At 34.8% G+C, this 144179-nt stretch overlaps 1 protein-coding gene across 2 annotated transcripts; it reads right to left on the reverse strand.

Moving 5' to 3' along the window:
• Positions 1-11106: 11106 nt before the first annotated feature.
• USO1 (USO1 vesicle transport factor) lies at positions 11107-103520 on the reverse strand. 2 transcript variants are annotated; one of them, XM_074274208.1, is made up of 25 exons: positions 103274-103520; positions 93662-93748; positions 93518-93582; positions 91505-91584; positions 66433-66533; positions 59419-59521; positions 59227-59282; positions 56777-56897; positions 55529-55707; positions 49499-49639; positions 46146-46234; positions 42280-42434; positions 38257-38468; positions 37256-37276; positions 32653-32763; positions 32174-32292; positions 30436-30617; positions 30094-30215; positions 21890-22028; positions 18633-18796; positions 18010-18099; positions 15653-15751; positions 14879-14986; positions 13662-13877; positions 11107-12364 (listed from the first exon to the last, which is right to left on the reverse strand). In XM_074274208.1, exons 1-25 carry the CDS (start codon positions 103337-103339, stop codon positions 12191-12193), a joined length of 3000 nt encoding a protein of 999 aa, XP_074130309.1. In that variant the 5' UTR covers positions 103340-103520; the 3' UTR covers positions 11107-12190. The 2 variants fall into 2 exon arrangements, with proteins under 2 accessions (XP_074130309.1, XP_074130310.1); XM_074274209.1 differs by lacking the exon at positions 37256-37276.
• Positions 103521-144179: the final 40659 nt, after the last annotated feature.

Raw genomic sequence — 144179 nt, forward strand, 5'->3', positions numbered from 1 at the left:
TAGCTTTGTGAAGGATGGCCTGAAGAGGGAGGATGCTAGAAGCAAGAGTACAATGTAGGATGCTAGTGCATTGGAAGCAGTATGAGACAATTGGAAAAGTACTGGGATTGGAGTCAAAGTTCCCTTGGAAGGGCATTGGAAAAGGACGGGTCAGTAAAGGGAACATTAGAAGGTAAGAGAAGTAATTCTCTCTATTAATAACCATTAATTGAAATTAGGAATTTTTCTTATCTATTTCCTCATTCAGAAACCAGCTCCTTATACACTGTTTAGCCAGCACCTAAAGGAGATTACTGGTAGATGAGATTGCCCAATTCCTGGGTTATGTGCTTTCCAATCTTGGGTAAGTTCCCACCCAACCAGAAGACCTTTGAAAGAGAATCCAATGGAATTGGAATTCCTAACACACCTTCTTTCATTGTTTGTTGATTCTGCGGTTCATAGTTCCTCTTGTATAAATTGCTCAAGGTGCAAGGGAGTAGCTTGGCTTGAGACGAGTGACAGGATCAGTCACATCCCTCAGCTTCTCATAATATTCTTTTGTTAATGGTTAACCAATCAGAATTGATTCTTACCTGTTAGGAACATCCCTCCAATGGTATATGCGTCAAGAGATCTCCATGAGTTTACAAGAGAAAGCCAAATGACCATCACTAGCCATAATTAATTACTCAAAAATTGTATTTCTAGGAATTTTCATTCATTACAATAGGAACAGGCAAGTTTCTGGAGATAATTCTTTAACCAACTCAATCTTCAGAATCATGCTTGAAAGGAATCAATGTGTCTATCGTTTCTTGATTTTTTTTAAAAAGACATATTTGACTTGGTGAAACAAACGTAGTCTCTGAAGTTTCTCCTCTAGGTGCCCCCTCTTAGCCCACCAAAGCATATGTGAAAACTATACAGGAACCTAAGGCATACAACACTGGGCTTTGTTCAGTGCTCTGATAAGTGAGGAAAGACAAGCAAGGAAGATCACTGGGAGACAGACATAAGGAGGGTGTTTGCTGGTGCCATAGAGGCTGCCCTAAATGGAATCAAAAGGGATGCCCTATTGATGGCAAAGTTACTCCTTTTGCATGTGCTATTGGGCCAACCAGAACACTATAAATTCTCACTGAAATCATTTATCAAACAAATATTAATTAAACACCCATTAAATGTGCCAAGAATGGAACAATCCGGAGCAGCTAGGTGGCAGAGTGGATAGAGCGCCAGCCCTGAAGTCAGGAGGACCTGAGTTTAAATCTGGCCTCAGAGACTGTTATGTGACCCTGGGCAAAAAAAAAACAAACAAAAAAAACAACCCCAAATAGAACAATCTCTACTCGCAGTAAGCTTATATTCTCTCTGGGTGTGTATATATATATATATATATATATATATATATATATATATATATATATATATATATATATATATTTATACATATACATATATATTCATATATGTTGTAAATTTATTATATAATTTCTATATAATCATATATTTACTTATATAATATAGATATTTATTATGTATACATATTAAAAGAGAGAGACAGCCAAGCAGTTCTGAGGATGAATGCTACCGTTTGAATCAAAGATTTGAATTCAAAGGCTGTCTTGGATACTGTGACCTCAGACCTTTAACCTTTGTCTACCTCAGTTTCCTCATCTGTAAAGTAAGGATAGTAACAATTATTTCCCAGGGTTATAGTGAGGACAAAATGAGATAATTATGAGGTGTTTTGTGATTCTTTACACCATACATATTTATACATAATAGTTTATGTAGAGTACCATGGGAGAAGGGAGACTAGGAAATGAGGAAATGGAAAAATGCTTCATGCAGATCACGCCTGAGCTGCAATTTTCTGAGGTGAAGGCCAGGACACAGAGAACAAGCACTGTTCTGAGTATGGACAAGAATCCATATAAAGGCAGCTCTCTTCTTGTGATGGAGAGCCATCTACACCCAGAAAGGACTGTGGGAACTGAGTGTATTTCCCAACATAGCATTCTCGCTCTGTTTGATTGCATTTTGTTTTCTTTCTCATTTTTCCTTTTTAATCTGATTTTTCTTGTGCAACATAATTGTATAAATGTTTACATATACTGGATTTATCATATATATTTTTAACATGTTTAACATATACTGTATTATTTGCTATCTAGAGGAGAGGGTGGGGGGAAGGAGGAGAAAATTTGGAACACAGGGTTTTTCAAGGGTGAATATTGAAAATTTATCCATGCATGTTTTGAAAATAAAAAGCTTTAATTTTAAAAATTGTCCAAAAAAAAAAAAAAAGGCAGCTCTCTGCTATTTCTCTCTAGGAGGCATATGTTGTGTGTGGAACAATGATAGCTGTGCTGGCAAATTAGAAGCAAATAGTGTCATGAAAACCCAGAAATGAAAAAGCATCCAGGAGAAAAGGATGGTCAAATGCATCAAGACAAAAGGGAAGATGAAGACTGAGATCTTGCAACTAAGAAATCCTTAGAAACTGTGGAGAGAGCAGTTTTGGTTGGGTGATGGGGTCAAAAGTCAGAATGCAGAAATATTTTGGTTTTGCCAATCCTTTTCTCCTCTTTGGAGAACAGCACTAGCAGTGAAATTGCCAGGTCAAAGGATACGTACAGGTTAGTGGCTTTTTGGGGCAAAGTTCTAAATTCTTTTGCATCTTGACTGTCACTCAATGTTAACCAGCCCTCCTAGTTTAACCACTTTCAAGTGACACTCCATGTTGATACTGAACTATTAACAATCACCAATATGAATCCATCTGATTCAATTGTTGTTAGATCCATCTCTCTCAGGATATTCTTTCCAAAAGCTTTCTAAACACCTTAGGTAATTGCTGTCCCCCCATTTATTGGTTTAGTAATTCTATTCAAAAAGAAAATTTCTGAGGAAGGCTCTTTCTGTTCACGGCCTCCCAAACTGATGTTCACGGCCTCCCAAACTGATGTTCACCATCTCTTTAAGAGTCTTTGCCTTCTTGCTGCGTGATCTCTAAGTCAAAAGTCATAGGGGTCATAGTACATAATTAAAATTGTACTTCTTAATATTCATAGCAATTACTGAGTATTACAGTTGAAAAGAACTGGAGACAAAAAAATTGAAGATCACAAAGATAATTTGATCAGTCGTACAGGTACTCTAGAACTGGGTCTATCATCCTGTTTGTTCTTAAGGATTTGGATCTGCACAAACATGAAATTAATAGACATAATAGTAAATGTTTATTTTGCAATCTAGTTTCATGGGAAGTCAGTGTCTAATACCAAGTCTCAGCATATTTTCAGATTAGTTATTGAAAGCAGCTGCCTGTACCCCTATGCCTTTCCCCTGTAGTGTGTAGGCAGCTGTGGATCAATGACAATTTTCATATAGTACTTAATACTACTGGGCACTGGGCTAAGCATTAAACAACTATTTTCTCATTTGATATTAACAACCATCCTGGGGAAAAGATGCTATTATTATTCTTCCCACTTTATACAGGAGGAAATAGGCAAACAGGTAAAATTCTGACTCAGGTCTGACTATTCACTGCAGCACTTAGCTTTCTTCCTTCCTCCTAAGCATTCAAGGCCTGAACTGCTCTTTAAATACCAAAACAGATGCAGGGTTTTACTTCTCTGGGCTTGTTTCTTCATTCACAAAATAGTGGGATTGGACTGCTTAGATAATCTCCAAGATCCTTTCCAACCTGAACTTGCCAATTATGAACTAACATTTGCGTGATTCATATATTTGAAGGATTTTATTCAGTTAAAAAGTGCCATAAAATAGGTGCTCATAGTTTCAGGTTAAGCACATTATATATAAACATGGAATATAACACGTTATTTTCCAGATAAAATATGCTCATTTTGTCAATTCAAAATAACTAATTTTACTTAAGTATTAAATATTAACCTAAAAATTTAAATGAAAAATAATTCACTTCAATGTTCCAACCTTTTTTTCCCCACATTTACGTCCATTCCTCTTCTTCATACATGAAATGAAAAGCAACCAGGACCTGCTGTTCCCCATAAGTAGCAGACATTCTTTGCACCATGCCTTTTGTAAGGCTTTTACCTCCCCACATGGTATGTTCTCCTTCCTCTCCTTTGCCTCTGCAATCTCCGGCTCCATTCTAGGTTTACCTCACCTGCCACCTCCTTCTAGAGACCTTTTCTGATTCCTCCAGTTGATGATCTTTCTCTTCTGATCAAAATGATTTTAATTCTCTCTCTCATCCATCCATATATAACATACATATGTGTATCTACACACACACATTTATATTTATATAAAATTTTCTTCTGTGTACATGTTGTTCTCAACCCCAATACTTAGTACAAAGTAAACTCCTTGACGGTAGGGACACTTTGATTTTTGTCTTTGTATCCCTACAGTGTATCACAGTGTCAGGCACAGAGAAGGCACTTAAATGCTTGTTGAATTGAAATTAGTCCAAATTAAAAGTACAGAAAAGGGAAAGAGGGAAAGGCAACCAAAATGGTAATTTAACTTCTAACAATTCTTACATGTGGAAAAAATTACAATCATTAAGGAATCTTATGTTTTTACTAAATCAGCCAAATTTTGGGCAATAATTAGATGTAGCATGGGAGATAATGTCTACAGCTTTCATAGTCTAAAACTTAAGTCAATGACACCTGCTTAGTTTGGGTTGTTATACAAAAACCCATGTCTAGACACAAGATTATTTGCCAGGAAAGAAAACCACATATTAATCTTTATGACAATGTGTCATCCCAGTGTTTATAGCAGCTTAATCCCAGCCAACCCCATTCTACTCCCACACACTTCTTGAAAAAAATTGCAAAAACTTCTAACATCTCAAAAATGGCTTTTTTAGGACTGACCTACATATCAAGAAACACCTCAAGTGATTGATTGACTTTAAAATACCTTCATGCACTAAAAATGTTTATAAATAATTTAAAAGAGCATCATCTTGGCTAATACTGATAGCTTGATTCTTATTTCATTAGCATATGTCACAATATATTTGGGTTTGGGATGTTTGAGAAGCTGTAGAATGATTTGTGCTGCTGAAATCCTAGCAGAATTCCTGTTAGTGGTGGGAAAAATCACTTTCATAGCATAATATAATCAACCTTGAATCCATCCATAAAAACTTGCTAATACATCGTAATGGATAGCGCTGCCTGAGGGAGCTTGAGAACTGTCCCAGAGAATGCATACTCTGGCAGTCTCTATCACGTGGGAAAGGTTTTGTTCATGTCTATCACCTACTTAGCATACAGGTTCTTCAGAAGGGAACATCCATGAGCAAACTGCACTGGAGCCCAGAGCTTTCTTAGTGTTGCCTCTGAAAGTTCCCCGACTTTCCTGACACAAGACTTCTTGTCTCTGAGGCTCAGCCTCCATTTGCCACGTCACCGCTGCCTCCTGTAGCTCTGAATCTCAGATTGCCCAAATCTCACAATCAGAATTGTTGGGGACATCAAGTGCTATGGGAAGACATGCACTAATTAAGTAAGTAGGCTGTTCTCTAGCAAGAGTGTACAAAACATTACAGTAAGTCTTACTTCTCCCCTGTTGTTCATGTCCTGCCAAAAATCCTAACCCGAGGACCTAACATCCTTCTTTTAGGATGTCTTGACATTAGTGCACATCCCAAGTAATGCATAGGCTTCTGAAATAGTAACAAAGCTCTCCAGGACATAAAATGGCCTCTCTCTTTACAGAAGGGCATGGACAAGAATCACACAAGATGAAGCACGAATGAGCTGTGTCTGCACTAGAGGGTCCACACTAATGGCCCAAAGGTTCATTGTTGTGTGTCCAGTTTTGGAACTACTTCCACCAAAGTTCATCATCTCTTCCACATCCTTTCACTCCACTCTGCTGTATTTAAATAAAGGGGAAGTCTTCTCTGGATACAAACCCTTTAAACCTAGCCAGTCTGGCTCTTGGATGTGAGCTATGCAAATCCACTTTAATAGCTTGATGGAAGGTGCCAGAGCTTATCCTCCCCTGGCCCAGGGAGAGTCACTTCTCCTAATAGCACTTGAGGTGGTACTCAAGCAGGACTCCTCATCAACCATGTGCCAGTAGTCCTAGCCTAAGTTATCAAGGTCTGGAAAGCAAAGACACGTCTCACTCTAGAAGAAGATGGGAATTTCTTGGAAAATGTATCAAGGATGGCTTGTTTAGTGTAGAAAAATCATAAAAGGTGGATTGTTCTAGAGCAACAAGGGATCATACACAGCCCCCTTACCTTTCATGCTAACAAGCCTAGTAAAGCAGTCCCTCCTTCCAGGAGTTTGCTAAGTGTACAAAACATTACAGTAAGTCTTACTTCTCCCCTGTTGTTCATGTCCTACCAAAAATCCTAACCCGAGGACCTAACATTCTTCTTTTAGGATGTCTTGACATTAGTGCACATCCTCACTTTTGTCACATGGAAGTCTCATTTCAAGAGGAAAAAAAATGCCCTTGAGTTTCTTCATTGTTATTTTTTTCCCTTTTTCTAGAAATAGTTTATATTTGAATGTTGAGTAACATAACAAGTTTTAGCATTTAATAGTAGTATAAAATGCAATTATGGGGAAACATCCAATAATGATAGAAAAATAAATGCAACAGAGTATCACTGAGGTGAAAAACAATGAAAATGTATAATTAGGAGAAGTATGGGAAAACATGAATTAATGCAGGATTAAATCGGCAGAATTCAGAAAACCAAAGCATAATAACACTGTAAACAATATAATGAAATAGTAAGACAATAAAATAATAAGAACCAAGTTTGGCCCCAGAAAAAGAATAAAAAAATGTACTCTCTTCTTTGCAGGTGATGGTGCTGGTGGTGGATGAGGAAGGTAGGAAATGGGATCCAGATATGGAAGACAAGATATCTCATCAGATACTGATGTGCATTGGCTCTACCACACAACTTTTCTCCCCTCTTTGTCATCTGTTAAGAGTTGGCTCATTATGTAAGGGAAAGGGTGAAGATATTTTTTGGAAGCAGAACCACACTTCTGACTTCATCACTATAAGGAACTCCTAGGACAAAAGGCCCTCTACCAATTCCGCCTAACATCTGCTCTGTAATTTGTATTATAGGAACAAGGTTTTTTAAACTGGGGTCCACAGATACCTAAAAGGATTCATGAACTTGAAGAAAAAAAAAAAGTTCTTTAGTTTTAGCACAATTGATTTCCTTAGCAATCCCATACATTTAAAGCATTTAAAGCCATTATTCTGAGGAATCAAGCTTCAAAAAATTGTCAAAAAGAGTCTGTGACATAAAAAAGCTTAAGAACCTTTGGCTTAGAGTTAACTAGAGCAGTGAGAGATTAGATTAAGATGACCAGGGTCAGTGACCAAGTACGAATTAAGGAGGAGGTCTTCTTGACTTCAAGACCAACTCTCTATATACTGCCATGCTGGTAATAAAAACAAGATTAAAAATTTGGCGTGGGGATTAGCTGATTTTAAGGGCATTCCTTCTTCATCTACAGAACAGAAGATATCTTTAGCCAGTTCTGATTATTATTATTATTATTTTTTTAATAAAATTAGGATTTGGGAACTTGATCAAGGAATAGAAAGTAATTCTTACATAGATTTTCTACTTTGCTAAAGAGCAGATTTTATGACTAAGGAAAAAAAATAGCTAAGAAAACCAGCTCACCAAATTGTAGAAACTCAAACTTCTAATTAAGAGTTCCCTGTGCCAACTACACTTTCCCATCCAAAGATGATCCTGAGTTCTATTATCCTGAGTTCTCCTTTTTGGAAACAATGAATTGTAAAGCAGAGAATCACATGGAGTGGGAGGAAGTAGATGTTATTATGCAAGGCTAATTCCATGTATTAAACTCACTGGACATTTTAGTTAAGAGACTGAGGGTGAACCATATGAACAGCTATGGAATATGCCAGTGGTAATAATTTCAAATTATATAATGTGATAACAATTATATTTGTGGAAGAGTCCTCTGCTGCCTGGCATAAAAATACTATGAGAAGTACTTGGAACAGGAAAAAAATTTAGTTGGATAAAATTTTGTGATAACATTGGCCATGTTTGTAAACTCCAAATGGCATTAGATTACCTCTGAATGTATGAATAAGATGAAACCAATTTGAGCTGATTTTTCCACCTTAATTTAATTCTTCTGGAGAGATTCTGTGACATAGATGCATTTATTTTGTTATTTTCTGTTGTTCTTTTAAAAAATAAGTATTACTTGAGGGACAAGTGATTTTTCAAGAACAAACTTCAATAATTAAGAGATTTTGCCATAGGGAAGGTAATTAGTTCAAGGATCATTCAATAAAAGTGGATCAAAATAGAAATGAAAATGTGGTTGAAAACAAAAAGCAATGCCCTGCAAAACAGACTAATCAATCCTCAGAAAGAAAAACAAAAAATAAAAAACCAAGCATTTCAGAAAGATCTTGGAAGCTGGAAAAGATATTCTTGACTCTTACTATTATTATATTCTTGACTGTTACTAGCTGCTGGAAGCCTGAAAGATAATTAAAAATGATTAGAATGAGGGACAGCTAGATGACATAGTAGATAAAGTGCTCATCCTGGAGGACCTGAATTCAAATCCATCCTCAGACATTGCAGTAGCTGTATGACCCAGAGCAAGTCAACTTAATCATCTCACCTGATTGTCTCACTAAAAAAAGAGGAAAAAAAAAAAAGAATATTTAGGAAAAAAGAGCTGGTAACCATTGATATAAAGCAAAAATACCCATCAAAAGCAAAACACTTTGGAGAAGTGAAGATTTAAAAAAGACAATTAGCATTAATGAAATTCACATTTTTTCATTCGAGGTTTTATCAATATTATTGTCAGAAAGTCAGTGTAAAATCTGGATCTTTTCAACAGACTACAAGGTAACCACCTAAAAATATTCTGGGAATTTTTTCTACTTCCAGTGGACCTGGCAGTCGTATCTTAGTTGAAAGAATGAACTTGGATAAACTAAAGGCTGGCATATTGGTGTATCTGAGAAACAGAATTCTTCAAAAATTATAAAAATTCCTGGGTAGAAATTGAATATTGCAACATAACTTGGCATAAGCATCACAAAAATGAAAACTGTAAGAGCCCTTTAAATGGGCGCCACAGTGCATCGAGAGATTGAGTGGTCCGGAAGTAATTTCTATGGATATTAGGACTGCCTTGTAGGTGGGATCCTGTCCATTTTGAGATAGCTTCGTAATGGGTGACGACTCTCTCACTGATTGGCTGTGTGTGTGACCTCACAGGCCCTATGTAAGCCTACTGCAGGCAGCAGTCGCTCTCTTCACCCTGGCTTCCTAGCCTGGGTGGCCAAGCCAAGATGGATAGCCAAAAGAGGTAAGGATTTTGGTAGTGAACACGTGGGTCTTCTGACCAGGTGTTCACTCGGGAACCAACAAGTCAGGGCATTATGTGAGTAGGTATAATAAAGGCTTTTAAGATTACACGTGGCTGTTCTTGAGTGTGCTACTGGTTATTAAACTATAGATTCAAGAGATTGTGGCCAGAGACCTTTGAAGGCCTCAGAGGAGGCGAGCCAGGTAGAGTTGACACTGCAAAGGTCAGTGGTCAAAGGTACTCTGGTGGGTCTAGTACAGACTAGTAATTGTAACTGCCAGGAGGGCACGTTACAGAAAACAATTTTTCCAAGAAGGAAAGGACCATAAAACCCATTCCACTTCAGAAGCTACAGTTGACAAAGTCCTCTCCCCACAGTAAATCTAATGTTGCCTGTTTTAACTTCCCCCATTTGCTCCTGACTGCCCACGGTGGCCAAATGAAATGAGCTTTATCCCTTTTCCACAGCTACATATATCGAGGACATGACAATCCTTGAACGTTGTGTTGTGCCAACATGTCCCTCCAAAGTTTTCTTTTCTTTAGATTAACCTAATCCTTCAGGGAATACTCATCCAGCACAGGCTTCCCCATCTTTCCGAAATGGTGGTGTATTTTCTTAACCTAACCCTAATACTCGATATGTATTCTGAACAGGGTAAGGTACAGAGAAGCAACCACCACTCCTCATTTCTCAGTGTAGACCTGAGACAGCATTACTTTGTGGCTGCCCCATTACATGGCTGCTTCGTACTGGGCTCAAAGTCCACCAAAACCTCCAGACCTCTGCAGACAAAGGGTCTATTAACCAGGCTTCTCTTACTTCTATGTGGATAGGTGATTTTTGGAAATCAAGTACAAAACTTGACATGAATTCCTGAAACTTTCATCTTATGTGGTTCCATTCAGTGTTCTAAGATGTAAAGGTTTTGTGGGTTTCTGTTCCATTGGATGGTTTAATTATGAGAATTAAATAACCTTTAATGCCATCATAAAACCAATACCTAAATGCCAATAGCAACCAAAAATGGGAGTTCTGATTTGAGATAAAAGGAACAGGAAAGCGTTATGAAGTAAGAGGATAGAGCTGGATGATGTAAGCTTTTTACAACTGAGGGGTGGTACAAAGAAATTAGGAAAATTAGGAAATTAGGGAAAGAGGTTTTGAGAAAGGATGGCTGGAAAGGGAAAAAGATAACTCTCTCAATTTTGCTGAGGGTACCTGGCAGCAACTGGTGAGAATAAAACTCAGATTTTTAAAGAAAGATCTTAAAACTCCAGCTTCGCTCATCTTTAGTCTTTCCAACTTAAATAAAACTTCCCACAGGAAAAGGGAAAAAAAAAAAAACAAAAAAGAGATAAAAGATATGCATATGCTTCCTCCCAACAACTTTAACGTCAGATTAAATTAGTCAAGATTTGTTAAACAAATTCTAAGTATAAAGCAGAAAATAGCCTAAGCTCTGGCAATACAAAAATCAATTCCTACCTTCATAGATCATATATTCTATGATGAGATACAATATGTAAAGAAATATGAAAATTAAGATGATCAGAGGAGGTAGCAAGCATTAACAACTAGAAGGGAATCGGGAAAAGCTTCCTGAAGGCACCTAGGAAAAATTATTAAAGGTCTTTTGTCATGATTTCATATAAAAATAGATAGGAATTTTGATTCGATCATGAAAAATAAATAACACTGTTACTCAAAATCTAAAAAGAAGCAAAGATAAAACAAATGACTATGGACTTAAGTGAACATAATGTCTATTTTTATTACCAAAACATGAGATTGACATCTTTTATTGCACTCTTTTAAAATTTTTTATACTGGTCAAGCCTATTTCAACATTAATTCAATTCAACAAGCATCCCTCAATTGCCTATTCAGTGCAAGGCACTGGCTGAGGTGCTAGGAGATAGCAAGAAGAGTAAGACCCAGTCCCTGCCCTCAAGGTGCTTCCTTGTACAAAAGCCAATAAATTAAAATTATATCAATCAGAGTAGTGGGTGTTTGTTTATTTTTTTTTGACTCAAGAACATGGAGCTGATTATGACAACCAGCTAACATGTTAGCTTGTACTGTAAGAATTATTAGGAATTTTTTTTAACTGAGTTGTTCTGCTTCCCTAACCATTTGCTTCAGCATCCCTGCAGCTTACTGCAGACATGACCCTGCATCCTTGGACGTCAAGCTCACTGTCTCTTTGCAATCACTCTAGCTGCAAAGGCACTCCCTCTACATTGTTCAATATATTTATTTTGGGAATCACCATTGACCAATCAGCCATTTCCCCAAAATTGCTCCTGCTCTTAAACCTCACTCATCAACTCTTTAAAAGAACCCGTGGGTTTAGAATATCACCAAGGTTGACTATGGAGAACAAAGAGCCCAATTCAATGTGTTAAAATCAAATACATAAGCACTTAAAATCACAAATTTCAAAATAAAAAGATAGATGCAGAGACTTTTGTAAATGACCAAGGAACTAAGGCAAATTGTATGGCTACCTCATGCTTTTTTAACGGTACACTTTTGGTGTCTAAAGCTAAGAGATGGTCGTCTTCTAAAGAGTTCAGGAGAACTTAAATAAAACAGTAGTGTGTTTTACCCACCATTAGGTCTTTTTCTTTCAAACAAACAAACAAACAAACAAACAAATATGGGTGGCATCATTTCAGAAACATGGCAATAGTCTTTTAGTGAATGCTTTCCATTTGCTTCCTAAAAATCTTTTATTATTATGTGTGGAGACAGACCAAGGTATTGTCTTTGAGGCTCCATCTTAAAAATTACATAGTAATCTCAATTATTTTTAGAGATACTTTAAAGCTTAGATTGATCCCTCTACTAATGCATTGGAATTATGATGGTCAGCTTCATCATCACTGTTGTCGTCGTCGTCATCATCATCATCATCATCATCGTCATCATCAACATCATCATCAATGTCATCATTACCAGTTTGATCTCCAGATCCAAGTTCATCTTCATCTTCATCTTCAACCTAAGTTGAAAAAAAAATTAGCTTGAACCAAATAACACGAAAAACTTTATTTCTTGGCCAAAAAAATACTGCAGTTTCAAATGTTCTCCCTATTTTGAAATTTGGAATTTTAGAATTCTTTATTTCTTTGTCTTAATGACCAACGCAACTCCTGGGAAATCATCTGTGGGCCAATGTAACGACAACTACTTTTACATAATAAAAACTATCATGAGAAAATTTGAATAGGAACTAAAAAATGGTAGTATCTTCTTATTCCCCAGTGAGTGTTTCCTACTAAAGTACCAGAAACCAAACCAATTCACTTTACTAAAAATAAAATATCAAAGTATAAGCATATGCAAGATATTAAGCAAACTCTTTAACAAGTACAATGCTTTTAAAGGAGAAATGTGCCTTCCTACAAAATAGTTTAAATTTCTAAAACATAGCCAAAATGTTTGTGGCAGCCCTTTTCATAGTGGCTAGAAACTGGAAAATGAATGGAAGCCCATCAATTGGAGAATGGTGGGTAAATTATGGTATATGCATGTTATGGAATATTATTGCTCTGTAAGAAATGACCAGCAGGAGGAATACAGAGAGGCTTGGAGAGACTAACATCAACTGATGCTGAGTGAAACGAGCAGAACCAGAAGATCATTATACACTTCAACAATGATACTGTATGAGGATGTATTCTGATGGAAGTGGGTATCTTCAACATAGAGAAGAGTTAATCCAATTCCAATTGAGCAATGATGGACAGAATCAGCTACACCCAGAAAAGGAACACTGGGAAATGAGTATAAACTGTGAGCACTGTTTTGTTTTGTTTTTCTTCCCAGATTATTTTTAGCTTCCGAATCCAATTCTTCCTTTGCCACAACAACAAAAAAATTCAGTTCTGCACATATATATTGTACCGGATATACTATAAGATATTTAATATGTATGGGAATGCCTGCCATCTAGGGGAGGGGGTGGATGGGAGGGGAAAAATTAGGAACAGAAGGGATTACAAGGGATAATGTTGTAAAAAAAAAAAATTACCTATGAATATCCACTGTCAAAGAAAATGTTGTAATTATAAAAATTAATAAAAATTTTTTTTAAAAAAATTTCTAAAACATATTAAAATTATTACAGAAATTATACTCCAGGATCATCTATATTCATGATATAGCCAGCATCTTCAAGGTAAAATATGTCTAAACATTTTACAAAGAAATGTGAAACTAAGCACAAGTGAAATGAAATACAAAATGTAGAGCAAAATCTTTGCAATGATAAATTCTAGAGAAAGCTGTGGTCTTACCGGGTGCCCAAGTTCCTTGAGTTTACTTTTTAATGAAATTATTTTCTGATCTTGATCAGCCAGCAGCACCAAGAGGTCATCCTGTTCTTTGGCAGATTTTGCAAGTCCCACCTGCAGTTTGCTTTTCTCATTTTGTAAGATTGCAATAGTGCTGTTTGATGAATCCAATTGCTGTTTTATACAAGCTTTTTCCTCAGATAGGGCTTTAACTTCATTCTGACAAGAGAAATGCTTAAGTTATTTACCTAAAAAGAGCACTCATATTGGAACAGCTCATGACAAAATGCTCTTTTCATTCAAACACACTCCATTCAGGATGTCCATCAGTTGGAGAATGGTTGGGTAAATTATGGTATATGAAGGTTATGGAATATTATTGCTCTGTAAGAAATGACCAGCAGGAGGAATACAGAGAGGCTTGGAGAGATTCAAATCAACTGATGCTGAGTGAAATGAGCAGAACCAGAAGATCACTGTACACTTCAACAACAATACTGTATGAGGATGTATTCTGATGGAAGTGGAAATCTTCAACATAAAGAAAAACCAACTCACTCCCAGTTGATCAATGATGGACAGAGGTAGCTACACCCAGAGAAGGAACACTGGGAAGTGAATGTAAATTGTTAGCACTAATATCTGTCTGCCCAGGTTGCATGTACCTTCGGAATCTAATGTTTATTGTGCAACAAGAAAATTATATTCACACACATGTATTGTATCTAGACTATATTGTAACACATGTAAAATGTATGGGATTGCCTGTCATCGGGGGGAGGGAATAGAGGGAGGGGGGGATAATTTGGAAAAATGAATACAAGGGATAATGTTATAAAAAAAATATATATAAAAAAAAAAAAAAAAAAAAAAAGACAAACACACTCCATTCAGTTCAGCCTTGGAGACTGGTTCTTAAACACACAAAATTACTCTTAAAAAAAGCATTTTTATATACAAAGGATTTTCCATCATCAAGAAAATAATTTTAAAAAACTTGAGTTGCGTTATTTCTGTTCAAACTAGAAAGAGAGTTACAAAATTACATGAAAATGCAGGCCAAAAAAAACAAAGCACACATTTCAACAGAAATACAAATAACAAATTATTTGGCTTCATCCTACTTTTCAGAGTTTACTCATACATGGAAATAAAGTTCTCAATATGCTCCATGTTACCTTTTTTAAAAATTGTGTATTAGGCACAAAAATGATACTAACCTTTAATTCTTTAGTTTCTTGGAGCAATGCAGAAAGTCTTCCTTCTATGTCTGTGGATTTTGCTGTTGTTACAGTTCCATTGTCTCCTGATACTGTAAAAGATTTAGCCTAAGAAATAGAAATTGAGTTAAAAAGAAGTTTTAGAAGTCAAGCTAGCAATATAAATGCCCAGACTAGACAGACATAGTTTTTATTGCACTTTTAAAATCTGGCTTCCAAGATTAGATAAAACAGTTCTCAAATGGATTCTTATGCAAACAAAATACCATTTTATTAAATAAATGACACTCGGGGAAGAACCCAAAGTGCCTAAAGTCCGATGTATCGTGAGTCAGGGAACAGGGCAAAGTAGACACATCTAAGAAAATAAAGGAGACAGATGAAGGAAGGAAAAATCAAAGTTATTCTGAGTTAGAAGTATGCTCTAACAGTGCCTGAAACATAAGATCCCAGATTCAGAGCTGAAAGGGCTCTCAGTGACCAACCTGTCCAAGACCTACTTTTGAGAGACAAGGAAATGATGCTCTGGCAGGTCTCAAAGAATGACAGATCATGGTCTTTGATTATAACCTGGGCTCCTTCTATTATGCCAGAACACCCCAGTCAGTAAAGAGAATGTGTTGAGGGATTTTAACTGGTGTATTACTAGCAAGATTCTACTAGGCCATTGTAAATCTCTAATTTAAAACAGAATAAGCTGATCATACTAAAGCAGGGAAGTCATTCCAGTCCTAGCTTTGCTATTTATGGATAAATAAAACAAAAGAAACTTACAAATGTTTCAGTTTTCTGTAACAGCTCCTGCTTTTCCATCTGTAATTTAGAGACTTCCACTGATTGTAAGTTTAGCTGAGCTCTGAGTGTTTCAAGTTCCTTTAGAGATAAAAGCAGCAAAAACCATTTTATGTTTATTTGGAAAACTACAGAGAACCAGCAAAGAAATTGAAACAGTAACTCTGGTCAACTATCAGCTTTAAAATGAAATTCACAAAAATCACCAAGATTTCTCTACCAAGTGTTTTGCTACACAAACACTTCTGCAGGACACTCATCAAAATAAGATATGACAAATAACTGGAGGAACATTTATTATTCTTAGTTGACCCATACCAATGTAATGAAAATAACCGTGCTACTTGAATTTACAGCTCTAATGCTATACCAAGCAAACTATTAAGTCCTTTGACAGAGCTAGATAAAATTAATATGGTTAAATATAGAGTAGAGAAACTCAAGAAAATAATTTTAAAAGTTAAGAATGAAAGAAGTATAGGAAGAATTCCAGCTCTCATGATATATTACCAAAACACAAATTATAAGAACCAAAACTGCTTAGTCTAGTTAAAAATCACAAAAGTAAAATCAGTGGAACTTGTTGGGTTAGAATAACAGATGACCCAGGAAAGAACTTGCTCTTTGACAAGAACTGCTAGGAAAATAGAAAAGCAGTTTGAGAGAAATTATATCTAAGTAAATGTAACATATAGCATAACAAGGCTAAAATGGATAAGAAATCTCAATATAAAAAGTGATACCATAAAATAAACTAAAAGCATACCTCTTAACCAAATGAGAAAAGATCACAAATAATAAAACAGGTAATTTCATGTACATTAAATTAAAAGGCTGTTGAATTAAACAAAACCAATGTAGGTAGATAGGATAAGAAACTGTCAGGTGGGAAAAAAATAAATCTTTACCTCAAAGATTCTTTGGTATGGGTCTGATAGCTAAAACATGAGAAAATAACACAAATATATATACAAAAAAAACTTCCCTTATGGATAACTGATCCTCAAAGAATAAGAATAAATATTTTGAAAAGAATTACAAACTACTATCACCAATGCGAAATCTTGTTCTAAATCACTAGTAATAAGAAAAATGTAAATTAATATAATTCTATGGCTTCATAGCTAATTAACTATGAAGAGGCATATTAATATTTTAGTGGAGATGTGAACTGATTCAATCAATCTAAAGACAATTTGTTATTATGCTTTAAAAAGTAAACTGTCCATACTCTTTGACATAGAGATCCCATTGCTGAGGATTTAAAAAAGAAGCCAAAGACAAATGGGAAGACTCTATGTACATAAACATATTTATAGCAGCTTTTTTTGGGTGATAACTAAGAACTGAAAAGAAAGTAGTTGTCCATCAATTAAGAGAAGGGTTAAAACAGAAAAAACTGTGTGTGGTACATGAAAGTAATGGACAATCATTGTTTTATAAGATACTGTGAACATTAAGCACATAACTAGACAGAACATGAAATAGAATCAGAAAAATAATATAATAACCAAAATTCTGAAGTAGAATTATTTTGATAGGATTTTCAAGTCAAAAAAGATGCCAAAAAAAGGAAAAAAGTTAATTTTTTCCCAAAGTTAAAGGCATCTATTTGAAATATTGACAAGTTCACCTTTTTATTTACTTCTCCTGTACATGTGCTCAAGAAGCATATTTTTTTGAGACAGAATGAAACACAAGGCACAAATAAATTGTTTACCAAGTTCCCCCTTCCCCCTAGTAATTATAATGAAAAATTGGTCATGAAAATTAGGCAAAGTTTACCACTGTTCTGCCCACCGCACCCCAACACCCCAGCATGTTCAATTTATCAGCAAAGCTAGAATTGCCAATAAATGGGATCTAAGGCTCCTTATTGGCCAAGAATGCAACTGACAATCAAGGAGGCCATGGCTCTTTTAAAGTCAGTATAGAGAAACTAATCAGCTTGTACAACTTGGATAACACAACAGACAAATCTCATTTCTGACTGGTTAGTGCTATATCAGATATTCACCAGGTGGCCTAACATCTGGATTGACATCCTCTAGAAAGTACCATAGTTGCCACAAAGTTTACATCTTAACACAGTCACTGGTAATTGATAGTCAAGCCACTACTTAAATTTTTTTAAATTATATTTTAATAGCTATTCCATAGTCTGGGAATCAATTTGGGTAGAGATTACATCTTTTTAGCAAAGAAAAATAATAATTTTAAGGATTCTAAAAAGTCAAAAATTAAAGACAATTATTTTGTTACAAGTTTTTATTGCTATTAATGATTATTCAGAACAACCATTCTAATTTATGAAGAAAAGGGAAAAAGTACAAATTTACCCGTTGCAATTTTGTAGTCTGTTCAGAATCACCATCCACAGAAATCTCTGGAGATTGTTCTGCTTTCCCAGGTGTTAACTGTGTTGCCTTCTACAATAATAAACAAACAAATAAATGAAGAAACTAAATTATTTAATACTTCCTAGTTGTGTAACCCTGGGCAAGTTACTTAACCCCAATTGCCTCAGCCCCCCTCCCCCACAAAAAAAAAGGAGAGAGAGAAGGGGGAGAGGGAGGGAGAAGAAGAGGGAGAGGGATATATCACTTTTGTATAAAACATTATATTTTGTCCTACTCTAAAGCACAGGGATACTTGAAAACATAAAGCTAAAGATATCATATATAATTTCATTTAAATTGATATGAAAAACCATTCTATAAATGATCATTTAAAAAAAATCATCATAAGCTATTTTCTCTCATTTCATCACAATGACCTACAACTCTTGTGAGACTAATATAGATTATATAGATATAGCTTGGAAAGAACAAACTCTTTACTAAGTTTACTAAAGCACAATATACGGTCATGTGAGAAGGATAAAGAAGTAGATACCATAAAATTAAAAGACTAGCAAATTTTGCTTTTATAATTTAGTACTCTTTGAATGTTCATAGCTTACCAAATTTTCAATCAAGGAGTCCTTTTCACTCAATTGGCTTTGTAAAAGTTCTTGCTTATTTTTTAGCTCTTTTATCTCTTCTTTCAACCTGCTAATTTCTTCTGGCTGAATTCCATTCATCTGAGCTCCATCACTGTGGGAACCATGATGCTGATTGTCTTTTCCTATTAGACATGCATGAAATTTGATAAAGTTGCATAAACCTAAATTTGGCCTTATTTGCCCAAGAAATTCTAAGACAGACAGACAGACAGACAGACAGACACACAGACACACAGACACACACACACACACAATCAAATATAAAGCTAGATAAAAGATAAAGGACTATATAATTGTGTCTCCAATATGGTACCATAGCTTTATTGTATGTAGCATGTGATAACTGCAAAGCAAACATTGAGGGGCAGCTAGGTGGCGCAGTGGATAGAGCACAGGCCTTGAAGTCAGGAGGACCTGAGTTCAAATCTGGTCTCAGACACTTAACACTGCCTAGCTCTGTGACCCTGGACAAGTCACTTAACCTCAATTGCCTCAGAAAAAAAACAAAAACAAAAAAACCACTGCATTACTAATCACTACTTTTTGTCTCTGGTCAACCCATTACCAAATTTATTAAATTATACTATCATCACATCAACTACAACGTTCTATTCTCTATCTCTAATGAGATACTTTGCCAAATGCTTTGCAGAAATCTAGGTATATTATATTTATGACATTGACTAATAATTCTATCAAGTTTAAAAATCGCATTAATTTAGTATGACCTTAAAGGAGGGAAGGGGACCCACATGTGCAAAAATGTTTGTGGCAGCCTTTTTTATAGTGGCAAGAAACTAGAAAATGAATAGATGGCCATCAGGTGGAGAATGGCTGAATAAATTGTGGTACATGAGTGCTATGGAATATTATTGCTCTGTGAGAAATGACCAACAGGATGATTCCAGAGAGGACTGGAGGGACTTACATGAACTGATGCTGAGTGAAGTGAGCAGAACCAGGAGATCATTATATACAGCAACAACAAGATTATACGAAGATCACTTCTGATGGACATGGCTCTCTTCAGCATTGAGATGGTTCAAACCAGTTCCAATTGTTTTTGTTGTTTTTTTTTCTGAGGCTGGGGTTAAGTGACTTGCTCAGGGTCACACAGCCAGGAAGTGTTAAGTGTCTGAGGCCAGATTTGAACTCAGATCCTCCTGACTTCAAGGCCCGTGCTCTATCCACTGCGCCACCTAGCTGCCCCAGTTCCAATTGTTTAGTGATGAAGAGAGACATCTACACCCAGAGATATGGGAATATTTGTGGGAACAGAGTATGGAACACAACATAGCATTCTCACTCTCTCTGTTGTTATTTGCTTGCATTTTGTTTTCTTTCTCAGTTTTTCTTTTCCTTCCTTCTTGATCTGATTTTTCTTGCATAGCAAGATAACTGTATAAATATGTATACATATATTGGATTTAACATGTATTTCAACATATGTAACATGTATTAAATTACCTGCCAGCTAGGGGAGGGGGTGGGGGGAAGGTGGAGAAAATTTGGAACAAAAAGTTTTGGCAAGGGTCAATGTTGGAAAATTTATCCATGCATATGCTTTGTAAACAAATTAATTAATTAATTAAAATTTTATTGTGGCCTGTTTTAAATGAACTTCGGGTTCTCAGTGATTATCCCTCAGTTTTAAAAATGTTTACAAACCAGGGTAGCTTAGCACAGTAAAAAAAAAAAAAAAAAAAAAAAACACACCAGCCCTGGAGTAAAGAATTCAAATCCAGTCTCAGATCTGTAACATTTACTAGATGTGTGACCCTGGCCAAGTCACTTAATAACGCTCCCCCCCCCCCATAAACACACTATACCTTTAATAACTTATTTTAGATACTGGTTGGAATCATAGTCCTATTCACTAGCCTATAGTTTGAAGATCCCATACTTCTGGAAGACAGGGACAATGATTTGCCTAATGCACCTTTAGCAATTTTGATGTTTTTCAAAGGTCTCTGACAGTAGCTCAGCAAATGAATTCTAAATGTATCTATAATTCTAGCATGTAATTTGTGTTCAGTCTGGAATTCTGAACTTATCCCCAATCTTAAATCTCTGGGTTTCATCTCCTCTGTAACCATTTTTGTTCTATCTTCTTCAGTCCTAAAATTATTATTCTTGGCAAAGAAAATATCAAAAATTTCTCCACTCAAATACACCTCCAGCTGTAACTGTTCCTGTGCGACGCCAATTCTTCAATTCCATATTGTCTCATGGACATTTCAATAGTCATCCTATCTATAAGTTAAATTCAACATATACAAAAGCAAGACTCTTAATTCCTCTATTACTTCTCCTGCCCCAACCCAATTCTCCTCTTAAGTCATTTCTGGCTCTTCCCTCTCCCTTATATTTTTCCCCAATCCAATTAGCTGCAGACCTATAGATACTATCGTTAAAGCATCTCTTGTATGTGTCTTCTTATATATTTCTACTACTATTTTTACTATGCCAGTTCAGGAACTCATTCCCTCTTTCTGACTACCAGAATAGCTTTCTGGCCAATCTACCTGTTTCTACTCTCTGGAGAGTGGGTCTCTGACGAGCCTTAACATTACCAAAATATTCATAGAGTACATCAGGTACTCTACTTACAACACCTTCAGTAACTACTCCCTACTAAGTGAAATACAAACTCTCTAAGCTAGGACCAAAGGCTCTCCATAGCTGGCTCCGATTTATCCTTTCTGTTGTATTTTGTGTCCTTTGTATTTATATTCTAGCTGTATTGGACTACACACTCTTTCTTTATTATGTTCTATTTTCTCTTACCTCAAAGCATCCTTTCTCCTGTATCTACAAGTCCTTCATATTTCCAACTACCAATATTACTCTCATGTTTCAACATTTCTTTCATGAAGTGTCTTGAATCCCATACCAAAAACTGCCTCTCTCTCCTCAAAGCTTTCCTGTTTCTCTTCTAAGACTTCTCTGTACTTCATTATATTACAGAAATCACAGGTTGTAAAAGGAAATCTAGAAGATAGAGACTATGTCTTCTTTAATTTTTATATCTTCAGCAACTAGATAGTACACTTAACATATAACTGGTACTTAAGACTCCTCCATCCCCCAAAGACTTTCATTTTTAAAAAGACTCAGTCAGCTACGGAAACCAATGGGCATGATGCTGACACAAAAAGTTTCATGCATATACAACACATACATCCCAACCCAAAGTTCAATTGGGATCATGATACCTAGCTGTACTTTCAGGAGGTTATACTGATCCTTGTGCTGCTGGATCTGAGATACTTGCTGTGTGACGGCAGTCTGCAATTGTTCATTTTGACATTTTAGGGTAGAAACCTGTTGTTTTAATTCCTCAAGCTGGCAATCCTATGGAAGAAAAATAAAGAGCATTTTTGTCAAGACAAATATATGTATCAATACATGTGGTACTCAAGATAATCATTTCTACAAGATGGCATGAAACTAGAATTAAAATTATGGACCCAATTTATATAAGACAATGGTGTGTTTTATGGGTATGCTCATTTGCACTGGTGTATTTCTATATCTATGCTCTCTCACCTTGACTCTATCACATAGCTCCTTAAAGGTTGATACTAGAGCACTTGATTCAACACTTTCCACATAGTAGGTATTTAAGAAAAGCATTGTTAGGTTGAATTTAACTCAAGTGTTTGAATTCTGTGATAAATCACAGGAGATTTTATTTGCTCTGTGTGGCCTCTAAAGAATACAATTAGGAGCAAGCTAAATGTCCCCTTTGGAAGGAGAAAAATGGTCATTAAAAAAAAATAATAATTGAATGGCCCCAAAAGATAAGCCTTTCTGCCCTTCCCAGGAGTTAAAGCCTTTCATCATCTGTCTGGAGATTATGCAGAAGGGATTTCTGTTTCAGAAGGACCAGACCAGATGATCTCAATGTCCAATTTTGATATTTTATGACTCTAAATCACAGGAGAAATTATTCTTAATCCTTTAAAGTTATAGATCATAGTTTCAGCACAATAGAAATACTCATCCTAATCCACAAATTATCTATAAACTATTTCACAACATATGCATTCATTAGATTATGTGGGTGAAATGCCAGTCATTTCCCAGTCAATAATATTAAAATATCTAATAAGTAAGAAATGATTTTTTAACAATGCTGAGTAATAATCCCTAAATGTGAGGTGTCCAGTATCATTCTAATAATAAGCACTGTGACAGCTTCTAATCTTGCGACTTAAAAAAAATTAAAGCTATTAAAAATTTAATGCCTAAGAAATTATTAAAATGATAATTTATAATCTTTCTGAATTAACTTTTTTAGTGATTATAAATATATAAAAATTTTTTTCTTCTCTCTAATCAACTACTTATTAGTTCCAAGTACAGGAATCCAAGAATCTTTTCTCCTTTGCTATAAGATACTTAGAATACTTCATGATGTGCAATAAAGGGAGAAACTTTTTTTCACTTTTGTAATCTCATTGTGGTTTGAAGATTGCTGAGTATAAGTTGTTTCCAAATCACCAGCATCTAAAAAAATTCTAATTAATTTGATTTATACAAAAATTATTGAAAATGTAAAGTCTGAACTTGAAACATTACATTCATACTTTGATTGCATACTTGGTGGGTATGATGGGGGTTGAAGTCCCTTTAAGAATATCTGGGCCCAGCCCCCACTATCAGCTCAGCCTCCCCCAGCCCTCACCTGATCTGAGCTAACTGAAAAGCCCGCTGAGAACTTAGGGTACCGCCCATCATCTTTTGGGTATAAAAGAGGTGAGCCAGAATGCCCTCTTTGCAGGAGCCCTCCCAGCCAACACATGGTATCCTTCCAGCCATGTAGGGGTTCCTGCCTGCTCAGCGGCTACCTCTGGCCCTGGCGTCTTTCTAACTGAGCTTTACTTCCAAATTCCTACAATAAATCTTTTATTTAACAATCTAGGTTTTCGGGCCTGTAAATTTATTTTACAGGGGACACTGCGCCTCATGGGATTATCTATGCGCCAAGAAATGGGGTTCCCCTTTTCCTTTCCCTCATTAGTTGGTGGCCCACCTGGGGACCCTGAAAACTGTTACCCCAAAAACTAACCTTAACCTTTTCAGGTCTCTCAGAACCAATTTTCGTCCTTAGCAGTTCGAGCAGCCTCTGGGAAGAATATCTGTGTTCCTACCCTCGTCTCACTCTATCTCTAAAACACAGGGCACCCAGACCAGGTTTGGGGTGTGAGCAAAGTCTCCTGTGGAGACTACTTTTCAGGAAAAAAAGTTCTCTTTTTGTCTCACTCTGTCTCTACAGGCCGCTTCTTCTAGAGACAAAAGACCTTTTTCCAAGGCATTTCTAATCCCTTTATCTCGCCAGAAAAGCCTGTGCTCAGGCTAGAGACACTGGGGAAAGTGTCTCTTCTTCACCCCTCCACCCCACCACATGGCCAACCCTCTCTGGTCCCTCTCTTTTCCAACCTCTCCCATGTGGCTTAACCTGCCATTTAAATGCTCCTATCCTGTCCCCTTCTCAGGGTACAGTGGGGAGATTTGGGGACTCTTCAAGAGCTCTAGAAAAGTCTCCTATTCACTTTTAAAAGGTGCTCTGCCACAACTCTGAACACCCTTCCCATAGCTTCTACCTGGGCCTTCTAAAGGAGCCAGGGCTTCCAGCGCGCTCAGAGAACTAGCTTGTCCCATACCTTTTAACATGGGACTTGGTTTCCTGCATTAGACCACGCTCTCTAGGCTGGATTTTAAAACTGCCCATTTTCTTTCTAAACCTCAGGGCATACTTACCTGCTCTCTAAAGCCTAGAAACTAGCTGTTCAACAAGCCTTTCTCTGTCTCAGCTCCTAGCACACTCTCTTTCTTTCGATTGTATGCCCCCTTTGCCCCCTCATATGCTGACAATTAAAAGATGCCCTTTCTAAGTTCTGGTCCTGGCCAGCTTAGAGCTTCAGAAAGGATAATTTGGGCTGGGAACAAATTCTGAATCCAGGCAAATTAATTGTTAAGAGAGTGAAAATAATTTCTTTTATCTTTTCCTCATCCTGACTATAGCAGGAAGAGAATTAAAAAGAAATTGAAACTATTTAAACGCTCCTTAACTACTTTTAATTTGGTGCCTCGCTAGAATCTTTCTCTGTTCTGGTGTGCAACAGTTATTTTTTTACTGCCTCAGTTTCCTTAAACTGTCTCTTTCTTGACTGAACTTCTCTGGCTTCAGTCCAGGAAACCAGGGATATACAATAAGAATAATAGATTCTCCCTCAAGCTGCCTTTTAGAGAATGGCTACATAACACCTGAATTCTGTGTAGAGTTCCAATCTCTCTGCTCCCTTAGGTGTCCCTTATCTCCAATTAGGGTCTGACCTTTCTAAATACCCCAAACGTCCCCACACCCTAATCACTAGAAGAAGGGTGGGGGTAGGGTCTTTTGTCTTTGACTCACTATTCTCTGCATTAATGCTAGCTGCTTTTCACTCCCTCTGCCTCTTCTAACAGAGTAGGGAGGGGTCACATGGGATTTCTCTTCTGCAGAGAAGGCTCTGAGTGAGATAGGCCAGCCTTCAAATTAATTGAACTGCTTTTTTAAGACTCCTTAAAACTGGGGGACTTGCATAAAACTGTTTTACTATTGTTCTGTATGAGAAAAACTTTTAACTATTGCTGTATAAACCTGTTTGACTATTGCTATTTCAGGAAATTTACTAGTCTGTTATGTATAATCTGATAATTTCTGTAAACGGGGGGAAGGAAACTGAGATTTCAGCTGGTCAGGAAATTGGGAAAAACTGATGTCTTATTTCAGTTCAGGCCGAATTGAAAACTATTTTACTCTTTGCTTAAAATTTACTAGACTATGATTTGCTGAGTTATGTTTTAACTTTGAAATCCCTTATTCAGTCTTTGGGATTATCCTTTAGAAACAACCAAAATCAGACACCTGTCCTGGGACTGGCAGTCTCTCTGATCTGTTTCTCCACCCCTGTTACCTCATTTCCTTAATTATTATTTCAGCATTTCAACATCAGAACTCTAATGATTTGGGGCGGCCTGTCTCTTGGTTTAATTGCATAATTTACTCAGAAATCTGAGAGAGAGAGAGAGAGAGAGAGAGAGAGAGAGAGAGAGAGAGAAGCTCTCAAATTCCATTTTTTGTCTCTCAGAGTCCTTGACAGACTTGGGGTGCCTTCTCAGGGCAGTGGGACCACCCTTGAGCACTACTACACAGCAGAGGCTGTTAAATGCACAAATGACCACAGACCTAAAGACTGTCCATCTCTGGCTGAGATGCCCCCCAACTGCAGAGATTCAAACAGGGAGGCGTGTGTGTCTCTGAATGAGGAGTGCTGTTTTATGCTAATAATTGGGGTTATCGGGGAGAAACTAGTCCTTGCCACAAGTCCTTGCATTTTCTAGTTTTAATCTGGTTTGTTTATTATTGTCCTGACTCAGTTTCCCTAATTATCCTGCCTCAGTTTCCCTGCCTCTTAGTTCTACAAAACCTCCCCCTGCCTCTTTATCAGAATACTTGATAAGATCTTGTTTCAGAATAGCAGAATGCCTCTCCCATCCCAAGCTATGGGAATGCCTTATCAAGATGCTGTCTCCACTGATTATGTCATCTCTCTAGAACCCTACTACAATATTGCTCTCGCCTCTATTAGGTAACACAAACCCCCTACACTCTATCAGCGAGGTGGGACAGCTCAATTTCCCGGGACTTGATTGATGCTGTCTGGAGCTCTACGCTCAAGCCAAGCATTACTCATTGAGAGTCATGGCACAGCTCTGGTGAAATAAAAGTTTTTTTGTTTTATTTCTCTCTCTCTTAGGGACGCCTAAAGGGAATGAAAGCTATAGAGTTGGTCTAGTTACTGCCTCTCAGTAAACTCCACTGAACTAATCTCTCTACACCCACCTTAACAGGGCTTCCCTGCTGTTAGGAAGCTAGCCCCTTTGAATCGAAAAGGTTGGGAAAAGAGCAATATTCAAACTTAGCCTGGGTTTCTGTGAATGCCATCCATACTTCGGTAGGATTTATTTCTAAAAGTTTAACTGCTAACTTCTTGAATTCTCTTATGTGGACTTAGACATTCTGTATATGATTGTATTTTTTTAAAGCAAACTGATTTATATCTACTTGGACATGAACTCATTGGGACAAATTCCTTATTGTTATCAATATAAGGCTATGATAAATATTTGTTTAGAATTTACGTTCTTGCATTTTTTCCCTCATGTAACTGATTTTAAGATCAGAGCAATAGTCAATAGAAATTGTTAATGCAATTCAATTATGTCATACCTTGCTGTGTCTAGCCTGATTATATGTAATCATTGTATCCTAAATGCTTGGCAAAATAAGTATTTAGCCTGGTCATCTGTCTGCTACTGGACAACTAATAGAGGTCTGTAAGACCAAAACTGACTTCTAACACCTGTTGGTTTCCTTTATCTCGTTAACCTGAGATTCTCAGTTCTCTTCTCAGGGCAACTCCTGCCTCCAGACACTCAGAAAGAAGCAGAGATGCTCTTTTAATGCAAATCTCTTCTAGACTTAAGCCTTAGGAGACCCCAGTCTCTGCCCTGATTCCGAGCAGGAGGAACTGCCTTCTCACCACCACAGAACACCACAAGGGTTGACCTGGCCCCCAGAGTCCTGCTCCCTGGTAGGAATTTGAGGTTTGGCCCTGTTTCCCTTTTATCTCAGGACAGCTGGAACACCTCAGGGTTCGGTAAGCTGGGTAGGCTATGCTGGTACTTTTCACCCCTCCCCCATAAAGAGTGGGGAAACTAGGAAGGAAAAGATTCAGAATCTTTGCTTATTGAATAACTAACTCTCTTCAAGAACAGCACAGTTTTTCCAACATTTCCAAGAGCTTAAACCTCGTTCTTATCTTGATCTGCAGCTCTGACAACTGGGGATATATACCCATCCCTAGACCCTGACTTACAAGAGTTCATTAAATCTCCACACCCCTTAATCCCAACCCCAGGAGAAATTAGCTTTCCTGGAAATTAAGGGTGAAAGAGCTAGGCTACAAATAATCTTTTTCTCTCAGCATTTTCTCCTATTTCTCTTTGATAATTAGATGGGCCATCAGACAAGCAGCCCACAGAAGGGACCTGATGCATTTCTTGGTAAAGTCCCCATTCTCCTGAATGTCACCATCTCCACCCTGGATGACACCCCACTTTTAATCTGTTCCCGAGATCTGTTTTCTCTAGGCTTCACACTTTGGATTCTCAGCTGGCCTTTCAGTCTGGAGAACACTGACTGGGGACAACTGACCGGGACACCTCCTTGATGCTCTGCTGCCATCCCCCACACCTCACGCCTCACCTCCTGGCATGAAACCCCAAATCTCTACGACCCTTGTCAGCTCGAAGCAGTTAAAGAGGAGATCGACGCCCCTTTTCCCACATGCATCTGGAGGCGATGGTTTGAGGGGGGAACAAGATGAGAGGACCCCGCTACTCTGAAGATCTTTGGAGAAAATCTTCAACTTTTCCTTAAATGAAGGACACTGTCCCATATTTTCTTTTTTTTCTTAAATGAATTTAAGTCTCAACTGTTTAAGGGGGGAACTGATGGTGATTGAAGTCCCTTTAACAATATCCAGGCACAGCCCCCACCCATCAGCTCAGCTTCCCCCAGTCCTCACCTGATCTGAGCTAACTGAAAAGCCCATCAGAACTGGATACCGCCCATCATCTTTTGGGTATAAAAGAGGTGAGCCGGAACACCCTCTTGGCAGGAGCCCTCCCACCAACACATGGTATCCTTCCAGCCATGTAGGGGTTCCTGCCCCCCAAGAGGCCACCTTTGGCGCTGGCGTCTTTACTTCCTGAACTTTACTTCCAAATTTCTACAATAAACCTTTTATTTATCAATCCAGGTTTTCAGGCCTGTAAATTCATTTTACAGGGGACACTGTACCTCATGGGATTATCTATGCACCGAGAAATGGGGTTCCCCCTTTCCTTTCCCTCATTAGCTATGGCGGGGAGGGTTTCAAAAATGCAAAAAAAAAAAAACCCATAAACAATAAATAATCTTAAACAAAATGATTTGACTTTGAACTCAAAGAGCTCTGTTTACCTCTGTTTTAAGGTGATGGCAAGCAGCACACAATCCAGCTGATGGGGAGCAAAAGATCCTACCTCTCTAACATCTATGCTTGTGCTACAGAGAATTCACATAACAAAAGAGAGCGGGCCAAACTTCTTTAGATCAGCTTCTCAACAACAAACACAGAATTTTCAGAAGGTCATGTAAAGTCTCTCCAAGATTTCAATATAATTCTGTTCCCCCAAACCCCATGTCCCAGGTCTTCTGATCTACAACCACAATAAAGATGCCTTTTCACTTCCTAATTTATTGCAGTAAAAATAGAAGGCAGCGAAGCAATGGAAAGAACATTAGCTCTAAAGGTCAAAACTAAGATTTAACTCTCATCTCTGATGTCCACTCTATGACTAGGTCTGTGGGACAAACTTATCTTCTTGTGAATTCTGTTTACTCATGAGCAGGTGGGAAAGTCTGACAAAACAGTTTCAAATCTCTCTCAAATCTAGATTTATGAGCCTATAAACTACATAAAAAATTTAGAGGCAATTTTCATGAAAGAAATATAACTAAAGTAGATTTTCTATCGGCCTCAAATACCTAGTACAATGTTCTGAAACAGTAGGTACTAAATAGAAATCTGCTGAACTGTAGTGTGTTTTAGTAATTTCTATTAAATATGGAGCAGCAAGGATGCACTTAACATCACTTCAACAGGAAAAATCAAGAGTTAACCCACATTATTCTAAAATCTCTCCCAACACTATAAGCTGTCCTAATGGAAAAGGGTTGGTTGCCTGTAACTGTGATATACTACATATCAGTGCTATCATTTCTTCAAATGTGTAACCCTTGAGTTTAAAAATAAAGGAAAAGGGGGTAGATGAAAAATTGCTCAAGTAATTTTGAAGAAAATATTCCTCTAAATCAGGGTCTTTACTTAGGGTCTATAAACTTGCCTTTTTAATATTTTGACAACTATTTCAAAATAATTGATTTTCAATTCTATATATTTTGTGTACTTAAAAACATAATTCTGAGAAGGGGTCCATGGACTTCATATGGACTGCCAAAGGGGTCCATGACACAAAAAACATTAAGAACCCCTGTCCTAAATGTTTAGCAATAAAATTGCAACTAATACTGGACCTTTTTAAATGACTTTTTTTTTTTTTAAAGCCAGGAGCCTATAAATAAATGTCAATTCTGAAAGACTATTTTTCAAAATTGTAAAGGGTTTTAGTTACATAATTAGAACTAAAACAAGTTTGCATCATACCACATTATATAATTTACAAAATTTCTCCTGAATGCTCCTTAAAAGAATTTTGCCCTAAACCTGATGAGCTAGAGAACAGCTGTCCTGGCATTTACCTGCTCTCGGATCACATTTTTGTAGTGAGTCACAATGCTGTCATGTTGTTCCAATGTTTTCTTCACCTCTTCTTCTTTTTTATCCTCTTCACTAGATTTGTAAATGGACTTTGTTATGACACCTGCAAAAAAAAACGGTATATAGTTAAATCTTCCAAACTTTATAAATAGGATTTCAATAGCTATGCATAATCTATCAATGAAAAGAAAACACTTTATGGATTAATCAGTCTAAAGAACAATGCCCTTATGGAGTTCATTAAGTCTTAAAGGTCTTCAGAAAGAGTACTTAATTATCCTAATTACTTTTCAAATACACTGTCTCCATTCAATGTGTCTCACCTTCAAGTTCTTTCACTAATTTTGTAAATTCATGATCAAACATCATGTGATCTGGGCTAGAAAAACTTGGCTGTGGTTTCTGGGCAGCTCTTGAGTACAGTTCATGCTTGCTAATGAAACCCAACTTCTCTATGAAGTTCTCTTTGCCAATTCTCTTCTCTATAAGTTGTTTCAATTTCTCTCTAAAAAAAAGGGGGGGGGGGAGAAACAGGCAGACATACAGACATATTAAAGAATTATCTATAGCTTAAACACTAAACTCAAATTATATTTGCAAGGAAAACAATATTTTTATTTCCCAATTACTTGTTATTTGTTACTCAATCTCAATGGGACCTTTACTGCAAGAAAGAACAATTTTCCACTTATTCCAAGCCTGAAAGAAGCTGTTGCTCCCTTCCTTGTGCCTCTTCCGCTTGGTTAAGGTCCTGTGGAATCTTTCTGCCATGACCTCTCTTCTGCCCTTTGCAATCTAAAGTCCTGGACATTATCCTCTATTAATTCTCTTTCTTCTAGTCTTGAATGAGACTATCTTCTGACCAACGCCAGCCTTTCTTCACATGCCTTTGACCCCATTCTCCTTTCATTTTTCCTCACATTTTTTTCTTCAATGTCTGTCTACTTATTGGCTATTTCCCTAATGAGTTCAACATTTTTAAGTCTCCCCAATCCTTAAAAAATTTTCATTGATCCCAGTATCATCTACAGCTATCATTCTCTTTCTCCCCTTATCTAAATTTGCAGAAACTATCTAATACATTCAAGACCTTCCTATCTCACTCCTTATTAGCCCTTTTCATTTTTATTAGCAATTTCTGACCTCTTCCCTCATCTGAAACCTGTCCCTCCAAAGTTGCCAATGATCTCTAATTGCACTTGATTGATGCTTTTTCTCAGTTTTTGTTCTTCTCAACCTTTCCATTACAGTGAAGAGTGAGGACCACTCTGGCCTCCTAGATCCTTTCCCTTTCTCCCTGTCTGACCTTTCTGACTCTTTTACTCTTCCCTCTCTCTTGTTGAAGTCATCAGCTCTCATAGGTTTAATTACCATGTCTATGCAGAATTCCTGCAGCTCTTTACTGCTTCTAGGATAAAAAGGAAGTCCCATAGCTTTTAAAACTTTTTACCATCTGGCCCCAAGGTATCTTTTCCAACATCACTAGATATTAGTTCTCTTTTTGTAGTCTACAGTCCAAAAAGGCTTTCTTGATTTCTTATACATAATATTCTACCCCTCCACTCTATACCTCTGTACACTGATCCTCCTAGCTTCTAGGATCTTCCTTTTGCTGACCATTCCCTCTTCCTAGCCTGTATATATCTCCTGGGTAGATAGCTCACTTGTTCAGTTGTTTCCATGCTATCTTCTCTGTGAACGAGGGTGAGAGAAGGGAGGGGAAGTAGGGTCTGGTCTTTCTGTGGCTCCCTAGTACTTAGCAGGCCTTGGCACAGTGCAGGCACTTAATAAACATGAGCTAATTCACAGCAATTTTGATTCAACAAATTTTGATTCCACTTCATGTGCAGAACACTGCATCAGGTGCTGAGAAACCCATGGTGTCAGCCAGCATACAAGGGAAGACACACACTTTAATGATCTAGGATTTTATTGATAGTCTTCTTCCTTCACTGAAGCATTTCCAAGGATTTTTGTTAACCACATTTTGTTTAACCACAAGAGCTCATATAATTGTTTCTGTGCAGAGTACTTAAAAGTATGAATCTTCTCCCCACTTACTTCATATAGTTCTCAAGTGAATTATCATTGAAATAAATGGAAATGCCCAACAAGAGAGCACATAAACCTTGAACCAACTGCTCCTCTTCTCCAAGATTTTCTGCTATTTGTGCTGTAAGCTGAAATTCTTGTTAAGGAAGATGATAGACTTCATCACATACCGAAGGTATGTTGTTTTGCTATTCACAAAATTATTACACATTTGTTGGAAAAATGTCCTTTTGAATACTGTATAATGGCACATGTACAAAGCCCATCTAGATGAATCATATAAGTGAATATCTTCTGCTTAAGAATCTTAGGAAATATCATAAATCATTTCTGACAAAATATCATATCTGGAAAATAACTCCCCTAGTGAGTTAAAACATGAGTTTTAACACAACTGAAATCATATAGGCAAAATTTGAACCTAGCACTATTTATTTAAAAAAAAAAAAGTTTAACAATCACTCTTAGCTATCTAAAACAAAGGATACAAATGGAATATTTGCTGAATTGTGAAGAAAGTGTGTGACAGCAATAGGACAATTGCTTAACCAGGTACAGAGCAACATCAATAACCCAACTCTTGTTTGTACTTTGCTCCCCTGAAATAAAAAAAGTGCCATGAATTTCTTGCCATAAGTTATATATGTTTATTGAAGTTTTCCTCTCTCTCTCAGTAAAGAGAACTTAGTTCCTGGTACCTTCCCACCCCTCCTCCTCTTCCACCTCCATGTCCCTTTAACAGAATAAAAACCATTTTGGATACATGTATAGTAACCAGCTTCCTGGCATGCTGTTAATAGTCAATAAAAGAATACATTCTTCTATCATCCAAACACAGCACTCCCAAATGCAACCAACAGCAAGCTCAAATAAGATGAAGAGAATTCAATTAGAATTAGTAAAAATTAATTTATATTCATAAATATAAATTGGCCTCGTTAAAATATTAACAGAAAAATGTTTTCTGAAGAATATAGCAATCTCCCTTAAAGCAGTTCAAATATGTTCAAAATACAAACTTAGAAAAGAGAACTGCCCTTCTGCTCTAGTCTAGGTTCCTTTCCCCTCTTCCCCAAATCCATCATCAGCATGGTGGTGGTGGTGGTGGTGGGTTTCTCCCCACCAAGGCAAGCTCTTGTTTCTCTCCTACAGGCAGATTGTTCCAGACAACCTGGCCTGGCTGAAAAACAAGCCCTCGTGCAGCCTCTCTAGACCCAGACAGGTTGATCCTGAGATCATACACACACAAATCTTCACTGAGTCTGTACCCCCAAATCTGTCCTACTTGATCTAAGTTTCCAGAGGCTACACTGTGTTATCGTAATCTGTGAGAATCCAAGGTCACTTTCAAGCCATAATCAGGTATTGGAGGAAGATTTAATTTTATATGTTTGAATCTATCTGAACACCAAAATTTGTCTCTAAATTGAGTGTTGTTTCATCTCTAATTTTAAAAATTTCCGTAGTACAATTTTTTGTCAAACAACAAAGCATAAAGAAGAAATCACAATGGAATGGTATCATGGATGACTTAGAAACTTCCTCTCACGGAGGAATGGAAGTTGAGGAAACTGACCAATGATCTCAGGGGCAGAGGAATTCTTACAGGGAAACACTAACCAATGCAGATCAGTATTTGATCATAACCCCTAGTCTTAAGAGAGCTGAAATTGCTGATAACAGTTGAAGTCACTTGCTTAGGGTTATGCAACCAGTATATGTCAGAAGACTTGAAACGAGGTCTTCTTGATCTCAACTGGCTTCCTAATTTTTTTTTTAATCCCCTTGAATAGTTTTTTATTCCCTATCATAGAAAAAATAGAAATAATTTACAGTAAATTTGATTGTAATGTATAAGAAAATATCTTGGTCAATTCACATTTCATTTTTTCTCAGAAGAAACAAAAAGATTTTTTTAATTGGCAAAACATTTTGAACCACAGCAGAATAGTTAAGCAATAAAGTGTACTACTTAAAATGATTGAGCTTTTATAAATTTATCACCTTTTAACTTTTGGATGTATAAAGCTCTACTAGAATTCTCCCGTCATATATGACATATAAGACAGTACTGTCTTAAAAAGTCTCTAGGATTAAAAAAATCCTATTTTTAAAATCAAAATAAACAATCTATGCTTACTCTCAAGAAAGAAAAAAGGCATTAAATAGTAACAATAACAGTATGGAATGAAAGCAAAGGAATAGAAGTAAAAAAAAAAAATTACATGCATTATATTGTGATCATGAAAATAATGGATCCTTTGATGTAAGTTTACATGAGATCATTTACATTATGATTTAATATAAACTTTCCCATGTTCAGAAAAAGAAAAGTTGAAAAGAAAGAGTGACTTGTGAGTTTATTTTAGTAATTTCTAGTGTTAATGAGGAACAGTTCCCTAATAAGTGTAAGGTTTCTCCTTTAATGGGGGAAGTACTATATGATTGAAAGAGATGAATGTGATCATAATTTAAAAGAGTGAAAGCCTCATTGAAATGAATAACATTGTTATATTTACTCAGTGCTTGGAAAAAGAAAAAAAAAAGAAAATAATGAGATCAAGATTTAAAAGAAAAAGCTTCAGCAAGACATTTGACAGAATCACTTATAGTACTCCCTCCTCCCATCAGTACAAAGAATTTTTCACCCTTCAAGAGGCTACTGATAAAATTTTTTCAGCTTCATTGTCAGTTATAAAATCTTACAGATAAAAGCATCCAGTATAATTTTATTTTCTATATGAAGACTCTGAGGTAACCAAGAAACTAAGTGACTTGTCCAAGGCTCCTTTTTCTATGAAGAGGTAGAACTGGCCTACAAATCAAGCCTTCTCATTTTTGGGGTGAGGTTCTTTCCATTGGGGGTGTGTGTGTGTGTGTGTGTGTGTGTGTGTGTGTGTGTGTATGTGTAAGCAGGAAAGGTACAAATATGTATTATAGGACAATATAACTGTACATATAACCTATGTTAACTCTCCTGCCTTGAAATTTCCCTTGGTGTCAAGCTTCTGCTCAACCTTCTTGCTTTTCAAAGAACGAACACTGTGTGACTCTTTCCAAGCTAGTCAAAGGGGGCATTAGTTTGATTTTCTAGTGCTTCCATTTAGCCAAAAAGCTCTTACCTCTCTTTCCAACATTTTCCTGATCAAGACTTTTCTGTTCTCTCTACAAAATAAAGACACTATACAACTGAGGTTACTTAAGCAGCAAACCCAAATCAGCCAACCAGTAAGTCAGCTTTTATTGGGCACTGACTTGGTATCTTTTTTTTTTTTTAAATCCTCCTCCACAGGCTTGATTTTTTGAAGCCCCACAACCATTAGAACCACAAAGAACATCTCCACACTAGTACAGAGTTTTTTCACTAGCATAGTCTTATTTGCTCATCACAACCATCCTTAGAGGTAGACTGAATAGGTCTCTACATCCCCATTTTCCCTATGAGGGAACTAAGGTATAGCTGTCCTTTAACTTGCCCAGAGCTGGCAAACATAACGAACATTCACTTTAGCTCCTAAAGAACACTGTGCTAGATACTCAGCAAGACAAATTCGGGCAAAAAAAAAAAAAAATCTGTTTTCAGTCATGCCTACAATCTCCAAAGGATTGTGGCACATAAATAACTAACAGCTTATAATTTGGTCTCACATAAATTAATCTAATAAGAAAGCAAGAATTTTCATTTGCAAGATACACATAAGTACATGAGAGGTACAAATTAAGTGCTATGATCTCAGAGGTCAAATTATTGTTTAGCTCGGTGCTCTTTCCAAATTAAATTCATTAAGCATTAAATGCCTAGCATGTGCAAGACACTAAGAAACAATAAAGATAGACCCTAACTCAAGGAGCTTAATACTGTCTACATCTCAGTTAATTAAAAAGTGACTAAATAGATCTTTATAATGGAAAACACATTAAACAAAAACACAAATCAACTTGCTTCATTGCATATACCTGCAGGTTTTACTGAGAGCTAAATGTCTCTTAATGATAATTTGTTATATATATTTGTCACACTTCTTGACATCAAAAGCTTAAACTTTGTAGGAATTCAATAAACATTTCTTAATTTGAAAATATTTTAATTACATTAACAAAATAAAGTAACTTCATTTTCTGAGGATTTTAATTGCTAGAGAATTGTTCTTGGAAATCAACTCAAATAATTTATTGGAAATTTGAACTGGCCTTCTCTAGATAATTAATCTCAACTCTATTTTTAGTAAAACATTAAAACATGTCTAGTATTTTGATCGACTTCAATTATGAGAACAAACATGCTTAGGAATTTAAGTCTGGCAAAACTTATAAAATTTTTGATGCACATTTCTCCCTTATACTTGTATAGTACTAAGTATAATATTTATGACATACTCGCCCTTTTCAAACCCTACATAGGGCACCAAGATGGAATTTCATGTCAATAAAATATTCATCATGTTGTGAATACAGATGTAATGCTCAGTATCATTAGCTTTACACATAATAAAACCCACATCTCAGCACCTCAGCTATTGCTATCCAGATTTTAAAGTGAAAACATATAACCAAGCATGCCTAAGTTTACTAGTTTAAACTAAACATTTTTTAGCCAATCACTCATTTATAAAAGCATTTCCATATGTTCTAAGGCATAAAATTATGTACAAAATAAACCATGTTTCATTGTAAAGATTTTTAAATATCAAAACTTCTATGATTTTAGCAATTCATCTAAATGATTCCTATTTTAAATCTTGATTAATCAATGACATAAGTACCTTAAAACTGAATTTTACATTCTTGAAAAAAAAAAAAAAAAAAGATGGAAAAGAAGAAAAGTTTCAACTAAAACCCTTTGAATTCTGCAAAGTGTAAGCATCCCAAAAGAAAGCCCAAGGACAGCTTAGGATTGTCACTGATAGCTCCAAGGACACCACTGCAGCATCCCACTGAGAAGCCCTTAAGAGTACCATCTTGGCTGACACATGAAAGTGTAAGTAGAGTATTATTTCAACAAGCAGTTAAAAAAAATCAATCAGCAGAACCCAAGACACAGAAAAGGCCCTATTTTTAAGAAATACCTAAGCTTCACCAGATGATACATACCCGTCTGTCGATCTTATCACCCTGTAAATTATACATTAAAAAAATTCACATGTATTACTATTTTTAAAAAATCAAATCTGAAAAAAATCTTACCAAAATTCTTCCCTCCCTCCCCCCATCTTTATCAGAGAACTAATCATTCATGGCTGATTCTACCTTGAAAAGTGATTCTATTTCACTAAAATGTACATTCATTTTGGGGGTCAAGGTGATATACTGTTCCCATTGAGAGATGAAATGAAATCATCATGAAGCTAAGTCATTATTTGTAAACCCTTATGACTACTTATTGTTCAATGTGTGATTGCCCTGCCTAGAGAGTTAACAACTATTTAAATTAAGACAGGAGCTTTCATAGCTTGTTATGGCAAACGCTGACCAATATTAAGTAAACATAAATAGCTTTTCTGGATGAAGGTTTGGCTACTTCTAAATATGTGGGACACGAGCTTTTTTTTTTATTTCTGAGACTAAAAAATACTAGAAATAAAGATAAAGGTGGAATTTTTAAAAGTGACAAAAGACTTAAAATATTATTCACCTTCCTAATATTCATCTTTTGTCCTTAATAAACTCATTCTTAAATTCCATGAAAGGCTCTAATCAAATCAGAGTATCACAGAGATCCATCAAAGTCCAACCCCACCATGTTACTGATCAGGAAACTTAAGCAGAGAAACTTTGTATTTCTGCTCAAGGTGATTTCATGCAAAATGCTCTGCTCTAAGTGAAGACTTGAAGCAAAGGAGAGCCATCCATAGCAAAACAAGCCTAATTAATATCAGGTTGCACAAAACTAATGCCAGAGGCAAAATATCTTAGCAAAAGGTCTCATCAACTGCTTTTTTTTTTCCTAAGAGCAACTGAGTGCATGAGCCCCCCTCTTTTCTCCTCTGCAAACTTTTCTGTTGCTCCACAAATCCTGTAAGATTTCTGTGCTGAAATAAAAATGTTTCTTAAGTGCACACTTCCCTTCCCCTCTGGGTATCCAAATACTGCACCTGAGAGAGGATGTTAGTGCACTGCTGCAGCAAAGACACTGGAGGGTTGCCGATACTTGTGGCAAGCTGGACCCGCAGCAGCTGCTCCTTCTGAGTAGAATTTTCTTGCAATGCATGGGCCAGGGCTACAGCAGCACACCAATTTGAAAGGGAGTCGGTGGAAAAGAGGCCTCCACATAACAGCTGACCAGCAGAGACTGAAACACCTGTAGCTATAAAATTAGCAGGCAGAAGATAATGTCAGAACTCTCTATGTGTGTGATCAAATTAAATTCAAAGTGAATTGAAGATATATTCAACATATTGGATAAGTTGCCACCTAAAGTCATAAAAATGCCATAAGATGTTATTATTCATCTCTCTTTGCCTCTGAGCTATAATGGATTAGTAGAGAACAATTTTTAAAATATGAAGAAATGAAGGAGAAATGGTGTCTAAAAAGAAAATTATTGAAGAATTCAATAGAAGGAATTATAAGATCTCAGAAGAATATCAAAAAAAGATAGGCACCAAGCTGGAGATGATGAAATTACTTCTAAAACCTATTCAAAAAAGGCAAATGATTCAACAAAGCTTCAGGGCTTTTTCTTTCATCTGTCTTTTCTTTTTTTGTTTTTCAATTTTTAATATTGGCCTTTTGTTTTGCCATTACTTTCATTTTCATATATAAATGCTCTTTTGTCCAGAGCCATCCCCAGCCACATATAGTGAGTGAAGGAAACACAGCAGCAGAGCTGGCACTTTGTGCACCAGCAGCCCCAGCTCTGCAGAGGAGGGGGCCAGAGGCACTTGACTGGCTGCTTCTGAAAAGTATGTCACATAAGAGTACCTGTCTTTTACGTGGTTCTAGTCACTGTTTTTCAGGCTCTACTTTATTGTACTGCCATTTAAAATTTTTTTTCTTCACTTCTAGTAGCAAATTAATATTCCATTTTATTCATGAACCACAAAATTTGTTTAGACATTCCACAATCAATGTGGATATCAGGTAAACTTACAGCAGAATGCCTTTCAGTGAATTTCTTTTTTCCATTTCTATCAACTATGTTCTTGGTAGTTAACAGGATTTTGGGGAGATCAACTTCAGCAAAGTTGCATATATACTTATAAGTAACCTATCAATGTAAAGGAAGTAAAGAAACTAGATACTTAGTATTTTCAAACAGCCTCTCCAAATTATTAAGATTCAAGTAAAGTTTAAAAGATTTACATTTCTATAAAGCCCATTGATTCACAATGGATCTTAATTTTCAAGAACTAGAGATTTTTTTTTTAATTACAAGAATTTTCCCCAACAAAACCCTGAAAAAGTTTCCTAAATAAAAGCCTTAATAACTTAAGAATCTGGCCTAGTCAGCACAAGAAACATCAAGTGAAATGACTCTTACCTATGCTATAATATGCACCTGAATGCAAAAGTAAAAAAGTACCAGGTGTGGAGTCAGAGAACCTAGGTTTTAATCAGAGATTTACAATTTACTACCAAGCATGACCTTGGAAAAGTCAATTAATCTCTGAAACTTAATTTCTTCACTTGAAAAATTAGAGGATTGCGTCTGATTGTTCCCATGGTTTCTTCCAATGTGACATCAGGGTTTCTTAATCATTTTTATGTCCTGAAGCCTTTTGACAGTCCGATGCCACTTCCAGATATATTTTTAAATGAATAAAATAAAATGTATCAAGTACATATCAATTACGTTAAGAGGTGTATCTTTGGATCAATCGATTTATCTACTCTATCTAAAACAGGGGAACTCCTGCTTAAGAATTTCTGTTTTTCATAATAGCCAAAAGCTAGAAACTAAATAGATGTCCACTGAGGAATGGTGAAATAAATTGTGGTTCATAAATGTACTGGAAATATTCTTGTGTGCCATGAGAAATGATGAAATGGAATGTAGAATGAAGTGAGCAGAATTAGATTAAAACTTTATATGATGAAAATAACATTACAAAGAAAAACAACTATGAGCCAAGTTATAAACAGAACTTGGCTCAATCCAACAGCAAACCATGAATTCTGAGGTCTAAATATGAATTTTTCTTTCCACCTCTCCCTACTCTTACAGCTCCTTCCAGAGAGGTGATGAACTCAAAGTGCAAAATGAGACATGATTTTTTGGAAACGACAAACATGGAAATTATTTTTGCTGGATCCTGCCTATTTGCTATGAAGATTTTAGGCTTTTAAACTGTTCAGTGGGAGAGAGGGGCATGATGAGAATGAGTAATAAATGCGCGCTGCAGAATGGAAGCAATGAAGAATGAAGAGGTCAGGAGCTTATGGGTATAAAATAAAAATTTGATGTTGGGATTTATAGTAGCAGAGCACACAACTATATTTCCAGAATGCCAAAATGATAAGAAGTGTTTATTTAGGATTCATATGTTTACTTTGCTGGAAATTTTAATCTATACTGTTGACCTCAAGATTTTATAATGCAAATTTTAATTAAAAAACACCTGGGGAAAAAAAAAAACCATAAAAGAATCTTTGATCCAGATAGAGATGTGTTCTATTGGTACATCATGAGCTGAAGTTATGAATGCACAATGAAATGGGACCAAAAATGAACAGTAGGAGAAGAAAAAATTGAGTTATCTTTGGGAAACTATGTAGTGCTTTTAATGTAGCCAAGCTTTTTCCTCAAAGGTGCAGAAATATTCTTTTTTATTTTCTGATGTTTATTTTCTAACTTTTTATTATGATCTAACAAAATTAAATGGACATTTCCATATGCACTATAAAACATAAAGGGAGAAATACATGACAAACAATATTATATGGAGTTTGCTTTCCTTTTAAAATTAAAGTTGTAAGAATATTTGTGGCAGCCATCTTTGTAGTGGCCAGAAACTGGCAACTGAATGGATGCCCTTCAATTGGAGAATGGCTGAATAAATTGTGGTATATGAATGTTATAGAATATTATTGTTCTGTAAGAAATGACAGCAGGATTGACTTCAGAGAAGCCTGGAGAGACTTATATGAACTGATGCTGAGTGAAATGAGCAGGACCAGGAGATCGTTGTATACTTCAACAACAATACTATATGATGATCAGTTCTGATGGATGTGGCCACCAATAGAACAGTAATGAATTGAACCAGCTACCCCCAGTGAAAGAACTCTGGGAGGTGACTATGAACCACTACATAGAATTCCCAATCCCTCTATTTTTGTCCGCCTGCATTTTGGATTTCCTTCACAGGCTAATTGTACACTATTTCAAAGTCCGATTCTTTTTGTACAGCAAAACAACTGTTTGGACATGTATACATATATTGTATTTAACTTATATTTAACATATTTAACATGTATTGGTCAACCTGCCATCTGGGGAAGAAGGTGAAAAGTTGGAACAAAAGATTTTGCAATTGTCAATGCTGAAAAATTACCCATGCATATATCTCGTAAATAAAAAGCTATAACCAAAAAAAAAAAAAAAAAAAAGAAAAGAAAAGAAAAGAAAAGAAAAAAAAATTGAAAAAAATGCATTAAAGGGTGATTTTTCAAATATTTATTCAGTCTGACATGAAAGCGTGCTGATAAAAATCATTTACAACTTAGGATCTTAAATATCATATATGTATATAATTGGCACCAGACATGTATTGCTTATTAAATCAAAAATGCTATCAAGGAAAAAAAAATTAAAGCCGTGAGGAACAGCTAGTTGATGTAGTGGATAGAGCACCAGCCCTGAAGTCAAGAGGATCTGAGTTCAAATTTGACCTCAGACTCTTAATATTTCCTGGCTGTGTGACCTTGGGCAAGTCACTTACCCCAATTGGCTCAGCAAAAGAAATAAAATAAAAATAAATAAATAAATAAAGCTGTGGGTCTCTAACAGAGCTGATATTTCCAAAAAAGAATCGCTCAAACCAAAACATTTACATTTTATTAAAATTAAGATTAATCTTCAGATATATATGGATGGATAAAAGCATGAAATGGATGGATGGAAGATGGATAAAAGCATGAAATGGATTCAATCTAGCAATTAAAAAAAAATTTACCATCAATAGTAGAAGGCAGAAGTGTTGCCACAATTTCTCCTTGTCCTTTCTGATTTTTATACAAGAAACACTGGAAACAGTAGAGAACAGCACAGCGCAACACAAATGGCTGCCTTTCGTTAACCATGGACATCAGAAGCACAACAATTGCAGGCCTGTTTCATTTTTAAGAGAAAAATGCATATCAGAACCAAAGCACCAAAGCCCAACACTCAGTCACGTGAGACCTAGGGGCTGAAAGAATAATTATTGATGTGTAGGAAGAGTTGCAAAATATTATCTTTTTTTCTAGGACTATCTTATTTTTCTAAAGCCAAATTCACTCAATTAAGAAAACCTGAAAAATTGATTTGTCTAATAAAACTATCTATTTTTGTAAACAATAAGATATATTTGGAAAATTCTAAAGCTTAAAAAGCTAATGGAAATACTGAAAAATGTTAGCAAAATACATTATGAAATAAAACCACATAAATCATCAACACTTCTCTACATATCACCAATAAAACCCTGCAGAAGAGATAGAGAGATACCCCATTTAAAATAACTCTAGACAGTATAAAATATCTGGGAGTATATCTATCAAATTAAACCTTGAAAGTACATGAACATAATTATAAAAACTCTTTTCATAAAAATAAAGTAAGACTTAAATAATTGGAAAAATATGAACTGTTCATGGATAAGCAGAGCTAATCTAATAAAAATGATAATTTAACCAAATCTATTCAATGTCATCCCAATGAAATTACCAAAAATTATTTTATTGAGCTAAAAAAAAGTAATAAAATTCATTTGGAAGAATAAAAGGTCAAAAATTATCAAAGAGATTAATGAAAAAAATGAAAAGGTTTGGTAATAAGAGATCTTAAACTAATCAAAATGCCTATAATTAACAAAACCATCTGGTACTGGCTAAGAAATAGTACAAGGGTAGATCAGTTTGACATAGTTGACAAAGTAGACACAATAGCAAGAGAATATAGTTAGTAATAACCTTGTGTTGAAAATATTTAAGCTTTTTGAAAATGAATATTTGGTAAAAATTGTTGGGAAAGCTGGAAAAGAAATTGGACATAGACCAATTTACCAAGATAAAGTCAAAATAGACACAGGAAGATATCTTAAGAAAATTAGAAGAACATGTAACATATTATTTATCATATAATGGAGAGGAAAATAATTTATGAATAAACAGATAGCACTCTGAGGTGCAAAAGGAATAATTTAGATTACATTAAATTTAGAAGGATCTATACAAATAAAATCAATATATCCAACCACAGAAAAAATAAAAAGCAGAAAATAGAGGAAAAATTTTTAGAGACTTTCTCAGATGAAGGTCTCATATTTTCGATGTATAAAAAGAACTGTGTCAAACCTATAAGAATAAGTCATTCCCCAACTGATTAATGGTCAAAGGATATGACTGGGCAGTTTTTTGATGATGAAATCAAAACTTATAGTCATGTAAAAAATGCTCTAAATTACTATTGATTAGAGAAATGTAAATTAAAGCAAGTTTGAGATATTACCTCATATCTATCAGATTGGCTAAAATGATAAAAGGGGAAAAGCAACAAATGTTGGGAAGGGATATAGAAAATTTGCAAGCCATTCACTGTTGGTGGAATTGTGAACTGATCCAAAAATTTTGGAGAGAAATCTGAAGCTACATCCAAATTGGTACTCAACTGTCGATACTCTTTGATCCAGTAATACCACTATGGGGTTTGTTTCCCAAGAAAAGAATTTATATTTTCTAAAACATTTACAGTGATTCTCTTTGTGGTGGCAAAGAATTGGAAATTGAGGAGATGCCCATCAATTTAGGAATGGCTAAACAAGTTGGAGTATATGATTGTGATGGAATAGCACTGTTGTAAGAAAGGATGAGCAGACTGCTTTTAGAAAAAAACATGGTAAGACTTGCATGGAATAATGAGGAATAAAATGGGAAGAAACAAAAGAATTTTGAATACAGTTAACACCAATGTTATTCTGAGAATAATTTTGTATTACAAACTCATTTTGAGCATTATAAATATGCAAAGCAAAAGACGTGTGAAAAAAAGATGTTATCTACATCCAAGGAATTAATAAACAGAAGAATGTATAGTATGGTTTTGTACATAATATTTACCCATATTTGTGTTTAATGTTTCCACCTTTTTTAAGATGGAAGGTAGAGGAGAGAGGGAGAAAAAAAAAAATTAAATGCACAACAGAAAACAGAAAAACTTGGAAGCACAGGAAAGCAGGATAGCTTAAAAAAAAAATAAACGAAACAGGTATTCATGGTTTTATATTGAATCCTCTTTATGTTGTATTGTATATATGATAACCTTTTTTTGGGTCTTTTCATATTTATAATCTAAATGAACAAAAATTTTTCTAGCATTGTTGATGGCGTTATGAAATGATCCAACTATTCTAGGGAGAAATTTGGAATTATGCCCAAAGAGTTATCAAATTGAACATACCCTTTGATCCAGCAATGCTTCTACTTAGGTCTATGTACCAAGGAAATCATAAAGGAGGGAAAAGGGCCCACGTGTGCAAAAATATTTATAGCAACTCTTTTTGTGATGGAAAAAAAATGGAAATTACTAGATGCCCATCAATTGGAGAACGGCTGAATAAATTATGGTAAATGAAAGTAGTAGTATGTTATTGTTCTATAAAAAATGAACAAGCTGATTTTAGAAAGGTCTGGAAAAATTTACATGAACTGATGCTGAGCGAAACAAGCAGAATCAGGAATACATTGTACATAGCAATAGCAAGATTGCACAATGATCAACTATGAAAGACACAATCCTCCAAAGCAATCCCAATAAACTTTGGATGGAAAACGCCATCTACATCCTGAGAGGGAATTATGGAGACTCAAAGTAAATCAGCACATGCTGTGTTCACTTTTTCTTTTTCACCCTTTTTGTGTTTTTTGTCTTTTGTTCTGATTTTTTTCTTCCTAACATGATTCATAAGGAAATGTGTTTAAAAAATAAGTAAACATGAATGTACATGTATAACCAGAAAAAAAGTTTTTAAAAGAAAAGGAAGAATTATGGCTTTGCCTATTCATTCATTATTTCCTAGAAAAAGAACACTACATCCATATGGAGGAGAAGAGAAAAGATACTGTATTCAAGACTAGAGACCCTGGGACACAAAAGTTTTTTTAATGCCCATTTAAAAGGTCGGTAATCTTGGGCAAACCACCCTCTTATCATGGGTTTCCTCATCTATAAAATGGGAATATCAACATTATGTCATTTCTGGAAATATCTACCCATTACCCTCCACTAAAATTCTACCCCAATTATTTCCAAAAACAAGATTAAAAAAGACAAAACAAACAAAACAAAACAAAACAAAAAAAAAAACACAATCAATTTTCATGATTAGGAATCACAGACAAAAGCTGGAGGCAGTAAGGATTCAACCTGGTCGAACAATTAATTCAATGCCTCCATTTGCTGACAAGCTCCATTTAAAAATAAACATGGGTAAAGAAGTGTGGGAAAAATCACATTCTGGAGATGAAAGACAACACGTTTTGTCAAGTGGTAATTAAATCAAATCAAGCATAACTTTTAAAAGTTACAACTGAATAGGTATTTCTGGTAACAGACAAAAAAATTAGGGGAAAAAAACAGCACCTAAAGTTTCAAATACAGAATCAAAAACCTGGTATATATCTGATTTGCAGAAAAGATTAATCTCTTGCCATCTGAAAGGTATACCGCTAAATTTTAGAGGACAAAAACATACACGTTTTATTACCAAATCAAAGTTAATTAAGTGTACTTATAGTTTCCATTAGAATCTTTTCTAAGTATTGATATATCCCTTTCTCTTACCGTGGTGGATTTGAAGGTGCATTGACAGATGCAAAGTAGTCCTGGTTTACTTGGCAGCCTCGAATAACTTCTGATACAGTGTTAATGGTCTGTTAAGAAAAATTTTAATATTTATCAGAAAATAAAAATAAAAAAGAAGGGCTAATGCTGACCAGAGTAGGGAAAAAAAACTTAACTGCTTTTCTTTCAGCTTAATCTCCAAAGTCTGCTAGAAAAACTTCAAAGGCTATTAGCAAATAATTTGTAGCAATTAAAATCTCTCATTTCTTACACTAAATGTCCCTCACTTTCCACTAACATTCTATAAATAACCTTAAAATTCATGTTACTTTAGAAATACTTTAGAAAAACAAGACAATCCTTTGTGATTAGATGAAATGATAGTTAATGAATCTTATAAGGAAACAAAAAGCAAAGCTCATAAAAATCAGTATAGCCACAACTTCTTTCTTTAGCATTTGCAAACTACCTCTTCCCAGTCAAAGTAATAAAATAAATAAAAAAAAATAAAACACTATCAACACAACACCTCTCAGGACATGTATTCTAATGATTTCCTAAGTTATAATTGTATTGGCACTAATATATGCTTTAACTTCCTGCCTTGTGACCTATACATGTTTTAGAGATAGTTTGTCTGCAACTAGAGACACCCTAAAGTAATCCTCTTTACTTGGCCAGGGCTGTGCTCACCTTGGATAGGCTTTATCTTCACAGGGATAATTTCCCAGGAGGATGGGGCTAGAAAAACTATTTCTAAAGTTGTTGGGTTTAAGGTCCTGGCTGTCTCCATCGAGTCCAAGAAGAAATGATGGTCAAATGAAATACTTACTTTCACTATCACTCCACAAAGTTTACTTAGGATTGCTGAGATCCTGTACATTGAAACATTGTTTTACTTAGCTTGACCCATCTGTAGCAAATGTTGGTATTTTAAAGATTCTGAATAATTATGCACAGAGTACATCCCTGTCTTACCCTCACAGCCCTTTATAATCTGAAGAGCTGCCAAAAGCAAAAAGCTCATCCTTCTGCAACCATGTGGGTAACGTGCTTCTTAATAGAACTTGTCTGGGCTGATCCATAGATAGCAGATATTGAAGTAATCCAAACTAGTAAAGCTTCCATAGATCACTAAGACTTGTGTTCTGACGTCCATATGGCCTAAAATGAGACATTTCAGTGGATCTATTGGGGAGGTTTTATGTAACAGATTTATTTAATAAAGGGATGATTTACATCTTTAAAAAAAATTTTTTTAGCTTTTTTTTGGGGGGGAAATAATCTCTTCTTCCAAAATTGAGATTCTTGGCCATTTTTGTTTAAGGGATATAGAAAGCTTTCAGAGGAAGAAATCAAAGCTATCAATAACCTGTAAAATGCTTTTAATAATTAATAGAGAAGTGAATAATTCATTCTTCCATTTGATTGGCCAAGTTGACAAAAAAATGGAAAACAGCAAATGCTAAAGAAGTTATAGGAAAATAAGTTCACAAATTTAATGCTGGTCTAGTTGTGAACTAGTCCAACCTCCCTGGAGAGGAATTTAGAACTAGGTGCATACTCTTAGACCAGCAGTACATCTAGTAGGTCTTAACCCAAAGAAACCAAAGAGACTAAGGATTCACATATACAAACTTATCTATAAGTGCTCTTTTTGTGATGGCAAAAAAACTGAAAACTGCCCATCAATCGAGGAATGTTTGAACAAAGTGTGGTGCTAAATACCATTATGCTATAAGAAATAATAGAGATGACTTCCAAAAAACCTTAAATGAGCTAATGCAAAGTGAAATGAGCAGAACTAGAAGACAATTTATTCAAGAATAATAATACCATAAAAATAATGAACTCTGAAAGACTTAGTAAGTGACCCACACAATGGCCAAAAAATTCATGATTAAACATGCAATCTATTTCCAGATAGAAAACTGCTAAATGAACCCACAATACAGTTTGAAACATATTTTCTCCTCTTTCTGGATATGGCTAATGCTGCTATTTGTTTTGCATAACTACACATTTGTGTTCTAAGACTTTTGTATTTTCTCCCCTCCTATTAAGAAGGGGAATATATTTGTAAATATATTCAACATAAATGAAATGTAATAACAGGGAAAAGCATTAACAATAGGTTAATGCTCTGATAGTCATGAAAAGTTTCATGCAGAAAATGGTACTTTAGCTACATCTGAAAAGAAGAGAAAGAACAGGCGACAGAGGTAAGAAAAGATACATTCATGGAGATGAGTGATGGAGTATCTTATGAGGAACACAGAGAAAGTCAGCTTATATGAAACACAGAATGCAGGAAGGGAAATGACGCCAAATAAGGCTGCAAAGATAAGTTGAAGACAGTTGTCCAGACTTTTAAAATTATGCTAAACAGAGGAACTTATTTTATTTGGAGGGCAAGATAATAGGAAACCAATGGAGTTGATTAAGGAAGTCACATTGGCATTTAAATTTGTTAGCATTGTGTAAGATGGGTTGTAGTAGGCAGAAATGAGACTGGAAGACTAATTGGGAGGATATTACAATAACTAGGAGAGAGGTAATATGGTCTTAAACTGGGTAGGTGAGGTGAGGGAGAATAAGGAGTTGAGGATAATGCTGAGATTATAAACCTAGCAGACCAAAGGCAATAGTGCCTTCAACAGAAATGGAAATTTCAAAGAGGAAAGGATTTAGGAATAAAGAGACCTGATGTTTAAATTTATGAGTCATCTGAATAGAGATAATAGCTAAAGCTATGGAAGTTGATAAAGTTACCAAGAGTGTTCCTAGGGAAAAGACAAAGCTTAAGACAGGAGTCTGAGAAGCAGCTATGGTTATGGAGGAATAGGGGTAGGATATGGATCATGCACCAGCAGCTACAACTGAGAAAAAACATAAGATTAGACTCCTCTATAGTGTTTTCAGGCTTGCAAAGCCCTTCAAAACATTATCTTATTCAATCCTAACAACACAGGGGAAGGCAGATGCTATTATTACCTCCATCTTACAGATGAGGAAGCTGAGGCAGACAAGATCACAAAGCTAGTGCCTGAAGCTAGAGCTAAACTCAGGTCTTCCTGACTCCCAGTTCCCTCTCCATCCACTGAACCACTAAGTTGCTCTCTTGCATCATCACATCTTACAAGGAGCTAAAATTATTTACTATACATCTTATAATTCTTAAGAGAATGTAAATTCTGGAGCTCCATTTTAGTCCTTTTCTGCCTTGGAACTTCCAGCAAAGTGGTTTTCGTAGAATACATGACAAGTAAATGAATGGCTAATTACCAGCCTCAATTTGCCATGGCATATAGCCTTTCTCCAAACAGTTAAGTTCCCAATATCAGATACTTTACCTCAGTCAGAATATCAGCAGGAACACCAGTAGCCATTAAGATAATACAAAGTTGTTGCAACAATCCACAATGATACATTGCCTTCTGGCAGCTGCTGGTAGCACCTGGAGGATTTGTAGGTGATACCAAAACTCGAACAAGCTAAGTTGGAGAAAGGAGAAAAAAAGAATTGTTTTTAAAATAGAAGGAAAGCATAAAATAAAACCTAGACAGACATAATTTTACTTCTTGGTGAAAATTACAAATATTATTATGCTAAACTTATTTATTTAATAAGAGGAATCAGTCAACAAGCAAATATTGTGTATTAAATAAATTAATATAAATTTCGAAAGCCAGGTCACTTTCACAAAGCCAGATAAAAAGAAAACAAAACTGATTCAGAAAAATAGACTAGCAAGGACATGGAAGTATTATTATAGGAAAAAAAAGTCAAAAGATTTGTACTTCAGACCTTAAAATGTATTACAAAGTCAAAATACTGAAGTTACCTGGTTCTGGACAAAAAGCCAGAAAAAAAGACCAATGGAAAAGATCAACAGATCTAAATTAAAATAAAAGGATCACAGATTTAGCGCTCAAAGAACTTTGAATTTCATCTATACCAACCTCCTCATTTTAGGGTGAGAAATTTGAGTACTAGAGAGGTAAAGCTGTCCTGGGGTCACATAGGCAAGTAGAAGAACTATGATCTCAGACTTTCCCTCTCCAGATTTGGTGCCGTTTCAACTGTTACACACTCATAAATCTATGCCTAATAAATAATAAGAAGGGAACTCAAAAATTATCAGAAGACCACAGCCACAATGAAGTGGGGACCCTCCTCACAGCTCCAGGGCAGAAAAGAGTGCTTGTGGATCAGGTCCCTAGAAGGATCTATGACAATAGCTTCACAGAAAACAAAGAATTAAAAGTCAAGTAATATTCTGGGATAATGAGCAAACAACAGGAAAAGATTCTGACCACAGAAAGTTATTAAAATGACAAGGAAGATCAAAAACACACTCAGAAAATAACAAAGTCAAAGCTCCTTCATCCAAAGCCTCCAAGAAAAAATAAGAATTGGTCAGGAAAGAATTCAAAAAAATTCTGAAAACCAAATAAGAGAGTTAGAGGAAAAAAATGGGCTAATGCAAAAAAGGAAATATAAAAAGGTAATGAGAAGTTTTTAAAAAGCAAAACTGACAGTGGATAGAGCATCAGTCCTGGAGTCAAGAGGACCCGAGTTCAAATCCAACACTTACCACTTACTAGCTGTGTGACCTTGGACAAGTCATTTAATCCCAACTGCCTCGATAAAAAACAACAACAACAAATACAAAAAAACCCAAAACAAAATAAAAACAAGATCAAAACTGGACAAATAGGAAAGGAGATACAAAAGCTCACTGAGGAAAATAATTCTTTAAAAATAACAGTTAAGCAAAAATTAAGCAAAATAAAGCTAATGGCTTTATGAGAAATCAAGACACAAAGACAAAAGAATGAAAAGACAGAAAATATGAAATATCTCATTAGAAAAACAATTGACCAGGAAAATAGATCCAGGAGAGAGAATTTTAAAATCACTGAACTACCTGAAAGCCATGATCAAAAAACAGCCTAGACATTATCTTTTCAAGAAATTATCAAGGAAAACTGTCCTGAAGTATTCTAGAACCAGGGGGTAAAACAGAAATTGAAAGAATCCACCTATTACTATAATGGAGCCACAGTCAGGAAAACGCAAGATTTAGCAAACCTCTACACTAAAGGATCAGAGAACTTAGAATATGAAATTCTGGAGAGCAGTAGAAGCTAGATTTAAAATCAAGAATCACCTACCTAGCAAAACTGATTATAATCTTTCAGGGGAATGGGTTCATGTTTATGCATTTTATGAATTTCAAGCATTTTCGATAAAAAGACCAGAGCTGAATGTAAGAGCCCTTTAAATGGGCGGACACAGTGCATCGGGAGATTGAGGCCCAGAAGTAATTTCTGTGGATATTAGGACTGCCCTTGGGCGGGATCCTGGCCATATTGAGATAGTTTCGTAATGGGTGACTCTCTCGCTGATTGGCTGTGTGTGTGACCTCACAGGCCCTATGTAAGCCCACTGCAGGCAGCAACCGCCCTCTTTAACCTCCTGCTGTTCACCCTGGCTCCCTAGCCTGAGTGGCCAAGCCAAGATGGGTAGCCAAAAGAGGTAAGGGTTTTGGTAGTGAACACATGGGTCTTCTGACCAGGTGTTCACTCGGGAACCAACAAGTCAGGGCATCAGTCAGGGCATTATGTGAGTAGGTATAATAAAGGCTTTTAAGATTACACGTGGTTGTTCTTGAGTGCGCTACCGGTTATTAAGCTATAGATTCAAGAGATTGTGGCCAGAGACCTTAGAAGGCCTCAGAGGAGGCGAGCCGGGTAGAGCTCACACTGCAAAGGACAGTGGTCAAAGGTACTCTGGTGGGTCTAGGACAGACTAGTAATTGTAACTGCCAGGAGAGCACGTTACAGCTGAATAGAAAATATGATTTTCAAATTAACAGGACTCAGGAGAAGCATAGGGAGGTAATCAGAACAAAAGAAATAGGGGGCAGCTAGGTGGCACAGTGGATAGAGCACCAGCCCTGAATTCAGGAGGACCAGAGTTCAAATCTGGTCTCAGATACTTAACACTTCCTAGCTTTGTGACCCTGGGCAAGTCATTTAACCCCAACCTAAGCAAAAAAAAAAAAAAAAAAAAAAAAAAAAAAAGAAAAAGAAAAAAGAAATAAGAGACTTAATCAGAATTATCTATTTATACTCCTACATGGAAGAATGATACTTCTAACTCATAAGAACTTTTTTTTTTATTAATTATGGCAGTTAGAAGGAGTATATACAGACAGGACAAAGGTGTAAGATGAATAATAAAGGACCATACTTTTTTAAAAAAAAAATTAAGGGATTAAAGAGTGGGAGAAAGCGAGAAGTGGAATAATGTGAATTACCTACCACAAAAGAGGTAAGAAAAAGCATTTATAGTAGAAGGGAAAAGGAGGAGAGGGGAGTGAATGAACCTTACTCCCATCAAAATTGGTTCAAAGAGGAAATAATATATACACATTCAAAAGCTATAGGATAGGATGTTATCTATAGGATAACAGAAAGGAGGGCATATTAGAGAAAGAGGTGCATCAGAAGCATAACAGTTTTGAGAAGGGACAGGGTAAAAGGAGAGAATAAATGTGGGAGGGGGAATAAAATTAGTCATAGTAATTGTGAAAAGAATTTTGAAGCAAATTTCTTTGATAAAAGCTTTTCTCAAATTTAGGGAACTGAATCAAATTATAAAAAATAAGAACCATTCCCCAATTGATGAGATCATAAGATATGAACTATTCCCAAAAGGCTATAACATCATGCATATCCTTTGATCTAATAATACCACAACTAGGCAAGAATCCCCAGAGATTAAAAAAAAAAAAGATGATGACCTATTTGTACAAAAATATTTATAACAGCTCTTTTCTCAGGGCAAAGAATTGGAAATTGAGGGGATGCCCATTAAATGGAGAATGGCTGAATAAATTGTGATATGTGATTATAATGGAATACTACTGTGCTATAAAAAATGTTGAGCAAGATGCTCTCAAAAAAAGCTTTTAAGTCCTCCACAAGCTTCACAAAATGAAATGCATTACATGCAACATAACAGCAATATTAAAAGATGATCAGCTATCAATACTTTGCTATTCTCAGCAATACAATGAACTAAAATTAGTCTGAAGGTCTTATGATCAAAAATGCTATCCATACCTAGAGAAATAACTGCTTGTATCTGAATATAGATTAAAGCATACTTTTAAAACAAACTTATTTTTCTTAAGGGTCTTTTTTTTTGGGGGGGGGGTGAAGATCTTTGTTTTCTTTTCTGACTTTTTATGGAAATATTTTGTATAACTTCAGTTATGCCTTCTCAGTGAAGTGAGAGGAATAAAAAGAATCTGAAACTCAGTTTCAAAAAATATATTAAAAATTTGTTTTACATATAACTAGAATACACACACAAACATGTAGTTATATAAAACATATAAAACATAAAGTAAAATAAAATTTAAAATCATTCCTAGGATTGGAGAGGATGAGTAATAAGATCCTAAATGCATCAAACACCTAAGAAAGGAGTTACAGAAAAATTAATATTAAACTTGTGACACAAAGATTTTTCCAACTTTAAGTCAAGCAATATAAGAGTTTTACTTTAAAAAAAAAAAATCTCCCTGTACTCCAAATGAAATTTAACAAATAAAGTAATTACATGAAAAATTGATGGAGATTTCAGTTTATATGCATATCTATAATTGTAAAAAATATTTTGGAGGAATTTTTACCTTTAAAAAAGCAGTGGTGTTAAATAGGATTTTTTAAAAAAGAGTTTTTTTAAAAGGGAATGATGGCTGACATATCAATACCAAGTCTACCACTTGCTAGTGCTAGTCATATAAAAATTATAACTGGCCATTTTAAATTTTAATAAAATTAAAACTACAAAGAAGTTACCCACTGCTATATTCATTTGCAAAAGGTAAAATTTTCAATTTTGTAAAAAAAAATAAAAATAAAAATTTTATTTTGACAATCCCACGGTCGTTAAGACTCTTTCTCAAGTACTTGGTCAAATTCAGTGTTTCGAACCATTATCAACTGTACATTCCAGATAAACTGGACTACTACAGATTTCTTATGCTCAGTCCAGCCTCTCTTGATTTTGTGTTCTTGCTCAGTCATTCCCATTATGCCTGACACATCTTCTCCCTCTTCTTCCACATCTCCACCTGATGAAATAATTTTCTTCCTTCAAGAACTAATTCACATGATATATCTGGTCAGAAGCAATCTCTTACTTTCCTACCTGTCTCTGTTCTCCAGTTTACTTAGACATTTATTAAAGCTATTTATGTACATGTCAAGATACACTCACTAAAGTCAGTTGAAAATAAGTATAGTTGGAAAACCATGGGTCTTATGTGAGGAACACAAAGAAGATCAAAATATGTAGAAGGAAATAAAATGAAAAAAAGATTGGAATTATATAAAGGGGCAGATTATGAAAAATTTTAAAAGCCAAACAAAATTTTAGATTTACTCCTGAAGGTAACAACATGCCACTGGAATTTACTGAAAATGAGGAAACAGGGCTGAAATTGCACATCAGGACAATCCACTGGACAGATGAATGGAAGAGAGACTGGGGTAAGGTGTCATGAAGCAGAGAGAGCAATCAAAAGCATCTTGTGTTTATAATCTTTATTTCTGCAGTGCCTAATACAACACATTTCATATAGTAAGCATTTTTATGGACTTAATATATTTTTATGGAATTTAACCAAATAGTTCAAATTAGAAAATCATCCACTTGTAATTATATGCTCTCTTTTCACAAATAACAACTATGTACAATGGAAAGAACATTGGACAAATGCTTAATGAGTTTGGTTAACCTGAGATTCAGAAAAACTGGATTCTATTATTAGCTCTAGGTCCAGCCTGAAAGAAGTATTACAAATATTTGAGAGAAAAATTACTACATTATTCTTGATTTACGGTTTCTACTATGCTATATTGTAAATTAGCATAAAGTTATAAACTTTTAAATAAAATATGAACAGGTAAATGCTGGGGCTGAAAATTCTTCACTGGACTCTAGAGTATGAAAAGCTTTTAGCTTACAATGCCATTTTCCCAAGTCAAGAAATCCTATCTATAAAATTAAAACAAAGGCTTAATGTATTCTTTACTGTAAAATTCTATCAATAATCACCACAAGCACAGTCTTATACTTTATTCTAAAAAGAGATATCAAAGTTCCTACCATATTTGTGTCAAAAAACAAAATAAAAGGGGGCAGCTAGGTGGCACAGTGGATAGAGCACCAGCCCTGAATTGAGGAGGACCCGAGTTCAAATCAAAACTTAACACTTCCTAGCTGTGTGACCCTGGGTAAGTTACTTAACCCCAATAACCTCAGCAAAAAATAAATAAATAAAATAAAATAAAACATTTTACCTGAAGCATCAGATGAAGATTAGTCACTTTCTGTGCAGACCAGCCAGAATTGTCATCACCAACCTCAAACCAAGGTTTCATACGCTGAATGTATGAACCTTCTTTGAAAAAATTCTGATTGGAATTATTGTTCTTTAACAAATTTTGAAGCAGGAGAAGACAATCTTCAACTACTATACCTGAAAAGACAAACTTGTTAAAGTTAAGACCTGAAAGAAAATTCTGAAGCATTTTTGCCTGCAAACACTATCAGGCAGATATTGAGCTGTACTATCATTTTGTTTATGACATCATCTAAGTTTTCTCTTCCTTTTTCCTATTCATCAAACCTATTATAAACTTTAATATGGCAACATTTTACAAAATAATACCCTACTTGTTAAGGGGAAGAGGTGGCTGGCACCATATAAATTACTTAATAGGACAAAGATGGTAACAAGTGGGAGTTTCCCCACTTGAGATATGAAATAGAATTGCAAGTTCCATATTATTAGGAACTAAAATGGAAAAGAAAAATTTCCATCCTTTCATTGTTCACAGTTCTATAAAATGAATTTTTTTCTCAATGCTATTTCCAAAACATTTAACCAGTAAATGTTATAATAATATTCAGTTATTCTGAATATTTTTAAAAAGCTCACCCTCTCACCTTACCTTTTTTAGTGTGCTACTATATTAGTCTTTATGATCCTGTGAACCATTTTCATGTCAATACTGTCCATGGGATTTTCTTAGTAGACACTGGATTAGTTTGCCATTTCCTTCTCCAGTGAATTAAGAGTTAAAACACCTTGCCCATAGTCACACAGCTAGCATTTGAGTTCAAATTTGAACTGGACCTGTGCCTGCCTGAGCCTTGTTTAATGACCTACCTAGCTGCTGTTATTACATATGGCACTTTTATTAACAAATACTCTATTTATTAACATATCTTTTTTTATTTATTTATCATTATATTTATTTATTAGCATATTAACATTACTTTTTTTAGCCTCTATTCACCAGCCCCTAGAACAACAAGCAATATATTTTTCTACAATGGATATAGCATTTTATATTAAAAGAGAAAAAGGAAGTACAAACCTAGCTTCTAATATGACTTAAAGTACATGCATTCATCTTTTATATTATTTATATGTATATATGTACATATATATATATATATTTTTCATTTCTAATAACTATTTATATTTCATACCAAATCTAAAAAGGTGACAAGACTTCAGATTTAACTTGTTCCTACCATACCTCCATCACTGTTTCCCTCCTCTGTGATGATGTCCAGTAACCTCTCAAAAGCATTTTCAAAAGCAACAATTTTCTGAATTGCTGCATTGCTTCTTGTCAATGCCTGCAGTAATAAGACACCCTAGTAGGGAATAGGGAAAAGAGTGGTTAATGGCTTAAGTTATTAATAGGAAATGAGAATAACATTATACCAGAGCTGGAAGAGGTCTCAGAAATCATTTAGTCTAATGTCCTCATTTTAAAAGACAAGGAAAATGAGGACCAGAGAGATTATCAGGCCTTTAAATAAAGTTTATACATCTATTTATAAGCAATAAAAGGTAATTTCATGGAAAGCCATATTGTATTTCAAACTATATGTTAACAGAAAAAAAGTTTTATACATAAAAACATAAAAATTAAGGACCTGCCTACATGATTATAGTGTGAGCAATATCATGAGACTAAGTTAATGACTGTATGTCACCAGCAGTGTGCCCACGTGATCCGTGTGTAGTCCTATTAGTCCACAGTAGACTAGTATCTTCATCACAGTTTAGGAAAGATGTTAATAAGCTGTAACAGCTTCAGAGGAGGGGAACCAGCAAAATAAAGGGGCTCAAGTTCATACCCTAGCAAGGGAAGGAACTGGAACTATTCGTTCTGAAGAAAAAAATTTAGGAGGAACATAAGAACTGTCTTTAAATATTTTAGGAGTTTCCAAATGGAAGCGGCATCAAGTAAGTGCTGCTTAGAGGTTTGTTTTGATAGAATTTAATAAATAATACAAAGAATCTACTTATCTTGCCAATAACCTGCTTGATATTATCCATAGAAAATAAGGCAAAATTACTAAGAAGAAATGAATCACAGAGGGCAGAGATAAAAGCAATGGGTGAAAGTTGCAAATAAAAAAATTTAAACCTAATGCAACAAGTAGTAAAATCAAAAAACTGAATGGGCTGTCTCAGGCATTATCAAGATGCCCCTCACTTTAAGCAAAGGCCACTGTCAAATAAGATGCAAAGTTGGCCACTGAAATTCCTTATGTCAACTCCAACAATCTGTTATAACCCCGACCTAGTCATTAATTAGCTGAATCATTTATTCTCTCTGGGCCACAGTTTTCTCTTTATAAAATAAACAGGCAGACAAGATGGCCTAAATCCCTTGAGGTTTTAAAAATTCTCTAACTTACACACACATACACACACACACACACACAAAGAACATTATTTGGTAATACCAAATAATGACAAGGAAAACCATTCAAGAGTCTTTACATTAGTGTATATAATGAAAAACAAGTCTTATATGTAAATCATTGAAGGTATACTAGACAGTGACTATATTTTTAAGCAAATTATGCTAATTGTTCAAAATCAAATCAGTAAAATATTCAGCCTTAATAAGTAAGTTCAACTATATATATTCCAATGGCCTAAATTAGAGCATGTCAAAATCTGTATGACTCTCAGAACTCTAAATCAGGGCAAAACCCCTATATTGAGAATCTTGATCTTCAATATCTACAGGGCCCTCCTTTTTGTGGGGAAAGGAATGGACATAACACTATACTGGCATTATTTCTCAGAAAGAAGCAGGGCTTCTTAAACTTTTTCTACTCACAACCCTTTTTTGCCTGAGAAATTTTTATACCACCACAACTCAAATCTGAGCCAAGGTGTTTCTGGCATTATTTGTGCTTGCACAAAATGTACAAAATGCACGGGCTTTACGTTCACAACCAAAGGTTGCAGAGAAATCGCATGATGCAACACAAAACAAGCATTGCCAGAATCATTTTGGAATCATTATGCATTTAATTTTAAATTAATTTTTGTTCACTGAATTCAGAAACCTTTTACTGTTGCCAAATTTCTCGTGATCCTCTCATTCAGTTACGTGACCTAAATGGCAGGGACAGAGAGCCTTTTTTCTGCCAAGGGCCATTTGAATATTTTTAACATCAATTGCAGGCCATACCAAGTAACTGACTACTAGAACTCAAGCAGTAGGAGATGGTTCTACTTAGCTTTCAGCTCATCTTTGCCTGTGGTTGATTGTGCAAAGGGAGGGTTCCCCACATTTGCCATATGGGATTTGTAATACACAGTTTAAGAAGCTTTGCTATACAGAACTATATGGCAATAAATATTCTGATTAAAATAAATATCTGTATAAAAAGGAATCAAAGAAACAATACTGTTCTATATTATCCTTTATGGAACTAAAACAAAAACCAAAAACCAGATGATCATTCTCTCCTATTGAATTCATACAAAATTGCAAAGCAAGTTCAGAAGCTTTCAGGTTCCTGAATTGTTTTTTTAAATGCTATCAAGAAGAAAAAGTTTATAATAAAAAAAAATAAAATAAAATAAAAAAATAAAAAAAAAAAAGAAGAAGAAGAAGAAGAAGAAGAAGAAAAAGTTTAACAACCTCAGCCTCCTAGATCCTTGCTTACTTACATCATTACGTATAACTTCCCTGGAATCAGCAAGCAAATCCATTAATCTTGAAACACCTAGAATAAGCAAATTATGTGATTTGTAGTGCCAAAAATATGTCTTAAAAAGTGAAACAAAGTATCAAAAGTGAACCCACCTTTACAGTACCATTTTCAAACATGTTTATAATCTGAAATTATGTGAGTGTCTTACCCATAGGACTGACAAGAATAATCTGCTGCACCTGTGGCCCCTGTTGTTTTAAAAGTGTGGTAAGAAGCTTCACTCCAGGCCAACGAACATGGAAATCAAACTCCTGCAATGTAGAATATAAAATATTTATATGTACTTTTAGACAAGAAAAAATGTTTTAAATTGATCATAGTATATAAAAATATGGTACTTAAAATATCTTTCAACAAATTTTCAAAAACTGATTTGAGAGTCGAAGGACATTGATAAAGGGACACAGAGCACTAACTGAAATTGGCAATTTATTACTGACTAGATAAAAAAAGAACTGTAGAAGTGAGATAAATAGCAGAAAATATTTCTAGAAATGGTATATCTTAAGATCAACATGCTTGAACTGTTCAATTATTGTTCAGATATAAAATTTTACAATCTCTTTTAATATAATGGTTAAATTTATGTAGAAAACATTTCACAAAGTCTAATACATTAACACTTATGTCAATGTTTTGCTTCCTTTTCCAAAGTAGGTTGTAATGTCTGGTAATTTACTAAGGAATACTTTCATTCCTAGAATCCAGAGTGGAATTCTTCTATGGGGATAGGGAGAGGAGCCAGTCTTCCATCTTCCCTATTTTTCCATTTGAATTTTCCTTTACCCTATTTTCTTTCCTGATTTCTGTCACATTATTCCACAAAGAGGGTAGTGAATGGAAAGTCTTCCCAATTGTTAGTATGAAAATCCTGCTCTATAAGATAACAAAATTCTAGGAAAATGACAGAATAAGGTCTCCTAGGGACAGACTCCTCCACTAGAGAAAAAAAGACATAAGAAAACAAAACCTAAATTCAAAGAGCTCACTGACAAGAAGAATGGGAGAATATCCTAACAAGGTAATTTTCAGGCTCTAAGGGCTCTCTTCCTCATCCTCTGACTGCTGTAGTTTGGGCACGTTTTCTTTTCAGGCTACCAGGGAGATTACTCAACTTTTATATATGGCACCCCACTGTTTCCAGCTTTTTTCCCAACTCCCCAAGCCTACCAGACACTATGGTAAATCAAGTGATTGCTACACCTGGCTCCTGACTTTTGAGCTAAATCCAGGAAAGAGAAGGGAGAATCCTACCACTTGATCATTAGTCACACTACTCTGAGTCTCAAGAAGAAGAAAAAAGAGGTAATTGTAGATGAGGGTGACACCAGTGTAGAAGGGAAGAGATCAAAAAGTATTACTGATTACAAATAGTCATTATAGCAAGGAAGCAATCAAACATCAAAAATCAATAGTGTAGTAGGGAGGGGTTCCTCCAGGAAGAGATGTGAGAGCCTATCTCAGGTCTCTTGTGACTTTCTTACTGTGACTGAAAAGAGACTAATAGAAATGAACAACAGACTATTAGTTGAGTCTACTAGTCTCCCTGCAATGTCCCAATTGGCAATGACTGATAGAAATAGGAAATAACACAAAACAGGCAACAAGTGCTATGGAACGTGCACAAAATGTCAGGTTTTCTGAAGGGGAGAAACGAATAATAAGTATATATTTCAGTAAAAACACAAAAGAAAAATCACCAAGTATGAACTGGTCTATCCATTTTGGAAAGCAAGTATGCTAAAACAAAACACAAAACACACACACATACACACAACTCCCAAACAAAAATCAGTGGTTATAATGCCCTTACTGTTTCTGAGAGCTGAGATCCTACTAAGATCACTAGTAAAAGTCAAACAGAAATAAAAGTCAAAAAGACAGTAACCTCCCATCCCCCCAAATTTTCAACTGCCTTTTTTTTTTTCAGTAGCAAAAATATTAGAAACACGGTAGAAACTCATTAATTTGAGAAATGCTAAGCCTACTATGGTACCCAATGAACTGGAATATTATTTTCCTATAAGAAACTGGAAATACAAAGACAACAAAGAAACAAACAATTTAAATGAACTGATGTAAAGCTAAAAAGAAAGGACCAAAATGCAAAGAAGTAAATAGCAGTAACCTTGGAAGGGCACTACAGTGGGATAGCTTTGAGAGTAATATTGAATTTATTGTATCAGGAATTCAAACTATTTGTGGTTTCATAATTTTACTCTACTCTGCATACAAAAATGCTAGTTTTAGTCTATTTCAAATAAAAAATTTAATAAAGTTGGGTGAGTCAATATTCAGAAAGTTATTAATCATGTTTATTTTTAACCATAGAAAACGAGGAAATCACTGTCTTGATTTAGGAAAAGAAAAAAACAAACAAACAAGTATAGAGGGCCACAGATAGTAGGGGAATTCTGGGGGAGGTATAAGACCCTTCAGCCCAGAGGGAACCTGATAACAATGTCTGGTTTGGCTCTCCATTTCCCCTAAGGGTTCTCCATCTTCCTGAGAAGTCAGGAGGCAATGACAACCTGTGTTGTAATTAAAGCAGAGTGATACCAAGTGGCAAAGAGTCATCTACAAATAATAGCAAGTTGTTTGTGTGGTCCAGCATGTGTAGTGTTGCTTTGGATACATAAGGGTATATAAGGGTGAGAGGATTTGGAAGAAACGGACTCCATGTTTGACCACCCATGTGAGTCTCGCCTCATCACTCCTCCTCTAAGACCAAGGATTCAGGCTAGTACCAAGATCCTCCAGAGAGCTAATCTGGACGCATTTGGCACCCCAAAAGTGGGGCCTTAGAAGATACATAACAAACAAGGATAACAAGAAATAATAAAAACAAACTGAAGGTTAAGTGCTATATGTAATGTAATTTCTTCATCTATTGAGATGATCATATGATTTCTGTTAGTTTGGTTATTGAGATAGTCAATTATGCTAATAGTTTTCCTAATATTGAACCAGCCCCACATTCCTGGTATAAATCCTACTTGGTCATAGTGTATTATGCTGGGGATGACTTTCTGTAATCTCTTTGCTAGTATTTTATTCAAGATTTTTGCATCAATATTCATTGGGAAAATTGGTCTGTAGTTTCTTTCTCTGTTTTCATCCTATCTGTTTTAGGTATCAGTACCCTATGTCATAAAAAGAATTGGTAGAAGTCCTTGAGAAAAAGAAAAAGAAAAAGAAAAAGAAAAAGAAAAAGAAAAAGAAAAAGAAAAAGAAAAAGAAAAAGAAAAAGAAAAAGAAACCTGAGTGACTGGGAAGACTGTAGCAGAGTGACATAGAAACTAAAAAGAGATGGAAATTTTGATTTGAGGCATCCTATTTAAGATGCCAAAGGAGAGTTGGTACATGGAACCGGGGCTCAGCAGAGAGAACATAGTGGCAGGATTTCTAGTAGAAGAATCAATGATGCAGAACATAGAGTGCCAAGCCTGAATTTAGAAAAACTCAGCTTTCTAAATTCAAATTCAGCCTCAGACACTTACTAGCTATGTGGCCCAGGGCAAATCACTTAACCTAGTTTGCCTCAGTTTTCTCATCCTTAAAATGGGCTGGAGAAAGAAATGGCAAACCACTCCACTATCTTTGCCAAGAAAACCCCAAACAGGGTCATGAAGAGTCAGACATGAATGGGACAAGTAAAGATTTCTTAGAGCCTATAGGGTAAAGTAGATCAGACCCTAGACCTAAGTTTCAGTTTCTGCTTATGCCAAATAAGGAGACCTTGATGTATATTGGTCAATAGTCCCTTCCATGTTCCTAAAGAATTCAGTCTAACCAATGAAATTTTAAAATTAACAAGTTAACGGGGATGGGGGGGAGAGAAGAGAAGCCTGCAGCTTTTTGGCTATATAATCCAGCTTCTGCTTCTGTACTGGGCCACACCCTGCCTCCTGAGTGTGCTGGCCCATTTCTTGTAAGAACCAAATAAAGGCTTTCTGTTTATCTGTAGACACCGCTGAAAAGGCAATTTGGATAAGGAAGTTCCAGCACCCCATCCCACACAGACACAATTGAAATAGTTGAGTAACAACATAAGTATCACAAAAACCTATGAGGAGATAATATACATGCAAAATAAAATGGATAGTCAAAGACTTGGCCTAAGTTAGTAAGGATAAGGAATGAGAAAACGCCATTAAATGTGAGAATTGTGAAAATTAAATATTGATCCTGTATTTAATATTTTTATTTTAATCTGTAATTGATTCTGTTCTGCAAACACATTCTATATATTTTTTTGTCTCTGAGTATAAAAGTTCACAAGTTCATCCATTTCCCAGTTAGATGCTGAAGTTTATTAAGATTAGTTACTTAAAAAAAATCTTTACGCTTAGTTTAAAAGTTCAATGCTCTCATAAAACACTTTAACTGAAAGGAAATGTTATCTTAACACCAATGCAAATCCCTTTGTGCTCCTCAGAAACTGTCATCTTGTGCACTTCTTGAAAACAGACAAGCTGACCTTGCAGCATCTTTGTCTCATCAGTGTCCCGTTAAAAGTAGTCTTTGATCTCATTCCCTGATCCCTGGTCCACTAAGCAATGGTCTTGCGACTAGGTCGCATAAATCTATAAAACATCTTTTTAAGGCAGAGAGGGAATGGTCCTAATCCCATGAATGTGAGTGTGAAACTTTTCTCAACGTAACCAATCATGATTTTTTATCTCCTGATGTTGGCAAGTCCTTAACCAATGGTGTATGATTTCCTCTATTTTATTCTTTGCTCTATACTTAGAAAAAGGCTCTGCAACTTCGCCTCTTTATCTCTAGCTAAACTGAGACAGGCCATTAGACCTGTGTTATGAGCAGGTAGTACCCTTCAGAATTAGCTATTAATACTGCTCAGAGAAAACATACCTCTGTCTATTTGTGTTAAATTTCACTTGTGACCCAGTCGTGATAACATTGGAGAAAGCAGTTTCATTTAATGATTCAGCATTAAGAAGTGAAAAAGGAGATAATAAGGGAAGACATTTCAGTATTTTAAGGTGAGGAAGGAGGGAGAGAAAGGAGCTTCAGTGTTTTTAGTAAAGTAGGAGGCAATTTTCTTAGCAGGGAGAATGTCAGGATATGGAGGCAAGGTACAATGGAGATTGGAGTACGGATTAAAAAGGTAAGGAACAGCTGCTAGGTTGAGAAAGAATTAATTGTTTGGGGAAGTATAAAAGGACTGCCTTGCTGCAGTAAGAGCCAGATGAAATTATTTAAAATAAATCTGTAGTGGATCTAATAAGCATAGTTTTGTGACTTTCTCCAATTCTGTTCAACAAGATATTCACTAACCAAATCCCCCCCAAAAAAGTTACTGTTTTAAAATAATAATGGAAAACTAAGAAATGAATATTTGTTTTCATTTAGCTAGGAAAAGAAAGGGACTTAAATGCATGAGGGATAAAGGAGTAGTCTATTTCTATTTGTTATTTGATTTTCTATTTTAATACTAGCAGCAATTGTATTTATTAATACCTCAAAGGACCAAGTTGGGTCAACTGACAATGTGCATTTTTAAAAAATCCATAAAGCAAAGAAAATAATGATATAGGATGAAAATGTTTATTTCACAGTAAAATTTTATTTATTGCATCAGTTATCACACCTGTTCTTCTATTGTTAAAAGTCTCACAACAAATGAGAATAAGAACACATCAATGGGCCAAAGAATCTAAAGGTGTTTTTTTTGTTTGTTTTGTTTTGTTTTGTTTTTAATTCTGTTAATTGGGACATGACTAACCTGAACAAAAATTAACTATGTGAAACCATAAATATGATCAGTGTATCTTGGTTTGATTTTTAATTTTTTTTCTAAAGAGTAAAATCAAGACCATAGTAGGTATAAGAAAGGAGCATCTCCGGAAGAAAAATCTTATTAGTAATTCAACATTACAAACACCCAGGTAGGGTGTCTACTTAGCTATGGAGAAAAAGAAATGAAATGAGAATTCTATATAACAACTAGTCAGGACTCAAGACAAGAGGTAAACAAATCTCAAGTCTTAATTTTTCCCTTGGGATTTTAAGAATACAGAACAGAAAATTGAGAGGAAGAACAAAGAAAAAACCGTGCCATCAGAGGAAAACAACAGTATGACCCCTCAGCCATGGAAGGCAGTGGGCCAAGTCTCTCAGCCAACTACGGAGGGGGGTTGAACGCTTCAGAAGAGCAGATCTGAAACCTGATACTAAGTTTATGATATACTTCACACTGTACCTTAATTTCTTTATCTAAAACTATCATGTCTGAGAATAAATCCTGAAGAAAACTAGGAGTAAGAAATAAGTAAGGGCATGGAAGAAGGTGCCTGGGATTCAAAAAAGGCAACAGGAAGAGAAAGGGGAGACATAAGTGTAGATTCAGATTTGCATAAACAAAAGCATGGAATATTGTATTTAATTTATACTTTAACATATTTAATATGTATTGGTCAACCTGCCATGGGGGTAGGGGTGTAGAGGGGAAGGAGGGGAAAAATTGGAACAAAATGTTTTGCAATTGTCAGTGCTGTAAAATTACCCATGCATAATCTGGTAAATAAAAACTATAATTAATTAAAAAAAAAAAAAAAAAAAAAAGCATGGAGAGTAAGTACTAATTTAAGAGAGGAGGGAAACTTACTATTCAGACATATTCCAGTAGCTGATCAAAGACACAAACTTCAACAGTTGTAACTTTAAATGTAAAAGGATTAAATTTACCAATAAAAGACATAGAAGAATAGATAAGAAAATAAAATATTACAATTTGCTGTTAACAAGAAACACATTTAAAATATACAGAAAGGAAAAGATGGATCAAGATTGTACTTCTTGTGATTTTAAAAATGCAAATATTAAGATAAGAAGAATATAGGTATGATTGGAAAGGACCTTGGGAACCATCTAATCCAACCCTCTCATTTTTAAAGGGGAAGAAACTGAAGTTCAAGGAAAGTTAAATGCTTGACCACAAACACACACAGGGAGTGTCAGAAACATGATAAGCAACAATGGACTTCAAATAATGCAGTAACAACTGACAGACCAGAGACAGAAGAACTACATTATGTAGAGTGGCACCATAGACATTGATAAAATGTTAAATGTGTATATATCAAATGACATTGCCTCTAAATTCCCCCAAATTAAAATGAATAAGGTGTTGACTCACCTCTAAGAGGGATAAAAGGAGTGTAACATTTTCTTGCTGTTTAATGAAAATTTCTGTAAATTGGCCTCCCAAATCATCACTCTGTTTTGAAGAATTGTCTTCTGTAATATTCAAATAAAAAAATACTTCAGTATGGTGCTAAATTATCTTAAAGCTTTTTTTTTTATTCAGCAATTAAAAGTATTACACATCTGGTATTGTAATTATGAAAAATATAATTCCATTAAATAAGTGTCCAGTCTTTCAATCATAGTACTTCCACAAGCACAAATAACTTTTTTTGTTTAAAGTTCAGATTTAATTTTCATTCAATATGCACTCTTCAGGTTTCCTTAAACACTTCTACCTGCTAAGAAAACATTTAAGTCCATATTCTTTGACCCAGAGATTCTACTATTAAGCATACTACCCAAAAAGATAAAAATCACAAAGAAAGGCTTCATACACATCAAAATATTTATAGCAAACTTTTTATACCAACAAAGTTAGATATCCAGTGCGTAGGAAATGACCATACCAAACTGAACTAGGCATGAAATATTACTATGCTGTTAAAAAAACAAAACAATATAAAGTCCTTAAAGCAATAAGGGAAGAATTATAAGAACCAATGAAAAATAAAATAAACAGTTCCAGGAAATGAATATATGCAATAACTATACAATATAAAAATTTAAAACAAACAACAACCACCACAAAAATCCCTGGAAACTGAAAGCTTTATAAAAACCAAGTCTGATCTCAAAGAAAGGAACACCTCTGCCCTTAAGTGCAGAGGCAGAAAAACATGGTTATGGAACAGTGCGTATAGTTCAGATTAGGTTATTGCTTTTTCCCCTCGGTTTTTAATTCTTTTTAACAAGGATAAGTGGAGTAGGGAGTCAGGAGGAAAGGGGAGATATATCTTGAAATGATACAAAACCAAAAGAAATCAATAAACACATTTTTAAGACTGTTGTTATGACTGGATATACCTCCTAATAACTCAGTCATTAAATGTCTAAGGGTTAAAAAGCAGATATATACCACCTCACTTGCACGCTTTAGGTTCCCTGATTTCCTTCAAGATTCAGCTCAAATTTCACCCCCTGCAGGCAGCCTTTCTGAGTGCTCCCACATGTTAATCTTTCCCCTTCAGAGGGCTTTTACATATACTTTAGAGCAGGACTTCTTAAACTTTTCCCATTTGCAATCCTTTTCACTTCAGAAACTTTCATGACCCCATACATATTAGAAAATAAAACAGGTATAAAAATCAATTACTGATAATGGATCATAATTTCACACCCCTCCCTAACCTTTCAGTTACAAGACTTCATAGAGGGTTGTGACCAACAGTTAGATATTGTGCTAAGCCTTGGGTATATAAGAAGAATCCCTACTCCCAAGGAACTTGTAATTTAATGTGGAGATACAGAAGCAAATAAAGAAGCTATATACAGGATAATTCGAAAATAATTTAAAAAGGAAGAACACTAGAATTAAGAGGAGTTGTGGAATGCTTCTCCCCCAGTAAAAGAAATATCTACAAAATACATCATAGAAAAATATCTATAAAATTCAGAAAAGAATAAATATCTATGGGAAATTTTAAAAAAAGAAGAAGAGGAGGAAGCTAGGGTCTAGAGATACTCTATTTTATAGATACCTAGAATACATGTTGTCTCTTTCCTTAAATGTACTCTCAAGGGTCATGACTGTCACTTTACCTTTCTTTGTACTCCCAGTCCTGGACTATAGAAAGGACCTGAAATCTTGTTGACTTCAATTCTGGCAATAAAAGTTATCTGTCAATTATCCATCAACTTTTCAAAAGTATGTTAATTTTATAGTATTCACTGTCTAATATTATCATTAAGAATACTACATTTAACTCTGCTTTCTTTGAGTAACTGTTTCTCTTCAAATATAAAAAAATCTTAGAATCATTGAAATAAGTCCTTTTAATTCAACTAACTGAAAGCCTTAGACTGAGAATAAAAAACATTATCAAAACCTATTCACTTTATCCCATTTTTCAACCTGCCATTTCAAATAAGATTATACTGGGGGGGTTTCCCCCACGTGTGACATTTAACATTAGCATGCTGCAAACATCCCTAAATTAGGGAAAATAATTATATGTAACTGATAACAGAACAGGTTCTTCAAAAAGAAAATAATAAGCAATAAGGGGGAGGAGAGGAACCACAGAAAAGATTATTAACTAAGTATTGTTTTGTACTGTTCATTTAGTACCTAAAAAACATGTTTATCTTGTTTTCTAGAAATTAAAACTAAGCACCAAAATGAAAGAAAATAGCTCATGACCAAATATGTGTTTAAAAATTTTTAATTCAAAAATAGTCTCTATAAAATTCCTTGCCTCCACCAAATTCAACTTTCTCAAAACCTTAAAAATTTTCCCCTCAAAAATAAAATAACTTTTCTTCTGAACACTAAAAAGTTTAAAAAAAAAAAAAACACAATAATACTCTATGTTCCATTATTTAGACTAATACAAGGGGCCTGAGGATTATGTCATCAAAAAAGAGTGGGCAATCCAACAATGTTTATTTTTGATGGTTTTTTTTTTTTTTGGGGGGGGGAGCAATTGGGATTAAGTGACTTGCCCAGGTTTACATATCTGATAAGTGTCTGAAGCTGAATTTGAACTCAGAGGTCTTCCTGACTCTGGGGCTAGTCTTTTATTCACTGAGCCACCTGGCTGCCCCTATTTTTGATTTTCCATGATTTTTTAAAAATTTGCTTTTGAATAGTGGTGGTTTGATATGTCTCTATTAATGACTGAGAAGTTGTCCAATTTTCTCATCTGCTGTGGTTGCTTAAATCTTTCACACAACAGGCAAAAGAGCTGTTAAGATTTCAAAATGTTCTACAACATGCAAAGCAAGAATTAAAAGGCAAAATATAACTAATATTATTAGTAAGGAGATCAACTACTAAAAATAATGAATGTCCTAAGGTGCAAAAATTTATATATGCCATTATATGGATAGAGAGGAAGTACATGCTGGATTCATGAAGATCTGTGTCCATGAACTGCCTCTTGCACAAACTACCTATTCAGCCAAGAGTCAGAACTATTAGTACCCTTAGACATGCCTTACATGTAAACTACAGATCCAAATCAATGATATTTCCATATCAAGAAGCTTTCCACACAATGAAATGACAAGAGCCCAGAGCAATTGGTATCACAGACATCTAAGAAAGGAATCTCTGGAAGAGGAGGGAGGCATGGTGAGCAGTGTCAAATGCCATGGCTAAGCTAAGAGACAATAAATATACTGGGGAAAGGCCATCTGACTTAATAATAAAAACCTCGGAGAGAGTAGTTTAAATTTAAACATTAAGTATGGAAGCCAGATTTCAGAGGCTGACTTTTAAAGGGAAGAGTTGACGAGGATATGAAAGGGGGGATGGTGGAATCAGGTCAAGGTGAACAATTTTAGTGCCTTCCCCTTAGCTATTACTCTCAATTTATCCTGTCTCCCTCAGACTGGGAACTTCTGGAGAATAGACTGCCTTTCGTCTTTCTCTGTATCCTTACAGAGGATGTGATTAAGTGCACAAACAAAATGACTGACTTGGTTAAATGGGCTACTTCATTCTTTGCTACTGGAGCAAATGAAGAGAATAGGACAAGCTATTGAGGTATTTCAAATGTAAACTTGGAAAGAAAAAAGCATGTGAAGGAATGGTCTCTATTTTTTCAGTGAAATATAAGGTGAAAGACTTTGATGAAAAATGCGGGAGAGGTGGCCTGAAAAAATATATAATGGCTCATTTGGAAATGAGATTTCTATATTTTACATATTATCCAAACTATCACAGGATGATTTAGAAACTTTTTTTAAAATAAAAATTGAGCATAATAAGATTGTTAGATGGCTGCAAGAAAGAACTACCACTTTCAACTTCATTTAAAGAAAAAAAAGTAAAGTAAAGAGAAATAAAAGGATGAAAACAATGCTCTGCCTTTGCATGCTTAACTGAATTCCACCTGGAATGCTTCCATCAGAGACTGTAATCCCTTTCCTGTGAAGGGCGTCCAGCCACCCAAATTTGTAACCTTGGTGTCATCATGGCGTTTTATTCCCATTCATTCCATCAGTTGCCAAATCATGTCATTTTTTATGTATGTAACATTTCTTGCATGCACACCTTCCACTCTACTCACACAGCCATCTCCCTCGTACCATAACTTCTGATCTGGACTATTTCAGTACCTTCCTGATTGTTCTGCCCATCTCCAGCAATTTCTCATTCTAATTCATAACCAAACCTCTCTAATTCAGTGAACTTAAAACAGCTTTCCATTACTTCTAGCAAGAAATGTAATAACATCTTTTTAACATTTAAATGTCCTTACAACTTTCCTACATTTTCAGGCTTTCTATACATAATTTCCTTGACATGCTTTGTGATGCAGCCATGTTGGCCTATTTCCTGTTTTGTTCACCCAACCAACTCCTCTGTCATCTTTACATTGTCTGTGCTCTGCGCATGAAATGTCTGCCCTCTCCTCCTCCATTTTTTAGATCCCCTTGGTTTCCTTCGAGATCCAGGTTGAGTGTTACCTTCACCATGAAATGAAACTTTTCCATATCCTACTAGCTCTTAGTGCCCTTCCTCCTCTCAAAGTACATTTTATTTAACTTTATATTTACTTGCCAACTCAGTGGATAGAGCACTGGACTTGGAATCAGGAAAATTCATCTTCCAAATCTGGCCTTAGGCACTTACTAGCTGTGTGACCTTGGGCAAGTCACTTAACTGTTTGTCTTCGTTTCCTCACCTGAAAATGAGCTGAAGGAAATGATAGCATCTTTACCAAGTGACCCAACTAGAATCATGGAGAGTTGGACACAAGTGAAATGACTGAAGGATACCTTTTCAGAATTAAACTCAGCATACATGCACACACAGAGACTTACATTTGAGAAAAATTGCATTGGCACTTAGATGGAGGCTGAAGGGTGTACTTAGGGGAAAGGATAAGGTAAGGTTCTCTTTAGGCCAAGATGAATTTGAGAAGCCTATGGAACTCGATTTAAAATGCATTATAGAAAATTTGTGATTTGAGCCGGAAATTCAAGAGCAAGATTTGGTCTGGATACATCTGATACTTATCCAGAGATGATAAAGAAACCCATGAAAGATTACCAAGAGAGAATGTACAGAAAAAAGGTCCAGGACCCACTCTTGAATGACACTCAAAGTACAAAACGTGAATGAAAAATGAGAAGGAATAGGGAGTCTATTAGAAGAGAGAAGACAGGCCTAATGCCATTTGGTAACAGCTACTGTAAGTGAATGACTCGTCAGGTTACAAAGGCCTCAAGTGGCTGACAAGTAGAACAGAATACAAGTTGGGAGCCTGCACAAGGGTGAAAGGGCAGGAAGTGAGCTGTAGGAAAGAAGAGAAAGGTATAGATGGGAGATAGCAAGGGAAAGGAATGGTAAAGTTTTCTTAGGGAAAATCTCTGGTGGGAAGAAATGCATATCCACTTTATTTTAAATCAATTGTGCATCTCTCATGTCATTCTATTATCCTTTGTTGATTTCCTTCAGTACCTTTTTTTGCACCTCTCTTACCATTTGGCCAATTCTGTTTTTAAGTAGTTATTTTCTTCATAACTTTTTGTGTTTTTTTTCCTACCAAGCTGATAATCCCTTTTCATAGTTTTCTTGCATAGCTTTCATTTCACTTCCCAATTTTTCTTCTACTGATCTTAATTTTAAAAATCCTTTTTGTTCCCCCTTCAAAAATCTTTTTCTTTCGCTCTTCTAGGACTTCTTGTTGGGCTTTTGTCTAGTCTGCATTTTTAGGCTTTGCTTGTAGATGTTTTCCAAGTCATTTTCTTGCACTGAGCTAGTATGTTCAACTTTCCTGTCACTATGATACCTTTTTGTCGTCAGGTTTTTTTTTTGTTACTGCTGTTCATTTTACAACTTATTTCTTGACTTTGAACTTTATGTTAGGACACTTCTGGGAGGGCAGACTACCCTGACCTTTAGGCTTTAACATCCTTCTGCTATTTTTACAGCTCAATGGGAGAGATCTGGTCATTGTTCTTGCCTGCAATACAGTACTTACACAGTAGGGCTCTGGATCCCTTATGATTATAACTACTCTTTCTTTGCCCTAGAACCAGGAAAGAGACAACGTTGTTGCCAAACGATATCCAATTTTGTGTCCAATGTTACTGCAGAGATACTCTGGAATTTCTTTTTGACTAGGTGTTACACTCCCTTACTATTCCTAGGCAACATTCCTGGACTTAAATTATAAATATGACTCCTGGAGACTTTGTTGGCTTTTCTGCTCAGAATTCAGATTAGTACATTTTTCAAGTTGTTGTAGAGAGAGTGTGTTAGAAGAGCTCAGCAAAAATACTGGCTTTTCTCCAACTTGACTCCATTCCTTCTCTACTATCCTTTGGGAGTATGTAGCTCTCAATATGAAGACCACTGTTCTCCCTATCAAAAACTTTTTTTTGGATCCCAACTGTCATTTGCTCTGAGTTATTCATTTAGGTTTTATGGCATTCACAAACTTGGTAGGCAAGCCTGCTATGACCTTAGTGAAGAACAAAGCTAAGCAAAGTTCCAGTTTACCCTTCCAAGGTGACATAATCATTAATCCCTGAATTCTCCCAAGATATCTTGGGGTTTACTAGCTAGATTTCTTTCTTAAGGTATCAGGCCTTAAGCCAAAACCATTTAGATTCTCATTGACTGGTCACTAACAGGTCCCAGGCCAAGTCCCATTTGGTCACTGTTTGGGTCCAGATTGAAATGTGTATAGAAGTCATTTCTGCTTTGGCCAAAACACCTGTGGGATCCTCCCCTCCCAAATTTATTTAGTTTTTTTTGTTTTGTTTTGTTTTTTTTGGACTAGGTAAATGAGATTCAATTGCTACCTAACTTAGTCTTAATCACTGAATGTTGCCTTAGTCAAACTGAGATCTATTGGACATCTTAGCTTAAAAAGGCCAAGATTTCCCATTATTTTCAGAGTCATCTCCATTCATTCTGATCTGTATCTGGCTATTGGACCTAGATGGCTCTGGAGAGGAAAGTGAGGAAAGTGACCTTGCACAGCCCTCCCTCTCTTAAATATAATTCACTTGCAGGTCACTTGCAGGTTTACTTGCAGGTATTATCTCCCTCATGTCATGGTTGTTTTCGAGAATGAAGGACAAATAACAATAATAATTATTAATCACTAAAACTTTAGTTTAACCATTCAACTAGCCCCCATTTCTCTTTCTTTTCTACAAAATAACAATCAGAAACCAATTTTTTTTAACTTTTTTTTTTTTGCAATTGGAGTTAAGTGACTTGCCCAAGATCATAAAGCTAGGAAGTGCTAAGTGTCTGAGGCCAGATTTGAACTCAGATCTTCCTGACTTCAGGGCTCCTGCTCTATCCACTGTGCCTCCTAGCTGTCCCTAGAAACCATTTATTAAACACAATCTTATTGGTTAAGATAACGGGAAAAGATAATGATAAATGTTGGAGATGTAATCAAACGGGAAGTTAAGGCATAGTTGGTGGAGCTATGAAATGATCCAGTCATTCTAGAGAACAATTTGGAACTATGCCCAAAAGGCTATCAAACTGTGCATACCCTTTGACCCAGCAGTGTTACTACTGGGATTATATCCCAAAGAGATACTAAAGAAGGGAAAGGAACCTGTATGTGCAAGAATGTTTGTGGCAGCCCTCTTTGTAGTAGCCAGAAACTGAAAACTGAGTGGATGCTCATCAATTGGAGATTGGCTGAATAAATTGTGGTATATGAATGTTATGGAATATTATTGTTCTGTAAGAAATGATCAGCAGGCTGATTTCAGAGACTTACATGAACTGATGCTGAACAACAAGACTATATGATGATCAATTCTGATGGACATGACTCTCCTCAACAATGAGATGATTCAGGCCAGTTCCAGTGGTCTTGTGATGAAGAGAGCCAGAGAGAGCACTGTGGGAACTAAGTGTGGATCACAATATAGCATTTTTTGCTCTTTATATTGTTGTTTGTTTGCATTTTAATTTTTTTATTTCCTTTTTCATTTTTTCCCTTTTTGATCTGATTTTTTTTTGTGCAGCATAATTATGGAAATATGTATAGAAGAATTGCACATGTTTAACATACATTGGATTATCTGCTGTTTAGAGGAGGGGATGGGGAGAAGGGAGCAAAAAATTCACTTGGAACACAAAGCTTTTCAAGGATGAATGTTGAAAATTATTCATATGTTTTGAAAATTAAAAACTTTAATTAAAAAAAAAAAACAAAAACAATCAGCAGAATGATTTCAGAAAAGCCTGGAAAGATTTACATGAACTGATACTAAGTGAAATAACCAGAACCAGAACATTACACATAGTAACAGCAAAATTATGTGATGAGCAGGGGCAATTAGGTGGTGCAGTGGACAAAGCAACAGCCCTGAAGTCAGAAGGGCCTGCATTCAAATCTGACCTCAGACACTTAACACTTCCTAACAGAGTGACCCTGGGCAAGTCACTTAACCCCAATTGCATAAGGGGGGGAAAAAAAGATTATGTGATGATCAACTATGATAAGACTTAGTTCTTCTCAACAACATAATGATCCAAGACAATTCCAATAGACTTGGGATAGAAAATGCCATCTATACCCAGAAAGAGACTGAATGAGAATCAAAGCACACTATTTTCACTGATTTTTGTTTTTTCTTTTTCATGGTTTTTCTCTTTTGTTCTGATTTTTATTTTATAACATGACAAAATTAGAAATTTTAAAAATGATTAAACATATATAACTATTAGACTGCTTGTTATATAAGGAAGGGGAAGGGCAAAGAAGGGAAGGAGAAAAAAATTGGAACTCAAAATCTTACAAAAATGAATGTCAAAAACTATCTTTGCATGTAATTGGAAAAATAATAATAATAAAATACTTTTAATTAAAAGAAAAAAACTAAAACACTTTTCTTCCAGGTTCCATGCTACTTTAACTGAGACACTATATCAAACACTTTGCTTAAGTCAAGGTAAACACTATCTATGTTATTTCCCTGATGTACCAATTTGTAAACCTGTTAAGAAAGGAAACATGGTTTAGTCATGTATGACCTCATCTTGATAAAAGATACTTATGTACAGTCTCTAATAAAGTTTTCCTAAAAATCAGAGTTATCACTGCACTAAAGTTTATAGCCTATATTTCTTTCCTTTTTGAATAACTGGGGTAATATTTTTTTATTCTGCAGTCCTACAATACTCTTTTTGTTCTCCACCATATCCTGATCAAAGTTTTGAAGTCTTACAACATTATTTTCCTCTTACTATTTATTTTGTTCATTCTACAATTATTCTCCTGGTTCAGTTCATTTCTCTTTGCATTAGTTCAAGAAAGTCCTTCCAGGTTTTTCTCAATCCATAGTATTTGTTCATTCTTACAACATAACAACATTCCATTACATTCATATAGCACAATCTGTTCAGTCAAATTGGTAGCAAGAAATTGGAAACTGAATGGATGCTCATAAATTAGGGAATGACTGAACTAATGGGGTACCCACTGTTTCTAGATGTTTGCTACATCAAAAAGTGCTATTATCAATTAACATTCGTATGCCTTTTAGCTTAAAGACCACATAGTTGTACACTGAGTGAAAGAATTATATTGCTTTCTAGAATGGTTGGATCAAATTACAGCTCCACCAACAATACATTAATTTGCCTCTTCTTCCACAGTCCCTTTAATAATTATCATTTTCCTTTTTTTAATCATTTTTGCTCCTCTGATGAATTTCATAGAATCTCAGTAATTTTCATTTGCATTTATAATATTTGTGATTTGTGATAATGTGGCTGTTGATAATGTGCATTTCTTCATTTAAAAGCTACTAAGATTGGCTCCAGTTCTTATACATTTGTCTCAATTCCTTATGTATCTCAGACAACTCCCCAACAGTGATAGATAACATAATCTGTTATGGGGATCAGATTACCTAAGAATGAGCTCTCATTCCTCCTTAGCCAAGACACCAGAATCTAAGTTCTTTGAAAATAGGTTTTGTTTCATTTTTTAAATTTGGAACCTGAGAGCTTGCCTTAAAGATGTTTAATAAATATTTGTTGATTAATCGAATGAGGGTCTGAGTGTAATTTTATTTTATTCTTAGCCACCTTCAAGCTTTTTCCATATGAGTTGACATGAATCACAAGAATGAAATACTTAAATTCTCACATTGTACTTTCTCTAATCAGGGAGGCCCACATGGACCCAAACTCACTAAAGAAATAGCATCTAATTGTTACAAATGACAAAAAGATGTCTTCCTATAAATCTTCATTCAGTCCACCTATCTTAAGAGGTCTTTTTCTAAGATACCAGTGAGATACAATCCATCCATCACATAGCAATTTCTTCTTCATCTGGTTAGGTCATCTCCTCTTCTATTAGGCAATTCTTCATTGGTAATACAAAGGCCTCATACCTTTTCCACTGTCTTTTGGGCAAACTAGGACTTTAATTCCTTAGCAGTTGTATTCCATGACTGATTGGCACAGATCATTAACAGGGGGGAAAAAACGATTAAAAAGATAGTTTTTGTTTCAAAAAGGAATCATTAAAAATATCAAGTAATTTTTTGAGTGCAGTCAAGACTCTGAGTTTGTTCGAGACATACAATATAGCATATGAACAATGCTTTTTTTTTTTTTCTGTAAAAATAGGCTGAACTAATGGATCTCATTTAGAATATGGCACCTTTTCAAGGCTTGACTGATGCAATAACTATAACATCATCTACAAACAGGAGCATATGGGAAACCTTAAGAAATCTCTTCCACTTTTGTATTGGGTCCCATCCACACAATGGAAAACACCTTTAGCAATCATTCATCTTCATATTGTATACCTTGATTGATTTTTACCAATCAAAGGTTTGAACCTGAACACCTGGGTTTGAGCTTCTCTGTAATTTAATTATGTAAAATGCATTTTAAGTCACCTACACAAAAACTTATCAATGGGTGCGCTAAAAATCCCTGAGTTCAAGTAACCTATTTGCTGCTTATCTTTCTTAGTACTTCATTATTATTAGCATAAGTTTCTACACTATATGCTTTCATGCAAAATAGATCTTTGTCAAGGTGATTAATAATTTGTTGCCAGATAAGCAGAAGGCAGAACTTTATATTATTCCTTTTGAAGCTGTGCAGATGCTTCTGGATTCTATGTTCATGAAACACCTGTGGGCCAGGCACTGTTCTTGACACTAGAGTTAGAAAGAGAAAAAGAAAGAGTACTTCCTTGCCTTCAATAAGGGCTTACATTCTATTTGGGGAAACAACCTAAATAAATCTAAGTACATCTAAATAAAATACATACAAAATAATGTAGAAGGCAATTTAGGGGCAGAAAACAGAACAAAGGAAATAGAATATATATAAAAGTATGAGAAGTAACAGTAAGGCAGAGTGTAGCTGGACCACAAAACACATCCATGTCTGGAAAGCACCTGAAGGCACACTGTGAAAAATTTTTAAATGTCAAGCAGGAGTCTATTATTTTTTCCAAGAAACTAAGAGTCACTTTCTATATGAGATGGTACATATGAAGGGATTAAAATAGACAATCCTATACATTAGGAGATCACTTTGTCAACTATGTGAAAGATGGACTGGAGAAGAGGGAAACATGACTCAGGAAAATCAATTAGGAGATAGCAGCAATAGTCCAGATGAGAGGTGAAGTCCTGAATCAAGAGAGTGATAAGGGTAGAGAGATGTTGAGGTGGTCATCAAGACTTGGTAACTGATGAGATATGATGGAGCCAAGTATTCACTAAGGGCCTCCTACATGCCAGGCACTGTGCTAAGCACTGAGGATACAAAGAAAAGCAAACAAAACAACCTCCGGAATTCCCCCTCTCAAAGAGCTCTCAGTTTAATGGAGAAATAAGAAAGAGTGACACTGGCCTGAAGCCAACTTAATTTGTCTTCTTGAATTGCCCTATTTTCTAGAAATACTGGATCCAGACTGTGCAGGGGGCCCAGAATGAGTCAGCAATGAAGTTCCTTACCCCTTACCCCACAATAGACATAACTGCTTTTTTGCCCCTTTTACTGGACTCTCATTGTGTCTTTGAGGGTTGAACCAACTATGAGGATGGCACAAGTCAGTCTGCACCAGACTGATAAATTGTGCAGCTAGAACTCCCATGTCATTCCCAATTGAGAAGGGATTGGCTATAAGACTTCCCCGTCCCTTGCCTGGATTGTGAACTTCTTTGTATTTGGTTTAGGAGTTCCACATGCATTTTCATTTCTCTGGTAATAAATCCAATCTCAATGTTTGGCTCATGGACTTGTGATTCTTTTAATTACGAGTGAGAAATATAAAATGGTACAAATGTCTTGAAAAAGAAAAAAACATCATTTTCCCAATAAGTTCTAAAGAGGGATGCGTTTCAGAGGAAAAATAATTGTATTTTAGTTGCATTGAGTTAGAGATGCCTATAGGACAGACAGTTAGAAATATTCAATGGACAGCTAAGCATGCAATACTAGAAATCAAGAAAGAAAGAAATTAGGACTGGATATATAGAGCTGGAAAAGCACCTGCATAGAGATGAGGTTTCAGACCATGGGAACTGATAAGTTCCTTAAAAGTCTGAGTGGAAGGGGAGGTGGGGTGGAGGGGGGAGATGATCTAGGACAAAGTACTTGGGTGTCCACCTATAGGTAGGAGTTGGGACAAAGAATCAGAATTTGAGTGGTTGGTCTTTTAGAAGCAGCAGGAGAGTTGTGGTATGAAAATCTATTTCATTCAAAAAGCATATAAAAATGAGATTTTTAAAAAGAAAAATAAATAGATTGAAAATAAAAGATTTGCCTGTATTTCCTTAGCAACCTATTTTCATCATTAGTGACAATAGATTTACCCATGTGTTAAATAAGGAAATGGAAATGGCTCAAGTAGTAGAAATGGTAACAAATATTATTAATCCAACTCTGACCTTATATAATTATTTTTATCATCTTTATGAGAGAACATAGAAACTGCATCTTTAGGAAAATATGAGAATGAAATAATCAGGCTTCCACAGAAGACTTTCTACAGCATAACATATCTTTACATTCACGCAAATGACTGAAAGGTGTATTGAATTGTGGATTTCAAAAGAACATGTTAATTTAACACAGAAAACTTCAGTTTTGAATGCTCTCTTGCAAGCTAACTCTCACGCATATGTAAGATCATAAAGACAGATTCAACCACAGAGATATCCGTTTAATGATCACTCCTCTAAAACAGTATCAAGGAAAGGACAGAACAGGGAGTCATATCTACTAAAAGTATCTGCCAAGTCTCATTAAAGATATCTCACACAAAGACTAAATTTAGAGGGAATTCCTTATTAATAGTGAGGTTCTCAAAATGCTCTTTGTTGCACTTGATATTAATACTATGTTGATTGCATCAATCCCTAAAATACTCCATATAGAGAGTCTTTTCTGTGTGATCCATGGTCCTTGGCCTAAGCTCAGCCAATTACTCCATAAATGGAAAACCAAAAGAATAAAACACGAATATTGCTCAATAACAAACATTGCTCAAACAAAATGGTCAACTCATTGTATTAGTCCACTAGTACATTCTATTTTATAAATGTTTTTGCAAGTCTATTCTATTACTTGGATAGACCTGAAAAATTTTAGTTATGTGATCTTCTTAAAAACACAAAACAAAGAGAAAGCACAGTAAATCTGCATTCTATCTTTTCTGCTCACAGATTTAAAATGGAAGGAAAGAATTGTTGATATAGTTTATTTTAAAATGGGTTGCTTTGTTCAAAATGTTATTTTTTAATGAATTTTTAAAATAATCTTCCTTAAAAGAACAGAATGGAGAAAGGGCAAGAGAAGTAGTTAATATTCTTGATAACCTTCAGTGACTTCAATCAGCTGGTGGTGATGGAGGCAGAGCTATGTTAGCAATATAACCCTCCTGGCATACAATAAAGATGAACTGGAAGAAAGAAGAGGGCCACCCCTCCTTATGTTCCCTACAGACACAAGCAACTTCCATAGCATTATAAAACTGAAAGATACTTTTAACTTCCACAGAATGACAAGAGCTTGAAGAGACTCAACTATTATTTTTGCATTAGAGAAAAAAATAGCAGAGAAGTTAAGTAAACATACTATGACGAAGAGGGATTTACACTATTAGAACAACTCTGAGGTACCGCCATTTATCTCTCAGATTAGCTAAGATGACAGGAAAAGATAATGATGAATGTTGGAGAGGATGTGGGAAAACTGGGACTCGGATACATTGTTGATGGAGTTGTGAACAGATACATTCATTCTGGAGAGCAACCTGGAACTATGCCCATAGAGCTATAAAACTGTGCATATCCTTTGATCCAGCAATGTTTCTACCAGGTCATCCCAAAGAGATCATAAAGGAGGGGAAAGGGACCCACATGTGCAAAAATGTTTGTGGCAGCCCTCTTTTTGTAGTGGCCAGAAACTAGAAACTGAGTGGATGCCATTGGAGAATGGCTGAATAAATTGTGGTATATGAATGTTATGGAATATTATTGTTCTGTAAGAAATGATAAGCAGGCTGATTTCAGAGAAGCCTGGAGAGGCTTACATGATGTAATGTTAAGTAACCAAGAGAATATTGCATACAATAACAAGATTATGTGATGATCAACAGTGATGGACTTGGCTCTTCTCAACAATACTATGATTCAAGGCAATTCAAATAGACTTGGGATGGAAAGAACCATCTGCATCCAGAGAGATAACTATTGGGACTGAAAGTGAATCAAAGTACAGTATTTTCACCTTTTTGTTGTTTTTTTATTCGTTTGGGTTTTTTTTCTTGTGGGTTTTTTCCCTTTTTGATCTGATTTTTCTTGAACAAAATGACAAATATAGAAATATGTTTAGAATTGCACATGTTTAACCTACTGGAATGCTTCCTATCTTGGGGGGAAGTGGGAGAAAAATATATTTGCAAAGGTGAATGTCAAAAACTATCTTTGCCATGTATTTCTAAAAATACTGTTAAAAAATAAAGTGAAATATAAACAGAAAAAAAAAAAGTAAAGTAATTTGTTCACAATCACACAGCTAGTAAACTACAGATCAATAGAAGAACACAATTTCTTCCTGAATGGGCAAGATACAATTACAGACACTGAGATGGGGGTGGTGAATCATCACACTCTTGTCTTGTTAATCATTTAGTCTTGATTCAAAGGGAGACAGACTCAGGGAAATGTCTGCTTTATTAATGAACATGTAATGTGAGATAGTTATACGGATGGGATTACAGAATCAAAGATTCTGGGAGGGATCTTATGGATCATCAGATCTGTTTCATTTCATAGACAAAGATGTTGACACAAAAAGATTAGGTGATTTGTGCAAAAGTACACAGCTAATGGGAATCTAAAACACAGAATTTCAACTCATCTTCTTAATTTCAAGTTCAATGTCCTATTCAATATAACACTTTGCTGCTGACTAAGCATATCAATTTAGCTAAATGAAAAACATCTAAAAGAAGTTGCTAGGTAGAATAAATGTTCCTGAAAGATTTATCAGAAGAAAATATCTCATTCTTATGCTGACAAACATGATAAAGTGAATATTGATAAACTGAGAAGTTAAGTGATTTTTTAGTTTAAAATATTTGTGATAATAATGGAATAAAGGATACAATGAGTAATTACAGACTCTGTAACATTAATAGGAAAAGACCAAAAGTTGAGTCAAAAATATTAAGAAGGCAAATGCAGTAAATAAGACATAAGATAGATATTAGATGTTTAAATTTTCTCATCACAGCTGTAGAATTTATACTGTCAGAGTGATGGGTTTTTGTTTTGGGAAATACAGAAAATTATCCCAGAATATGCTGCTGAAAAGTGGTGTATAAAAACACAATACATCAATATTTTAAAACCTTTTTTTTTTTTTAAAGTAAAAATTTCATCAAAATAATTTAGGCTGAGGGCAGCTAGGTAGCACAGTGGATAGAGCACCAGCTCTGAAGTCAGGAGGAACTTAGTTCAAATCTGGTCTCAGATACTTAACACTTCCTAGCTGTGTGTCCCTGGGCAAGTCACATAACCCCATTGCCTCAGCAAAAAAAAAAAAAAAATAATTAAATAATAAAATACAATAAAAGTAAGATTCCCATATTGCCTATTTTTCAATAAACTGGCTGCATATTATTGACATAATTTAATCAAGATTCTAATTGTAATTCAATTGCATTTAATATTTAATCTAAAAAAATTGGAGAAAAAAATTCAATTGCAGCTCCTTCCATAGATAGTTCTCATTTAATTTAAAAGTGACACCAACATTAAAGATAATACTAAACATAACCAACAAGTTATTTTTCATCTATAAGCTTATCTTGAATTGTTTAAATATTATCTAAAACCAATTTATGACTGAAACATTTCCTTCCTCATTTAAAAAGCAAATCTTTTAATCCATATGAAAATAAAAATTACAACTACACTTAATTGATTTGACATACCACTTAAACAAGATATTTTATGCTTTCAGGAAACTTTTTTTTAAAATGGTCATACTAATACTATACAGTTCAAATTAAAATACACATCTACCCTTCAAAAATGACGAAAACACAACTCACTCCTATTAGAGAAGTTGGAAATTACAAGTACTGAAAGATATCTCTGTCAGAATCAGCAACATCACAGTATTTAATTGTGCTTAACTATAAAAATTAAAATAGGAGGGCACATCAGGAAATGACAATGATATTTTTAAAAAGATTATAAATAATAATCTTTAAAAGATGTTAAAGGAACATCACATTTTCTGTAAACAATAAATTACATTCAGGTTATACTTTATAGGAGGCTGGAGGTAGGAGCTATTCAAGGGTTTGCTAGGTTCAATCTGTTGTGTCAAAACAAAATGTGTCAATAGATTTAAAAATTATATATAAAATGAATTAAGACAATCTTTTTTTCCAGGCCAAAAAAACCAACCAAAACCCAAAACACAAACATCTGTGTAATAAACACTTGCAATACCAAGAGTCTCATTATTTTCATTCCAAAAATGCCCTGAAAACACTTCTTGAGTCCCAGGGAACAAAAATGTCTACATATAAAATTTGGGAATTACAATAGTCAATAACAATGACTTTGTTAAAGATCTATTTTCAATAACTAATACTTAAGCAATAAAGAAACTTTCTATATGATGATCTTTACTATAAGCTGAAGAATGGGGGGGGGGGGGGAAATCACATACCAATGTTTTTACATTATCAAAAATTATGCCTAAAAGCAACATGCACATGTAAATGCAATCTCTTTTACCTTCCATGTCATCTGCAAAGGTAGACATAAAAGAAAGAAGAGAAAATGGTTGAAATAGATAAATATTACCTAAATAGCACCATAAATAGAACAAACAACAAGAACTTTTAAAATACTTCCTATATATATCTGTTAAAATTATTACATTAGTACATTAGTTGGTTGTAAGAAATAAATTCATTTAGTCAATTACCATACATAGTATCAAAATAATTCTTTCAAGATTTTGGGCCAGTGCATCACTATGCACATTTTTCAAACTTGAAATTTCAAAAGATGAAAGATTTCCAAGTGGACTCAGTATGTCCTTTACCTTCTGCTGCCAGGGAACAGCTGGGGAGGGATTGGCTTTCTGACAAAGTACCGGCAGGCAATGATCAAGCTAAGGAACAGCAGTTAATATCTCACAAATTCCTAACAGATTATTTTAGCATATCTTTGCTTTTAAATGACTAAACTTTCACATGGCATTAAAATTCAAACTCCTTTGTCTCAGTCCTTCAATCTAGTGCTTGTCTACTTTTTCTGCCTTATTTCATATGGCACTACAGTCCACACAACCAAGTTTAAGCTATTGTATGTGACCACCTTGGCTCATGCTGCTTCCTATGCCTCAAACCCTCCCCATCCTTTTAGATCTAGGCCAAATGCAGCCAAATCATAGAACCAGAATAACTCAAAGTTTAAATGGAACTCCTATGTCAATTAGAATTGTTATCAAACTCTAGTTTATGACAAATGTTACATTACTTATGTTGTACTATATTTTTCTTTACTTTATTAAACATTTCCCAATTATATTTTAATGTGGTCCAGTCCCAGGGCCATGAGTTTGACCTTGCTTACCCACCACATACATCTTTATACCTGAGCAAGAATACTCTCTCTAGTATCATCCCTTTAATTCAGACTCTGCTCATCCCAGAGATGAGAAATTGTTATAGTTAAAGCTCATTGGAACTGCAAACGGTTTTCCTTTCATTGAGGTAAAATCTTTCCTTTTAGCTTAAACATAACTATTCCCTCTCTTCTACACAAAAGTCCTTCAAATCCTGAAAATCTGCTACCTACTATGTCCCCACTCTCCAACTTTTGTCATCTTCTCCAAATTAAATTAATATCAGTAGTTCTTCTTGGTTTCTCCAGTTCCTTCAAGGCCCAACCCAGACACCTCCTTCCAAAGTGTGGGGGCATTCACACTCACAGGAGGCAGAAGCTGATGGATCCCTTGACTCTTTTCATTCTGAAGTGGCTTTAGTACAGCTTGGCTGGGCTCACTAAGCCCAGCATCAACATGGCAAGTCTCTGAAAGGAAGGTTCCACCAGGCTGTTTACAAAAATGTAAATCAGCTCAGGCTGCAAACATGGCCAAGGAGGCTAATGTTTCCATGCCCATGAGTGTTGGGATCAGCCCCATGAGTGGCTGTTTCACTTCCAACCCAGGTGAGACATTTGAAGATAACAAACAAAAAGGCCTTTCTTGAATTGTTAGTGTGCCCCTTCAGATACCTCACCTCCACATGCTCTATATATCTTGTGTTTATTTCTATGTGAACATGCAGTGTTCCTTTCAGTATATTGTATGCCAGTTCCTTGAGGATGGGTAATTTCATCTTTATATCCCTAGTATTCAGAACAATGTCTAGTACGCTGTAAGTGCTGAATAAATGCTTGACTCATTCTTTTAAATATTATTTTGAATGGCATGACTTTCTGATGCTTCATGATTCTAACTGCCAGTTTAAGGATGAACTCTAGGTCTTTCCGGTATGCACAAATCAGAACTGAAATCAATATGCTAGATAGGCCCAACCAGATGTACAGAAAAGAGTTCTACATATGCCATTATGCCTTTTTCTAATGCAGCCTATAACTGATTACAGGTTTTTGTTTTTTTCCCTATTCGTTGATTTATATCAAGCCTGGGTGTAATAAAGCACTTAGATCTTTATCTAGGACAGGGGTGAGGAATCTTTTTTCTGCCAAGAGCCATTTGGATATTTATAACATCTTTTGCAGGCCATATAAAATTATGAACTTAAAGAATTTAAAGCAGTGTGAGTTTGCTGTTACCTGTGATTGCCTGGGCAGGGTGAGAGCAAATGATGTTGTGAGCTGGACGTGCCCTACTCCTGATCTACGTTTTATACTTGAGAATGTGACATTTCACAGGATTTCATAATTACCTTATAAATTTATAAAATTCAGACTACATTTCTGACTTACATTACCCCTTTTTGTATCTAAATTCTATCATGCAAATTTTAGGTTTCTTTTCTGTTTATGGAATCCACAAATAAGAGTAACAACACATATATCTTCATCCAAGTTACTGAGAAAAAAAGGACTATGAAACCATCAGAAACACAGTTGCATGGTACTTCACTAAAATCTGCTCTTCACATTTAGTAAAAACTGACCTATTTCTCACCACTTTTGGAGAGTGGGAAGTTGACTGCTCAACAAGTTTAAATATTTACTTGTCTCCCTCTTATCCACAATAAGAACTAACACATGCCTTCTTGAAAACCATTTATATAATCTATCTATACATATGATCTCTATTGTAATATATGAAATTTCTCTACCTATTTCTACTTTAGTAAACCTGCTCAAAATGGAGAAGAACTCAGTCTGGTCTGATTTTTTTTCTTGATGAACCTCTTTTCTTGATGAAATGATCGCTATTTCTAAGTACTCATAAATTACCTTTCTAGAATTTTTGCTAGGTGTCAACTTCAAGCCTCTAACTAAAAGCCTCTAACTTACTCTTTTCTGAAAATAAGGTCCACATTTGCCCATCTCAGTCCTATGATATCTTTCCCCACATTTCAGGATTTTTCATAAATCACCAACAGCAGCTAAGCAATCAAATCTATAAGTTCTTTCAGTACCCTGTGTAGTATACTTGGTCCAGGCCTGATGATTTCGACATATGGAAGGCAGCTACCCTTAGAATCTCCTCACTTATCTTGGATTTCAATTCCCTGTTAACCATTTTTGTTCTATGCTTCCCAGTCTCCTAGGTAGAGAAAACAGAAGCAAAATAAGACTTTAGTAATTCTACCTTCTCTTCTTCATCAGTCCCATCCATCCCAAGCAACCCTAATCTTTCTTTGATTTTCCTTCTCTTAGCCCCTATGTGCCTTTTCAAATCCTTTTTGTTGTCCTTAGCATGATTATCACAAGCTGTGATTCATTCTGGATTACAGAAGCTCCTGAAACTCTGGAACTATTCTTACTCTTAATTATCTGTTCTTACTGCCACTTCTTATACTACTCTTTTAAAAATCGGAGTTGGTTTTTATAATTTTTCTGATTATTCAAAGCACTTACTTTGGAAACTTTTTACATTATTTCTTCACTGAAAGCATTCAATGTTTGTCTCATTAAAAGTTTCTTCCTCCACAACATACAGTTCTCTTCTGTAGGATCCCAGGATTACAAATTCCTACTAATTCTTTTTCTGAATGTTTTCACATGAATCTTCCCCAACCCTACAGGAAACAACAAAGCTGTGCTGGTTCTTCTTTTCTATCATGGCCACTTCCTTTCTAGGTTTCCATTATTTCTATTTAAATAATCAGTTTCTTTTTGAGGAGGATGAGAGATAGATTCAGAAGAGTAATCACCTTGTTGTTCCCTCTAACTTCTGAAGGATGAAAATTATTAAAGAAGGTCGAGATTTTCTTATCTGTTTTACTCTCATCAGAGAAAGAATTCCAACAGGTGCCCAGATAGGAAAATCACCCCATCACCACTCTCCTCCTGCCTCCATGTTACCTTTGTGATCTGGACTCAACATCCACTTCCAACATGTCGGCCAGGCAGTCTGTACTATGTTTCTATCCCAGTCCTGTTTGCTTTTTTCTCCTTTCATAGAATTGCATCCAAAGGTCCTCCATTCTGCTTTTACACTTCAGCACATGGATATGCTCCCAGAAGGTTAAACTCATTCAGAATATTATTTTACCATCCCTCTGATCTCAGCTTTCCCTTTTTTAATAAGGTTATTCTCCAATCTTAAGTCATAGCAGTCCCCTTAAGATTTTTATCTATAGTTTTACATATCTACTTATATTTAAAATTCTAGTTCATTTTTTACTGATACTTTACAAAAGCCAAGAATATCATGTGAAGATTTCTGATGCAGGTAGTAATGAGCTTTCTTCTTTTAGTCCAAAGCTAGCACTTTGTTTACAGCTCTCATAATGTAGATTAAAGTTTTAATAATTTAACCTGAAGCAGCTGGTAGTACAGTACACAGAGCATGGGAAATGGAGTCAAGTAGACCTGAGTTCAAATCCAGCTTCAAACATTAGCTCTGTGACTATAGGCAAATCACTTAACCTCTGTTTGCCTTAGGTTTCCTCTGGTGCAATATGAGTGCAAGAAATTATTTTTCTCTCTTTTATTAATAACTAATTATTGTACTAAGACCAAGAAGTTTTCCCCAATGCCTTATCCTGAAATCAACCAGTATGGGGTTTCTTTCTAAAACACTTTCCCAGTCAGATTGGCTGAGCTCTAATCAGAGACAGTAAATGTAATTCTAAGTTTGAACTAGTGTGTGTATTCCTACTCTTGTGTTTGGGAAAGTGTTAATTCTTTTTATCAGAGAGACTATAAGGAAATTTTTTTGTCTGTTTAACCAAGATTTGGGTGATCCAAGTCACAAACCCAAGATCCTCACTATAATATTCATTTTCTCATTACTGTTAACCAATTAGAGTTGAGTGCCATCCTCAGGAACACCTGCTCTTTCAAGGGCATAAACTGTGAGCCCACTGCCAAGGGGGCCCTTTGGACTATGAAAAAAAAAAACACCAAATGGCCATACTTTTATTAAAATGCTGGCATTTTAATGTTAATAAATGATTAAATTACTCAGAAATGATGTCTCTTGAACCTTTGTTGAAAGGAACAAATGAGATCATATTTATATAACCATTCAGCACCAGCTATATAAATGCTTACTATTCTCTATTCTTCCCTTCCCCTAAAACAAAAAGGATTTATTTTGCTTTCCAGGTACTGGTGCATGTTCTATGTCCTCCAAGTAAACAAGAAGCTCCAGCCTAAGTCATAAAATTTTTGTGTAATCACCCAGAGCCAGATATATATATCTCCTCAACATAACTTCTGCCTACCTGGGAAGCCTACTGGTATTGCAGTTATCCTTTCAGTTTCTAGACAGAAACTTCTCAGATATTACATTTTCAACAAAGAAAAGAAAAACCCAAACACACAAAGGAAATCCCAAGATTTAACTCTGAATATGCTTACTCTTTAAAAAGAATAAAGGAAAGATACTATCAACAGCACTTAAAAAAGAATAAAGGAAAGATACCATCAACTTCAGATAGGAATTATCATTTTCTTACTTACAAATACCCTCTAGTCAACCCAGGGCTGGATTTTATACCTAGTTAAGAAATTAGTCAATTACTTTTCTAAAATTAGGTAATTAATAAATACTTTACCTAAATAAATTTCTCAATTCTTTATATGTACTATAAGATTGATTATCTCTTGTAGTTCAAAAAACAAATACCACAAAATATCTTACAACACAATCTCTGAGACTAATAAGAAATTTAGAGCTAGAAGAAATCTTACAAATCATCTTATCTAATAACTTGTTTTCCATTTGTGGACTTTGGGGCTCAATAAAGTGCCTTGCTCAAGGTTACACACACAAGTTAGTGGCAGATCCTAGTATTAGAATTTAGGTCAAGCCAAGAATACTAAGTAATGCTTACTAGAAATTCCCCATCTAGGAAAGATCACCAGAATTAAGGTATGGGCAAAATAGTGGGTAAGAAAGTCTGGATTGTAAGAAAAAAAACTGAATTATAAATAAAACTTAATATAAAAATTTTAAAGAATTTTTTCCACTCTTGTTCAATACTTTAATGTGTAAGGATCAGTAATACACTGACAACATTTTTTGTGATTTTTTAAAATAATAATATACATTATCAATATGTATCTACTTTCATGTCAAGATTTCTCTATTCTATATTAGAGAAGTTTGGGCATTTTGCTAATTGCTTAATTCTAAAACCTCAATAACAATGAGAAGTAGTTAACAGATACATCTAATTTTCTGAGAGTAATGAAAACTCTCCAAGCACTCCCACCATCAGAAAATGAAGTGTGACAGTATACTTAGAACTCAACTATATTGAGTAATGATCTCTTCGAGGCTTTTCTTTTTAGAAGGGGAGAAAGTATCAATCCAGCTGAATCTCACCAAGTAAAAATGAAGACATCACAAGAAAACAACCTTGGCTTAAGATCATTAAGTAATTTGAATCAAAAAAGGAAAAGATATTTAAAGAATATTTCTTCTATTCCCCCCAAAATATATCTGAATTGCAATTTGCTTCAGAATCAATGAGTACCAAATAATTTTCAATGGAGAGTATATGGGAGTATGGGAAATGCAAAATTTAATTTATTTTATTGAATAAATCTAAATTTATAATATGTTTCTATTGGAAAGCCTACTAACAATCAATTGGGTAATCTTTTTAAAATAAGATATCTAGTTTTTAAAAAATAGACTAAGATATGATCTAACATCAATTTAGGAAATTTGATTAGAAATCATTAATAAGTTTACAATTCTTTGTTAAATACATCTTCTTTGTTTTATTCAGTTAAAATATGTTTTTGACTATTGATAACTACAATACTAAAAAAAAAAAAAAAAAAAAAAAAAAAAGTGGAAAACTATGTGGATAGCTATCTGGATGAAAAGATAATATAAAACAATCCGAGAATTCAAAGGCTGATAATCTTAGGTACAATAGAGCAAAGTTAATGAATTCTATTGTAATTAAACTATTTTATATCAACTTCTTTACAAGTAGTATATATGTACTTAAAATAATTTGATAATACATAACTGAAAAAGTAAAGGTTCCCTAAAAGGAACTTCAATTCTTAGATGTTATAGCAGAAATGGAAAACTGGTTTTCAATCAGCAATAAAAAAAGACTATATATATATATATATATAATTTGCCATAAGTTCACATTAGCTTAAGTCTCTCAAAACCAAATATACTATTGATTAAAAAAAAAAAAAAAAGTTTCCTTAGAGGCCAAAAGAAACAATGAATCATAATCCAATTCTATTTTATAATAACGCGACAATTTCGCCTAATAACCATTTTTAACATTTCCCTCCTGGAACTGACATAGAAACTGATCTTGTTCTGATCTAATAAATTTTTCATCTATTAGAAGCTGGTAACACTTAAATGATTCCACAATACATTTACAACTTTTTTCTGTCTGCAAATGTGATTTCATCAGTCACAGAAACAAAAGCAAATAACAAAATGTGCACTGAACTAAAGTTCTTCCACAAAGCCAGACATTTCAAATCTAAATTAGGCTAAAATTGTTAATACAATTTTACCAAAACCAAATCAGTAAATAAAATCTATATTAGCATTTGTACTGACAACTTTAATAATTCATTTTGGAACAACTTCATATACTTTAAACCCTACAAGTCAAAATAGTGCATAAAGTGTACTGTGAAATTAGTAGCAGAAAACTGCCACCCTCCCTCAAATTTAAATGCTTGTGTATATCTGTAACAAACTTTAAAAGATAAATTTATTCCTAAAAAGACAGAAATAACTGAAAACTTACCTTGCTCTTCTTCTTCTACATCATTAGACATTATGTTGTAGAGTGTGTCCAAAGTATAACCTATTATTTCAGAATCTGAACTGCAAAAAAAAAAAAAAAAAAAAAAAAATTTACACATGCACACACACACTCTCTCTCTCTCTCACACACACACACATATAAATTAAATGCTTAAGTCTAATACTTGGCTAAAGAATTTACAACTAACTGAAGGGTAACAGCAATTGGTGAATCAAGAAAGTCCTGATGTTTTTGTAATATGTACAGTAATTTCATATCTAGTGTTTAAAAAAGAAAAATATTTTTGGCATAAAAATTTTCTTATACAAACACAACACCTAATGGAAGACCAACTTTTCTGGCAGAACTGCTGTATCATAAATTAACTTCTTAATATCCAATTCTTTAGAAGAAAAAAACTAAATAGAATTCTAACAAATTAGATCAACAAAATCTTTATCTTGAATCTGGATAAATTCAGATATATGAAAATCCAAATAGCTCTTGCACTTGAAAAGTCTAGTCCTAAATTTAAATCCTGGGATTCTAAGATTCTAATAATTTAATGTGACTGACTGTAGGTATGTAAATCTGAGGTTCAGTTGCCACATATATTAAAATGGTCATAATACTGCATAAACCTATCTCAGAAAATACCTATAAAGAAAGTGTTTTTAGACTATAAATCAGTATTTATATATACATATGTGTGCAAATATATATATATATATATATATATATACACACACACACATATGTATTACATTAATATACACACATGTAATTCTTAATTCTTATTATTCTATTGCCAATTTAAAAATGGTCATAATATTCTATAAACCTAACTTCCCCTTACTGGAAAGAAAGGTTGTCTCATTTTATATGATTATAAATCATATTTTATACACACAGATCCAAATACAGATACACACACAACTTCTTATTTTATTATCTTGCCACATTTTCAATACGTGGTCCTTTTCTGCAGTTATCATTGTCATATACAACTCTATTTTCCCCAAAGTCCAGGTTTCCAACAGTCACTTCACCAATTCTACCTCCAATTTAGACTTACTTCTGCCTTGGACTATCCAGTACCCAAAATTGGCCAGATTAAGTGGAGACTGAAATAAGGCAGAGGCTCAGCTATAATAAGTATATATCTAATGTATTCCTATAGGCATCTTATTAATAAAAATAAATTCCTTAAGTTTTACTATATATTCTATCAATTTCATGAAGATAGTTTTGATGAGATGAACAAAATATATTTTCAATGGAGTTTAGAGATATCAAATTTGATGTGATTAATTCCATGTTTTTTAATTTCTTGAGATTTTCATTTGTCAACATTTGAAATTGAGAAGTGAGTAATCTATATTTCTTACTAAAAAATACTCCCTGTAGTAGTGTGTACAGAACATAAAAATATTACCTTATATTATGTACTGCTTTTCATAAAGCCTCTCTTTCTCTCTCTATATATATGTATATGTATACACACACACACAAAATGATAAATTTTCTTCATCAACTATAGTAGATTTAGTGGAAAAATTATATATAAATATTCATAAAAATGAAAAAATTGTTAAAAACAGCACAACCATCAGATTGAAATTTTTATAAGTTTTTAAGTTCTAAACTTAATAGATTCCAACTTCAAAGTTACAGGAAAAAATATTAAATCCTCTTCTGTCTAGTTTATAAATCCATTGACTCTCCAACTGACACAATCAAATTTTGACCTTATTTTTTTTATGTCTCTATCACAAAGAGGACTCAGTCTAATATATAAAAGGAACACTGGGATAATTATACTGCAGTATTTTGTGGTCATTAAAAAGCAGCTTCATTTAACAACTTATAAAGAAAAAACCCTTAAATTTAACAAGACAGAAAATAAGTAGATATTTTACATTAATAATTTCTGAAATCATAATTATATACGCACATACATACATATTTCAATTTCTATTGATTGATGAAAAGTTTTAAGATACAGAAACTTACCGGTCTGTCTGCAAAACATGGATCAGATGTTCCATAGCTTGGATACCTACTTCCAAACGATATTTCTGCCCACAAAATAAAGGTATCATTAGAAAGATTGAAAAATTAGTCTACATGTTACACTTTAAATAAATTGTCGCAAACCTTAGATAATGATTTGAGAGCACGGACAGCATCCCTTCGATCATCCAGAAGAGTTGATGAAGCTACTCGGTCACAAAGCTTTTGTATCTGTCAGGAAAAAAGTTAAAAGTTAGAAACAGAATTTGTAATTTTTTAAAAAATCAAACATCTCATATACAAATAGAAAGGTTCAGGACTAGATTTTTAGAAATCTCCTTGGTGTCAACCTCTATGAGGGTTGGGAAAGAATAAATAATCTAGTACAATAGATCTTCCTCCTCCTTCCCTGTCTCTCTCCCTAGACCTCTTTTCCAACTGTTTTTACTCAAGATGAAAAAACTTCTCTAGTTCTCATAAAATAATTCAAGATGGGGCAATATAGTACTTACTCTAAGATGGGAACTGAGTGTGGACACAATATAGCATTTTCATCTTTTTTTGTTGTTGTTTACTTGTTTTTTTCTTTCTCATTTTTCCTCTCTTTTGATCTGATTTTTCTTGTACAGCAAGATAATTGTGGAAATAAATATGTTTAGAAGAATTGCATATGTTTAACCTATATTGGATTACTTGTTTTCTGGGAGGGTGGGGGGAAAAGGGAGAAACAAGGGTTTGCAAAGATGAATGTTGAAAACTATCTTTGCATGTATTTCGAAAAAAAAAAAAAAAAGTGTTATACTACACCACACTGTAGTACACACAAAAAGAGAATATATGCATTATTGTAATTTGTAATGACAAGTTACAGACAGACCTGTAGAATTTTACAACAAAATCGATTTTTAACAGCACATGCATCATCCTTTATCCCAAAGTAGCAATCATTCCTTCACATTCCTTAACAGATGGTCAGCTATAAGCATACTATTCTGGATTGGAACTTTTTCCATTTTATTTTAAACAGCTTTAGTTGTACCGAAAAATCTCTCCCTATAATAAAACAAAATGTACCTCAAAAAAAAAGTCAAAAAGAAACTTCCCTAGTCCCAGGACAACTTCAGGGTCCCCTATTTCTAGTCAAGTTCACATAAGCCTGTTAAACTCAAGCTTTGAGAGGGAAGGGATAATAACTTCATAATTTTCAGGCTTTTTTTCTTCTCCCATTTTCCTTCTTTATCTGCTAAACTACCTGTCTTTCCTTTTATATATCAATACCAGAACATGAGCTTATTTATCAAGAGCTTTATAATAAAGTATGTGCTATTATCATCCCTATCTTAAGGATGAAGAAACTCAATGACTCAAAGTGACTGAGGAAAATGAAATCTAAGCTTTTCTAACTGAAAGTCTAACTAACGCTTTATCCATTCTATTTTTAAAAATTTAAGTTCACTTCCCAGACCTAATGTTAGTATGATCATATAAATTCGCATCAAAAGATGTATAAAACTGCCTGGTCCAAATCTGGATTAGTGACAAAATCAAGCCTATGTATTATACTATTCTTCACCTTTTTTCCTGTTGTAGACCTGTGATTTCATAAGCTTCAATATAATCAGGTACACTGTACACTGTCTCACTCCTTTATATACTGTGAACAACCTGAATAAACTGACCTTTATTTAAAATTTCATCATAAGATCATAGACTAAAAACTAGAAGGCATTTTGGAGATAATCAAATTCTACATGCTCATTTTATAGTTAAGGAAACAGATCCAGGTTGACACAACTAGAAAGTAACAGGTATAATTTGAACCTATACATTAGCTTGGCTTCCAATATCCAGTACAGATAACCCCCCCCCAAAAAAAGGTCACAATACAAAATTCTGGAGAAACCTAAAGATAAGGACCTCTTTCGTCAAGCAAACACCTATCAACTAGCTACTGTATGAAAGTCATTTTGATAGATATAAAACAGATCTGTCCCCAAGAACTTAACATTCTTAATGAGACTACACTAGCAACTAAGTATGCATTAAATAAAGATGTACTAAATATATACAAAGTAAATAAAAGGTAATTGGCAGGTAGGTCTAGTATAAGATAGGGGGAGGAGGTAATTATGATATTCGAACTAAGTTTTTAAGATAATTAGGAATTTTATGAGTAAAGGATGAGCAGAAAATGCGTTTCGTACTTGGAATGCCTGTGCAAAAGGCACCGAAATGGAGCACAGAGATGTGAAGAATATTAAGAGTGGGCTTTCAAAGACGATGATGTGAAATAGGAGAATCAGGATTACCTACATATGTTCTAGCCAATAAGCAAAGAGTACTAGAAACAGGAAAAAAAAAACCACACACACACACACAATCCCTCCCCCAACAGACAAAACCAAAACCAAAAACCACAAGAGAAACAAAAATAAATTCTTATTCCAGGACTGCATGAAAAGCCTACCAGAAGCCTTTGGAAAGGGCATTTCTGACTTGTAGTTCTCTGCTAATTACATCCTCTTATTACTCTAGACAATTCTCAAATACTAAAAATTGCTGAAAAGGAACCAATTTGCATTGGTAGAGGGTGATTACATAACTAGGATTCCCTAGATCAGGGAATTGGATTTCCCCAGTTCACTGGCTGTATTGGGTCTGGCCCTGCCAAGGCAATCGTAGGTGATAAAGAACTGAAAGCTAGGTATAACAACCATTCAGAATTTTTAAGTCAAAAGTTTTGTAAGGCCATTGAACGATGCATAAATAACCAAATGGTCCTTGGCAGAAAGGACTTAGATACAGATATTAGTTTACAGTGACCATCCTTTATAATCTCATCTTCATGACAGATGAGACTAGCTATATTAAGAAAGGAAACGTATAAAAAATGAACCTGTGATTTCATTGATCTTAGGGTAAGTGTGGGGAACCTTTTTTTTTCTGCCAAGGACCATTTGGTTATTTATGCATCGTTCAATGGCCTTACAAAACTTTGATTCGATTACAAATTGCTAACAATTTGGTGAAATTAGATTTAAAATTTTAGACCAATAATTCACACTACAGACCACAATAAATATCACAACTAAGGAGCCAGGAAAAAAATACTTTTCATAACTATCTAGGGAAAGCATTTTTAACCAAATAAGAGAGGGAGAGGGTCACAGGAGATAACATTAACAACTATGATCATGTAAAATTAAAGTTTGCACAAAAAATGTTTCTATCAGCCCTTTTTCTAGTGGCAAGGAATTGGAAATTGAATGGATGCCCATCAATAGGGGAATGGCTAAATAAGTTATGGGATATAAATGTTATGGAATGTTATTGTTCTATAAAAAACACTCAACAGGATGATTATAGAAAGGCCTAGAGAGACTTCCATGAACTGATGTTAAGTGAAGTGAGTAGAACCAAGAGAACATTGTACACAATATGCGATGATCAATTCTGATGGACCATGGTTCTTTTCAACAATGAGGTAATGTAGGCCAATTCCAATAGATTAGATGCAGATAGAAAGAGCCATATGCATTCAGAAAAAGTATAATGGGGACTGTGAATTACAACATAGTATTTTCACTCTTTTTGTTGGTGTTTGCTTGCATTTTTTTTTCTTTCTTATTTTTTCCTTTTTGATTTGATTTTTTTGTGTGCAGCATGATAATTGTGGGAATATGCAAAGAATTGCATATATTTAGCATATATTTAACTCTTGCTGTCAAGAGGAAGGAGTGGGAGGAAAGGAAGAAAAAAAATTTGGAACACAAGGTTTTGCAAGGGTGAATATTAAAACTATCTTTGTATATATTTTGAAAAAAAAAGCTATTATTAAAAATACTTTGCACAGAAAAATTTAATAAGATAAAATTACAAAGTTCATAGTTAACTGGGTTAGCAGAATTAATCTTTGCAGCAAAATTTCTCTGATAAAGGTCAACTATCCAAAATATATAAAAATTAATACAAACATAAAAGAATATAAGAACCACTTCGCAACTCCAAAAAGAGCCAAGAAAGACGAAAAGGACTTAAAATGTAAAAAAAATTTTAGTAATTCTTTTTGAAGTAGCAAAGAACTGGAAACAAAAAGGATGCTCAGTAACTGGAGATAAATCGATCATATCATGTTATATAAATTTGTAAAGAAATACTGAGTCTTAAGAAATGACAAAAGGGATGGTTTCAAAAAGATCTGGGAAAACCTATATGAATCCTAAGAGAATGAAGTGAACAGAAACCAAATATATACAATAACATATTGTAAATAAAAACATTGAAAGGTATAAAAGCACTAATCAATTAATTGAATGACCAAACAGGATTCTATTGGACTAGTAATGAAATACTCTTCTTTTTAGACATGTGTAGATTCCTTTTGCCTGACCATGTATATCTGACTCAAGGCTTTTATTTTTCTTCCTTTCAAATGGGGGCAGCAAAGAGAGTCTGAAGCATTTAAAAACATGTACTTGAGGGGGCAGCTAGGTGACTCAGTGGATCTGAATTCAAATCTGACCTCAGACAGGGAACACTTACTAGCTGTATAATCCTGGGCAAGTCACTTAACCCTAATTGCTTCAGCAAAAAAAAAATAAATAAAACAAAAAAAAATGTACTAAGTATAAAATGAAGATCAATAGGAAATACAATCAGAACACACTTGGAGTTTTGTTGGAGAAAGGCATACAGAAAAAAAAAAAAAAAAAAAAAGCAAGCTATTTACAGAGCTTCAGTTTCATGTAAGATTCATTATCTTTTCCTTTTCTGCTTTATATATGGAAATGTTCTTATTTGATATTGTTTAGGTCCAGAAATTTTTTTAAAAGAAAAAAAAAAAATAACTCGACTGGACTATGCAATGCCTAAGTCAATTCTAGAACAGATCATTAAAAAGAAAATGGTTGGCAAACATCTAGAAAGAGAAGCAAAGATTATAAAGAGCCAGGCTAGGCTTCAACAAGAACAGGTTATACTACCCACTTTGATTCCTAGCAATACTAGTAAGTGTATCCCAAAGAGATCAAATAAAAAAGAGCCTATATATACAAAAATGTTTGTAGCAGTTCTTTTAATGAAGGCAAAGAACTGGAATTGAGGGGATGCCTATCAATCAGGGAATGATTGAAGAAGTTGTGGACATCACATATGAGTGTGATGGAATACTATTGTGCTACAAGAAATGATGAGGGGCATGGTTTCAGAAAGATTATAGAAAGAACTGATGCAAAGCCAAGTGATTAGAACTAAGAGATCATGGTACATAATAATAGCAATATTGTATGATCAACCATGAAAGACCGCTCTTCTCAGCAATGCAATTATCTAAGACAATCTCAAAGTTTTCATCATGAAAAATGTTATCCACCACCAAAGAAAAAACTGAATTCTGAATGTAGATTGAAGCATACTTTGTTTTATTTCACACTAATATGGGTATGTTCTGCATTCCTACACATGTATAATCTATATAAAATTGCTTGTCTTCTCAATTAGGAGGAAGGAGAAAAATTTTAATTCATAATTTTTTAAAAGTGTTAAAAATTGTTTTTACATGTATTTGTGGAAAAAAAATTTTTTTTTAAAGAAACCACAGCAAAACTGAAACTGGAAAGAATAATCAGGGGAAAAAAAACCTATAACTTGTTATGCCAGGTAAACCTTATTTCCACTTTTTTTCCAGATTATTAAACTTGTAAATGATAGGAATGCTGTGAAGAGTTTGTTTATCTAAAGCATAAGATCATTCTATTACAAGAAATTCAACAGAGATAAATATTAACTCACGTTACTTGGGTACTAAAAAAACCACTTCACAAACACAAATGAGGAGGCCTAGATAGTAATTGTTCAGAAAAAGATAGGAGGGTTTTCAAGAACTACAAACTCAACATGAGTCTATAAAGGGATGTGGTGGCCAAAAAGGTTAACGTGATCTTAGGTTGCAGTAAGAAAAGCACAGTTCCCAGCAAAGAGAAGTTAACAGTCTCACTAGACTGTGTGCTCTTGTCAGATTTTCTCTCAAGTTATGTGGTCAGTTCTGGCTGCCAGTTTAAGGGCACTGACAAACTGGAGAGTGACCCTGGAAGGATCTTGAGTCTCTCTCAAATAAGTTTTAAAAAAAAAAAAAAAGGATATATTTATCTTAGAGAAGACTCAATGTAGAAGATAGCTTCAACTATCTGAAGAGTTATCATGTAAAAGGATTAGATTGTTTGGCCTTACAAGGAAGAGGAGTTAGGTGCAAGTTACAAAAAAACAAAATTAGGGGTGACGTAAGGAAAGAAATTCCTTAAAATTGATCTGTAACAGTTGTGAATGGATCCAAACATTTTGAAGAGCAATTTGGAACTATGCTCAAAAAGTTATAAAACTGTGCATACCCTTTGATCCAGTGTTTCTACTGGGCTTATATCCCAAAGAGATCTTAAAGAAGGGAAAAGGACCTGTATGTGCAAGAATGTTTGTGGCAGCCCTCTTTTTAGTGGCCAGAAACTGGAAATTGAATGGATGCCCATCAATTGGGGAATGGTTGGATAAATTATGGTATATGAATGTTATGGAATATTATTGTTCTGTAAGAAATGATCAGCAGGATGAATACAGAAAGTCTTGGAGAGACTTACAGCAACTGATGCTGAGTGAAATGAGCAGGACCAGGAGATCATTATACACTTCACCAACAATACTAGATGAGGATCAGTTCTGATTGAAGTGGATATCTTCAACAATGAGAGAATTCAGTTAAATTCCAACTGATCAGTGATGAACAGAACCAGCTACACTCAGAGAAAGAACACTGGAAAATGAGTGTGGGCTGCTTACATTTGTTTTTCTCCCCAGGTTATTTTTTTACCTTTCTAAATCCTATTTTTCTTGTGCAACAAGAGAACTGTATAAACATGTACACATATATTGTATTTAAGATATACGTTAACGTGTTTAACATGTATGAGACTGCCATCTGGGGAGGGGGTGGAGGGAGGGAAGGGAAAAGTTGGAACAGAAGTGTTTGGAAGGGTCAATATTGAAAAATTATCCTTGCATATGTTCTGTCAATAAAAAGCTATAATTAAAAAAAAAAAAATTTGATCCATAACCCAAAAGTGGAATAGCCTGCTTCCATACACAGTGGGCTTTGCCTCCTTGGAAATTCTGAAGCAGAAGTTAGATGACCACTTTTATAGGGGAAATGAAGTTAGTAAGCCTTTACTAAGAGTCAGACACTGTACTAAGTGCTTATAGTTATCATCTCATATGATTCTCACAATAACCCTGTGAGGTAGTTACTATTATGAACCCCATTTTACAAATGAAAAATTGAGGCAGACTGATTAAGTGACCTGTGCAGGGTCACACAGCTAGAACCATGTGGAGATTAATGGGAATTCCTTGGTGTAGCAATTAAAACTAGATTAGATGACCATGACCATTCTCTTAATTCTTTGATCTATATGTACAAATACATCGATCGCAGCACTTTAAAAAAAAATTTCTGACAATTCTATGTACAAATATATTAGTAGAAGCACTTTAAAAAAAAATTTCTGACAATTCTATGTACAAATATATTAGTAGAAGCACTTTTGTTGTAGTAAAGAAATGGAAATAAAGTAGCTCATAAATTACATTGATGTAATGGAATGTTATATTACTGTAAAAAGTACAAAAGGGACAGTTTCAGGGAAACTAAGATTTGTATGAACTGTGTGAAAGGAGCAAGAGCAACACTAAAGTAATTTATATAATGACATTGTAAGGAAAAACATTGTTGAAAGACTTAAAAACTTTTGACCAATCACAATTCCACAAGTTTTACGAGTAAAGCATGCTCTCTCTTGGCAGAAAGGTAATGGACTAGAGCTGAAAAAGGATGTGAAATTCTTTTCCTTCATTATACTTATTAAAAGGTAGGCTTTTCATCTTTATGGGAGAGGAAGGGTATATGTGGGTATTTATGAAAGAAAAAGCAGGATAGCAAAGTGCAGTGGGGGGGAAGCAGTAATGAAACATGATACAACAGGAGAGCAGAAGTTAAGACAGAGAAATGCCATTCTATACCTTAAAAGTGATAAGTATATTCCAAAATTATAAAGATCAAACAGGACTTGAAAGAAATGAGAGAACTCTCTAAACCCACCCCTTTGTGGAGGTGTATGAGAGGGGAAGAAGGTGCTCACAGATATTATATATATTTTTGAACTTTTTCAAAGTACTGATATGCTGTTGAGATTTTTTTCCTCTTCTTTCTGTTTTTTTTATTTATTTATTTTTTTAAATACTACCTGCTATATAGTAAAGCTCATTTAGGAAAGAAATAAGAAAAACGGGGAAAACTGAAATTTTTTTAAAAATCAATTTAAAATTTATTTTAAAATGCTGATTAATTGAAAAAAGTAAAATTTTAGAAGAAATAAGGAATAAAAATTCAGCTTCTCCTAAAAACCACTTTCTGGTTTGTGTGTGTGTGTGTGTTTTTTAAATATACTGGAATGTTCCTATGGGTTTCTCTCTAACAAGAAACCATAAGCACCTTGAAAGGGATCAACTTTTACCTTTATATCCCTAAGTTATTCAGTACTGTGACTGACACTGACATAGTAGGCAATTAATAAATGCTTACTAATTTGTAGGTGCTCAAGTTCGTTCAAAAACAAAACCAGAGAACAAGCAGGCCAGTACAGTTGCCTCCATTCTTGTAAGCAAAGGCAAGAGAAGTAACATTAAACAGAGAGCCGCTCAGGTAGTTCTCCACCAAGAGCACACAACACGCCCCCCTCTCCCATCTCTGAACTAGTTATATTTTTATAATAGTTACCATATATGGGCTGACTTAAGGTTTGCAAAGTGCTTCACAAGTATTATGCTGGCATCTTCACTACCCTGAAAGTTACTTGCTACTATCCCCACTTCACAGATGAGGAAACTAAAGCTGAAACAGCTTAAGAAAGTTGCCAACAAGGGTCGTGAAATGGATAGTTCTTGATACATAAACACATGCATTATATATAAAACCATATGTATTTGCATGCACATATTATCTGTCACATAAACTGTACAGAGAATTTGATACCTGACATTAAATAATACAACCACAAACTGCATGACAGACACTAACTATGCAGGTTATGTTGTAGTAACTGCATACAAGCTGTATAGATATGTAATATATAAAATGTATACTATATAAACATACAGAAAACCACAGTACATGTGAACCCATTCATCTCATATATAGCGTGTTAATTACACATAAGTTGTGTCAATAATATATTTTTGGTTTCTTGTCTATTTTATGCACTTAATCAGATTCTTAAGTGATTCAGAGTAGGTAACATATGTGTGTGTATATTACATATCTTTATGCATCCCTATTTTAAACATGATTCTGAGAAAGGGACCCCTGGGCTGCCCCAGACACGCGGGGAAGGGCAGGACAGGGGGAAAGACAGGGGAGGAGAGACCGGCCGAACTACAAACAGGCGGCGCCAGCCCAAGTGACAACTAGGACAAGGGGACTGGATCTAGAGTGCCGACCTTAGCCGACCCCGCCCCCTCGGGAGAGACCCCCAAGGGCGCAGAGGCGCCGGTCAAAGCCCGGGTCGACAGCTGGGCTTTAACCCCCCGCCCCGCCCCCACGCCGCTCAGGCAGGGGCCCGCCGGGCAGTCGGTACAGCAGGGAGCCGCAACTCGCAACCCTCCTTCCCACACCCTCTTCCCCTCCCCCCCTCCCCGGCAGCTCCTCTTTCTCACCGTCTCTGCCCCCGAGGGCTGGGGTCCCGTGCTCTGACCCCCCATCACCCCGCGAAAGAAATTCATCTTGCCGCTCGCTCTTGGAGGACGAGGTTCTTCCCCGCCCTTCCCCAAAACCCTTACTTTCTTCCTTCCCCCCAACTCCCAGGCCTAGCCCTTGAACTCCGGACCCGGCCCCCGGCCCGTGTGTCCGCCCGCCCGCAGCTGCACAGCCCGGAAACCACCGCCGCACGGCCCGGTCTGCGCATGCGCGGGGACGTGGCCTGACGTGGCGACCGGGAGGGAGGGGGGAGGGGAGCGGCAACGGCTTAAGGCTGGCGCGGCGCCCTCGAAACCCCGCCCCTCTCCGTCGGATGACACGCCTCTGTCCCCGCCCCCTCCCGGAGGTGCCTTTCCAATCATTCCCGAAATTCCTTAGCCGCGTATTTCAAGTTTTTCATGTCTATTACACTTTATTCAAACAGCACTTTACGATTTGTCATTCCCATTCGAAAGATGAACTCCTTCGGGGCCTTTTTCCAAGTCTAGACAAAAGGCACCTACTATGTTCTAGACACTGTCAGTCAAACATTGATTGAGCACCTACTAGATGCTTGGTACTGCGCTAAGGAGTACAGAGAAAGACAAAACAAGCAAAACAGTCCCTTCTCTCTAGGAGCTCCCCACCTAATGGAGGAGATAAGCAAATGATGATGCACAAATAGAATGTGTGCACAATAAATTGGAGACCATCTAAGAAGGAAAGCACTAAGATTAAGTAGCTCCAGAGAACAAAACAATTCCTGGCTCATAGTAGGTGATTAATAAATGCTAGTCCACTGACTGGCCTTCTGCTAGTAAATTGTGAAGAAGGAAGGAAGGAAGGAAGGAAGGAAGGAAGGAAGGAAGGAAGGAAGGAAGGAAGGAAGGAAGGAAGGAAGGAAGGAAGGAAGGGAGGGAGGGAGGGAGGGAGGGAGGGAGGAAAGAAGCAAAGAGCAATTTAGCTAAACTAAACAACAGAACCTGATAACATTCCAGTTCCTATTCTGCAAAGAGGGAGCTTTATAGGGGTGATGTTTTGTTGTTTTTTTAAATTCTGAATGAACACTTCCATATACAAAGTGGAACACAATAGGAAAAAAGATTGTACATGATGTCTTTATCCCATCTAGTTTTCTTTAAAAAAAAAAAAAAAATATATATATATATATATATATATATACATATATATATATATATACATATATATATATAATAAATTCAACAAATTACTTTCAAAATCATCCTGCTTATTCATTTCCTTCTGTTTCCCCTGTTTTCTTCTGTGCACTTTTATTACAATTCATGGAGCATGGCTAAATCTGCTTCCATCATCCCCATTTTTGTATTGAACACAGATACAAGGGTAATCCACATTTATAAGTTTCTAAGATCTTTAGTACCTTTTATATCTGCTACTCAGTGACAAGACATATTAATCAGTCAATAAATATTTGTTAAAACATCTATTATGTGTCAGGTGATTGGTTGGTTGATTTTGTCTTTCATTCTTGTAGAGGACCAAAATGAGATTACTATGTTAGAGCAGAGTTACAGCGTGTCCAACTGTGGCTGTTCAGAACGCTCTACCACAGGTTGGACACAAATAGTCCCTATGAACATTTGGGGACTTCTCTAACTTTGTGAATCTTATGTTTCTTCTGAACCAATTCAATTCTGCTTGGTTCATAGAGCACAGTATCTTTTCTGATGAGGGCACGTTGTGCTGGGAAGTCCTGGGCTAATGTCTCCCATGTCATACAACTGATTCTAAAGTTCTTAAAAGAGATGTGTCCGGTACTACTTTAAACACTGAGAACTGCCCCTCCCACAAGGGACTTACAATCTAATTATTCTAATTTGTCCAAAATACAGAGTTCTTTGCGTCTTAATTTAATATATAGCAGATGCAGGAAAACAATGGAATGACAAAAACTATTTATTAAAAATGCTTGGGCTGTTAGGTGTCGCCGCTGCTGATACATCAATGAATCAGGAAGGCATGAATTCAGAAATGACCGCAGACACTTCTAACTGTGTGACCCTGGCCAAGTCATTTAACAATCCTGTTTCCTTCAGTTCCTTATCTGTAAAAAATAAGCAGGAGCCAGAAAAAAAAAAAAAAAAAAAAAAAAAAAAAAAGGCAAACCACTCTGTTATCTTTAGCAAGAAAATTCCAAAATGGGGTCACAGACACAGCTAAAGAACAAATATTAAAGATGCTTATAGCAGCATGCCAAATGAGATAATAGGGTTGAAGGAAGTGCCTTAAGATAAGGTATACAAGTAACCACACAGTAAATAGAGATAAAATTCAGCATTCAAACATACTTGCATCTCCAGCCCTTCAATCTCCAGAAGAATACCAAAATGTTCTTCAGTCTAACAAAGCTGAATGAGATCAAGGAAGTGTCATTTAAAGTCAGTGGGAATTTAAAAGCAACTGAGGAGATGCCCATCAATTGGAGAATGGCTAAATAAATTGTGGTTTATGAATGTTATGGAATATAATTGTTCTATAAGAAATAAGAAGGATAATTTCAGAGAGGCCTGGAGAGACTTACATGGACTGACGCTAAGTGAAATGAGCAGAACCAGGAGATTATTATAGCAATAGCAAGATTATATGATGATCAATTCTGATGGCTCTTTTCAACAGTAAGGTGATTCAGGCCAGTTCCCATGGTCTTGTGATGGAGAGAGCCATCTGCACCCAGAGAGAGAATTGTGGGGACTGGGTGTGAACTACAACATAGCATTTTTACTCTTTTTTGTTGTTGTTTACTTGCACTTTTTCTTTCTCATTTTTTTTCCTTTTTGATCTGATTTTTCTTGTTCAGCAAGATAATTATATAAATATGGATGCATATGTTGTATTTATCAAATATATTTTAACAGGTTTAACATATATTGTATTACTTGTTTAACATATATTGAATTACTTGATTACTAGGGGAGGGAGTAGGAAGAAAGGGAGGAAAAATTTGGAACACAAGGTTTTGCAAGGGTTAATAGTGAAAAATTATCTATGCATATATTTTGAAAATAAAAGCGATGCCATTCTGCTGCTGTTGCCTGTTCCCTTTAAATATTTTGAATCCCTATATACTTATTGCTCTAATATAGCTATAACATTCATCTGCAAAGCATAATCCCTATTCTTTGTCTAATCTAACAAATCTTATCATGAATATCAGCTATAACCTCATCTCTATTTTTTTTTTCCTACACAGACATGGAATGATTTTTAAAATGAGAAAGCCCAAAAGCCTCCTTTTCCACAGCAAAATATCTGGCATTTTTCCAGGAGCTGAATAGCTTAGGCTCACTCCTTCATCAGGATGAGCTATTCAATTTCACATGCATCCTTTTCAGGAACTTGAGAATCAGGGGCCTGGATTCCCTTACCCTGCCATTAGATAGTGTATAAGACACATTGTGAAACACTCCCAACCTGAGAAACTTTGGGTCATAGGTTAGAAAGAATTCTTGTCTCTTTCTTTGAACTGTCAGCCAACTTTGATCTGGGAAGTCATCATGAATGGTTTGCATCTGGTAATTCCAGAAATTCTGGACCTCAGAGCCTGCTGCTCTATTGGAATGTCTAAGCTAGTTAAACAATTTCACTCCTTAATGAGGAGAGGAGGGATTTGTGGTTACCTGGGGAAGGATCTATGTGGAACTGATTCAATTAGGGTCTCCTGGCTTTTTCTCATAATATTGACTAAGGTCTTTTCCTTGACTCTTATGTCCATTTCATGCTAGGGCTTTTATGACTTTTATGTCTATTCCATTCTCAGGGCATCCTTGCCCTTTCTAACAAGTTGCAACCTCTTGCTTGTGTAACTCCTGCCTCAATGCCCACTGGTATGGTACTCTCATTATTGATTGAGATGAATGACCTTCCCTATTTGAAGGATGGGATGGAGAGGAGGAGAGGCTAGAGAGTTCCATCCTTCCAGACTCTTCAAGGTCAGTCCACTTTGTGATTGATCGGTCAAATTTCAAGTCTTCAGGCAGAAAGTTGCTTTGGAAACTCCTGCTTTCCAGCTTCAAGAGAGAAAATTAAAGTTTCTCAGCAATATCATGCAATGATCAATTCTGATAGGCATGACTCTCTCCAATAATGAAATGATTCAGGCCGGTTCCAATGGACTTGTGATGGAGAGAATCATCTGCATCCAGAGAGAGAGAGGACTGTGGTAACTGAATGTGGATCGCATTTTCACTCTTTTTGGTTTTTGTTCGCTTACATTTTATTTTCTTATTCATTTTCTTTCCTTTTTAATCTGTTTTGTCTTATGCTGTAAGATAATTGTATAAATATGTTTACACATATTGGATTTAACATATATTTTAACACATATAACATGTATTGGATTGCTTGCCATCTAGGGGTGGGGAGAAGGAAGGGAAAATTTGGAACACAAGGCAATGTAAGGGTCAATGTTGAAAAATTATCCGTGCATATGTTTTGAAAATGAAAAGCTTTCGAGGCAGCTAGGTGGTGCAATAGATAGAACACCAGCCCTGAAGTCAGGAGGACCTGAGTTCAAATTTGACCTCAGACACTTAACATTTCTTACCTGTATGACCCTAAGCAAGTCACTTAACCCCAATTGCCTCAGCAAAAAAGAAAAAGAAAAAGAAAATGAAAGCTGCTAAAGGAAAAGTATCTGGGAAAAAAAGATAGAAATCAGCTGCTTCCATTATGTCCTTGTTCCCAGTCTGCTCTTTTAGAGACTTGAGGATGTTTCCCCTTGGGTATCTGGGTTGATCTAGGTTATCTTGTTCTCAATGGAAGAGCTCTTTCTTTTTCTATTTATTCTACTATGTACAACTTCTCTGATTTCTGTTTTTGCTAAAATTGGATTTCTTACTGGAACGTGAGAGGATGTCCATTAGTTGGAGAATGGCTAAATAAGTTATGATATATGAATGTTATAGATTATTATTGTTCTGTAAGAAATGATCAGCAGGATGATTTCAGAGAAGTCTGGAGAGACTTACAGGAACTAATGCTGAGTGAAATGAGCAGAACCAGGAGATCATTGTACATGGCAACAACAATATTATACAATGATCAATTCTGATGGACGAGGTTCTTTTCAACAATGAGATGATTCAGGCCTATTCCAATGATCTTGTGATGATGAGAGCCATCTTCATTCAGAGAGAGGATTAGGGAAACTGAGAGTAGATTACAACATAGCATTTAATTCTTTTTGTTGTGGTTTGCTGGAATTGTTTTTTCTTTCTCATTTTTTAATCTGATTTTTCTTGTGCAGCAACATAATTATATTAATATGTATGCCTATTTTGAATTTAACAAATATATTTACCATGTTTAACATATTTTGGATTACATGCCATCTAGGGAAGGGGGGGGGAAGAAAAGAGGGGAATTGGAACACAAGTTTTTTTCAGGGGTCAGTGTTGAAAGATTTATTCTTGCATATGTTTTGAAAATAAAAAACTTCAATTTACAAAATAAAAATAAAATAAAATAGAGTTTCTTTGCTACTTACTATATGTGTTTATTGTGAAACTGATATGGGGTGGGAAAAGGCATCAAGTCTTGGACATAGAGCTTGGGATCCTGCTTCACCCTGATAATTAAAAACAGTGGTTAGAGGTTAAAGTGAACCTTATCATGCCCTCTAGACTAACAATATTTAAGGAAGTAGATAGATATAATTTTAGCCTAGAATTCACTCTTCCTGAAGAAATTAGAATGGCCTCCTTTTCTTCTTTTGGCAAGAAGTAATTTCCTTTGGAAGAAGATGGGAGGAAAAGAGGCTGGAGAGAACTATTCTGATATGGAGCATTATTAATACATGGGGTGCTCCCTCACTATACCTGGAATCCTAGCTCCAAGGGTGCCATGATTCAAATTCCTGGATCCAGTGGGATTGCACCAGCATCTAAAACTGAGAAGGACAAATGACCACAGAACAGAAACAAACATCCTCAGACCCATTTTTTATGTGTTTTTGTGGGGGGAGGGTTGCTAACATTAGCTCATTTGTCCCAATCTTAATTCTTAGTGGCCTCATTTTGGGTGAACTATCTATTATTTCCTCTCTCTAGAGATAGTAGAAAACAGAAAGACTATTCTAGTCTCTATTCCATTATGATCAATGAAAGTAGCTCAAAAAGACTCCTCCCTGTCCATGTAGTAGAAAACCACTGAGCAGCAGGGTACCACCATATTAGGTAATCTGGGTATATTTGGGGCAGCTCCCATTCCACTTATCACAAAGGTATCCAGTTTAATTTGGCTTACCCCTCCCAGGCTGAATGGATGTTCAGATACTAAACTTGTGTCAATCAAATAGCTGTCTTCTTAAAAAGCAAAATATTGTAAAGAAAAGGGTCATTTTAAAAAATCACTAATATAACATTTATAACAGTCTACATTCTTTCCCAATTCTATAATAAAATAGAAATAATGATCCCAGCTAGTTCATATGGACTCTCTGAGGTAATGATTGTTAAGTTTTCAGAATATTCATATTTCAAAAATCAGCAATCACTACAAAGCATAGTTAAAGTTACTTCGTTGATTTCTAGATTTAAGAACTTGATGGAGAAAATATTAATAATGAAGATTGAACTTAAAAGTATATCATAAATATATTTTCCCCAGAGAGGTAGTTGTTACACATTTAATAGCACACTCATAGTCCCATCTTACTCAGATCAACAGTATCAGAAACCATGACTGTATTTATTACCTTACGAAATTCAGTGATTACATTATAAAGAATGGTATGGTATCAATGTACTTAGCATAGTATGATTATCAATTTATACATTGGTCATTATAGATAGGGAAGATAGTTGAAAGGAGAGAGCATTGACTTGGAATTAGGAAAAGTGGTCTTCATGAGTTCAAATCCAGCCTCAGTACTTGCTAATGTGTAAACTTGGGCAAATCACTTTGCTCTGTTTGTCTTGGTTCCTCATCTGTAAAATGAACTAGAAAAAGCAATAACAAACCATTCTAATGTCTTTGCTAAGAAAATCCTAAATGAGGTCACAAAGAATTGAATATGATTGAACAATAACATTATAGATATCGTATAAGTATACCCACTTAATACACTACCTTGGGGTTTCCTCAGTTGAAGAACCAATCCTCACACATGTCTAATTTCCCTGTTCTGACAGAATAAAGAATGATTTTTGCTTATAACCACTGTTAGCAAAAAAACTTAATTTTGATTTTATTTTTCAGCATTTAACAAACAGTTGGTATACAACCTCAGTGCACTCTTTAGTATTTTCAGCATCAACAATTATTGCATATCCTCTTTGGCTTTTTTGATCTGAATTTCTAGAGAATCCACTGATAGCCACTGAGGTAGAAAGTAGACAGCAAAGATACAGAAAAATAAGGACAATTAAAAATGTAATTTGAAAATGGAAGATGTACTACCCCAAAATACAGACTTTTTGCTCTGAAACAGCCTCTTCTATCTTTGGATAGAGGAAAGGTTATTAAACAATCACCCTGTTTTTTGGCAACAGACTCCATAAGAGCAAAAGTTTATAGTGGAATAGACAACTTGGTATGAATAATCCTGATTTAAACAGCTGTTTGGATGATTAACAGCAATGTGGTTACAAAAGTCTTTCTGTAGTTCCCTTATGACGGTTTTAGAGTTGAGTTTAAGATTAAGGTAAACTCACTCAAGGGTTCTGATAAAGGTGTCATTTCTAAAATATATAGAGAATTGGCTCAAATTTATAGGAATTCAAGCCATTCTCCAACTGACAAATGGTCCAAGGATATGAACTGACAATTTTCAGATGAAGAAATTGAAACTATTTCTAGTCATATGAGAAGGTGTTCCAAAACACTATTGATCAAAGAAATGAAAATTAAGGCAACTACGAGATACCACTTTGCACCTCATAGATTGGCCAAGATGGCAGGAAAAGATAATGAACAATGTTGGAGAAGATGTGGGAAAATTGAGACACTAATATATTGTTGGTGGAGTTGTGAACGGATCCAACCATTCTGAAGAGAAATTTGGAACTGTGCTCAAAAAGTTATCAAATTGTGTTTCTACTAGGTTTATATCTCAAAGAGATATTAAAGGAGGGAAAGGGACCCACATGTGAAAAAATGTTTGTGGTACTTTTCATAGTGACAAGAAACTGGAAACTGAGTGGATGCCCATCAGTTGGAGAATGGCTGAAGAAGTTGTGGTATATGAATGTTATGGAATATTATTGTTCTGTAAGAAACGACCAGCAGGATGATTTCAGAGGCTCAGAGAGACCTACATGAACTGATGCTGAGTGAAATGAGCAGAATCAGGAGATCATTATACACAGCAACAATAAGATTATACAATGATCAATTCTAATGGACATGGCTCTTTCCAATAATGAGATGATTGAGGCCAGTTCCAATGATCTTGTGATGCAAAGAGCCATCTACACCCAGAGAGAGGACTGTGGGCACTGAGTGTGGATCACAACATAACATTTTCATTCTTTTTGTTGTTGTTTGCTTGCATTTTATTTTCTTTCTCATTTTTTTTTCTTGTTTGGTTTGATTTTTTTAGTGCAGCAAGAGAACTGTGTAAATGTGTATGCATATATTGAATTTAACATATATTTCTACTATGTTTAACATATATTGTATTACTAAGGGAGGGCGTGGGAGAAAGGGAGCAAAATTGGAACACAAGGTTTTGCAAGAGTTAATGTTGAAAAATTATTCATGTATATGTTTTGAAAATAAAAAACACCTTTAATAAAAATAACCATGAGACAAATGACCATAAAAAATTGAGAAGAATTTAAAAAAATAATAAGGTAAATTTCAATTAATCCTCAAAATATATATACTATAATAATTATATCATTATAGCACTTGGCCATTTTAACAACATCAATGTGTATTCTAACAAAAGAAACATATCCTTTACACTGCTCTTTTTGTCTTCTTTTGGTTTTCCAGTATCACAACTGACAGATAAGTCTGATGCAATAATATTGTTAGGCTATTCAAAAACAAAACAACAACAACAACAAAAAAAACCCCTTTGGATTGTAGTACCACTAATTAGCACCAATTTCTCCCATTTACTCAAGCTTATTAAGATAAGCTTAGGAGCAAATTTAAAATGACCTTAGGCATAAATGAGCCAGTTGGGCTTTTAAAAAGAAAAGCAAGATTTTGTACAATGAATAATTAGAAATTGAGGAGAAATAATATAAAGTAACTTTTTTTTTTTTTTTTTTTTTTTTTGCTTGAGGGAGGGGTGAAAAAGAAAAGACTATAGTCTAAGTTAAGGATTCTGTCAGGAAAATCAGTTTCTCAATTTCCTGGAGACTTAGAGAAGGATGGTATTAGATAATATTTCTGAAATAAGCCTCTGAACAGGCTTTCTGTAATCTAAAAAAAAAAAAAACCAGAGGTGGTTGTTGAGGACCACACTTAAGTGTGGAACCGCAAAAATTCTGTAAAAAGGTTCAAGGGAATTGCACCTTTTTAAGGAAGAGGCTCGGTTCTCCAAAGCATCCCCACCATTGTGAATCCCAGCACACTAGAGAAACTAAAGGAATGTTTTGTTATTACAATTTTTATTTTACTCTACAGGCTCAGCGAAAGAGCCACCTAACCTAGAGAAATTAGAGATATCTGTCTGGAGGTCATGAAACAAATTTACTAATGCAGATGTTGCTTGAGTAAGAATGTGTTTTTCTTTAAACAATAATAATCTTGCTGGACTTAAAAAAAAAAGATTTATATATTCTGTATTGGGAATGGAATAAAGAGAGAAGTTAAGAGATTTTCCCTGCAACTGCCTCTCGGTCCCCTTGTGTCATCATCATTCTCTCTCACATGAAGGGATCTATTCTGCTGGTCAGAATTAGCTCCCTAATAGCCATTAGCAGGTGGTTCTCCTAACAGATGGTGAAGTTTAATTAATGTCTGAATTTTTCATTTCAGTTTTTACTTTCCTAAACTCGTCTCCTATTCACTTGGGCAGAGGTTTTTAAGAAAGACTTACCTTAAAGAGAAATCTGCAAGTAATTGTTTAATTCGATTTTACTGCAAAAATCAATGATATAAATTGAACAGTCTTAAAGATGGTAGTCATTTGGAGAGGCTACTACTATAGGATTTAAATTTCTATAGAACAATCACCAAAATTAGCATTTAAATGTAATTTGGACACTCTTCCATTCCTCCTTGAATTTAGCAGCTTTCAAATTATGCTTTCTGATAAGATTTCTGGCTTCCCATTGTCGGCTGTATTGTTTGCCAAGTTCAAATTGACTGATTGGAAAACCATAATATATATTTTGGAAAACAATTAACTAGAAGAGTACTATGTCTTCCAGACATTGTCTCTATCGTACAATAGCTCCAATTCACAAAATGATCAAAGTACTGGGGCTAAAAAATACTTAACTTTCTAATGTTATATAAATATCATATCTAGACATTATTCCAAAACTCAGAACAAAACACAATCTAGCACAGTTGCATAATACTTTCCAAAATGTTGGAATAAGAAACAATAGACACAGCTCTAATATGAAAACAATCTCATGAATTGGAAATATAAACATGAAACAAAGTTTACTAGCAATCTAAGAACATAAATCTAATTCAATACATCTTATATCATGGAAAAACATTTCATTCATTATCTTCCTATTTTCAATTAGTCAGTAAAGATTTATTAAGCACTGTTATGTTATGTGAAAAGCATCATATTAAAAGCCAAGGATACAAAAAGAGGCAAAAAAGGCCCCTGCCCTCAGGGGTTAGTGGAGAAGACAACAAACAAATATATATGAACAAATTATATACAAGAGAAATATGAAATAACGAACAGAGGGAATGCACTAGTATTGAGAGGAGTTTAAAAAGTAGGATTTTTAACATTTCTATTTTAAGTATATTCAGAAACCTGTCTAGAACAATTAACACTTTTAATCTCACAGAAAGATGAAGCATCAACAATTACTATCAAATACGGCATGGTTAATAATTGCTCCCAATTCATTGATTAAATCCAAATAAATACAAATTTTTAAATGCTCACTTCTAAAGATTGTTACCTTGTTACCTTGCCTCAGATACTTTCCCAAATCTACCAGAATGCGAGCATCTGTGAAGTTAAATTTGGAAATTATTAGAAATCTCAAAGCAAACTCTGACTTCCTCAGGAGAAAAACATAGGTATAGTAGTTTCAATGAATTCTGAAATACCTTTCTTAAACTTGATTTTCTACTTTCTACCATTCTGGGCTTTCCTCTTTTTGTATTTTTAAAATTGACCTAATAATTTTAGGTTTGCCAACAAGTTGGCAAAAATAAGACTCTTGTATCAATCCTTGTTTAAGTATAAAAAAAAAAAAATCACAAAATCTCTCTTGTTGCAAATGGGAAATTAGAAATTCAGGCCACTAATTTGAGTTCTAGATAACATGACAGTGTGTAAAGTTGAATTTAATTTTTTTTCTATAGCATCTTTATGCACTTCTAATTGTCTTATTGAACTTCAAACTTGTATGAGCAAAATGAAGAGAGTAGAATCAGGAGAATAATGTACACGGTAACTATAATATGGGGTAGATGGCAAATCCAACCACAGACATTTATTTAGTAGCTGTGTGATCTTAGGTAGGTAACTTAATCCTATTTCCTTCAGTTTTCTCATCTGTAAAATTAGCTAGAGAAGGAAATGAAAACCACTCCAGTATCTTTGCCAAGAAAATCTCAGATGAGATCAGGAAAAGTTAGAAATGACTGAGCAACTTGTAAAAATGATCAATTGCTTCTTAGCTACTCTGACAATTTCAAAGAAAAATGAAATTTTTTCATTTTGGGGGGCAGCTAGGTGGCACAGTGGATAGAGCACCAGCCTTGAATTCAGGAGGACCCGAGTTCAAATGTGGTCTCAGACACTTAACACTTCCTAGCTGTGTGACCCTAGGAAAGTCACTTAACCCCAGCCTCAGGAAAAAAAAAAAAAAGGTTTTTCATTTCATTTTTTTCATTCTTTCTCTCTCTTGGTTTGGTTTTGTTTGGCAACAAGACTAATATGGAAATATGTTTTGCATGACTTTACGTTTATGTTATTCTATCAATTCGGTTGTCTGAATCTTTGTGATCTCATTTGGGGTTTTTAGGGGCAGAGATACTATAATGGTTTGCTATTTTCTTCTCTTTTTACAGATGAAAAAACTGAGGCAAACAGCATTAAATGACTTTTCCAGGGTCACATAGCTAGTAACTTGACACTGAAATTGAACTCAGATCTTCTTGTTTCAAGCCCAACCCTCTATCCACTGCTACATTTGCCACTCCTTTACATGTATAATTAATATCATATTTCTTGCCTTCTCAAAGATTGGGGAGGGGGAACATTTGGAACTCAAAATTGTAAAAAATCCAAGTAAATATTTGAGCTACAAGTTTATACTATATATATTTTTTTTCTTTTTCTTTTTTAGTTAGGAATTGATTAACCTAGAATATTTGTTGCAAATCACAACACTGCCTCTCTTTTCATATTGATTCAATATTTTACTTTTTAAAAATACTATTATTTTTTAAACTTTTCAAATTATGTTTCTAATTGCATCTTCAAATCTACTTTCTCTTTTTCCACCAATGAATGTCTTTTACTCAAATGAGCACAATTTTCTTACAAATCCATTGCATAAGATTTGATCACAGACAAATTTTTTAGGTTGAAAAAGTTTCTCTTTGTACTCTGTAAGACATTTCTTATTTAAAATCTTGCAGTTTCAAGATATATTTTAATTCCTTTTGGGTTATTTTGCTTTTAATTTGCTAGACAAAGGAAGCTCATTGTGGCCAGGCAAATCATTTTTTTCCTATCTTGGATATTCCTATATTGGATGAAATATTTTGTTTTTTTCAAAAATATTTTGTTTCTTTTTTTTCCTTTAGAGCAACTATTATTCTCAAAAAAAGAACCTTACTATTATGAACTGACCAGTCATTCTGGGGAATAATTTGGAACTATCCCCAATGTGCTTTAAAACTCTGTATATCCTTCAACAACAATACTATATGATGATAAATTCTGATGGATGAGGCCCTCTGCAAGAATAAGATGAACCAAATCAGTTCCAATAGAGCAGTAATGAACTGAACCAGCTACAGCCAGTGAAAGAACTCTGGGAGATGACTATGAACCACTACATAGAATTTCCAATCCCTCTAATTTTCTCCGCCTGCATTTTGGATTTTCTTCACAGGCTAATTGTACACGATTTCAAAGTCCAATTCTTTTTGTACAGCAAAATAACTGGATGGGCATGTATGCATATATTGTATTTAACATATACTTTAACATATTTAACATGTATTGGTCAACCTGCCATCTGGGGGAGGGGGTGGGGGGAAGGAGGAGAAAATTTGGAACAAAAGGTTTTGCAATTGTAAGTGCTGAAAAATTACCTATGCATATCTTGTAAATAAAAAGCTATTTAAAAAAAACTCTATATCCTTTGCTCCAGCAATACTACTGTTGGCCTATTATCCCAAAGAAAGGGAAAAGAACCTATTTGTACAAAAATATTTATAACAGTTCTTTTTGTGGTGGCAAAGAATTGGAAATTCAGGGAATGCCCATCAATTGGGGAATGGCTGAACAAGTTGTATTCATATGATTGTGATGGGACAACATTGTACTTAAGAAATGATGATCAGCAGAGAAATGCAAATTAAGACAACTCTGAGATACCACTACACACCTGTCAGATTGGCTAAGATGACAGGAACAAATAATGATGCATGTTGGAGGGGATGTGGGAAAACTGGGACACTGATACATTGTTGGTGGAGTTGTGAAAGAATCCAGCCATTCTGGAGAGCAATCTGGAATTATGCCCAAAAAGTTGTCAAACTGTGCATACCCTTTGACCCAGCATTGCTGTTATTGGGATTATATCCCAAAGAAATACTAAAGAGTGGAAAGGGACCTGTATGTGCCAAAATGTTTGTGGCAGCTCTTTTTGTTGTAGCTAGAAACTGGAAGTTGAATGGATGTCCATCAATTGGAGAATGGTTGGGTAAATTGTGGTATATGAAGGTTATGGAATATTATTGCTCTATAAGAAATGACTAGCAGGAGGAATACAGAGAGGCTTGGAGAGACTTAAATCAACTGTTGCTGAGTGAAATGAGCAGAACCAGAAGATCTCTGTACACTTCAACAACAATACTGTATGAGGATGTATTCTGATGGAAGTGGAAATCTTCAACATAAAGAAGATCCAACTCACTTCCAGTTGATCAATGATGGACAGAAATAACTATACCCAGAGAAGGAATACTGGGAAGTGAATGTAAATTGTTAGCACTACTGTCTATCTACCCAGGTTACTTACACCTTCGGAAGCTAATAATTAATGTGCAACAAGAAAATGGTATTTACACACATATATTGTATCTAGGTTATATTGTAACACATGTAAAATGTATGGGATTACCTGCCATCGGGGGGAGGGAGTGGAGGGAGGGAGGGGATAATTTGGAAAAATGAATAAAAAAAATAAAATTAAAAAAAAAAAAAGAAAGAAATGATGATCAGGATGATTTCAGAAAATCCTAGAAAGATTTACATAAACTGATGCAAAGTGAAATGAGCAGAACCAGGAAAACACTATACATAGTAAGAGCAATATTGTAAAGATGATCAACTGTGGATGACTTAACTATTTTCAGAATTACAATGATCTAAAGGATTTAGGATGAAAAATGCTAACCTCTAGAGAACGAATTGATGAAAACTGAATGCATATTGAAGCATCCTTTTTTGCTTTTGCTTTCTTTATTATTCTTGTTTTGAGGAGGGTGTGTTGGTCTGTATTTTTTTGGTAATATGACTAATGTGGAAAAGTTTTACATAATTGTATAATCTATATCAGATTGTTTGCCTTCTCAAGGAGGAAGGGAAAAGAAAGGTGGGAAGAGAATTTGAAAATCAAAATCTTTTTTAAAGTTAAAAAAATTTGTTTATATATAATTGAGAAAAAAATCAAAATAATCAGCACATGTATCTAGAAAAAAAAAATTTTAAGCTCTAGAAGCACTTTGAAAAGCCAGATTCTTGGATTTGGTCCATCTAATCTTGCCCACTAGATAGCAAGAAAAGGTAGTGGAGGAGAGAGTCTAGAGGAAAAAAAATGTTACACTCCCTCTCCTATCCTTTTCCCCCAACCTCCTTGATCATGTCTTCAGAAACACTGGCCCAATAACAAACAATGCATTCAATTGGGAGCTGAGGTAGGGCAAACTTATTTATATTAAGAAAAAGAAGCTTTAGGAAGAACCTCTTCAAGGCAGCATTTAGGATACGAAATGTACAAAGGCCCCCAACTCTCAGAGTCCAGCAGAAAGTTACACATACTATACGAAATGGATGCCCTACAAAGGAGAGGAAAGGATTTCAGGAATAAGGACTTATGAGTTACCTTTTTTGCTAAATGTGCTGTCTAAGCTTGAACCCACTTTGTCCATAATTATACATATTCGTGGGATAGTGTGTCCCAGACTTTTGACCAGGATGTTTTAAAAAATAATTGTTCTTATATTATCTAAGCAGATACTTCTCCCCAAAAACTAATTACTCTAGCTGAGTAATTTATATTAACTGGATAATTAATAAGTAACTGGTATAGGCTGATGAATGATCCTATTCTTTCAGAGTTACCTCTAAAATACTGAAAGGAGACATTTTGGGGAGGGATTTTACCAGATGGTCAGGGAGTATTCAGATTTTCACTTCCCTCTTCCAACCTTCAGTAATGGTACTTACAGGTAAGGGAAACAGAAAGATAAGCAAATAAAAGGATAGGAAAAAATGATGCTTTTAGATCACCTGAGAGATATCTTTCTTGATTAGACAAGATATTACATTAATTCAAATTATTTGCTGAGAATCAAGAGCAAGAAGTGATAGCCCAATCCATTGCTGATCCATGAAAGCATGGAGGAAGATAGTGAATTCTCTCCTTTCATCTCATTCCTCTGCCTGCCTTTTCCACCTCTTGAAAAAGCAAGTTTTCCTGTTGCTTCTTAATTTTTTCACTTCTATTTTCTATTCCTCCCTTAAATTTTGCTTTAATTTTGAATACTTCTAAATTTTAATAAAGATGTTGGCCAACATAAATATGTATTGTGCACCTTAATTTTATTTGTTATTTAGATATTGATATAAATGAAGAAAGAAAAGGAACAAGGGAATGCCCAGTTCTAAAGATTTAAAAATTTTTTTTGGTCAAGTAAAGCTGATCTGGGTGCTTGAAGCTGATTTAAAACTGTTAGGCAAAGTGGGAAGACCTGATAATTCTTTAAATTCTTAGACCAATACAATCATAGTTACATTTGAGTTAACTGAAAAAAAAAAATAGAAACAAAAAAAGCAAGGGCAGGTATGTTGTTCTAAGAGGTTTGAAAGGAAAGCCACACCTCATGCCAGCAGGGGAAATTAATTTCTAAGCATCTTCAGACAAGTCATCTAGGGCATGATGGAGTGGTCAACTTTGCTTGCTTGCCAATGCCACCTGGTGGTAAGATGTAATTTCACCTGGAAATCTGATTTTCCCTATACCTTTTCAGTACTATATTAATTGGACTGATAATCAAGATGATTGATTCTGTGGCCTTTTAAAAAATTTTGTTCGTTTTACTTTGAAATTTTCAGTTTTCTTTCAATTATATAACAATTCACATTTTAATGGTACAAGTGTTAGCCATATTTTACAGATGAAAAAACTGAGGTTCAAAACAGCTTTACTGATTGATTAAAGGTTGTACAACTATAATATTGGTGTCAGGACTTTGAATGCAGATCCTTTGGATTCTAGGACCTAGTCTAAACTCTAGATTGATAAATTACAATTTATCAGTTTTCTGCAAATTGTTCATCTGCTTGTTTGATAATTGAAAGTTCTTTAAAAAAATAACAAAATTTATCTGGAAGAGCAAAAGGTCAAGAATATCAAGGGAATTAATGAAAAAAAAATCTAAAGGAAGATTACCTACCTATACCAAATCTAAAATTATATTATAAAGTAGCAATCATCAAAACTATTTGACACTGGCTAAGAAATAGAATAGTGGATCTGTGGAATAGGTTAGATACACAAGACCCACTAACCAATGATTATAGATATCTACTGTTTGGTAAGCTCAAAGATTCCAGCTGGAAAACTGGGAAACAATATGGCAGAAACCAGACATATACCAACATCTTACACCATACAACACATAAAGTCAAAACTGGCACGTTATTAAGACATAAAGAGTAATATTAATGAGGGAAAGGAAAGGGGGAACCCCATTTGTCTGCGCATAGATCCCATGAGGCGCAGTGTCCCCTGTAAAATGAATTTACAGGCCCGAAAACCTAGTTTGATAAATAAAAGGTTTATTGTAGTAATTTGGAAGTAAAGCTCAATTAGAAAGACGCCAGGGCCAAAGGTGGCCGCTGGGCGGGCAGGGACCCTTACATGGCTGGAAGGATACCATGTGTTGGCTGGGAGGGCTCCTGCAATGAGGGCGTTCCAGCTTGTTTCTTTTATACCTAGAAGATGATGGGTGGTTCTGTTGGGCTTTTCAGTTAGCCCAGATCAGGTGAGGGCTGGGGGAAGCTGAGCTGAGAGTGGGGGGCTAGGCCCGGATATTCAAAGGGTGCCTTTGACCAGGATTTGTGAATCAAGGTCAGTCTTGGATTGGGCAATTAGGAATCTTAAAGGGACCCCAACCCTCATCAATATCATAAGTAAATTAGGAGAGCAAGGCTTTATGGAGAAAGGAAAAATTTATGGCCAAAAAACAAAACAAAACAAAACAAAAAAACACAAAATGGATGATTTTAATTACATTAAATTAAAAAGAATTTGCATAAACAAGACTAATACAACCAAGATTAGAATGAAAAGAAAAATCTGGGAAACAAATTTTGCAGTGTTTCTGATAAAGACCTTGATTAAGCATCAGGTTCTCAGAAAGGGGTTTGGGATATAAAAAAAATTCACAAAGCCATTATTGTAGTCACAAGGAATCCTTTATCTCATCAAAGGACACAAAAAGACAGATAAAGGAAATCAATCTAGTTACAACCTATGAGTGAAGAATATCATTTAAAAATCGGAGGCAAAGAGGATTCAAGGAAATAAGAGTAGGTCCAGAGAATTACAGAAGGTCCTAGTCAAGAATGAACCTGAATATGAATTACATCTCTATCAGTAAGTATATGATAGGAATTCTGGAAGAAGGATATGCTAATAAATGATAATGAGGATATTTTCATCACAAAGGTTTTTTGCAGAGCTCAGGGAAAGGGAAAGGGTCCCTTATTTTCAGGGTTCTTATTGATTTGGTGGATTGGGCAAACCTTGTTCAGGTTGACAAGAAAAAATAAACTCAGGAATATGGCTCCCCTTTGTGTGTGATAAGAATGACTATGGAAATTTGGTGAGCTCAGTTCGAGTTTGCATTATTCCAAGGGAAACAGGGTTTGGTTAGAGTTCAGATTAGGCCTCATTTCTAAACTATCTAGAGAAGGTCAAATTCATAAGAATACAAGTCATCCCCTAATTGATAAGTGGTCAAAGGATATGAAGAGGCAGTTTTCAGATGCAAAAATTAAAGATGTCTATAATCATGGGGGGAAAATTGCTCTAAATCACTATGGATTAGAGAAATGCAAATTAAAACAATTCTGAGGTACCACCTCACACCTATCAGGTTGGCTAATATGAAAAGGAAAATGATAAGTGTTGGATAAGCTGTGAGGAAATTGGAAATGCATTGTTGATATGAACTGATCCAAAGAGCAATTTGGAACTATGCCCAAAGAGCAACTAAATTGTGTATAGCCTTTGATCAAGCAATTTACTGGGTTTACATCCCAAAGAGATTATAAAAATTTTAAAAGGACCCACATATAGAAAAATATTTATAGCAGCTCTTTTTGTGGTGACAAATAATTGGAACTTGAGGGGATGTTGATCTTTGGGAAATGGCTGGAAAAGTTATGGTATATGAATTTAATGGAATACTATTGTGATAAAAGAAATGAGAAGCAGGCAGATTTCAGAAAACCCAGGAAAAGCTTACATGAACTGATGCTGAGTGAAGTGAGCAGAACCAGAACATTGTGCCCAGTAACAACAAGATTATGTGATGATCAACTGTGATGAACTTGGCTCTCAGCAATACAATGACCCAAAACAATTCCAAAAGATCCATGAAGGAAAATGCAATCCACAACCAAAGAAAGATTTATGAAATCTGAATGCAGATTTAAAGCACATACTATTTTTACTTTTTTTCCCCCTTTCTCATGGTTTTTCCCTTTCTTCTTTCACAACATGTTTAATATGATTGTACATGTATAAGCCATATGAGATAGTTTGCCCTCTTGGGGAAGGGGGAGGGAGAAAAAATTGGAACTCAAAAATCTTATAAAAGTGAATGTGAAAACTGTCTACATATAATTGGAAAAAATAAAATACTATTAAGTGATGGAAAAAAGTATTATCTCTGCAGATTTCCTTGCTGAATACCCATTAATCATATAAAAGTCCTTCGTGTGGGAAGCAAGAATTTGAAATATATTTCTTTATATTTAGGCATTTTACTTTTGTCTACTAGAAGCCAAAACAAACAGAGTAATTTTTTAAAAATCTAATTTAGACATAACACTTCTGGTTTTTATATAGAAGTAATCAAAACTGAAGACTATAATTTGAAAAGATTGCAAAAGGAACCAAATTGATATTTCTAAATTGTCTAAATTCCATATTGTTGTTTTTTTTTCTTTTTTTTCATACTTAGATATTAAAATAAGGGAATGGAAAAGAAAATTCCTTCCAAGTATGACCCAGGTTTTCAAGCCTGGGGTGGGGCTTTGAATGTACCACTTTGATGTGACTCTGAATTTGTAGGATTTTGACATAATGCTAGAAGGATAAAGTTAGCATAAGTCTGGAGAAGAGAGCTATTTTATTTTTCAAAAGTCACATACAATGAAAAAGTGGTCTAAATCATTATTGTTTAGAGAAATGCAAATTTAGACAACTCTGAGGTACTACCTATCAGATTGTCTAAGATGACAGGAAAAGATAATGATAAATGTTGGAGGGGATGTGAGAAAACTGGGACACTGATGCATTGTTGGTGGAATTGTGAATACATCCAGCCATTCTGGAGAGCAATTTGGAACTATGCCCAATGGGCCATAAAACTGTGCATACCCTCTCATCCAGCAGTATTGCTACTGGGTTTGTATTCCAAAAAGATCTTAAAAGAGGGAAAAGGACATGTGTAAAAATGTAGCAGCCCTTTTTGTAATGACAAGGAACTGGAAACTGAGTGAATGCCCATGAGTTGGAAAATGGCTGAATAAGTTATGGTATATGTGATGGAATATTATGATTGTTATAAAAGAAATGATGTGCAGGCTGATTTCAGAAAGACTTACATGAATTCATGCTAAGTGAAGTCACCAGAACCAAGAGAAAATTATACACAATAACAAGATTATGTGATAAGCAACTGTGATGGACTTGACTTTTTTCAAGAATAAGGTGATTCAAAGTAATTCCAATAGACTTGGGATGGAAAGTGCCATTTGCATCCAGAGAGAGAGAACTACGACAGACAATGTGGATAGAAGCATAGTATTTTCACTTTTTGTTTGTTTTTTCTTTCTCATGTTCCCCCTACTTTGGTTTGATATTTCTTGCACATGACAAATATGGAAATATGTTTAAAAAGATTACACATATTTAGCCTATATCAGATTGCTTGCTATCTTGGGGAGGGGAGAGGTAAGAGAGGGAAGGAGAAAAATTTAGAACACAAAGTCTTATAATAAAAATGAATGTTGAAAACTGTTTTTACATGTATTTGGAAAATAAAAAAGAACTATTGAAATTTTTCTTAAAAACTCTTAGTCAAGGAACTGGAAACTGAGTGGATGCCCATCGCTTGGGAAATAGCTGAATAAGTTAAGATATATGAATGTTATGGAATATTATCGTTCTTTAAGAAATGATCAGCGGGACAGCTAGGTGGCGCAGTGGATAAAGGACCTGTCTTGAAATCAGGAGGACCGGAGTTCAAATGTGACCTCATTTTCTAGCTGTGTGACCCTGGGCAAGTCACTTAATTCCAATTTCCTCTGCAAAAAAAAAAAAAAAAAAAAATCAGCTACAACTCTAATGGATAACTCTTTTCAACAGTGAGATGATTCTAACCAGTTCCAATTGTTCAGTAATTAAGAGAGTCATTTACACCCAGAGAGAGGCAATTCGCGCACTGAGTGTGGATCACAACATAGCATTTTCACTCTTTTTGTTATTATTTGCTTGCATTTTTTGTTTTCCTTCTCAGGTTTTTTTTTTTCTTTCTAGATCTGATTTTTCTTGTTCAGCAAGATAATTATATAGATATAGATATAGATATATATACATATATTGGATTTAACATATATTTTAACATATTTTACTATAAGATATTTAATATGTATGGGAATGCCTGCCATCTAGGGGAGGGAGTGGAGGGAAGGAGGGGAAAAACTCGGAACAGAAGGGAGTACAAGGGATAATGTAAAAAAAAAAAAATTTTATCTATGCATATGTACTGTCAAAGAAAATGTTATAATTATAAAAATTAATAAAAAAGAAAAAAAAACATATTTAACATGTATTGGAATATCTTCCATGTAGGGGAGGTGGGGGGGGGAAAGAGTGGAAAATTTGGAACAAAAGGTTTTGCAGGGGTCAATGCCGAAAAATTACCCATGCATATATCTTGTAAATAAAAAGCTTTAATAATAAAAATAAATAAATAAAGAAGAAAAAAAAGAAATGATCAGTAAGATGATTTTAGAGAGGCCTGGAGAGACTTACATGAACTAATGCTATGTATGAGTAGAACCAAGAGAACATTGTGCATAGCAACAGCAAGATTATACAATGATCAGTTCTGATGGATGTGGCTCTTTTCAACATGAAGTGATTCAGGCTAGTACCAATAGACTTGGGATGGAGAGAGCCATCTGCATCTAGAAAGAGCACTATTGGGAGTAAATGTGGATCACAACATAGTATTTTCACTTTGTTGTTTGCTTGATTTTTTTTTTCCTTTCTCATTTTTTTTCTTTTTGATCTGATTTTTCTCGTGCAGCATGATAAATGTAGAAATATGTATAGAAGCATTGCATATTTTTAATAAATATTGGATTACAGAAGAGAGGGTGGGGGAAGGAAGGGAGAAAAATTTGGAACACAAGGTTTTGTAAGATTGAATGTTGAAAACTCTTTGCATATATTTTGAAAATAAAAAAGCTATTATTTAAAGATTCATATATGGCTTTAAATTCTCTTCAAAGAAAAAAGAGATGTACTTTAGAACCTGCAAGTGTGCAGGGGAAATCCAGTTCTTGAACATGTCTGTGATTTCCTTCTTTCTTCCTAAGGCTACTTCAGGAAATTTCTCTTTGAGTGAGATCAGGGCCTCTCTTTTAATTGAACTGAGATCTTATCTCATTCCCATCCAAAGAAATCATTTACCTATTTTCTATTTCTTTTATTTTTTTTGTTTGGTTTCTCATAAGATCATTAACTTCCACTTGTTCAATTTTAATTTTTAAGGAATTATTTTCCTCAGTGAGATTTCCCAAGTGGCTAATTTTGCTTTTTAAGGAATTTTTTTTCTCATTAGCTTTTAGTTTCCTTTTGCAGTACTTTAAATTCTTTTCTTAATTTTTCCTCTATCTCTCTTACTTGATTTTCAAACTATTTTGAGCTCTTTCATGTCCTGAGTTCAATTCTTATTTGTTTTGGAGGCTTTGGATGAAGGAGCTTTGAGTTTGTTATCATCTTCTGAGTGTGTATTTTGATCTTCCTTGTCACCAGAGTAACTTTGTATGATCAGAAACTTTTTTTGTTGTCTACTCATTTTCTTACCCCATTAGCTCTTTGTTAAAGTAGGGTTCTGTTTCCAGGATGCAGGGCACACTGTCCCAAACTTTGGAGTTTTTGTGCAGCTGTTTTCAGAGATTCTTCGAGGGACCTGACCCATGCATTCTTTTCTGTCCTGGAATTGTTAGGAGGGTTCCTGCCTCCCTACAGGTGTAAGATTTAATGTGCTGAAATATAGTTCTGACTTTCTGAGGCTGCACTCCTGACTCTCATTTCTCTGACCTTCTCTGCTGACCTTCCAAGTCTTCTCTGGTGTCCCCGTAGTTGAGAGGTCCAGAAGCCACCAATTCCCCCCATTGATTCAAAGGTCCCACCTTGCTGATACTGGGGCCAGGCTTGGGACCAGGGTCAGTGGCCTGATCTAGGATGGTGTGCTGGTCTCCCACCCTGATTCCCCACACCTTTTCTGTTAAGCTTCTAAATTGTCTTCAACTGGAAAATGTTTTACTCTGTCTTTCTGGTGTTCTGATGCTCTAAGATTTATTCAAAATCATTATTTAAAGGAATTTAGAGTGGTTTGGGGGAGAGTTTGAGCAAGTTCTTGCCTTTATTCAACCATCTTGGCTTGGCCTCTGCTTGTCTATTTTCTGGTTCTAATCTGTATAATCTGCAATTTTTGTTTGTTATTTACTTGGCTAAATAAGCTTAGTATTCATTACAATTTGGAATATTCTTTTTTTTTTTGTAACTTGCATTTAGCAGGAAGGCTTCAAGCTGTTGAGTGTAATCAAAGGGCTAGCAACCAGAGGAGTACCTTTTGTTTAGATTTGTTTAGGACCTTCAAAATCACACCTATAGACCAGCAATATTTGGAGAGCTAGATGCAATTCTAGCTTAATATAATTAGTTAGGTCCTGATAAGTGTGCAAAATGATTCCCCATGAAGCAGCATTTCATTCAAATTCACACTGCATATTTCCTTTGGGCTAGACCCAATTACCATATTTTACATAATTATGACTTTCAATAGTGCTAATTTGGATTTGAATACATCTGCAACCACTTCTTAGTATACAGTATTCATGATTATTAGGACCTAGTTGTACTCTTCCCTGAAACAGGAAAAAAGAACGCTCAGCCCCTGCTCCTGTTAAGGCAGAAATTACAGTTTCCCTTGAAGAGGGGTAGGAAAGATTCCAGAGATATCTATCACTGCTTCCCATGAGCTCCATTTAGATAACTCCTATGTAATTTTGTATTTTACATGGATACACATATGACCTTATAAAAGTACAGGAATTAGAATAATAATAATACATATATTATGTATTTTCTGAATAATATTAAAATATAGCTATATATTAAACAATCAGATTATAGATTATAAAATTGGGGAAGCAGGCTGGTATAGTAGAGCACTAGCTCTGGAATGAGAGAGATTGTCCCTCACCTAAAGAAGCAAACAACACTAACATTGTATTGTATATATTTTTAAAAATAAATTTCTATTGATAATTTCTGTTTCTTATATCATTACAGTTATCCCAGACATCCCTCCTCTATTCCCTTCCAGAGAGACATCCCAAATTACCTCTATCGATTTTTAGAAAGGGGAGGGGGAGCAAGAAATCAACACAACCAATCAGTGCATTGAAAGAGTTGAAAAGCATGTGCAATGTCTAATACTCATGGAGGTCCTCCCCCCCACCCTCCATGGAGAAGTAGCTTGGCTGTATCATCATATCTCTTCATTCAAATTTTGCTTGATCTTTGTAATTTTGCTATATTTACTTTGTGATGTTATTCTTTCCATTTACACTTAAAATATCATTTTCTTGGCTCTATTTACTCTGCAATCATTTAGATTTTCCCATGTATCTCTGTCTTTATCACACAGATTATTTCTACAAATACTATATTCATGTAATATAATTTGTTCAAACTATTCTCCAATTGATGGGCATCTGTTTTGTTTCCAGTTCTTAACTATCATGGAAAGTGCTGCTATAAAATATTTTAGTGAATTTAGTGTTTTCATTTAGGAGTTTCTTTCAGCAGGTGACTGGTGAATGCCTTTTATTTCCAGGAAAGAATTTTACCATCATTGTCTAAAAGGGAGGTGCATGTTTGAGAAATAACTTCATTGGATTTGGGAGGGGTGAAGTTAGAAATCCATTTTATTACACAAGTACACAAGCAGATGTCCTTGCACACACTTGTAGCACAAAAGCAGTCTTTTACTCCCTATCCCAAAATACAAGTACTTCCTCTGTTTCCTCCATTGGCTGGGTACTATAGAGGTTACAGTTTATCTGGACAGTAATTTCCCCCACTTGTGTCCCCACCTCATCTTCCCCCCCATATAATTACATCTTCCCTTCCACTTGTGAGTAAATCTCCATTTCTGATTATATTCTACAAGTGTTTCTTGGTCTAAGTCCCCACCTCTGATTATATTTTCACTCCTTAAATTTTTGTTTTCTTCTGCATTAGCTTAACCTTTATTTCTTAGGTTTCAATTTCATTTTTCTGATTTAAGTTTCATAAAGAAAGAAAGAAAGAAAGAAAGAAAGAAAGAAAGAAAGAAAGAAAGAAAGAAAGAAAGAAAGAAAGAAAGAAAGAAAGAAAGAAAGAAAGAAAGAAAGAAAGAAAGAAAGAAAGGAAGAAGAAGGAAGGAAGGAAGGAAGGAAGGAAGGAAGGAAGGAAGGAAGGAAAGGAAGGAAGGAAGGAAGGAAGGAAGGAAGAAAGAAAGAAAGGAAGAAAGGAAGAAAGAAAGAAAGAAAGAAAGAAAGAAAGAAAGAAAGAAAGAAAGAAAGAAAAGAAAGAAAGAAGAAAAGAAATGAAAAGAAAGAAAGAAAGAAAGAAAGAAAGAGAAAGAAAGAAAGAAAGAAAGAAAGAAAGAAAGAAAGAAAGAAAAGAAAGAAAGAAAGAAGAAAATCAGCTTATTCTCCTTCCTTGTCAGGGAGCAGTCTATCAAACTATTATCAATCATAATCAAATTCCAAATTTTTTTTTCTACCTTCCCTCCCTCACCCTCTCATTGAGAAGGCAAATAATTAAATGTAGATTGTACAAGTGTTATCATGCAAAACATTTCCATATTAGTCACATTGTGAAAGAAAACAAACCAAAATTTTTCCAGAAAAATTTAAAAAGTAACAAAAAAAAAAAAAAAAAAAAAAAAGAGGCTTCAATATGTATTCAGAGATCATCAGTTTTTTGGCTGTGGATTTTTTTCATCATAAGTACTTTGAAGTTATCCTGTATCATTGTATTGCTGAGAATAATTATCTCCTTCCCCTTTTTCCTCTGTTAGTCTCTTAGATTCTCCCTTCTTTTCTCCCCCTTCTCCCCATTAGTTGTTTTTTTTAAATATCACTTTTTGTACCCCTTTCCAGATATGGTTTCTCTGACTCTCTTTCTGTCTACTCTATACTCTCATTCTTTGGTTCATAACCCCTATAATTATCTCACCTCTATCCTCAGTATTTCTCATGTAATCAAAATTTCTGACGTATTCATTGTGGGATCCCCCAATTTTCACCCCTGCTTTGTGGAAGAATATCTCACATTCCCCTTTTCCATTGGGAATCCAATAATGTCAAATTCCTGTGGGACAATAGAGAGGACATTGCTCCATGTTAGAACTACCCCTAGCACCATCACCCTTCCCCAATTATGAAGCTCTTCACTGATCTATTCCAGGCCTTTTGGTTACTTCTCTCTCACCACCACCATTTGCCTCAAAATCCCTATCCTGGGTCTATGCCCTTCCACTCCCACTAGTGCCAGTTGCCTCTAGGAGTTCCAACTGCCTTCCATCCCAAGGAAGGATGAGTGGCCTTTTTAAGCACTAAATCCCTCAGACTGTATCTAATTAGAAGATTGCCATTCCGTTTTGCAGATCTCTCTTCATCCACAGGATTTCTCTACCTTTCAATCCTTCCTTCCATCTGTTTCTCCATTCTCCTGCAGGTTTTTCTTTCCCTGACACCACATGGAGTATCACCTTTACCTCATTTACTAACCCTTCCCAGCACATCACACACTCCCTTCTAACTCTATGAACCCCTGATCCCTTTCATGCACCCTCTTACTACTGTTATGCAATCTCTCCTTCCCTTCTTTCCTCCCTCTCTCATCCCTTCCATTCTCCCTTCCTCCTTCTCATTCCTTTCTCCCCTCTCCTTTTACCTTCCCTCCCTCCCTCTTTTCCTCCTTCTATCCCGTCCCTCCCTCCCCTTTCCTCCCTCCATCTCTTCTTTCTTTCCCTTCCTCACTCTTTCCCTCTCTCCCTCCCTCTCTCCTTCCCTCCCTCTCTCTCTCCCTCTCTTTCTTCTTCCCTCCTTATCCCTCCTCTTTCTCTCCCTCTCTCCCCTCTCTCCCTCTCTCTCTCTCTCTCTCTCTCTCAGTCTCTCTCTCTCTCTCTTCTCTCTCTCTCTCTCTCATCTCTCTCTCTCTCTCCTCTCACACACACACACACACACACACACACACACACACACACACAAAAACAAAAAACCATTGATTCACCTGTCAGCAGGATATTGCCAGTTTCTGTATAGAATGCTCCAGATTGTCTTTTCATTGTTCTCACTCTATCTCACTTCTGCCTTCACCGCCTGTCTCTCTTGCAGTTTTTCAGTTTTTTCAGCTGTTACTCTATTACTGTGCCCTCATCAGAGAAGGTGCTGTGCTCTAGGAACTAAGCAGAATTGAATTAGCCCAGAAGAAATGTGAAATGCACAAAATTAGAGAAGCCCCCAAATGGCCATAGGGACTATTTATGTCCAACCTGTGGCAGCGCATCCTGAGTTCTTGTTGGTCGGTCAGCCATAGATGGACATACTGTAACTCGACTCTAACATAGTGATGTCATTTTGGTCCTCTTCGAGAACGAAGGACAACAACCAATCAACTATTACTGTTTCTGAACCTGTCCTTTCCTGTGGCATTTGTTCACCCTTTCTGCATATCTATTGTCTGGAGTGTTTAAGAAGCAACTAATCTCTCAGTCTGATTTTCTTTCTAAGAAGGTTTCAAATTCCTCTATATTATTGAGCCTCCATCTTTTTTTTCATTTATAGTTATGTTCCGTTTTACAGAGTAAATCACCCCGGGGCTCCATCTTGAGTTTCATTCTTCTATATTATTATAATTCTTTATTTTATTCCCTCTTCAATTTCCTTATGAGTTCAGAATGTTTTGTGTTATTTGAATTTTTTTCCCTTTGTATTTAAGATCTTTTTTCTGAACACTTTCAGACTGCTGTTTCTGAATTGAGTTGTTAAATTTAACCACTTTATCTTGAAATGTTTAGCCTTTTTTTTTTTCTCTTCTGGAAGTGATCTGTCAATTTTCAACTGGTATTTCATTCTCTGTGCTCAATTCTCTTAGATTATATCTTGTATTTTAGTATTCAATTTTTGTGTCTGGTCATTTCTTCTTGGAGACTTATGCCCCTTGGATAGTTTGATATCACTATATTTTGCTTGCATAGTGAGAATATTTTCTTCTAATGTTTTTTGCTTTTCTTCTTCTAGATTGTCCTTAAATTCTGTGTATTTGCATTCTCTTTGTTCTCTTTGTTGTTTCTTTGATGAGACTTACAGATTGCAATTTTTTTTCATTTTATTCATTAATTTTACTAGGTAGGCCATAGTTTATGCTTTCTTAATTAACATTTGTCTTTTGAACCACCGGAACAATGTTTTGTAGTTCCACATTCTCCTCAAATTCCATGGAGTTCTCTATCTCATTAAATATTGGATTATTTTCCATTGTTTTGCAATATGTATTCATGGATTCCTAAACATGTTTACTAGATTTCCTTTTGCTGATAATCTTTTCCTATTGATTAATCTGCTATATCCAAAGTTTCTAAGACTTTTTTCTTCATGACATTTGTTAACTTCAGTTTTTTCTCCCTTTTGATTTTCTCTTTTCTCACTTTCTGATTCCCTCTCCTTATATAATGGTTTCAAGTGGGACTGGGTCTCAAAGTGTCTTAGCCTTTTCCCATACTAATTAATTCAGCCTAAGTCTCTGGCTTTAATATCTTTTTGAAGGACAGAACTAGCCCTAAGTAGATGCAGTACATCCGTGGTGTTCTGTCCTGATGTAGTATCCTGCCTTTCATTGTCTCTCTGTTTTCTAACCCAGAACCAGTAGCTCAGATACCTGCAATATTGGACACCACTTAATTGATTTTTATAGTTTGAATCATTAAGGCTCTGGGAGGAAGGGTGTGGTATGGTGGGGTATGAGACATAGTCTTCTTTCCTTTGTATATTGGATTTTTATGTCTGTAGGTGTTTGTCAAGCTTTATGTGACTCCTGTTCCAAAGCCCATTTGTATGGAACTCTACATATTTTGGGCTAGTGGTGACATCAGAAAAACAAAAAAAATTATTTTAAAATAAAAGATGAGGTATTTTACTTATATTCACATTGCATATCCACTTAGTGTTTATTTTGGTGTATGATATGGGAAACTGAGCTGATCCAAATTTCTACCAAATGGCTTTCTCCTTTTCTATACAATGCTTGTCAGAAAAGGAGTCCTTTCCCCTCCGAACTTATATTCTTGATTGCCCAGTTATTGCTGATTTTGATATTCTGGTTCTTTCTTATCTAGCCTATTTTTAACCCAATAGTAAGAAGTTTTTATTTATTATTTGTTGATTATTCATTAGTAATATGGGAGAAGTATACTAGTAAATTTTTAATAATCAGCTGTCTGGGACAAAACAACCCACAACACAGTTTTAAGTATAATCTTTATTATTAACATTTTCTCCAGTAAAATCTGCAATATCTAGATTTTCTCCATTGATTTATTAAGTCTAAAGAATCAACAAAACAATAAACCAAACCTCATTTGTAACATTTCTTGATTTCTGATGTTCACACTGAAAATCTAACAATTGGCTCTCTCAAATTGGTTGGAACTAGCTCCAGCATTCACTTGGTCTGAGATCTATGCCTCTTTGTTTCCAGATTTTTTTTTTTTAATTTCATTTGAGACCTAGAAATGTAGTTATGGTTTTCCTATTCCTAAGAACAGATACAAACAATTGGGATTCTCCTACTTGACTTTCTTTCCAACCTTATGTAAAAATTAATTCATATTTTTCTGTTATACATTTGACTGGCAAGATTACTAAGTTCCAGACCTCTGAAATTTGCTCCTCTGGTTCATAGTTACAGGTGTGAGAATCTTCATCTATATTCCCTGCTCCCATTTATTCAATTTTGGAATATTTTACCCTAGAACCAGGGGCCATGGTTTGGGAAAATTCCCTCCATCAACCCTCTGCTCTGGCTGGACCTGACTTAGACCAATAGTTTGGTAGACTAGGTTGTGTATTGGAACAGAGCAAGATAGTCTTAGGTCATCCGTTAAACAGTTAACAAAAGATTTGCTTAGCCCAAAAAGGAGAAGGACATTCATTAAGGACAGGTAGGGAGGACACTTAGATGATAAGGATTTGAAGTCAACATTAGTCCAGTGAATCCATGAAGTTTCAATGAATGTCTCAACCTATTTTAAGGAAAGACTAGCTTAATCTGCTTGGAGGAGGAGGTCAGTTTACCACACCTCTCAACTTTTTTTTTTTTTTTTAATTCATTTTTCCAAATTATCTCCTCCCTCCCTCCCTCCACTCCCTCCCCCCCCCCCCATGGCAGGTAATCCCATACATTTTACATGTGTTACAATATAACTTAGATATAATATATGTGTGTAAATACCATTTTCTTGTTGCACATTAATTATTAGCTTCCGAAGGTACATGCAACCTGGGCAGACAGATATTAGTGCTAACAATTTACATTCACTTTCCAGTGTTCCTTCTCTGGGTGTAGTTATTTCTGTCCATCATTGATCAACTGGAAGTGAGTTGGATCTTCTTCATGTTGAAGATTTCCACTTCCATCAGAATACATCCTCATACAGTATTGTTGTTGAAGTGTACAGCGATCTTCTGGTTCTGCTCATTTCACTCAGCATCAGTTGATTTAAGTCTCTCCAGGCCTCTCTGTATTCCTCCTGCTGGTCATTTCTTACTGAACAATAATATTCCATAACCTTCATATACCACAATTTACCCAACCATTCTCCAATTGATGGACATCCATTCAACTTCCAGTTTCTAGCTACAATAAAAAGGGCTGCCACAAACATTTTGGCACATACAGGTCCCTTTCCCCTCTTCAGTAATTTCTTTGGGATATAATGCCAATAACAGCACTGCTGGGTCAAAGGGTATGCACAGTTTGACAACTTTTTGGGCATAATTCCAAATTGCTCTCCAGAATGGCTGGATTCTTTCACAACTCCACCAGCAATGTATCAGTGTCCCAGGTTTCCCACATCCCCTCCAACATTCATCATTATTTGTTCCTGTCATCTTAGCCAATCTGACAGGTATGTAATGATATCTTAGAGTTGTCTTAATTTGCATTTCTCTGATCAGTAGTGATTTGGAACACTCTTTCATATGAGTGGAAATAGTTTCAATTTCATCATCTGAGAATTGTCTGTTCATATCCCTTGACCATTTATCAATTGGAGAATGGTTTGATTTCCTATAAATCAAGGTCAGTTCTCTATATATTTTGGAAATGAGACCTTTGTCAGAACCTTTCCTTTTAAAAATATTTTCCCAATTTGTTACTTCCCTTCTAATCTTGTTTGCATTAGTATTATTTGTACAGAAACTTTTTAGTTTGATGTTATCAAAATCTTCTATTTTGTGATCAATAATGATCTCTAATTCTCCTCTGGTCATAAATTCCTTCCTCCTCCACAGGTCTGAGAGGTAGACTATCCTCTGTTCCTCTAATCTATTTATTATCTCCCTCTTTATGCCTAAATCATGGACCCATTTTGATCTTATCTTGGTATATGGTGTTAAGTGTGGATCCATATCTAATTTCTGCCATACTAATTTCCAGTTTTCCCAACAGTTTTTTCTGAATAATGAATTTTTGTCCCTAATGTTGGTATCTTTGGGTTTGTCAAAGATTAGGTTGCTATAGATGTACCCTTTTTTGTCCTTTGTATCTAATCTGTTCCACTGATCTACCGTTCTATTTCTTAGCCAATACCAAATGGTTTTGGTGACTGCTGCTATATAATATAGCTTTAGATCAGGTACACCTAGACCACCTTCCTCTGAGTTTTTTTTCATTAGTTCCCTTGCAATTCTCGACCTTTTATTCTTCCATATGAATTTTGTTGTTATTTTTTCTAGGTCATTAAAATAGTTTCTTGGGAGTCTGATTGGTATAGCACTAAATAAATAGATTAGTTTGGGGAGTATTGTCATCTTTATTATATTCACTCGGCCTATCCAAGAGCACTGAATGTCTTTCCAATTATTTAAATCTGACTTTATTTTTGTGGCAAGTGTTTTGTAATTTTTCTCATATAATTCCTGACTATTCTTTGGTAGATGGATTCCCAAATACTTTATACTCTCAACATTTCTTTGGAATGGAATTTCTCTTTGTATCTCTTGCTGTTGCATTTTGTTGGTGATACCTCTCAACTTTCAACAACTTTTCTTTCCTAAATGGATTCAGGGGCTATCTTCTCTTAGATTTCAGATCTTAATGCTAATACGCTGATCAATTCTGATGAACGTGGCTCTTTTCAACAATGAGGTGATTCAGGCCAGTTTCAATGGACTTGTGATGGAGGGAACCATCTGCATCCAGTGGGGGGACTGTGGGAACTGACTGTGGATCACAAAATAGTATTTTCACTTTTTTTGATGTTTACTTTTTCATTTTTCCCCTTTTTGATCTGATTTTTCTTGTGTACCATGATAATTGAGGAAATATGTATAGAAGAATTGGTTTTTTGTTTTATTTATTTTATTATAGCTTTTTATTTACAAGACATATGCATGGGTAATTTTTCAACATTGACCCTTGCAAAATCTTTTATTCCAACTTTTCCCCTCCTTCCCCCTCCCCCCTCCCCCAGATGACAGGTAGTCCCATACATGTTAAATATGTTAAAGTATATGTTAAATACAATGTATGTATACATATTTATACAGTTATCTTGCTGCACAAGAAAAATCGGATTTAGAAATAAGGTAAAATGTATAGAAGAATTGTACATGTTTAACATATATTGGATTGCTTGCCATCTAGGAAATGGGGTGGGGGAAGGGAGGGAGAAAAAATTTTTGGAATATAAGATTTTACAAGAGTAAATGTTGAAAACTATGTAAATGTTTTGAAAATTAAAAGTTAAGGAAAAAAAACATATCATCTCCATTCTAAGTAGTCTGCCTGAACAAAGGTCGTGATTATAATTGGACCTCAGAAATAATTTAATCTAACTTGTACCTTTTCTTAATATGTCCTACCCTCTTCTCAAGGTCCTGTATCCCTTCGATATTGGCAAAGCCTCTGGGATCCTGGCTCCTCTGACCTTGGCTTGTCCTGAACAAAATACAACATGGCTTCTTGCCCAGTGCTAACTCGTTCCTCTTTCCTGATTCTGTTCCCTGTTGGGAACCTTCTTACCCTGGGGTGCTGGAAAGCCCCGGGGTAATCAAACCTACCAAATGAATCTTCTCACTGAGTCAAATAATTTAAGCAACAAAACTGAAAAAAAAAAAAAAAAATCCCCTTCCAAGTAGCATGCTAAGAAAGGCTGATTTCTGGTAGCAATTTTAGCTTCTTTTCTTACAGATTTGGCTTTTAAACTTTGTGCTGGTCTGCTTACACCTAATCAGCAGCATTCTGTAGCAACTTGTAACACTTGTTTCTAAGAGCAATATTTTTTGCTATGTAACTGGCAGAATTTATTATGGGATGAGAAAAAACTTTCTGTTCAAGGGCAACAAAGAGGAGGTAACCAAATACTTCTAAAATGATTAAAGAAACTTATTTGATGTAAAATAACAGGGTAGAAATAATGATTTAGAGAAAACTGTGTCTCCTAACCAAGGTCAAAAAATAAGTTTTTCCAACAGTGGATGAGACCATGTCCTTGCATGGTTTGTTATGTTTATTTCTCCATCAGTCACATCAAGGTCTTGCTCTGGACTCCCGTTCATTTATCCAGGGAATCTGACACAGATACATTATAAAGATGTCGGACACCAGATGCAATTTATTATTCCTTCTCTATAAACTCTAGTCATTTCCCTAATTCTGCAAGGGCTTCCTTTTCTGCGTGCAGATCCAAAGAATCAAATATTTGGAAATGTGTCAATATTGACATACTTTCAACTACTTCTGACTCCCCATGGTGATTGTGTCAGGTTGACTGTAGGGCACAAAATCAATAGATAAAAGCTGAAATATTTCATTATTACATGCAAAAATGTGTATTATGTCATGACATATAAATCAATTAGAAGTAAGTCATCCAAAAAACAATGTAAGAAATATTAGTTTAAAAAATGGGACAGGATTGTCAGGTGGGTCAACTCTAGAATTGAAGCTAAGGAACAAAAAGTTGGATTACATCTTTATCATTGTTACTCTGTGTGTATGTATTTGGGAGGGAAGATGCGGTATCTTTTAACCTTCCCATGTTCTCCTTCTCATCAGAGTCCAATATTATCTCCCTTTACCAATTTTTTGAAGAATATGTGCTTTGAAGTTATGTAATTAGGATTTTAACATTTTTTTCTTTATTTAATTACTTACTTTTTAAATTTTTTATAGCTTTTTATTTACAAGTTATATGCATAAGTAATTTTTCAGCATTGACAGTTGCAAAACCTTTTGTTCCAACTTTTCTCCTCCTTCCCCCCCCCCAGATGGCAGGTTGACCAATATATGTTAAATATGTTAAAATATAAGTTAAATACAATATATGTATACATGTCCAAGCAGTTTAACTGTTTTCTTAGAAACATTTCCATGCTTAACAGCTTTTGGAAAGTTCTTTCCTAATAGGGGTTGAGAAGGCAGTTGTGGTCATCAATTCCTGGATAAAAGACTTAAAGAGAATAAAATTCTACATTTTCTCCTTAAGTACTACTTTTTAAAAATTCTGAATTTAAGAAGTAAAACTAATATTTTCTTTTTTAAAAAGACTTTTTATTTTCAAAATATGGGCACAGTTTTCAATAGTCCTCCTTGCAAAACCTTGTGTTCCAAATTTTTTTCTCCCTCCCTTCTTCCCACTCCCCCCTCTAGATGGTGAGTAATCTAATATATGTAAAACAAATATTTTTGTAACAAAGTGGAATAGAAAAGGAGAGTATTGTACATGCAACTGTAAACCTAGAATGTACAATTGGCTTTTCTTTTTAAATATATAATAAAGTTGTCAAGTTGCTTTCTTTTCTTTCTCATCCTTTTACTCATCCTACCCTAAGATGGCTATCATTATACACACACACATATGTCCGTACTATACATATTTCTATTCATTAGTTCTTTCTCCAGATGTAGAGAACATCTTCCTTCATAAATCTTTTGTAGTTAGTAGGTATTTGTAATAATTAAAATGACTTGGTTGGTCAAAGTTGTTTGTAAAACAATATTGCTCTCATCATATATAATGTTCTCTTGGTTCTGCTTATTTTACTCTTCATTATTTTGTACAAGTCTGCCCATATTTTTCTAAAATCATTGAGTTAATCATTTCTTATAGCACAGTAATATTATATCACAACCATATACCACAGTTTTGTTATTCCCCAATTGTTGAGCATTCCTACAATTTTCTAGTTCTTTGCCACCACAAAGAGAGCTGCTATAAATATTTTAGAACATATATATATGTGTATATATATATATAAATACACACACACACACACACACATATATATATATATATATATATATATATATATATATATTTTTTTTTTTTTTTTTTTTCCTTTTCCCATAATCATCTTGGAAAACAGGCCTAATAGTGGTATTGCTATGTCAAAGGGTAGAAACAATTTAATGTCTCTTTGGGCATAATTCCAAATTGCTCTTCAAAATAGTTGGACCACTTCATAGTTCTACCAACGGTGAATTAGTGTCTCAATTTTTCCATATCCTTTATATACCTGTTGCTTTTTCTTTCTATCATTTTAGCCAATTTAATATTGTAAAATGATATTTCAAATTTGTTTTAATTTGAATTTCTCTAATCAATAAAGATTTAAAGCACTTTTCATATGATTATAAACCTTTAAAATTTAATATAATTGAAATTATGCATTTTACACCTGACAATACTTTCTGTCTCTTTTTTATTCATAAATTGTTTGCCTATCTACAAGTCTGATAAGTAATATGTTCCATGTTCTTCTAATTTTTTTGTTATATCTCTCTTTGTGGGTTGTGTATCCATTTTTATCTTTTTTTGGTAAATGGTATAAGATAATGGTCTGTATCCAATTTCTGCCAGACTACTTTGCAGCTTTTTCAACAATTTTTACTAAATAATGAATTCTTATGCCCCAAATTTGAATGGGTTTACTTGTCAACCATAAGATTACTGTAATTATTTGCTACTGTAAATTGTATGTGTACTCCATTCCACTGACCTACCTTTCTATTTCTTAGCCAGTATAGATAATTTCAATAATTACTGCTTTATAATATAGTTTAGGAACTGATACTGCTAACCCTCCTTCCTTTGCCTTTTATTTTTATTAATTTTTTTGATATTCTTGACCTATTATTCTCGTAAATGATTTTTTTTCCCTAAATTGGTAAAATAATTTTTGGTAATTTAATTAAGATGGCATTAAATAAACACATTAGTTTATATAAAATTGTAATTTTTATTATATTGGCCCTATTTATCCCTGAATTATTAACATTTCTCAAATTACTTAAATCTGATTTTATTCATGTAAAATTTTTTTTCATTATTTTGTTCATATAGTTCCTGGATTTGTTTTGGCAGGCATAATTCCAGGTATTTTATACTGTCTAAAGATTTTTTAAATGGTGTATCTCTTACTATCTCTTCTTGCAGGATTTTGTTGGTGATATATAGAAGTGTTAATGATTTATGTGGATTTATTTATATTTTGCTATTTTGCTAAAATATTAATTAATTACTAGTTGATTCTTTAGGATTTTCCAAGCATATAATCATCTCTTTTGTAAAAAGAGAGTTTTATTACCTTATTGTCCATTCTGATTCCTTCTATTTCTTTTTCTTCCTTATGGCTATTGGTAGGATTTCCAATACAATATTGAATAATACTGATGTTAGTGGGCATCTTTGTTTCATACCTGATCTTATTGGGAAGGCTTCTAGCTTATCCTTACTACAAATAATATTTATTAATGGTTTTAAGTAAATGCTTTTTATCAATTTAAGGAAAAATTCATTTATGCCTATATTTTTAAGTGTTTTAATAGAAATGAGTATTGTACTTTATCAAAACCTTTTTTCTGTCACTATTGATGTGATTTTTGTTACCTTTTCTGTGATTTTTCTTACTTTTATTATTGATACAATCAATTATGTTAATAATGTTTTATATTAAACCATTCTTCCATTCCTGGTATAAATTCCTCTTGACCATAATGTACAGTCTTGGCAAAATATTGTTGTAATCTCCTGGCTAATATTTATTTGGGATTTTTGCATCCATATTCATTACTTAAATTGGTTTATAATTTTCTTTCTCTCTTTTTACTTTATATAAATATATTTATTTTTAATATATTTAAATGTAAATATAATAATATAATATAAATATAATATTTGTTTTATAAAAGGAGTTTGGTAGGGTCTCTTCTTTACCCATTATTCCAAATAAGTTTTTCATATTGGAATTAGTCTTTAAATGTTTGATAGAATTCACCTGTAAATCTCTGGTTCTGGTGTTTTTTTGTTAGGAAGACCATTTATGACCTATTAAATTTCTTTTTCTAAAATAGGTCTATTTAGGTTATGTATTTCTTCTGCTAATCTAGGAAAAGTATAGTTTGTAAATGTTCTTCCATTTCACATTATTATTATTTTTATAGCTTTTTATTTACAAGATATATGCATGGGTAATTTTTTAGCATTGACAATTGCAAAACCTCTTGTTCCAATTGTTCCCTTCCTTCCCCCCATCCTCTCGCTGAGATGGCAGGTAGACCAATACATGTTAAATATGTTAAAGTATATGTTAAATACAATATATCACATTATTATTTTTAAAAGAACATCTTCAAATAAAGAATTGACTTTAAAATAGCAAAAATAATTTTAATTTGAAATGTATTCATAAAGAATTAAAGGAATATAAGAAACTATGGGTCAGAAGACTTATATTTTGGTTTTAGTACTGTGATTTGCCATGTAATTTAAACAAGTCCTTTTTTCTTTTTTAAAACTTTTGAATTTAAGCACAAAAAAGCATTTTCCTATATGCAACAGAATACAAAAAGATTTTATATGAATCTCCATTTCAGTGATTGCTTTTTAAAAAGGCTATAATAAATTCTATGTGTTATTTTCAAAACAGTCCTGTTTATCTGTGGTTCCTTCTGTTCTCTTCTGTGGCTGAAAAAATGTTTCACTGGCCTCTTTTTTTTTTTTTTTTAATCACTGTTGCTAATCTCCTTTTTCTCCAGTTTTGCCCCCACAAGAGAAAGAGGAACCCTTATGACAAAGAAGTGTAATCAAGCAAAATGAATCCACACAGTGGCATTGTTCAAAAATGCATGTCTTTTTCTGTATCATATTTCTATTAACTCTCTATCATGATATAGGAAAATACTTTATCATATTGCTTACCATGGATTTATGTCAATAAAGACATAGCTGTTTCTCTCAAATATTATCTTTTTTTTCTTGTAAATTACTCTCTTCTCACTTCATTCTGTATAATTCATATAGGCTCTTTAAAGTTCCTCTGAAATTCACTTTTTATGGGACAATATTATTTAATTATGTTTCTGTTCCATAAAATGTCTAGCCATTTCCCAATAGGAGGGCACTACCTTAGTCTATTACCCACAAAAAGTTGCTTTAAATATATTTGTACATATAGGACCATTTCCTCTTTCTTTGCTCTTCTTGTAGTGCAGGACTAGTAATGATATCATTGGGTCAAAGGGGATAAAATTTGACATTGTTCCAAATTGTATCCAAAATGGTATTTATGTGCTTGTTTTCCTATAATCCTTCCAAAGGTTATCATTTTCCTCTTTTGTCATCTTTGCCTATCTGATGGGTATAATGTAGAATCTCAAAAATGCTTCAATTTTTTTTCTAATTATAGAGCATTTTTTTATATGGTTATTGATAGGTTGGATTTCTCCCTTTGAAAACTGCCTGTTCATGTCCTTTGACCACTTATCAATTGGGGAATGGCTTTTAGTTTTATATATCTGAACCAGTTCCTTAATATGAAATAATGTCATTATCAAAGAAACTTATTGCAAAAATTTTCTTATTTCACCATTTTCCTTCTAATTGTAACTATATTAGATTTGTTTGTGGCAGTACAAAGAAAAACACAAAAGAAAAAAATTAGTTTTGATTACAAAAAGTTGACTTTTGCATGAAATCAATGCAACTAGAAATGAGAAGGATACATTCTTTTGGGTAAACTTTGTACCACATATTTCTGACAAGGGTCCCATATCTAAAAAGTATATACAACTAGCAGAAATATATGAAGCAAAAAGCCATTGTCCAAAAAATGATCCAAAGATAGAAACAAACAGTTCTCAAAAGAAAAATTACAAAATATTAACAATTGTTATCAAAAGACTCTGTGGAACTTGGCAGAATTGAGAAGCTGTTTCTGCTCACTGCTTCCCAGTTGCAAACTAGTCCATGAGTAGCGTTACAACCAATATTCTTTTAGTTAAAGAAGAATTCTTTCTTCCTCTTCCTTTTTATTTTTTGAAGAAATGTATGATCAAAGAAGAAATGGAACTCATTATTGAAACCAAATAGATAATTTTGATTATATTAAGTTAAAATTTTTTGTACAAACAAAACTAATGCAGACAAGATTAGAAGGGAAGCAATAAACTGGGAAAACATTTTTACATTTAAGGGTTCTGATAAATGTCTCATTTCTAAAATATACATAGAATTGATTCAAATTTATAGAGAATTCATGCCATTCTCCAATGGATAAGTGGATAGAAAATTTTCAGATGAAGAAATCGAAACTATTTCTAGTCATATGATTAAATCACTATTGATTAAAGAATTCTCTATTCAATTCTTGTGAGAATTGGGTTTCTTCAAGGAGAATACTTCAATACAGATGCAAATTTTGTACTGTTCCATTCCTTAGCCCTCCCTCCAAGGTTTGGATTGATTGGATTTGCCCTCAGAGTTACAGTTGGTCGATTCTTAATCACTTTTTTAATCTTTTTAATCACCCATTCCATGTGTCAAAAGACTTATATCCTATCATTGACCTTAACTGATTTGGGCTGATTTAAGCCTGGGTCCCTTTGTCAGAAACTTTATTGTTTAGATAATTCTGTGACTCACAGGGTGAATTGGTTGGAGATGTAGATAACTCCCTTCATTCAGTTTGTGAAAACCTAACTTCTCATATACTTCATAACTACATAAAACAAGATTCTAGGGGCAGCTAGGTGGCGCAGTGGATAGAACATTAGCCTTGAAGTCAGGAGGACCCGAGTTCAAATCTGGTCTCAGACACTTAACACTTCCTAGCTGTGTGACCCTGGGCAAGTCATTTAACCCCAGCCTCAGGGGGGAAAAAAAAAAGATTCTAAAATACTACTAATAATAATAAGCCTTTATTCACTGCCTATATAGCAAGAATGCTAACAAAAATATCTCCATCATGTTTTACTCAAATTCCAAGTTCAAACCCAGCATGAGTGGGATGCCCCTGATTCTTTGGAAAGTTCCCCAACTTATTTTTGTACCTCCAGAGCATTCTCTCTTGTCCAATATAAGCAGGTTACCACCTTTTATGACCATTTAATCAGTGGACATGGCCCGTGTTTT

The sequence above is a fragment of the Sminthopsis crassicaudata genome, chromosome 6 (genome assembly GCF_048593235.1).
Source record: "Sminthopsis crassicaudata isolate SCR6 chromosome 6, ASM4859323v1, whole genome shotgun sequence".
Classification (NCBI taxonomy): domain Eukaryota; kingdom Metazoa; phylum Chordata; class Mammalia; order Dasyuromorphia; family Dasyuridae; genus Sminthopsis; species Sminthopsis crassicaudata.

Coding starts and splice junctions, on each gene's coding strand:
- USO1 (XM_074274208.1), bottom strand. CDS start 103,339: ATGAATTTCTTTCGCGGGGTGATGGGGGGTCAGAGCACGGGACCCCAG. Junction 32,764..37,255: donor GTGATAAGATCGACAGACGG/GTATGTATCATC, acceptor TTTTTATTTCAG/GGGAGCAAAGTACAAACAAG. Junction 30,216..30,435: donor ATTAGTGAAAGAACTTGAAG/GTGAGACACATT, acceptor TTTTTTTTGCAG/GTGTCATAACAAAGTCCATT.